At 41.5% G+C, this 142889-nt stretch overlaps 4 protein-coding genes and 3 long non-coding RNA genes across 21 annotated transcripts; 4 read left to right on the top strand and 3 right to left on the bottom strand.

Annotated features, from left to right (window-relative positions):
* Nucleotides 1-30705: 30705 nt before the first annotated feature.
* Nucleotides 30706-57746, top strand: CIBAR1 (CBY1 interacting BAR domain containing 1). 4 transcript variants are annotated; one of them, XR_010828712.1, is made up of 10 exons: nucleotides 30766-30923; nucleotides 31866-32100; nucleotides 33767-33835; nucleotides 41368-41469; nucleotides 46121-46225; nucleotides 47096-47209; nucleotides 48468-48587; nucleotides 52851-55347; nucleotides 57201-57377; nucleotides 57500-57746. XR_010828712.1 is itself a non-coding variant. In XM_066990593.1 (8 exons), exons 1-8 carry the CDS (start codon nucleotides 30892-30894, stop codon nucleotides 52935-52937), a joined length of 864 nt encoding a protein of 287 aa, XP_066846694.1. In that variant the 5' UTR covers nucleotides 30706-30891; the 3' UTR covers nucleotides 52938-53655. The 4 variants fall into 4 exon arrangements, 1 of the variants encoding a protein (XP_066846694.1); XR_010828711.1 differs by having other exon boundaries at nucleotides 57201-57357; XR_010828713.1 differs by having other exon boundaries at nucleotides 52851-54394; nucleotides 57201-57357.
* Nucleotides 57416-63741, bottom strand: RBM12B (RNA binding motif protein 12B). 3 transcript variants are annotated; one of them, XM_048075242.2, is made up of 3 exons: nucleotides 63606-63741; nucleotides 60871-60916; nucleotides 57416-60152 (listed from the first exon to the last, which is right to left on the bottom strand). In XM_048075242.2, exon 3 carries the CDS (start codon nucleotides 60122-60124, stop codon nucleotides 58022-58024), a length of 2103 nt encoding a protein of 700 aa, XP_047931199.2. In that variant the 5' UTR covers nucleotides 60125-60152; nucleotides 60871-60916; nucleotides 63606-63741; the 3' UTR covers nucleotides 57416-58021. The 3 variants fall into 3 exon arrangements, with proteins under 3 accessions (XP_047931199.2, XP_013027811.3, XP_047931201.2); XM_013172357.3 differs by having other exon boundaries at nucleotides 60871-63708; XM_048075244.2 differs by lacking the exon at nucleotides 60871-60916 and having other exon boundaries at nucleotides 63606-63701.
* Nucleotides 63742-65805: 2064 nt separating this feature from the next.
* TMEM67 (transmembrane protein 67) lies at nucleotides 65806-95428 on the top strand. The gene is made up of 28 exons (XM_048075268.2): nucleotides 65806-66502; nucleotides 68606-68694; nucleotides 70161-70254; nucleotides 71718-71817; nucleotides 72352-72421; nucleotides 72510-72584; nucleotides 73554-73616; nucleotides 75007-75161; nucleotides 75282-75390; nucleotides 77811-77897; nucleotides 79285-79350; nucleotides 80131-80284; nucleotides 80655-80778; nucleotides 82008-82113; nucleotides 82999-83055; nucleotides 83149-83247; nucleotides 83749-83847; nucleotides 84211-84297; nucleotides 84691-84790; nucleotides 84894-85033; nucleotides 87453-87593; nucleotides 88078-88158; nucleotides 89253-89369; nucleotides 90555-90671; nucleotides 90757-90861; nucleotides 91208-91310; nucleotides 93557-93699; nucleotides 94129-95428. Exons 1-28 carry the CDS (start codon nucleotides 66325-66327, stop codon nucleotides 94207-94209), a joined length of 2940 nt encoding a protein of 979 aa, XP_047931225.2. The 5' UTR covers nucleotides 65806-66324; the 3' UTR covers nucleotides 94210-95428.
* Nucleotides 95429-97126: 1698 nt separating this feature from the next.
* Nucleotides 97127-99989, bottom strand: LOC106030516 (uncharacterized). The gene is made up of 3 exons (XR_001203798.3): nucleotides 99607-99989; nucleotides 99333-99509; nucleotides 97127-98431 (listed from the first exon to the last, which is right to left on the bottom strand). It is a non-coding gene; the product is annotated as an uncharacterized lncRNA (long non-coding RNA).
* A 2349-nt stretch (nucleotides 99990-102338) lies between these two features.
* LOC106030514 (uncharacterized) lies at nucleotides 102339-111031 on the bottom strand. 7 transcript variants are annotated; one of them, XR_007167643.2, is made up of 7 exons: nucleotides 110015-111031; nucleotides 109532-109903; nucleotides 107814-107955; nucleotides 106171-106460; nucleotides 105656-105814; nucleotides 103797-105407; nucleotides 102339-103030 (listed from the first exon to the last, which is right to left on the bottom strand). It is a non-coding gene; the product is annotated as an uncharacterized lncRNA (long non-coding RNA). The 7 variants fall into 7 exon arrangements; XR_010828715.1 differs by lacking the exon at nucleotides 102339-103030 and having other exon boundaries at nucleotides 103727-104790; nucleotides 105169-105407; nucleotides 110015-111014; XR_007167648.2 differs by lacking the exon at nucleotides 103797-105407 and having other exon boundaries at nucleotides 110015-111008.
* A 5070-nt stretch (nucleotides 111032-116101) lies between these two features.
* Nucleotides 116102-119236, top strand: LOC136789780 (uncharacterized). Its single transcript, XR_010828718.1, has 2 exons — nucleotides 116102-117338; nucleotides 118718-119236. It is a non-coding gene; the product is annotated as an uncharacterized lncRNA (long non-coding RNA).
* Nucleotides 119237-120614: 1378 nt separating this feature from the next.
* On the top strand, nucleotides 120615-128133 carry PDP1 (pyruvate dehydrogenase phosphatase catalytic subunit 1). Of its 4 annotated transcripts, XM_048075256.2 has the most exons (3): nucleotides 120672-120771; nucleotides 121136-121170; nucleotides 124110-128133. In XM_048075256.2, exons 2-3 carry the CDS (start codon nucleotides 121140-121142, stop codon nucleotides 125759-125761), a joined length of 1683 nt encoding a protein of 560 aa, XP_047931213.2. In that variant the 5' UTR covers nucleotides 120672-120771; nucleotides 121136-121139; the 3' UTR covers nucleotides 125762-128133. The 4 variants fall into 4 exon arrangements, with proteins under 4 accessions (XP_047931214.2, XP_047931215.2, XP_047931213.2 ...); XM_048075257.2 differs by lacking the exon at nucleotides 121136-121170 and having other exon boundaries at nucleotides 120615-120771; XM_048075258.2 differs by lacking the exon at nucleotides 121136-121170 and having other exon boundaries at nucleotides 120670-120780.
* Nucleotides 128134-142889: the final 14756 nt, after the last annotated feature.

The raw sequence follows: 142889 nt of genomic DNA on the forward strand, positions 1-142889 counted from the left end.
CTCGTGATTGTTTTGTTAGTACTTACACCCACCGCCACATACGTCACGTGAGGTGCTCCCTCTCCACAGAAATTTGCCCCACCCACAAACCAACCAATGTGTCCTCTGCTTTTTGCCCTGCCGCTTTAACAGTGCCATCCAAAAAGGGTGACTTCTGTGGTTTTGGTTTGGGTAGGAAGCACTCATAGTCTTCCACTGCTTTTTCTTCATCCATTACCAAATCAAAGACTGCTGAGACAGATCCTGACTTCCTATTGTGACCCCTTTGATCAGGAGAGCAAGTGCCCACTTGGTTAGCCTGGTGTTTGATACATGACCCTTATGAGCCTTTCCTTACAACTGGCGCGTAACCAGGTATGCCTCAGGCTCCTGACATGCCATAGATGATCAGATGGGAGAGATACACATTTGAAACATGAATTGCTAACTTCCAGTTATTTCCAACATCTTTTATGATAGCGTAAGAGGAGATAACTGTTTCAATTTCAAAACAAAGTTATCTCAGCACTTGCACCTTTCTTACATTCAGAGAAGGAAGCTGCAATCCTTCAAACCTCTAGTCGTGAAAGGTTATCTGTCTCAGTTCACTTAACCTTCAAGCCCACCCAAAAATGCCAAATCTGTTGCCAAAGTGATAAACGTCAGTAGTGGGCAGTCAACAGCTGAGATAAAAAAGTCTGTCCTCTAACAGACGAGCTTTACTGGAACATATACAACCAAGCAGAGCTGAGTAATGATATGTAGTCTCTGTTAATAAAATCTCAGCAGTCTGTTGGCCAGATGTCCTGTGAGTCTTGAGAATCTGGAGATGGTCTACAGCAGAGATCATGTAGACTCGGCTCCTTTAAGTTCAAAGCATTCAAAAGTTCAAAGCTTTCACAAGTTCTCTGTTCTGGTCACCTTTTATATTTTTTTTCCAGTTCTTTGTTTAAAGCTGGTAATGCCTCTGCTTACCTCAGAAGTCACTTTTCCTCCCTCAGCTGTTGCATTCCTTTCTTTATCTTTCCAAGGAGGCTTTTCTTGGCTTTCTTTATCTCCTTCTGTTTTGTTTATGGATTCTTAGATAACACAATGGCAGCAGCTACTCTTCTTCAAGAGCAGAGGGGGAGGAAGGTTCAACCATAAATTACTTATGCTAGCTGTTGCTTATGCTGGCTACATGCTACTTGGCTTATAGCCTACTGACTTAAAATAAATCATAAACTAATATAAATTTAGCTTTTAATTGTTTAAGTCTAGTCACACTAGCTCATTACTAGTAATTCTTGATCTTCCGGTACTTTAATATATATCAATAGCTTCAAAATCCAAGCAAATTAGGGCTATGAATTCCATTTATCTGTTTTTCTATTGACTGAAAGGATTCTTACACTACAGGATTTTCCATTACATAATCATTGTTCATGTTCTGTCATATCATGTCATCTGCTTTATAACTATTTGTAGATAACTTTGAACAGCTTATCTAATGTAAGTTTTGCTGACTTTCCTAGGATCATCCCCAGATTTGCTACCATTCTCTTCCTTTGTGTGGTGGTTTTAATCAGTGGTAGTTTCAGTCAGAGATATACATCAGTGTTGGATGATCTAACCAATATCCTAATTATTGGGTCTATTTGGAATTCTTGAATTCCACAGTCCTGGATTTTTTTTTGCATCTTCTTTAGAAAAATTCTTCCCTGACACTTTTCCATCTTCATCTGGCATGAGTAAGATCAATGTAGTGAACTCCTTGATGTCTTCTGAAAGGAGGACCTATACAAAGAAATTATTCAGGTTTTTTGGCAGCCTGTTCATCCATCTCGAATGTTTGCTTAATTCTTTGATAGCTGGTAAAAGCGACACCACTTCTTTTACACATTTGCTGTTCCTAATATACTTTAAGGTTTCTTGTTTATGTTAATGCCTCTGAATAGTGACTCACCATACTTCATTTAATTAGGAAAAGAATGTGAGGTTGTAAGTAGCATGTACTCTAGACAACACAAAGAAGCAATTCAAATATGTAAACACATGTTCAAACACATGAAGAACAAGAACATGACCGGGAACAGCTGGCATGGATTTACCACTGGCAATTTCTGCCTGACTAAAGTGATAGCTTTGTATGATGAAAAGATCGGCACAGTTTACAAGGAGAAAGCATCAGGATGTTTTATATGTTGACTTTAGCAAGACCTTTGCCATGGTCTTCTATGGTATCCATATGTCCAAACTGGTGAGAAATGGACTAGATATGGAGATGTTAAGGAGGATGGAAAACTGTCTGGACTGCCAGGCTCAAAGAGTTAGTTATCAGTGGCACAAAGTCCAGCCAGAAGCCAGTTACTAGTGGCATCCCTCAGGGCTCAATACTGGGGCCAATACTGTTTGATGTACTTATTAGATACCTAGAAAGCTCTCTCAGTAAACTCACAGATGATATTAAACTGAGTGGAGCAGCTGATACGCTGAGGTAGAGCTGCTATTCAGACAAACTTCAACAGGTTTGAGAAAAGGGCTGGCAGAAATCTAATGAAGTTCAAAGAAGCCAAATGCCAAATCTTCCAACAGAGATGTAATAATCCCATGCAATAGTACAAACTGACAGTCAGCTGGAAAAAGCAGTTTTGTCAAAAAGGACTGGGGTTGGTGTCCTTGTGATCAGTGAGTTTAACACCATCAGCAGTATGCTCTCTCAGCAAAGAAAGCCAACACATACCAGTCTGTTTTGGCAGGAGTTCTTTCCATCATTTATCGGCAGTCCTGGCTATCGGGGGAGGTCCCGGTTGACTGGCGGCTAGCCAATGTGACGCCTATCTATAAGAAGGGCCGCAGGGCAGACCCGGGGAACTATAGGCCTGTCAGTTTGACCTCAGTGCCGGGGAAGCTCATGGAGCAGATTATCTTGAGGGTCATCACGCGGCACTTGCAGGGCAAGCAGGCGATCAGGCCCAGTCAGCATGGGTTTATGAAAGGCAGGTCCTGCTTGACGAACCTGATCTCCTTCTATGACCAAGTGACGCGCTTGGTGGATGAGGGAAAGGCTGTGGACGTGGTCTACCTTGACCTCAGTAAGGCTTTTGACACCGTTCCCCACAACATTCTCCTCAAGAAACTGGCTGCTCGGGGCTTGGACTGGCGTACGCTTCGCTGGGTTAGAAACTGGCTGGATGGCCGGGCCCAGAGAGTTGTGGTGAATGGAGTCAAATCTGGTTGGAGGCCGGTCACTAGTGGTGTCCCCCAGGGCTCGGTACTGGGGCCGGTCCTCTTTAATATCTTTATCGATGATCTGGATGAGGGCGTCCAGTGCACCCTCAGTAAGTTTGCAGATGACACCAAGCTAAGTGCATGTGTCGATCTGCTCGAGGGCAGGAAGGCTCTGCAGGAGGATCTGCATAGGCTGGAGCGATGGGCTGAGGTCAACTGCATGAAGTTCAACAAGGCCAAGTGCCGGGTCCTGCACCTGGGCTGCAACAACCCCAAGCAGAGCTACAGGCTGGGAGATGAGTGGCTGGAAAGCTGCCTGGCCGAGAAGGACCTGGGAGTATTGGTGGATAGTCGGCTGAATATGAGCCAGCAGTGTGCCCAGGTGGCCAAGAAGGCCAACGGCATCCTGGCCTGTATAAGAAGCAGTGTGGCCAGCAGGTCGAGGGAAGTGATTGTGCCCCTGTACTCGGCTCTGGTGAGGCCGCACCTCGAGTACTGTGTTCAGTTTTGGGCCCCTCGCTACAGGAAGGACATGGACGTGCTCGAGCGAGTCCAGAGAAGGGCGACCAAGCTGGTGAGGGGTCTGGAAAACAAGTCTTACGAGGAGCGGCTGAGGGAGCTGGGCTTGTTCAGCCTGGAGAAGAGGAGGCTCAGGGGAGACCTCATCGCTCTCTACAGTTACCTGAAAGGAGGCTGTAGAGAGGTGGGGGTTGGTCTATTCTCCCACGTGCCTGGTGACAGGACGAGGGGGAATGGGCTAAAGTTGCGACAGGGGAGTTTTAGGTTGGATGTTAGGAAGTACTTCTTTACCGAAAGGGTTATTAAGCATTGGAACGGGCTGCCCAGGGAGGTGGTGGAGTCACCATCCCTGGAGGTCTTTAAAAGACGTTTAGATGTAGAGCTTGGGGATATGGTTTAGTGGAGTACTTAGTGTTAGGTCGGAGGTTGGACTCGATGATCTTGAGGTCTCTTCCAACCTAGAAAAATCTGTGAATCTGTGAATCTGAGTGCAGCCAGCAGGCTGAGGCAAGTGGTTCATCCTCCCTTTGGTACTAGTGAGATCACATCTCAAGGACTGTGTCCCGTAGGGGATCCCCAGTACAAGAAAGTCATGGACATACTGCAGCAAGGCCACTGAAGAGCCACCAAGACACTTGGGGGCTGGAGCTTAAGACAAAAGAGGAGACCAAGAAACCTGGGTTTGTTCTACCCAGAGAAAAGAAGGATCAGGGGGCATTAAAATTAGCAAATCAATTGACTAACATGAAGAAGGGACAAAAGATGTCCAAGTAAAATAAATAAGTAGTTTTCTCAGCAGTGGACCTAAGGATCCCCTACTGATTTATACTGAAATGGGAAAACCTTCTGTGGGGATTCTTTGATCTCTATTATAGACAGTAGCCTTTTCTTTGGTGAAGTCCTGAAGAGATTTTCTTTCCTCTATAAGGATTTCTATTTTTCACACAAAGTATAAGAACACAGTGACTATAAGACTTCTATCCCTTTATTAAATTTGGCAGAAATTGGTCACTAGATTCAAAAATTAGTCGGGCAAAAAAAATTAAGGCACTAAGGCATATATATTCATATGCCTTCACAAACATAACACAGAGGGGCTCACACACACATATATGCCTGTTACCATGTCTCATTTCCTTAAGCAAGCAAGATAAAAATACCTTCACAGAAATACACAAAAGAAGTCCAATGAGTAATACCCAACCTCAGCACTTTCATTAGAGAAGATGATTTTTAACAAACCAATAATTTAGGAGCAATTATTAATATTTCATATGAGCAGACTACCCACCGCCTACTAACAGAGACTGCACACTATACTATACTATAAAACTCCAGGAAACAACAAGAAGAAAAGCAAGGTAAATCACCACCTTTTATTTATGCTATTCATACTCTTCCAATTATGAAAATCCATTTAAGGGATGACGATCCCAGCAGGATTACAAAGGGTCCGTGTCAGCACTTCCAGCTGTTCCAGCTCTCCCCAACAAACACATGCAGTCACTGCTCTCAGTTATTCAACATTCATTACAATCTTCCCCACTTCCAACTCCCCACCTAGCTGGAGAGGACTCCAGGCAGTAATATCCTCCTCTGCCCCCATGACCTAGGACAATATGGGATAGGCCACAGTACCACCTGTGCCTGCTATCAAACTCATACTTCTAGCTGTGCCCATGAGGCAAGCATTAAAAATAGCTGGCAACATTGACAGCTCGAAGTCAAAAACTCATGGGAGGCTCTTTAAGCTGCTTGGCTGTGTTTTCACTCGGTAATTTCCAGTCCTTTCTGTGCCTGTGCAATTAAAGAGCCCATCATGCCCAGCCACCAACAGATCTTCCCCACTGCCTCCACGCTGCCCTGATCTTTTTGTCACTGGAACCTTGGGATCATCCACCTGAGTCAGAGGAGACTGTGCGTGGTGATATCCATACAAACCAGACCTACTGCTGGCACCGGGCTGAAAGGTTAGCTTCAGTGTGTAAAATGAAAAAGCTGGAGGTCCTGAAGCACGTTTCAGCAGTGAAACTTACACTGATATAAAAAATGATATGGTTGACTCTCTGCAAATCTCTATTGTGAACACTGTCATTGCCACTTAAACTTAGCTTACATCTTCTTTGTACCGATATCTATCAATCCAACTCGATTTTTAGTCAATATAAAAGGATATCGACAGATAAATTTTCACAGATTTATCTAACACCACGACTTAAAATTGGCTTCGTTAAACGCATGTAGGTTTTGAGGGTAGGAAAGACATAAATTGCTAGAATGATCTTTCTGACTGCCAGAGTAGAAAAATTATATATTCTAAAAGAATACTAATCATCTAAAAGAATTCTAAAATTATTCTAAGTGAAAATTATCATCTCTTTGGGAGATGAAAGTTATAAAGGAAAGCTTCATTAAAATGCGTAATTAGGTACAGGAAATACAAAAGACTGATCATAAAGCAGCACAAACTAAAGCCCTGAACTACCAGCAGTATTCCTGAAGGATTAGCCCAGAGTCTTAAAAAGGTGATTTGGATTAGATCAAGAGATTCTAATCTAGTGAAGAAAATGAGTAAAATTTAGGCTGCATCTATGCCAATGGGAGATGGGCAACTGAAGTGTTGTAAGAAATTTATCCTACATGTATAATATATAGTGAAATTGGCATACTGGCATTCAGGATGAAAGCTGTACATATGCAACTTTAACTTACGCTTACCTGCTTTTCTATAATGTCATAGCATGAAGTGTGTTCTTCCTCCAACCTTCCCCCGATCTACCAGCTGCCTTGAATTCAAGTCACCACCAAAAGTTCATTTCCATTTATTTTTCCTTTTAGAAGTCTAGGGCAAGAAATGTAATGAAAAGAAACTGAACTGATGTATTTCTACCTGGGTGTGTAGCCATGTTACCACGTTATTATCCTTCTTTCTTCTGACGCATGCCCTTTTATCTAGCTTTCTAGCATATGATGGACATTTGTGCCATTGTGAATGCAGCTCCTAGGACAAGGACACGTTCTTGTTTTGTATGGTGCCTGCCGTATTCTCAATGTTCACAAAAATATGAATGATAATATTGCACAGCCATATCTGGCCTCTTAACATTGATATTAATATTAAATCTTTATCACCAATGGCATGGCCAATAGTGTAAGTCTGGGAAGTTAGTATGGAGCTTAGTGAGTAGAAGGACTGAAAAAATAACATTTTCAATAAGTTTATCACAGAAATGAATTAGGCTGACACAAAACATAATGCTTTGTTTGTTGGCCCATTAAAATAAGTATAGTCCTCAGTTAAGTTGCTTTGTAAGAGGTGTAACTTCACTCTGTTTTCAACTAAAAACATCTTTAGCCATCAAGCTAAGACAAAGTATGTACAAGTAGTTCAGACAACAGCAGTTCCAGAAGAGAGCTTGCAATTCAGGGTCCAGATATCATTTCGAGAGTAAATGAAATACTAGACAGATCCTTGGGACACGCTAAGATATAACAGTTTATTATTCATAACATATTAGGATCTATTTCCATCTGCAGGTTTTTCCTACTAGAATGACAGTCGTATAGTTGAACAGAGCACGGTCTATAGGCATTTTAGCTAAACTTACATATTTTTTCTCTGTTAATATCACTGCCTATTACATTTAGTGCTTTTTAGAAACATTTTTATAAAAAATTGATTTTAGTAGTTTGGCATCATCTGTTTCATCTCTCAGAGTAACTTCTGCAGGGCATTTAGTAAGACTTCCTTTTAAACAACTAAGAGTAGAGTTGTTGTCTATATCATACAAGTCTTCAGTACTGTGCAGAGAGCAATGTGGGTCTGACCCTATCCCATGTTACCCACAAAGTACTCCTTCCTTTAAGGCATTCAGTAAATGCTCTGCACATATCCACAGCAAGCATGCTGAAATATGAAATTCTGAATTGGGTGGCTAAGCCTTTTGTGCAAACTCTTGCAGAGCTGTCCTGCACGATATCTCTACTCATACATCCCCATCAACTGAAGCGCAATGGACCTGAGTTTGACTTTCTTTCTTTGTAATATAGATCTCAATGAGATATTCAGGATTCTATGCTGTTGTGCTGGTTTAACCCTGCTGGACAGCTGAACTCTACCACAACCACTCTCACTCCCCCTCCTCAAAGGAAAAGGGGACAAAAGACAATGAAAAGGGCTCAAGGGTTGAGATAAGGACAGGAAGATCACTGCCATCCTTCCCGAACTGAGCCTGCGGGGGCTGCCCACAGGCAGCAGCTCTTCAAGAACTGCTCCCACACGGCTCCGTACCACGGGGTCCATCCCCCAGGAGCAAACTGCTCCAGCACGGGTCCCCCACGGGCGGCAGCTCCCCCCAGACCCCTGCTCCTGCGTGGGCTCCTCTCCACGGGCTGCAGCTCCGGCCCGGGGCCTGCTCCTGCGGGGGCTCTCCATGGGCCGCAGCCTCCTCCAGGCCACATCCACCTGCTCCACCGGGGGCTCCTCCACGGGCTGCAGCGTGGAGATCTGCTCCGTGTGGGACCCATGGGCTGCAGGGGGACAGCCTGCTCCACCAGGGGCCTCTCCACAGGCCGCAGGGGAACTGCTGCTGCGTGCCTGGAGCACCTCCTGCCCTCCTGCTGCACTGACCTGGGGGGCTGCAGGGCTGCTTCTCACTCCTCTCTCCCAGATGCTGTTGTACGGCAGGTTATTTTTTCCCCCTTTCTTCATCCTGCTGCCCCAGAGGCCCAAGCAGCATCACTCCCTGGCTCGGCTCTGGCCAGCAGCAGGTTCCTTTTGGAGATGACTGGAGCTGGCATGATCTGATGTGGGGCAGCTGCTGGGCTCTGCTCACAGAGGCCACCCCTGCAGCCCTCCTGCTACCAAGCCCTTGCCATGTAAACCCAAGACAGTCATCTTCTCTGCACCACCTCTGTAATACAGCGGCTTTTTACTTTCCATGAGCATTTGAGGTATTCTCATAAAATGTTTCATTGTCTCTGCCACAGTGTGCAAACCCTCGCAAAGCACATGGGCATCTGTGCCAATCTTTGAAAGTACACATTTGGATGTTACAAGACTCTCTTTACAGTATGTTACATTAGATAGAGAGCTGCTCTATTTGATTTAAATATTTTTCCTTAACCTCAGCCATGGATGGCTCAGGATGCTTACTCTCTCTTTTGTTTAATATTCTGTTTTAATAAGTCTATTTCTATTTTTCACTAAAAGTGAGCAATTTCATCCTTCTGCAGAGCTGTCCTTTTCTTTTACGTACATATATTAAGTCTAATTTGCAAGTATATATAAAAACTCCTTGGGGAAGAAAACCAGTCTTATCTTAAACTACACAGTACACTCCACATATAATATTTTTCTAAGAATCAGTGTGTACTTCCCTACCCATCATTTATTAATAGGCTTACCATCTGTATTCAGCTTTAAATTCCACCAATTAATAGACTCAAGCCTGGCAACATTGTGGGTACAGCTTTCATAATGTGCAAAATCTGATAAGAAATTCATTTTACACTGAGGAATTTAACCCAATACCAAAGAGATTGTAAGAATAGATTTGTTGCAAAGACTTAAAATAAATTGATTTAGTTGGATGAGACAACTTTCACAGGCATTCATTTAAACACTAAACTTCACTAGCTGCACAGAGTTAACAAATGTGGTACAAAGCTCTTCAACTCCCACACAAGCTGACTCACACAAGATAACAAAACTATTAGTTCTTGAAAGAACTCTATATTTTTCTTTATTGTTCCAATGACTTCTCCAGTTTTGAGGGGCACAATTTCAGAAGTGTACAGTATAGAGAAAGTGATGTTTGGAGATGGATGGGTGACCAGGCAATAAATCAAGGAAAAGAATCCTGGTGACAAGTGGTTTATGTCACCATCCCAGCTGCAAAATTCATCTGAAACTTGGTAATTTATCCAGCTGCATCCATTATTTTTCCCACTAGCCAGCAGCCCATTCCAAAGCAAGCACAATCATTGCTGTTCAGTTCCTTCTTTTCACTGCATCCCTCTCATCTTTTTTTGTTGCTGTCAAAACTTGTGTCACATGTATGCAGTTAATTTTCCCATACTGCTCATTTGTGGGTCCAAATGTCTTTTTGTATGACTCATGTGTTTTCTTCTAATACTTTTTATCTCACTTGCTCCACTGCAAAAGATTTTTTCCTATGAATCAATACCGACCTGACAAACACAAGTCTGAAGTTCATGAGTTGTAAATGTCAAAATTAGATCTGATATTTTTTGTTTTTATTTTTATTGGTATTCTTTTCCAAACAGATCATGCTTCATAACACTAATTAAAGTCCATACAATTATTTCTAGGAACGTTATTTCTTTACTTTGTGTAATACATCTGAATGTGTCGTTACCAAAATTAGTGACTTACAAAGCAAGTAGAACAAATGCAGCCGTGTGTCTTTCTTCTCTCTGTTTTGCCCGTCTTGGGTCCAAATACATATAAATAACAAATAGAAAACAACAAAATCCCTGGGTGTTCGGGTCCTTTAGGCTATGTCCAAGCTGGGGCACCTTGGAGCACTTCCAGCCTCCTTGGGCTGGAATATGCACTCCACAACTTTAGACTTGGGCAAAAGCAGACCCACAACAGTAGCTCCTTCACCCTGACGTCCCCTGTTTTCCCTGGAGTGAAAGCCAGAATGCATGAGTCAGATCTGCCAGTGATCTGAACCTTCAGGGGACTGTGCCTGCAGGGTGCTGCTGTACCACATGCACCAGTTACTTTATACACAGCACTAGAAAAATAAACCAAATTACTGAACCGTATGGGATGGATTACGTCTTGTACAGGTAGCTCAGTGAGATAGCCAGGAATGCCACATAGCTGTCCAGAAGAAATCTGTTTTCTCTTATTAAAAAAAAAAAAAAAAGACTACCGTTTTCATGAAAGGAGGCCAAGGAACTGCAGAGCTCAAGTAGAGGTTTGTGGGAGTTTGAGGGACTCCACGAAAAAGATGGGCAGAGGAACCCAGGTGTCACCTCTGAGAGAAGCGGGTGCAGAAATTCCTTAATGAGTCAGTCAGGTTCAGAAAGAGCTTGTGGTATGTCTGAAATGTGAAAAGAAGGAATGGATTGGAGAAAGAGGAAATTGAGTTTGGATTAAGATTAAATTTGAACTGAGGATATGATTTGAATTGAACAAGTCTGAATGTGGTTAGGGGAAAATCACAGAGAGGAGAGAGGGTATGCAGCAGGCTAGGAACCTTTTTGGATCAATCTTGTCATTCGCATGCCTGTGAATTCTTGGATTGGGCTTGAAGAGGCTGAAGAGAAACAAACAGAACTCTGTGCTGATCTGTACGTTGAGATGTAGAAATAAGACTAACTGCAACTAACACACGATCTATTGATTAGATGCCACCAGATGATGAACTACGAGCTAATGGCAAGCTATTACCCAATTCAGTCTAGGAGCAGTGGAGTAAATCAATACATAGAAGATATCTGACATTTTTTGCTGCTTTTGGAAGGAGGAATACCTGCAACTTGCTACATTCATTTAGGTATATATAATATAGATATACACCTTAAGAACTACATCTTGCTGTTAGATTTCATGGGACAATTAAATGTTTTATCTCTTCTGACTTCGGTGGGCTGCCTAGGCCGTGATTATAAGGGCCTTAATCCCAGAAGCATCAGCAGCTTCATTGTTCAGGCTACACAGTGGATTTCTGCCTGAGAGGTAAAAAGAGAAAAACCTGTATACAGGATGCAGATAATAACTGAACTTTTTCATAACTGGAACAGCCAGCTGGAGCATGTGGCATTCATCCTGTCCCTTATGCAGAGATTAGACCTTGTTGCCCTTTAAAATTAATGAATTTTGACAATGTTTATGACATTATTTCTAGAACGTGGAAGAAGATTATTTTTGTGATTGTCACTTTGAATATTTGAGGAGATAGCTCTCTAAAGCTGAAAATCCAAACTGTAGAATCAGCAGTATCAGCGACCAGACTGACATATATTTCAGTGCTGAGAATAAGTATGATATTGTCTCTCCAGAATTTAAAGCCTTACTTAGATGATAAATATGAAAAGTAAGACATCAGTTCATAATACTATGGCTTCCAATTAACATCTTTCATAGCAATAAACTTTTTTATGAGAGAACTATTTGATTTTTCTACTTCATTAACATGGTGAACTATATTTTTAAAGATTTAGGTTAGATTATAAAAGATCAAGAGAGCATCTTAAACTTTCTATCAATGACCAACTTGACTGTGAGGCTATACCATATATTTTAATCTATATCTTTCTTCTTTCTTTTTTTTTTTTACATTAAGTAATATTAGAATTGCTATAAGAAAGTGATACCCATTTAATACACGCAGCATCTTTTTAAGAATGAAGTTAATTTGTGGCTTAGTTTCAGAATGCATAGTAAGAACAAAATAAATACATTATCTGAGGGAGTATCTTTGTAAGAAAGCATGATCTGCTACCCTTCTTCAACAGGATACCAGCAGTATCCTAAATCCAGGCACTTCTCTCTTTGCACCAACTAAAAAGCATTTGGAGGACTGTGTCCAGTAGGGAATCCCCAGTACAAGACATGGACATACTATAGCAACACCACTGCAAAGCCACCAAGACAGTCAGAGGCTGGAGCACAAGACAAATGAGGAGAGGCAAAGAAACCCAGGTTTGTTCTACCTGGAGAAAAGAAGGCTGAGAGGTTGTCTTACTGCTGTCTTCAGCTACCTAATCAGAGAGTACAGAGATGATAAAGCCTTTCCCAGAAGTGAATTGTGATATGATCAGAGGCAACAGACACAACCTGGAACACATAAAAATCCCATCAAAGATTAGGAAAACCTTCTCCATTAGAAGGGTAGTCAAACACTCAGTCAGGTTGCCCAGAGACTTTGTGGATCCTCCATCCTCAGAGTTCTTCAAAACTTGTCTCTGACTTAGACCTGATCTAATATGGACCTGTTGCCCACAAATTTGTCTAATCTTTTTTGAACATGCTGGTACCATCTCCACACACTTTTGAAGCAAGAGATTCCAGCAGTTCCCTAAACCAGCCTGTTATTGGCCTCTATTGGTACTGAGGAAATTTGCTAAAAAGCAGTTCTGCATTCAGCTTATCCAATATCTTCACAAGTTTCTAAAACTTAATCATACCCTCACAGCTTTCTTGTCTCCTGTCTGAAAAGCCTTGTCCTTATAGTCTCTATTGACAAAGCAACTACTCCATCCTCTTATTTATCTTAGCTCTCTTCTTTGTATCTTCTCTAATTCCACTCTTCTTGGCATGCAGACACCAGAAGTGCACAGATGTGGATGCTCTGAGGTTCTATATAGTGATAACATAACAACATCTCCTTTATTCTGAATACCCTTTCTGACATTTCCAACATTTTGTCAGCTATTTTTGCTGCTGCATATCAATCCAATAAATAAATAAAATTTCTTAAGTTTAGTCATTAAACAAAAAATAATAATTTGTTTGTCCTTCTCAACTTTCCTGTATTCTTATTGATTTACCTCAGCTTCAGTCTTGATACCATCAAATAGTGCCACATTTTGAATAAGTTTGCAAGTTCATTACAGCAATGAATATCTTCTTTTCTTTTATTGTGAAGTGCCCATGATAATCTTGAGCATCCTTCAGGACTGATACAGCAGGAATGAGAATGAATGTATAGTATGAAGTGCAAACTATGGTACTTTTGGAATAATAGCAAGTATTTTTGTTTACTAATACCAGAAGGAGAAAAAAAATGATCTTTTTAACTGATCATATGGTTGATCCTAATCAAAGGCATCAACCCTGGAGGTGATTTTAGAGAAAACTGGAATTGAATCGGCACTACTGCCAGTGGTACATTCTGATTTCAAATGCTATGCATTAGGTTGGTTCCCCTTTTTCATGAAAACAGGAAAATATGCTGGGAAGGACTAAAAGAACAATTGGGAAAGAAAACAAAAACAGCCAAAGACCTTAGATTATTAGCCCACCAAGATAAAGATGAGATATGATTACTTTCTAGGGATGTAAAAGGGGTAATGTCAGATTTGGAAAAAGCTGCACAAATCAAAAGAAAACACTAATATAAACAGCCAAGAATAAATTTACAGTGGAAACTGAAGAATATTTCTAAGCACAAGGAAGGGGGTGATAGGTTGCTATAGGAGGATTTAATGTGTAGTGACTTTAAAAAACTGTCCTCTCTCTTCAACATATTGCAGATGAAGTTGGACAGCTCCTAAGAGCAACAGTTTGCCAGCCGCCTTCCTCAGCTGGGGATAACCTAGCACGTTGACTCCCTTCTCTGTCATGACAGGTTTAACAAGTACACAGAGTTTTCTGCTGGGATTGCTGGTCTCACAAAGAGGCCCCAGCAAACATTAGACATCTAAAATTCCAGCAAGTAGATAGAAAAAAACTCTCCCACGAAGGATTACAAGAAGGTACAAAAGATTCAGAACAAGATGGATATTTTTAGCTTAAGGACTATGGATTTTGTCAATTTGCCAGGTTGCTGCTGTCTGTATCTGCCCTGAACTTGATCCTCTCTCTAAAAGCGATGTGTGGTAGAAGAATTCTGTTCAGCAACAAACCTGATAGGTCTCAGCTGGAGAACTTTGTTTAACCGCTTTTCAAATGATTGTTGAGGGAGTTCAGAGAGGAGGCACGCATACACACACAAACAGAAAATCAGTTTTGGAAAGTATTCTCTCATAACAGGTTAGGAGTGGTACACCTGCCCACCCTGGGGAGAAAATCTGCTCACAGCCACTGAAAACCAGGATGTCACAAAAAGAAAAGCTCTTAGGCAGCAAGATGGCTTAACTTCTTCCTTCTGGGTGGGAAATGAGATGGTGACTTGCAGAATGTGACTTCAGAGGAAGATGTGAGGTTGCTGAGAGAGGAAGAATCAAAGACCTGATTCTAACAGTTATGGAGTGTGAATGTGCCAAATGATGTATAAGGAATGTGCCAAAAATAAAGGTGAAGTCCTGCTTTTCCTTTAATTATTTTCTTACTGCCTGCAAAGTTCATTTTTCATTCAAAGTTTTCACAGGTCAAGTATGGAGAGGAGCACAATGTTTGCTTTGTCCCAGTCCTCTCGCTTTAGTGCTTATTCTGGAAACCAAGGAGGACTTCAAATAAAAATTTTGTTCCTTACAGTTCCTGATGATGTTACAAGAACTTTCTGAACACCGTGGAACTTCTGGAAGAAACTAGGAGTTTCTGTTGATTCATTTTGCTCTTCTATTTCAATGCCTCTCCTTCTCATTAGAAATTATTGTAGTAAAATTATTTCCACCTCAAAATTGCTTCATTGTTTTTTAAGTCCTGTGCCTGTGTCTTTTTGAACATACAGCAATCCTGAGAGAAACATTGGGATGCCAACATTAGCCTAGGATATCAGTTAAAGTCTATGAAGTGGCAATGTAACTAGATTGATCAACTTTTAAAAGCCATGTCTTCAAATTTTTGTTTATTTGGTATTGCTCTATTGATTCACTTCAAGAAAAGCATGACAAATAATGATTATACATTGGTGAAGTGCTTAAAATGACTCCTTCCCCATGGCCTGAGGAGGAAAGGAAGATCACTGTACTACGAAACTTCTCCAAAATCCTTCTGATTGAGAAACATAAAATTTTTATTGAGTATGCACAGAGATTCCCAGGAATCGGACAATTCTGCCTCTTGGCAACTTTTCAGAAGTTACCAACATCAGGCAGAAAGTCAAAGTGTCATGAACTGGATTAGGGCAAGCCCTTCCAGGAGAAGAGAAAGGCTTGAGAACGCACATACATGCATGCCCTACAGGAACGCTTTCAGATCAAGATCCTTCTGACTCATTTCTGGTGTCAGCTCGGAGCAAGCTAATGATCACTTTGACTTCTCTAAAGAAGCTAAAATATCTCTCCGCTGATTACCAAAGCTACAAATTGCATATCGGTAACCACATAAAGGCAGCGTGTTTCCACCTTAGAGGCCCAGTTCTGCCGTTGGTTGCCACCAGACTTACTGCTGTACCTAAGTCTCATAAAAGCCATGGGGGCTTCCTGCAAACCTTCAAGTCTACTACACAGTCTGCGTATCACAGGATCCAAGCCTCTTGGTGGGCTCACTGACCCCTCAGGGAGCCACGCTCAGGTGTAGTCTCCCTAATTGCACCTTCCCACTGCTACAGAGCTTTGACTGACACCAGCCACAGGACACAAACTCAACGAAAAGCAAAAGCTCAACTTTCAGTTTCAAAGTTATCCTACACCCTGTTGCCTTCAAAAGAATTCCCTGGAGCTGGATGTAGTATAGCTGACTGCTTTCAGCTATAATTTCAACCATCAGCCACCTTTAGAGACCCAGCACACCTTCCCCCACTGCACTTAGCTGATGCAAAGCCACATCGCTGCCTGCTAGGTCTTGCCTTCAGTTTGTGCCAACCCAGAAAACCCATAACTGAGGAGGTAAATATTCACAGCCGTGCCTCTCCTCTGAAAAGACAAGTATACACAAACCAAGTGTAAAACTCTCAGGGTTGGGGACTTCAAAGAAACCAAGAGAAGATCCCATAAGCTGCTGCAGGCAGCTCTCCCTCTGACCTCCCTGGCCATCTGGGGCTTCAGCCTTGTGCCTACCAGCCTTGACAGACAAAGTTCAGGGAGGCTTTTCGACTATCCTTCTCAGAAACTTGATGACTGATTGGATTTGGAGCAGGAGCAAAACAGGAGTTCTTCTCTACCTGAAGAATAGACCCAGTGCAGTCATTTTCTATCATTTAATTATTTGTTGACATATCCTCTCTATTTTTATTTCATGCTATCCAAATAAAATTTCTTGGGTTTTTAAAAAAGGAAAATCATGAACTTGTGAGCTGAGGTGGTCAAGAAAACGATAGTACCTCCCACTGGCACTAATATGTTTCAGATACAACAGGTCCTGGTCTGAGAATAAAGATTCTCCTCAGATGAACATCTTCGTGTGTGCAAATAAAACAAAACAAAAAAAAAATTTAAAAAATAAGGAGGACTGGTTTATTTTAAAGAACATTTTAGAAAATGTGATTTATTCTAGCACATCATGCCTTTTTCTGTTAAGTATGCATTCCTGTTTCTATCAGATATAAGGCTAAATTAACACAAGCATCAATTTATTATTTAAATGATACTTTGCAGTTGTAATATATTTCATTCTTTTTTGGCTTTCTAATCAGTTCTTAGAACTCCTTATGTATACAACCAAAATTAACTTAATTGAAGCTCAGCTTTAATAGAATCAATCTTTAGCAGATTTCTGTAAAGTGTCCAAGTATGTTTGCACTAGGAACGTATCCTCCTGCTGCTGCAGTAGAGATAAGCAGGGACTCACTGGCTCCCAAAAACAATCATACACTCAACTGAATCTCCCAGAACCCAGTTCTCTCAGTCTTCCATCTTTTGTGAATTAGCATTGCTGCAAACATATTTATAATTTACTAAAATATCAGCATTTTTTTTGCAACCACTTTCCATTTTTTCTCTATGAAGTGTGCTTTATGTAAGAATGCCTATGGCCAAAATTTGTCACAAGCTTTTTGTTGTAATTCACCATTCAAATAATGAATTATGCCTTATGTCTTAAGCTTCAGCACATAAAAAAAAAAAAAAAAAGGCTTTAATATTAAGACTGTATCCATTAGCACATTTTGAAAGAAATATAAGTACTACACTGTCACTAGAAACATCTTCGCATTTTCCTTATGTTCATTTTTCTAAAAAAATATAAAATTTCAGTTTTGCAGTCCATGCCTAGCAGTAATTTATATAACCTGCAAAACATTTTAAGTTTCTTTCGACTGCAGAATACAGAATTAACCACCTTGTGGGGATATGCTCCATTATTTCCTCATCTTCTTGGCTGATAAAATTAAATCTCTCTTGTAACTCTTAAACTCTTTGACAGATGCAGTAGAGTACATGAAAACTTAAATTACACAACCTCGAGAATAATAATGCAGTTATCAAAGAATTTGCTGCATCGTGTAGTACATGAACTAAATAATTAGTTGAAAACAAATAATCTTTCCAATTTTCCATAAATCTGTTTACATTTTACTTCAGTGTTATCTGTTACAAATGATACACTATCATGAGGATATATCATCAAAGTTCAAAGCTGGAGTATGTCTCTTAGAGTTGGAGACAGGACTAATGGAGTATTATTAATGTCTTGAAAATAATCATGCATATGGTGGATGATTCTTCTTTAAAAGGTGTAATTAAAAATAATCATGGGAAATATTTTCATATTTCCATGTTTTCAGTTGCAAGTGTAAAACTTGCCTATTTCAAAAGTTTTTGTTTTCTCAATTGAAAAAAAAATAGATTGTTAATGTACTAAGTATCATTTTACTCAAAATAATCTTGGAAAACGACACCACTTTGTCATTTGACAACATTTGTCACTACTCAGTGAGCTGTGCGGGTGACAAAAGTACTGGCGTGCATGGTTTGGTTAATGCTCGAGCAATACCCTCCTGACTTTGTCAAGCTCTCCCTCACCTCCACCCCCCCTGTGGCTTGAACAGGGCTGTAGCTGGCAGCCATGCAGTTCCCTACCTAAGTTAAACAAAGCACAGAGGCCAAGCATACAGTGTTTTAAAGGGCAAACATAAGCAATAATTTACATTTTTGGTGTGAACTTTATTGTAACCTTAGCTAAAGACACAAAGAAAATCTTCCACTAAATTTTTGTAGGGTATGTGATTTTCTTCCTAGCTTTGATGTTGGCTGTTGTTGAAAGATTTGGTTTCTTTTGGCTGACTTGGTCACTGAAAACATGGTTTAACCAACAGTTACAGCACTTGGCAGTGTTCTTTAGAGGTTTGCTTGACTGAGTCAACTCAAACATTACTCACATAAAAAATGAGTTAAAGTAAGGAACCTGCAGAAAAAGAAAGTGCAGTATGAATTCTTTATCTGATAATGGTATCTCAAGAACAATTTGAAGTGATAGCTCATAGAATGTATAAAGCAATGTTATTTTCAATGTAATTGAGTAAAAGTGTCTACTTTTAATAAGTTTCCAATGTCTGCTTGAATTGGAAATTATCTGTAATAGTTCTGCGTTCCGCCTGTGTGTGTGCGTGAAAGTTCAACACATACAAGTGGAGAGTTTGTGCACCATTAACTATGATGAGTTTATTGCCGCTCATGTTATACTACGGCAGGATCGCCTCCATATGTGCTCTCAGTGAGAAACTGGATGGATATTTTAGCAAATTCAAAGCAGCAACAAAGTCTAATTTCACTTTTTCTTCTTGTCAATCCAAAGAGGTTTGTTCCTTTTTTTTTTTTCTTTTTTTTATTGCCTTGTAAAGATGGCTGGTTTTATTAAAGTAGAAACACCAGCTTCCTGCTTGTTTTCAGTTTTGTGCAATAAACTGGGAACTGATCATAAAAACTTCCATATATGAAAATGAAGAGATCTCCTGCCCAAGGAACGTTTCTCCGTTTCAGAGCCTTGCAGGAGAGCTGACCTCTGTGCAGCCGGCTCACATCTGTCAGCATCCCCAGCTGTGACACACCACATCTGGGGCAGCTCTCAGAGGCAGCACCGTGCCCTGCTCCTCTCCTTGCGCTTCGGCTCTGCAGGCAGCACACAATAAGCCATCTCATCAGCTTTTGTGCCCGCAGCATAGCTCTGCCCTGATATAGCTGTAAACTGGGAAGGTATTGACATCTCTGAACTCGGTCTCAAATTTTGCTTGGTTATCTCGGCCCTTAGCTTCCTGATTGCTTTGCGTTGGGGCTGTCAGGCTGGCTTATTTACTTGTCTGCTCAGGTCAAAACGAAAGCACAGCTTGTTTAGAAGGGCTGGAAACAAAATCCCATAAATTGCATGAAACAAAGCAAAACAAAACAAAGCAAAAAACCCTACCTCAGTGTAATCATAAAGAAAATGCATTCTATATCAGAAGAAAGAAAAACATGGCTGCAATTCCCACAATTTTAAAGTATCCATTTGGATTGTGTTGCTGAAATGGAAACAAAAGACTGAGTTGGTCTACCAAGATCTATTTAAAACTTTACTGATAGTTTAACAAATAATAACTGTATAGAAACCTCAGCGGAGGCAGATAGCCTTAGATGTAGCTCCTTAACACTTTGTCACACGGCAGTACACTCACCCTGGAATACACGACATGCTTGCACGGGCACTGGCTGCTGCTTCTGCCCTGCTAACAGGAGGACAGATAGCGAAATCTATTTTGGTTAGCAGTCAGTTGTGATTCAACTAGCACAAGGAACTTATTTGTTGAATTAGTAACTATCGTCTTAAAATCATCACTTTTCAGAGTGGAACCAGAGTTTAAATATGGGAAATGTTATTTGCTGTATATGCAACAGTTATTAAGCATAATTAAAATTGAAAGCCACAGAACCACACTCAATGCTACTGCAAGACTATAGAACATTTCTGTGGCCAACACAATAAAGTACCATATGCTGAAGACGTAAGCAGCCAAGAAGCAATACACTTAGTAGCCTAAACTGCAACATGCTGTGGGCCAGTATCTGTGCAAATATTTCAGAAATGAGAAATGAATAATTATTCTGAGAAACTACCATGCCACTGCAAACGTCACCATTTTTAGATACACAGATTGCCAAAAACTAAACATAACCCTTAAGGAAGAACAAAAATCCTCTTTTTATGGATGCAAAATTCTACAGTATTTCCCTGTTTGAGCCGTCTCAAAGATATGATATCTAGCTAAGGTATTTCACCTCTTGACTTTTCTAGAAGCCTTGCTGTGATTTTTTCAGGCACTAAGTCACACAGAATATTCTATGTTCCCTTTGTACACTTCAGAAGTAGACAACAAAAGGTGTTTTTTTTTTCTTACATTATGTTTTATTCATAACCATTGAAAAGAAAAAAAAAATCAGAAAAGTCAGTCCTTAGACTTGTCTCTATTAGAAAACTAAATCAGAAGTGTAAATGTTTTCAGACACAGTTCCCCAGGACTAGCACTGAAAACAAGGGTTTTCTAACGCACAACTGGAAAAAAGTAATTCCAGTGCAATTTTTTAAAATGTGATTGAAATGAGAACTGATTTGTACCAGGGTTGCCAGTGGAATCATTCAGTGGTGAAACAAGTAAAGAATATCTCCGAGACAAAGAAAATAGCCGTGGGTTTCATCAGGCTCCAAAACATCCACGGCACGCAACACGTACCTTCCTTCCTCGCAGCGGTCGTGGACCCCCAGCACTGGAAAGGAGTGAATTTGCTCAGCAATAGCCAGGCCAGCACTGGCAAGGGTGCTACAGGTGTGATCCATAATGGATTTCCCATAGCCACAGGCATCAGATCTGATGCTTTGGGATGTTTCTCAGCTAAAAGAGAGTTCCTCGGTCTGTATTTGAACAATCCCGTTTCTTGACCTGCATAGGATTGAAATTATGACAGTCATGGCCTGATGCTGTTACACTGACTGTTATTTCTGATAATCTGATATTTGGGAAAAATGCGTTCCGGGGCAGAAGATACATAAACTGTGTTCCCAGCAAACAATGTAGATTGTGCATTATTGGCACGTACTGAACGATGGTTGTTTTCAGCCTTCTACTTTCATAGGTAGCCACGAGGAATGCAATCAACATTAGAGAAGCCCCACAATCTCATCAGCTCCTATCTGCAGCCAGGTTGTTCCCTGGATATGTGGACATTATTCCTAAGCAAGGGGGAAAAGAGATAAAGAGTCAAGACTCACTCCCTAAAGAAGCTGCTATCTAATCAGTTCCCATTCCTCCAGCACAAATTCAACTAGTATAATTTTAAGAAGAAATTGTGATTTTTTTGTTTGTTTGTTTGTTTTCTGAGAGAAGAGGAAGAGGAAGAGGAGGACGTCTAGCTGAAGGTAGCATGGGGGCTACAAAGTTAGAATAACCTTTATAGAGACAGACCATTGGCCAAGAAAAATAAAATGGTTATGAGATGTTAGCTAACTTATCTCCATTTTTACAACATTACTGGTTGATGCTTACATGTGCTACTGTAAGGGGGACTATAGAAAAACTGATGCATAAACAAAAGTGAATTACATTTAAAATAAAACTTTTACTTGGTCTTTTTGTTGGTTTTTTTTTTTGATTGCATTAAGAAACACATGAATTTATCATTGTTCTTTTTTTTCCAGAAGAGGAGAGCACCTCATGTTATTCTCATTTACATGTGTGGGCAGAGGAAGAAAAAAATTCACATTCCTCTAAATACACCATAAGACAAAACAGGTTAAAAAATGGTGAGCTATTATTTAGATAAATAATATTACAATTGTGTCATGTATTTTTTTTATGTCAGGTGAATTGTAGCCACAGAAAGTTAATAAAAAACATAATGCTTGCACCCATAGATCATTTTACTCTGTATTAAAAAAAAAAAAAAAAAAAAGTAATGGCTGATAGCAGGAGTCAATGCATCTTATACACCATACTTATCCACTTGTAAAGTGAGGTGGACAGACAGCAAGGAAAGCAACAGGGGCCTGATCCTGTTCCCATCACAGAAAATAGGAAGCTTGCCATTAACTACAAGATGCTGTATTGTGCCTTCAGTTTGCTGGTAAAACTGTGAATTTTGAATTTTCTTCTGTGGCTAAAACACAGTCCTTTGCTGCCCTCTAGAAGCAGACTACCGCATATGCTTGAGTATTCTCCAATACAGGCCTGTTCCTAGACACACTTTTTAAATATATATGTATAAACAATGCAAAGATATGTTGAAACGTTTTACTGCCCCTACATAAATGTTAAAATACATGACTTTATATAAATACAACAGATTAACTTAATGATCATGTATTTCTACTTTGTAGTTCACTCAGTACTATGATAACAGCTCCCAAATAGAAGGAATGCAGAAATGTGATGAACTAGGAGGTACTGAGAATTTTGAAGTGTTCTCTCATATCAGAGTATTTTGATAACGTCTGATTGTTCTTGTGGAAGCCTGGAATATCGCTGTGTATTGTTCCTGGGATTATCAAATAGAGTTAACTTCCCAGAGGAAATTAACCAAGATTATTTCTTTACTCTGTTTAATAAAACTGAAAATTAGCAAAGGAGAATCATTACTGTATTTTTCTAAGCATAACCCTCACCACACTGATACAGAGCACAGAGAGGAATAAGAGATTCATTTGGACATGCTGAAATCATCACAAAATGTCAGCTAGTTTTAATTATATGTAATGTATTAATAATTAATTTTTTCTTGCCTCCCAAAGTTGTAGGGATCTCACTTGTTAATAATGACTATTTGATTATCAAGTTTTTAGAAATTGTTATGGTTTTGGGAGGTTGTTGTTTTGTTTTTATTTGTTTAAAATAAAGTTCTAAAAGTGCTGGGAAGTGTCTGGTTTCCACCAACTCTCCAATGACCTAGGAATGGCTAATGAAATTTTCCTTTTAAATATAAATTTAAATATTAATATTAATATTAAAAAAAACAACCCTCAAGTCTTTTAACCTCAGCTCCAAGATGAATTTAAAGGAGAGCCTAGGTGTGAAAGCAAAGAATAAGATTCAAATCCCATCTAGCATTCAGTTATCACAGAATAATGCAATTAGATGACGAGTGTAGTTTCCTTAGGTGGAGTAACTATTTCTTATTTCACTACCATCACATGTGGATTTTATGGGTGAAATACCCAAAAGAAGGACAATTCTTCTGGCACCATTCCACAAACTGACAGTTGCCATCTATTTAGATCTTGCACCATGTTCATTATTATGTTTCCCAAATTGACCACGGACAGTGGGTGTCTCTCTTCTTGTAGAGCAAGTCTCAAACAGCTGAAAAGTTTTTTCATTCTCCTTACATCAGACAACATCACCAGGCAACCTGCACTCAGTGATACCTCCACCATGCTACCGAAAATCTGACAGATTCATAATTTACCAACCATGTTAAAAAATCTTGCCTTGCCTGCTTTCACAGCACTTTGACAACAAAGTACTTTTCTGAGAATATTTCTGAGAATTAAGCTCAACGAGATTCTCATGCCATATATAATTTTAGAGAGGGAGACCTCTACAGTTAAGATTTTGGTTAATGAAATATGTTTTGGATTTTGATGTGTCAATTAAATGCCAAAAGTTACATAAATCTGTAGCTGCTTACATTTTATCTCCTAAACCTTACTAGTAATGTTAATGTTACACACTTCAGAATAAGCCTGAATATTCTTCCTTTGAAAAGTGCAAATCAAAGATTCAAGAGCTCATTTCAAATACACTCTCCTCCTAGCCAGATATATGTTATTTTTGTTTTTAATCAATTTATCTAAAATTAAAGCTTGTTTTAAACTGAGGTACATGACAAGGGCAGGAGCAAAGGGCCAGGAGTTTACGCAGGTTTTCTGTGAATAAATAGCTGTCTTCCAAAGAACAATACAAAGACAGACTTTGTTAACTACTTCAATTATTTGATTCAGCTGCAATGTCCGTAAATGTGTATACTCCCACACTAAATACAAGCAGAAGGTGGGTCGTGCATACGCCAAGTCCTAGGCATACCAATGAAGGCTAACGTAAGGCTGGCTATTTTAAATCCTCACAAAGAATGCCAAGCCAGGAATTTAGAAAGTTTTCTGAGCTTATTGCTTGTAGGGCTGTCAGCTAAATAAAGCATGGAGTGGATGCCACCAAGCGGTGGCTGTTACCACATACCAGTATGTCCAGCATTATCTCACTATAGGCTGTCACGTCAGCTGCAGGAAAATATTCCTGATGCAGCACTTTGTTGGAAACAGAACAGCACAACTGTAAAAAAAAGGAAAACAGTCTTCTGAGGATAACATTTAATACCTACCACTAATGACAAAACTGGCAGAGACTTGAATGAAACCAATGTCAACTTCCTTTCAAAGCCTTATGTTTATAATATTCTGTGAACAACACAAGGACACTCAGAAAAACAGATCTGCAGTCCGTGTAGACAGCAAACCCACAAGAGAGTCCCTCAGGTGTATCTGGAAGAGTCCCTTCTGAGTGTGAAAGATTATTTGGGTATATCTGCACTGCTAAATGATATAAGGCCATGAGACGGAACCAAGGATTGCTGAATTATTTCATCACTCCCTTACTCCGGGCAGTTCCAAATTGTTCTCTCTCCGACAAAGTATGGGCACAATTCTGGGAACAATATTCTCCAGAGAATGATCACAAAAGTCATTGTGGTTGGAACTGCGTCAGGTTTGCTTCTTCCACTCTCCAGTTGACTCCCTTTGTTCTTTACAATCCTTCAACTTTATTGCAGCAAATTTTGCCCCTCGAATATCTCATAAACCACATCCCGGGACATATATAGCCTCGGTTCCGTGCTATAAAAACACTCAGGAGGGCTATTTCATGCCTTTGCATTATTTCAGCCGCAGTGGCGCCGCAAGAGGCCCAGAGGAGACATCCAGACATACAGTACGGATGCAGCCAGCCTGCTCTAATACCAGAACTGTGCGAGTAATTACAGTGAGGGCATGAGACAACCCCTGCCACTTGCTGTTGGGATCTCTGGGAAGCAGTTGCTTATATGAGAAGCGATTTAGAAACATGCCCTGAGTACAATCACATTCCTAAAGAGCAGCACAGACATCATACAGGAATCCTGCCACACATACCAGCATGAGTCTTGCAGAGAAAATGTGAAGAAACCTCCACCAAAGGTATTGCACCTGGGATGTGTTACAGATGTCTGGTCCATTCAGGTGAGTTATGCTGATCTCACAATTCTTCCAGCCTCACTCAGTTCAGTTTCAAAGGATCTAGGAGAAATGTCTTACCTGCTGAATGGGGCAACAAAGAGCCCTCTACTCTCCAACCTGCTTCTCAGGCAACAAAGGGACTTGCCACAAGTTTCATCTTATAATAAATGTGAAATTGAGAAGGAAGAATTCTGAGTTGCTTGTTGACTCACACTCATTTCAATAATAAATTTTTTGTAAAACAACTACTTATTAATTACGGTTATGCCCCATGTAAATAATACAAGTGCCTAATTAATGTATTATCACAGTTATCTGAAGGCAAAAGACAGTTCAAATTGCTTCTGGCACCAGCCTAAGGGGAATGGCAAAACAGCCTGACTTCACTGCCTAACTTCATAGCTCAGAGCCCTGCAAAGCCAAGGGGGGTTGCTTCGGTGCCACTGCCACTGAAGGAACGAGGGAAGATGTGGCAGAATGAGCAGTGTGCTAGCTTTCTAGGGCTTCTTTTCCCCACCCTCCAAACCTTAATTTCAAATAAATCTTTTGCTTCTTAATAAAGATCCCCATGGAGAGGTGCAATACTAGTCTCCTTCCAAGGTTCCCCTCTCCCTTGTCTTTCCAGCAACACAAGTAGATTGGAATAAGCTCTTCATCTTCAACATCGAACATGTGCCTGCACTGCTTGGAAAACTTGAACAGGCTCTGGTAAAGCAATTTGACTGCCTAATCTAGGATTTCTACAGCGCTACTAGCAGTAACAATAACTACTGATAATAATGAATAAGAACATTCAGAATAATCTAGACCATGGCTCCAGAAAACAGATATTTTACATCTTCCTTTACCTGAGCCAATACTCACTACATGTAACTGAGATTGTGATCTGCATCACAATCACTTGCCACAGATGATGATTTTAAACAGACTATCAGACATAATAAAACAGCGTCAATACAAAACGTCTTCATCAATATCTAAGCAGTAGGTCTTAGTGATAAATCAGAAAAAAATGTGGATAAGCTAGGCTGGAGAAACAACCCACAGTAATACGGTCCTTCAACATAAATGATAATTTAGGAGAAACAAGTCTTGAAACTCGTGTACATGGTATTAAAATGTGTCAGTAAGACTTAGACAACACCTCACTTTCTTACAGATCACAGAAAACAGGAGACATCAACAAAACTTGTATAGCAGCATGTTCCAAACATATTTTGCATTTCACCTTTGCACTCAGTTTGCATACAGAAAAGCACAGAAGCAAAAATACTTACCCAAAGGTAAGCAAGGAAGCATACAAAAGAACTCCTCTCAGCTTATAAAACCTATAACTTCATAAAAGCGTGAGTCTCTGTAATGAATGAGATCAAAGATCCTGCTAGCCTGCTACCTCTGACAGTGGCCAAAGCTCTTTTAAAGAACGAAGGACACAACAGACAAATGCATAAATTGTCAAGAGGCTTATACACTCTAACCAGTACTGACAAAATGGATGACAGAAGGTTATACCTGCCTACGGGTATTAGCCTGAGGAAATGATGTTTTACTGTTTTTTTAATTATGTTGTCATTTTTTTCTCTAACTAACTGATTTTTAATTAAGATATCCGGAACTTGGTATTGGAGAGTTGTGCATTAGGGAACAATGGTTCCCAGAAACTGCCTCTTGTTCTTGAGAAAAAACAGAGAATAAGAGGTGGCCTAGTTCCTGGATTAAGTAAGGGAACTGCAGACCCAAAGCAGTGAAATTACAGGAAAAGAGGAAATGTTCCAGCAGAAGAAAGCTCTTGAAATTATTAAATCTCAAAGAACAATCCCCAATCCACTATGAGCTAAACTCATATGCTAAAATTAATGTTTGACATCCAAGGACTACAGTGACTGCCCTTCTAATAATAGGGCTGGATGGCATAGGTGGAAGTGAAAACGGAAAGTCATTAAAAAAAAAAAAAAAAGATTGTAAAAAAGTACTATAAAGTAACAAAATGTGCTAGAAGAAAAGAACTAATCACACAAACATACTCAGCACAGATGAACCTCTGAACTTGTGCGGATCAGTTTGTAATTACTAAACAATATAGGAGACATCAGTTAATTCAAATAAAAGTGGCTGAATATTCTGCTGGTATTTGACACATATACCTAGGATAAACTCATTGACGAAAATCCAACCCAGAAAAATGGCTTTACTTTATCAATGGCTGTGGTGTTCCTTAAATACTACAGAATAAATTCTATCCCAATCTGTGTGCTTGAAGTTTCCACAGACTATCGTATAGTGTGTTTTTTCTACCCAGCAATGACAGAGAATTTTTCACCATTGCTGCAAACAGCTGGAGTTTTATTAGTCAAGTTCATTTAAGTCATGAGGACTCCTTTTGAGAGGAGAAAGTTCCAGGGAGATTTCTGGGTGAGAACACTTCTAAACAAGTTAAGACAGACACAAGATATCACAAGATAAACAGACATCATCATAAACCCTGCTATTTGATCATACCCAGGAGAAATATTATAAAACACTGTCAACTGGATATTCCAGAGCTTTCTTATCTTCAGAATTTGCCATTAATAAGATATCATCATCTTTAGTATGTTGTTCTGGAAACTTACTTAGAGGTAATAAGCAGGAAATTTGGCGTTATTTTCAACATCATCCTCCGTAATTATTTCTAAGTCATAGTACAAAAATATTTCTCCACTCCATGATTTGTGCAGCTTGTGCTCTTGTGCATACTCTGATGACTCAAAATTTCAACAGACCCTCATGACATTATTTTTTTTCAATGTTTTATGTGCAGCTGAAGCTGCTGGGCCATACATACCAGGAATATCTGTAGCATCATATTAATAACCATTAAGTCAAATCACGTGCAAAATCAGCATATACAAATTAAGCTTTTATATGTCTATGCCAAGTCCTATACTTTAGGATTGAAGTAGATTTGATTTGCAATAGTTGAAGATTAGTTGTCATTCCTCTTTTGTGTCTTGTTCCAGTAACAACCACTTCTTTGGTTTTAATCACAAGTAAGTTTTCCTTATTTTCAAAGTATTTTACCCGCTGATTAAGTGCCAGTCTCTGCCTCTCATTGGCTAGTAATTTGAAGCAAGTAACTTTGTACTTTTGTTTATCATGCAAAAGTCAGTATCACTTTATACAACACCATTCTGTCTTTAATAAGAATTTGGGGGTATTCTGGTACTTGCTTTGCTTTAGTCTTCCTGGGTAACCATGTTTAAATAGGCTTCAGGTAGCAGAATAGATGTTTTCAACTTTCAGAGCTCTTAATGCAACAGAACTAGATGAGAATTTGTGAGCTAGAGATCCAGCTGGAGTATAAGCGCTCGTGAAAAGACAGGACATCTGCAGGAAACCAGGAGATTGTCCAAAGATGTCAAGGACAATGATTCGCAGTAATGCACTTAAAAACAGGAAGCTGTGTGAGTACAAAAACTGTGGGGGGGAAAACAAAACAAAACAGGATAAACCTTGCTGTGGTATATTGTATGCATATAGGATAGTGGTCATATATAACTGGAGCTACATAAAGGAATGAGGACTGAAGTGGCAGGAAAAGTTGTAGAAGGTGTGCAAGGTAAACAAGACATAGACAGTATGAACCAGATAAATGAAGGAGAATTTGGGGAAGAAACTTTACAAGGCCACTAGTACCTAGGTAATCATATCAGTAATCCCATATAAAAACTCAGATTGCCCTAGTAATAGTATCAAAACCACCAAATTTGTGTGCAGATGTAGCAAAATCAGGACCAATAAAGAAAAAGTAATTAAGGGTTGATCGTTTATTTTGGAGGGGATTTGGCAGAGAAAGGGAAGCACACATGATTTCTAGAAGACTTGGTATGAGAGAGCAGAACAATGACGGATAGAATTGCACCCCAATAATAAGCGGGGTGATAGTATTGTAATTGTGTGTAATTAATAAGACTTAAGAGTGAGAAACTCAGAAATTGCCATAGGGTGAGAAATCATGGAATTGTACACATTCATAATAGTAATGTAATTATTAGTCACTTAATGGATTTATTAGATTATTAATAGTGCGATGATTAACTAATACATTTTATAGCCTCTCATGTCACGCCTGCAGTCAAAAGGAGAACAGTCGTGCCTTTAGGTAACAGCTGATCTCTCACCCCTGAGTGCTCTGAAGAACATTTTAAGATTACTTGTTTTAGTCCATAAGGGCTACAAACTTTGGCGGTGAGTTTTATTACTGATTTCACAAATTTTCCTCAGGATAAAACTGCACCATTTTGTTCTAGCTTAGTTGTTCGAACCACTACTTGCATCCTCATTGTTTAATGAGTAGCTTGCTTTAGCTGAATTGAAGCTTCAATTTAACTGACTTGATCCTAAAATAAAAATTAGAATAAATAAAATAAAATAAAATAAAATAAAATAAAATAAAATAAAATAAAATACTTTTAACAGCTTTAAATTGATGAAGTAGCCAAATCTTTAACGAGATCACTTTCAATTCACAGACTCAGGTAAACCTGTAGAATTTTCTCATATATGAGAATATGTGTAAATACTTAACGCTCATGCATTGCTTTGTTTTGGAGTGGATTTACACTTGATACAGCATGATTCCTGACTTTCTTCTTTTAGAGCCTTCTCTGCACTTGTCTAGCATAATACCTGTTGGGCTGTCTGTCTTGTTTCTCCAGCAGTGCCCACACAGTCCCTCTGAGTCACACTCCCAATACAGCAGCTTTACAGAGAGGATTTTTGTTGCTGTTTTGTGGGGTTTTTTAGACCGTTCTTGGTGACCCACACCATTTCTCCCCATGCCTGCCTGCCTGCCATAGGCAGCACTCCCTGCAAGGCTGCAGGCAGGTGGGCTGTTTCCCTGCTACTGCTGGTGATTGCCAAGCCTAGATGTCCAAAAAAAGAGAGAAAGAAGGAAAGGAGAGATAAAAGGAAAGAAGGAGGGAGAGAAATAATGAGAGAAGGAGAAAGGAGAGAAAGGAAAGAAGGAGATAAAGGAGAGAGAGAGAGAGAAGAGGAGAAAGAGAGAGAAGGAGAGAAAGAGACAAGGGTCTGCACACAAATGAGTTTATTTCATTAAATTTTATTTTTAAGAGAAAGCCCCGACCCTTCGTGCTCTGCCCATGCACAGGCCGAGCCGCAGCCCTGTACCTCCCTGAGGGCCAGCCGGGCCGGCGGGCTCGGGCCTCAGGACCCCCGGGGCACTGCGGGGGTCGTTCCGCCGGCTGGAGCCTGATCCCAGAGGCACCCCAAGGCTCCCGAGCACACCCCGGAGGGCCTCGAAGCCTCAAGGCCCCGCTGCGGGCGGCGAGGCGAGGCGGGGCCGGGACGGGCGGTGGTTGGTGTCCAAGGAGACCGAGCGCACGCCGAGCCCGCCCGCCGCCCGCCCTCCTTCCCGCCGGGCCGCCGCCGCCATGATGATGCTGGGCCGCGGGCTGGACGCCAGGTAACGGCGGCCTGAGGGGAGGCAGGGGGCGGCTCTGGGGGTCCTGTGGCGAGGAGGAGGAGGAGGAGGAGAAGGAGGAGAAGGCCTGGCTGGGCCTAAGCGGGTGGGTCCCGGTGCCAGGGTGTGGGGCTGGGGGTCCGTGGGGCCGGCCCGATCCCCCAAACGGCAAGAGCGGGTCGGCTTCTGCCCTGCTGCCCTCAGTCGCCTCACGGAGTCCTGGTCGCTGGGGTTCAGGTCAGAGGACTGAATAATTCGGAGATTTTTGTCTTAGTGTGAAAGAACAAGCCCTCTTCTGAGCGGTCTGTTAGACTGCTTGCTCTGAAATAACATAACTGGGTCTTTGCCTGTAGCAGAACTTTTTTCTGATTTTTTTTTTTCCCTGAAGAATTCCTGAGGAATGGTGTTCGTTTGGCTGCATTGTTGTTAAGTCTCAAAGTATTACATTTCTTTGCATTCTTCCGATTTTCATGCGTTGCAATACAAAGATTCTGTAATACGTTTACTGATTTCCCTTCTGTTGCCTGATTTCTCCAACCACTGACTTGTTTCTGTAGATTACAGACCCTTGCAGGAAGCTATCTAATCCTGTCTTCTTTGAGACCTGCAGATGTTGGCACTGTTATGTTAGTAATTAACCCTAACGGTAATAATGAGCTTTTGCTAAACCACAATATAAAGACTTCTGAGGTGATTTTTGTGATTTGCGTTGTCCCCTATTGGATCTTTAAGTATAAATCCTACTTTGTTGTTGCTGTTACTTACATAAGCACATGCTACATTAGGCTGTGAGGACGTTATCTTTTTAAAAGTAGGTTTGCTTTACACTAAAATGAGATGTCCAAATCACTTACAAATTATTCGCAATGTAATTATACAGTTTTTATGATGTATGTATTGTAAACATTTTTCCCCTTCTAATTTTTCATTTTCTTTGGTATCTAGGGACAATCAGACTAGACAAATACAAGATGCCGTTTCAAATGTGGAAAAACATTTTGGTGAATTGTGCCAAATATTTGCTGGATATGTACGTAAAACTGCCAGACTACGAGACAAAGCAGATCTTCTAGTAAATGAAATATATGCATATGCAGCCACAGAGACACCAAACTTAAAAGTTGGACTGAAAAACTTTGCAGATGAATTTTCCAGACTTCAGGATTATCGCCAGGCAGAGGTACAAAATTAAAGCTGTACATGTTGTGTTTGCCATCTGAACTTTTCAGTTACTTATCTGTGATTAAAAGGGGTAAAATACACTCTGTAATCTTAAGAGAAGCATGGAAGAAACCACTTTTAAATATATCAGTGGTAGAGCAGGATAGGTTGCCAAATAATTCATAGTTTACTCTGCTAATAACATTAGTGAAAACTGCCTGCAATTAATCCTGTTGAAGTCAGTGAAAGTACGCACATGAATGCTCACAGTTTGAGACAGGGCAAGCCTTTTATCAGTTTCGCGTTCTGGATTACAAGTTACAGTTAATAAAGTGTTTTGGTTTTAGTTTTCGTGACTTGAGTTGTGTAGCAACGTTTTCCTTTTGCTGAATCTGTTATCAGAAGCAGTGTGGAAGAGAATCCTTCCCAGGGCACTCTGAGAGCCAGTCTCAGGTGCTGTCAGGGACCATGGTCAATTTCTGTAAGGTTGCATTTCAACACCTGAAGCACAAACGTGATGTGGATGTGTGTCAACGTGACCATTCATAGCTTCGAGAAGCTAAGAAGTGTTAAAATTATGTATACAAAAGGAAAAGAGACTGAAGTGTTTGACATTCTTGATGTTTTCACTTTTTTTTCAAAAAAGGAAACAATCCAACTCTTTCTATATTAACAAAGATTAATTTAGACTTGTAAATTAAGTTAATCTATGAACTATCTAATCTACTAAAGAGAACATTTTTAGAAAATAACCATGTGTCTTTCACGGTGTCCTTAGGGATGGATTCTTAGGAAATAATATGAAATCCAAGGATGTGGATAGTGTGAGGTTTTTGTTGTTTTTTCATAAGCTTTTATGCTTCTGGCTCCAACTGAGCCGCAAGTAAGCCATTATGCTTTAATTGATATGATAGTAATTTATCCATCAATTAACAGGGTAAATTTATATTATGGCTGAGGATATATACGAAGTTATAAAGCATGATCTCATTATCTGTTTTCACCTTTAAATGATGACTCTGTAATTTCAGTCAACGTTAGGTACCCTTGCAACAACTTGAGTTTGCATCTTTACATTTCTAAGTGTGTTTTTACAAACTGGCAGTTGGCCTAAATCCTCCTACCGTGCCCGTCCTCAAACCACCACTGCACTTCAAATGAAAAAAGGCAGAGGAAGCAAGGGAAATGAGAGCTTTTAGCCGTTAAATCAAGTTCTCATTTGCTCATGGAAACCAGCTCAGTAATCTTTGTCCTGTTTCTTTTGTGCGTCACAGTAACACTTTTCGTATGTATTAACAATGTAGGAAAGAGAAAATCAGTTGCTAAGGATTATCCATTTCTGGTCTTCATTTACGTACCTAGCACTGCAGCTGCTGAGGTGTGAGATTCTTAAACAACAGGTGGAAGCATAAGCAAGCGAGACGGGCAGATTGTTTGGTATGTCTACGTCGTGTGCTTCATTTAAAGACTATTCTGCTATTCCACTCTATCCCATTGGTAGTTTAAATCACATTGTTTGACAGTGCGTAGGTAGAGTGGAGTAAAGGAGGAATGTTTGCACAGCCAACATAGATTTTGGCTGACGACATTCCTGATAAGTCTAGTGACTAGTAAATGAACCATCTCCTGTTTCTGCATATCAAACAATGCAGATGATTTTAGTGACCTTGTGTTTTCTTTTGTAGGTTGACAGGCTTGAAGCCAAAGTTGTTGAACCTCTGAAAAGTTATGGGACCATAGTGAAACTTAAAAGGGTAGGTTGAACGTGTGTTTTCTCTCCAAGTACACTGTTGTGCTCTGGCCACTCAGTTCAAATTTCTACTTTGCAGTGGGGGAGTGGTTGTGATTTTTCATAGTGCATTAACCAGTGTAAATAAAAAATTATATGAGGATACATCTGGATTGAAGCTATATATGTGTTGGAGGAAAAAGCTTTGATGTGAGGTCAAGGATATTCAGATTATTGGAGCCCAAGCAAAAGCTTTGGGAAAAAAAAATATGGATAGTGTGAATGAAGCTTCCTGGATAGTGCAAATTCAGGTGGAAGATGTTTTCTTTATAAATATTGTCACTCTTTTTTTAAATCTTACTATTTTTATTCATAGTTCCAAAAGATGGATTACATGTAATGCTTTTGGCCCTTAGTCATCTGTATGCTGCCCTTAACAGCTTTTCTAACTTAGAATTGCATTCTACACTGAAGTCTGTTACATAGAAAACTCTTTTTGAAACTGAGTAAATAATAAAAATAGACAATAGGTAGTGGTGTGAATCTTGTTGCCATCCTGCGGAGTCATCAGGATGACCTGAAGATACAAAAATAAGTGAATTCTCTTTATTATATTCTGGAAGTAGTGTATGTAGCCACAAAATGGCTGTAAAGTTCTTTCCTCTGGGAAGGACAGCTAGTTTTCCTTGAACAAGTAAATTCTAATAAGCAGATACTAGCTTATGGGATGAAAGTAAGTTCCCTGTAATATTTGTATAGTAGGTATATTACATAGAGGTTGCCTTCATCCTGTAAACAATCTCTAATTGACATGTATGTCTTTATCATAGTCTCTATAAATAGAAAAGTAAAATGCCATCAAAAGTTGATCTTTTTACATACAGAAATCCTAGTGTGCTCATCATATTTAATCTGAGCACACTGTGGCATTGCATCTCAAACAGTAGTATTTTTCCTGTTTTTGTTCTTTTTTGTATGGTGAAGAAGTGAGCACAGTGTTTGCTTCACTGCCTAGCTGTCCAGCTTGGTTGGTAGAGAAACAGTTGTGAAGGACACTTCCTGCACTTGTGCGGTACTGCTTGTGGTCTGTAGGAAAGCTGTAGACTATAGGGTCTGGATTGTAGAACTTAATATCTTAATAGTCACTCTGAGACCCAGTTGGAGAGGCCTAGAACTTGGGCCTGAGTATTCTGTACGTTGTAAATACTGCCAGTGGGAGACAAGTTCCATGTGATTAGGGCTAACGAGACCTGCAGAACGCCACAGGGGTGCCTGTTGCATTGGAAGCAGTGAAATCCTGCCCTCAGGTGTCCTGCATTGCCACTGGTAGCCTGTAAATGCTGAGGACAGCACCAACTGAAGCCAGGTCATGCCTTGGAACAATGAGTGGCATTTCCTGTTGTCTTTGCCATTTGGAATGCTAGAAAGTATTACATGATGTTTGTCCTAGCTAGGGTGAGGAGTCCAAGAGCATTCCTGAGCTGTAAGTGGGGTTAACAATTACAGCAACACACCTTTGAACTAAGAGACTTTCCTAAAGATGTAGGCCACGCTTTTTTTTTCCCTGCCCATTACTATAAACTTTGGTTAAAATCTCAGCTGGCTGGTCTTTTATCATCCAACAGTTGGACATTTTTAGTGAAAAAAGGAAGTTTTGTTACATAAAACTAGCACAGGGTGCTAGCTGCAGGACTGCTTTACATTCGCTGCTCAAGTAAACCAGGCACAACAAATCATTATGGCACTTTTTACAAAGGGGATGTTCTTGTTGGATCTGTTCCATGCTATACACAAACTACTTTCGTGCTGTATCTAAAAAGAAGTGTTGCTGTTTCCTAAGGTGCTATTTGCTTTAAAGAGGTCCAGGTCAACCAGAATGCATTTATCCTTTATCTGCTAAAGCAGTAAAATTGTTTGAATCGCATGTTTATGCGTTTATTACGTTGAGTATCTCTTTGGGGAAGGTTTTGGCAGCCTCAGTGGAAGCAAGTGTAGTATTCTTGGCCTGTAATACAGCTTCAGTATAGGATTTTAGGATTTGTTTCTGTTTCGTTGTTCTACACGTCAATCTTCGTTTTCTGCTTTTTGGCAATTCTGTTCCTGGTTCCTTTTCTCCGTATAAAACAGGACATCATAAAATCAAGGTGATCCAGCTGCAGAAGGAAGGACTGGTTTGCTTTAATAACCTCAGTGACTAAAGCAGGTAACAGTACAGTGGCGAGGACCTGCCAGCTCATCGCCTGGTGGCTGTAGCTGTACTTCTGTGTGGTTTGAAATGAGATGGCTGAACAGAGTTCTTCAGTGTGACTTAAATGCATAGTTTAAAGCCAGTGGAACTATGAGCAATTTAATATTCTCTGTATCTAACCTTTATTTCCCTGGCAATTACACTCCAGCCCATTTCTCCTTGGATGTAATTAAAGCATGTTTTCCAAAAGCACATCCAGTCTTGGTCTGAAGACACTGGAGGAGAACATAGGCCTGTTTGTGGTATTTAGTTAGTGGTTCCTTGACGTTTGTGGTGTTTTGTTTTAAATGAAGCGTTTCTCATAATCTTTGGTGTTTGTGTTCCACTAAGATTAAAGAGCTCTATGATACCTTATTTTCTTCTGGGTGAAGGTATTTAGATGCTAGTAAAACCATTTTTTCATTCTTTTCAGTTAGCTAAATATCTCAACTCCTAATTCTTTCACCATAATGACATCTTCCCCAGCTTTTGAATATTTCTATGGCTCTTTCTGCACCCTTTTCAATTTTCCTACATCCATGATAAAATATGTATATAACTGTGCCCTACCTTTGTACATCCAAAATATCTATAAAGCTGCACCACCTCTTTGTCAGTCTCTGGCAAGCACAGAGAAGCATATTTGGTAGCTGTTGTTGCTGCGAAGAACAGAAGTAGAGAAGGGAACAGTGCAGTCCTGTAGGCATTTCCAAAGCTACTATGTGCTAGGAAAAAAATACTGAATTTTATAATGGTAACTAATGGTTTCCTTACCACTCTCAAGTCTGCTTTGGAGCGAGGTCAGAGCCCTTTGAGCCAAGTGTTAATTCGGAGTGGCTGGTGTAAACGGGCCGAGGCAGTTGGTGCTGGTGATGGGGTCCACTCGTTACATAACACCAAGCATTCAGCCGTGACTATTAGATACAAAACGGCTGTGTTCTGTGGCAAAAATATACTTTTTTTTTGCCTGTTCTCTTTCTGTACCTTTAATTTGAAATGTAGACCTTTAAAAATATATTTATTATTGCTGTTCTCGCAGCTGCATGGCTTTCATAAAGGAGAAAGCCCTCTCCAGCAGTCTTTCAGATGACCCAAAAGGTGCTGTAACTTCCTTTTTGCAAGAAGAGAAGCAAAATTAGTTTTGATAGTCTGAAGTTGTGGTTGTGTTTTATTGTCACAGACCAGCTCTGTGTCCCTAAAGTCAAAGCAAAATAACAGTCCTATACATGAGGACATACAAACAGGCAGGAAGGACAGAAATTAAGAAGAAACTGCTTATTGTGATGCTGACCTCAGTGCAGACTCATTGTTGAAGAAACACACAGCACTTTGAAACTTGGCAGGCTTGTGTTTGTCATTGACATCTGTGATCTGGTCACAGGATCCCAGAACTTTGGAAGAGAGACGTTCCTGGTTGCAGGTCTTTCCAGGCCAGGAGAAGGAGACCTGCAACCATGATAAAATTCTGGAATCCCAGGAAGGAGCACAGACAACTTCCTGAGGTGATAGTTTTAAGAGCATTAGGACACTTCAGTCTACTACCCGCAGCATGGGTAACAAACAGGAGGAGCTGGAAGCCATCGTGCAGCAGGCAGGCTACGACTTGGTTGCCATCACGGAGACGTGGTGGGACCGCTCCCACGACTGGAGTGCTGCAATGCCTGGCTATCGGCTCTTCAGGAGGGACAGGCAGCACAGAGGGGGTGGTGGCGTGGCTCTCTACATTAGAGAATCTTTTGATGTTGATGTTGTGGAACTCCAGGCTGGGAATGATAAGGTTGAATCCCTGTGGGTTAGGATCCGCGGGAAGGCCGGCAAGGCTAGCTTCCTGGTCGGGGTCTGTTATAGACTGCCGAACCAGGATGAGGAGACGGATGAGGAGTTTTATAGGCAACTGACAGAAGTTGCAAAATCGTCGGCGTTTGTCCTCGTGGGGGACTTCAACTTCCCGGACATATCCTGGAAACACAACACGGCACAGAGAAAGCAGTCTAGGAGGTTTCTGGAGAGCGTGGGAGATAGCTTCCTGACGTAGCTGGTCAGTGAACCTACCAGGGGTGGTGCCCCGCTAGACCTTCTCTTCACAAACAGAGAAGGACTGGTGGGAGATGTGGTGGTCGGAAGCTGTCTGGGGCAGAGTGACCACGAAATGGTAGAGTTCTCTATTCTTGGCGAGGCCAGGAAGGGGACCAGTAAAACTGCTGTCTTGGACTTCCGGAGGGCTGACTTTGAGCTGCTCAGGACGCTGGTTGGCCGAGTCCCTTGGGAGGCGGTTCTGAAGGGCAGAGGAGTCCAGGAAGGCTGGGCGCTCCTCAAGAAGGAAATCGTGATGGCACAGGAGCGGTCCGTCCCCACGTGCCCAAAGATGAGCCGGCGTGGAAGAAGACCGGCCTGGCTCAACAGAGAGTTGCGGCTTGTGCTTAGCAGAAAAAAGAGGGTTTATAATCTTTGGAAAAAAGGGCGGGCCACTGAGGAGGACTACAAGGATGTAGCGAGGCTGTGCAGGGAGAAAATTAGAAAGGCCAAAGCTCATCTGGAGCTCAACCTGGCTACTGCCGTTAAAGACAACAAAAAATCCTTTTACAAATATATCAACGCGAAACGGAGGACTAAGGAGAATCTCCATCCTTTACTGGATGCGAGGGGAAACCTAGTTACTAAGGATGAGGAAAAGGCTGAGGTGCTTAATGCCGCCTTTGCCTCAGTCTTTAGCGGCAATACCGGTTGTTCTCTGGATACCCAGTGCCTTGAGCTGGTGGAAGGGGATGGGGAGCAGGACGTGGCCTTCGCTATCCATGAGGAAATGGTTGGTGACCTGCTATGGAGCTTGGATGTGCGCAAGTCGATGGGGCCGAATGGGATGCACCCGAGGGTACTGAAAGAACTGGCGGAGGAGCTGGCCGAGCCGCTTTCCATCATTTATCGGCAGTCCTGGCTATCGGGGGAGGTCCCAGTTGACTGGCGGCTAGCCAATGTGACGCCCATCTATAAGAAGGGCCGCAGGGCAGACCCGGGGAACTATAGGCCTGTCAGTTTGACCTCAGTGCCAGGAAAGCTCATGGAGCAGATTATCTTGAGGGTCATCACGCGGCACTTGCAGGGCAAGCAGGCGATCAGGCCCAGTCAGCATGGGTTTATGAAAGGCAGGTCCTGCTTGACGAACCTGATCTCCTTCTATGACCAAGTGACGCGCTTGGTGGATGAGGGAAAGGCTGTGGATGTGGTTTACCTTGACCTCAGTAAGGCTTTTGACACAGTTCCCCACAACATTCTCCTCAAGAAACTGGCTGCTCGGGGCTTGGACTGGCGTACGCTTCGCTGGGTTAGAAACTGGCTGGATAGCCGGGCCCAGAGAGTTGTGGTGAATGGAGTCAAATCTGGTTGGAGGCTGGTCACTAGTGGTGTCCCCCAGGGCTCGGTACTGGGGCTGGTCCTCTTTAATATCTTTATCGATGATCTGGATGAGGGCGTCCAGTGCACCCTCAGTAAGTTTGCAGACGACACCAAGCTAAGTGCGTGTGTCGATCTGCTCGAGGGCAGGAAGGCTCTGCAGGAGGATCTGGATAGGCTGGAGCGATGGGCTGAGGCCAACTGTATGAAGTTCAACAAGGCCAAGTGCCGGATCCTGCATCTGGGGCGCAACAACCCCAAGCAGAGCTACAGGCTGGGAGATGAGTGGCTGGAAAGCTGCCTGGCCGAGAAGGACCTGGGAGTATTGGTTGATAGTCGGCTGAATATGAGCCAGCAGTGTGCTCAGGTGGCCAAGAAGGCCAACAGCATCCTGGCCTGTATAAGAAGCAGTGTGGCCAGCAGGTCTAGGGAAGTGATTGTACCCCTGTACTCGGCTCTGGTGAGGCCGCACCTTGAGTACTGTGTTCAGTTTTGGGCCCCTCGCTACAGGAAGGACATGGACGTGCTCGAGCGAGTCCAGAGAAGGGCGACCAAGCTGGTGAGGGGTCTGGAGAACAAGTCTTACGAGGAGCGGCTGAGGGAGTTGGGCTTGTTCAGCCTGGAGAAGAGGAGGCTCAGGGGCGACCTCATCACTCTCTACAGTTACCTTAAAGGAGGCTGTAGCGAGGTGGGGGTTGGTCTATTCTCCCACGTGCCTGGTGACAGGACGAGGGGGAATGGGCGAAAGTTGCGACAGGGGAGTTTTAGGTTGGATGTTAGGAAGAACTTCTTTACCAAAAGGGTTATTAAGCATTGGAACGGGCTGCCCAGGGAGGTGGTGGAGTCACCATCCCTGGAGGTCTTTAAAAGACGTTTAGATGTAGAGCTTAGCGATATGGTTTAGTGGAGTACTTAGTGTTAGGTCGGAGGTTGGACTCGATGATCTTGAGGTCTCTTCCAACCTAGAAATCTGTGATACTGTGATACTCCATTCCAGAGTTATAGATAAATGGGAAGAGCTCTTCTTAGAGGAACTGATGGCCTGAAATGTCCATCCACTGGCTGCCTTGGGTAGATTTGGTTAGACTGATTCCTTTGGGTTGTCTGCTTGTCTTAAGGTACTGCTCCTTTAAATTAGGGTCATCAAAATTAGTGACATCTCTCCTACCGGGGCAATGGAATGATGCATATCTGACTGAAAATTGTAGTTTCTATGTGTGCCACACTGTTGCAAAAGTTTTCTAGCATGAACAAGAATTTGAAAGCTGTATATAAGCATTCTGAAATCATCATATATCCTGTTTCTCCCTCAGAAGTGAAGAGCAGAAATATTTATCAGCAGTGTGTTTCTATATCAGAAAGTTTCTTCTCCAGCTACATCATTACTTGGATGTATTTTGTTCCACGTGTATTTAAACACCTTGCTCGCTGCATATGTAACTATGCAGTTGAACCCTTTCAGCCATGGATTTTCTATGGTGTCTTAAGCTCTTTGTAGAAGTTTTCTGTTCTTCATAATTTCTTCTTTGTATTGACTGCTGTTGTTTTTTTTTTCCTTACTGATTTGTTAGATGTTGCTTTTTAGTTCTAGATGCCAACTTTATTCCATTGCTGAACTAGAATAGCCCTGTCTTCTTACTCCTTTGGGGGCCTCAGCTTCTGACTGTCTACTGTACTTTTCCTGAAAAGCTGCAAAATTCTTTCTTCACTTTTTAAATTGTAATGTGTTCTACAGAGAGTTATGCAAGGCGCTAAACTCTCTTGGTCTCCACTGCCTTATCTTTTAGGGGATCATTTAAGGGTAAGATCAGTAAAATCTGGTTTTGTTTAAAGCAGATGTTTTGTTCATGTTTTCTGGGCAATCCCTGTATGACGAAAAATGCATTTCATATGTTTGAAATAGAAAATGTAAGAAAATATCTAAACCATTTTATTTCCAGGATGATCTTAAAGCAACTTTAACAGCAAAGAATCGAGAAGCCAAGCAGTTATCTCAACTGGAAAAGACGCGTCAGCGGAACCCGTCAGATCGACACATTATTGTATCCTGCACTTCTAGTGACTATTAAGAAATATTTCTAAAATGTTACAGCAATTGTATTTAGAAAGCAGTAGAAAATTGCTTTTCAGAGGGACTATTTAAATAATTTTAGAGGACTATGTTGATTTTGAATCCAAGTAACTTTTCTTAAACTTTGTGATAATGAGGTATAGCTTTTAATAGCTGCTTTGTTACCCAATCCCTTTTTGACTGAAAAGAAACTGTGAAGTATTTGATATGTTTATTCCGGAGAGGTAGGCATAGATTACACCTAAGATATTGGCAGGTTTTGAAAGTAAGTGGAATCAGACACCCTTTTTTACTTCTGTGGATTTTTATTTTTAAATTTACATTTGCCCTTTTGCTGGTTGTGCTTCCTTGTACCGAGACAGGGTGTGAATTTGTGTGATGGGAAAAGTTGTAATTCTGCTAGTAGAATACTCAACCAGACTACTCTTCCTCTGAAGAGACCAGTGACCCTCCCTAGTATATTATTCTGTATCACAGGGGGAAAAATTAAGCCTCTACAAAATTTCCATTAAAATGTCATTGAAGCTTTAAATTCTGAGTCAGTCAGATTCTAGGGAATGACAGAATAAAGGTCTTTGGGGCAATCCTGGTTCAGTCCCTTGGTGCCTCTATATTATGATACAGCGTTTAAGTTCATGACCATGTGCTGTTTATTTTTTCTTATACCCGAGGGTTGGACTCAGGATTGCATAGTGAAGCAGTGCTATTCTTTGCAGGATTTCATCAACTTTATTTCGGAAATGATGATCTTTCTAGCGAGTGGGGCATGGGACAGCAGAAAAAGAGAAATGATTGTGATGGTCAAACGCCACCCAGGAGAATTGCATTCTATTTTTCCCTCTGCCAAAGAATTTCTATTTATTACTAATCAAATCAGTTAAATCAAGTGATGACTAATCAGAGTTCCTCAGGAGATAAAGACACGTGTCAGCTGTAGGGCTGGAACTTGAGCTGTGATGCAGAGTCCTCTTCCAGGAGGATTAAGGAAGTAAATCTTAGCAGTAAAATATTATCCCTGCAGGGAAGCTGTTCCCTGTTTTCCTTCCTCCTGCACTAATTCACATTTGATTTCACATACATATTGCTGGCACCTCGCTTGTATCTTCTTGTCTCTTTGCTGAGCTACTTCCAAACACCCTTCCATGGCCTAGCTTCTTGTAACATCTGTGGGTTTTGTACTTAAAACTTTGCCTGAAAACGTAAGTCTGAGTAGCGTCTATTTTTGGATATGCCCGGAGGCATATGCATTCCAAACACTGTGTATTTGCATTTAAAGTGATCAGCACAAAATACTGGGAATCAGGAAGACATCAGAGTGCAACTTTGTGAGGCTTCCATGGGCTGGGAAGACTCGGCACTACAAACATTCTTTACCTTGGGATAGAGAGGAACACTACAATATGTGGCAGACCAGTGGTAAAGAAATGCTGGTGGCAGGTGGGTAGAATGCAGTTGAACATTTGTAGACTGAGAAGAGATCTTGTTGCCTTTTGAGTGTGTTGTCTTGTCTCAGTCTTCCCTCCTGATGCCCTGCAGAGTCTCTGCTGTCTAGTCGTCATTTTATGGCGCTAGGGCCATTTCTCTGCCACACTGCCAAGCTCCCATCTAACACAATATCTAATATTGCACCAGCTTAGATCCAGTCCCTGCCCCTGTTCCCAAAGAGGGAACGTCTAATTCATCTGAGTGTGACTGGAATAGGTTTGTGTGCTTTTGGGGATGTTTGCAGGCCACCTTTTAGATCTGAGAGGCTTCACCACGTTCACTGATGATAGCACAGGTGTTAGGCTCCAGCAGTGGTTCTGTTCTTCATGCGCAATGATCATATTCCAGCAGCTAACAGCTTCGGCCACAGGTAGCAAAGGATCTGTTCTCACTTCCAGATTTCAAGTCCGTCTTAAAAATCATAGGGGCAGTACAGCTTTGCAAAGTAAACCTTGTCAGATGTGTATGTGTATATTTTGATATAAAAATGATTTTTTAAAATCAGATTTTTTTTTCTGAAATGGTCTACCTAGGTTGTTTGAATAAAAAAAAAAAAGTAAATAGCCAAAATGTCAGTCCAAGACAAACAGCTGCCCTGTTTATACAAAGGCCATAACAATTGTATGACTTGTAACAGGAGGCTTCAGACAACATAATAGTAACATCCTCCAAGTATACAGAAGTTTTCAAATACCTCAGGTAAATACTTCAGAATATATAACAATTGCAAGTAGAAACAGCTACTTTTATGAATATTGATAATTTTGCCATTTGTTTCCTTTACTAATACTTCCAGTCACAGGTGAGTGCTTCAGAAGAGAAAATACTAAACTGCTGCTGTGCAAACTATGCAGGTTCTGCAAGTTTAAACATTTCACTCTACAACAAACAAAATTCCTTTCCCAAATCATCTGCGCGTATCTGGCCACTCTATTTAAGATGGATCAAGAAGATACATTTGATTATCATAGAAATAACATACTGTGTTTGCATATGTAATGGCTGCTTATGCATAGCAGCTGCCTTCCTTTACTGAGAGTGAGTGATTGTAGTAATTGAGAAAACACAAAATGTCTTCTCTTACTCTATTTCCCTCCTGTGCTTTGGACAAAATCAAGAAAAGGAGATGAGCACGTGACCTGATGGAATACATACAATGCAATACTGTCCTGGGCTACATCAAAAGAAGCATGGCCAGCACGTCACGGGAGGTGATTCTCTGCTGTGATGTGACCCCACCTGGAGCGCTGCGTTCAGCCCTGAGGCCCCCAGCATAAGAAGGATGGGGACCTGTTAAAGCAGGTCCAGAGGAGGGCCACAAAGATGCTGAGAGGGCTGGAGCACCTCTCCTGTGAAGACAGGCTGAGGGAACTGGGGTTGTTCAGCCTGGCAGGCTCCAAGCAGACCTCATGCAGCCTTCCAGTACCTCAAGGGGGCCTACAGGAAAGCTGGGGAGGGACATTTTACCAGGAGGTGTAATGATAGGACAAGGGGGAAATGGTTTTAAACTAAAAAAGGGGAGATTTCTGTTAGATATTAGGAAAAAATTCTTTACTCTGAGGGTGGTAAGGCACTGGAACAGGTTGCCCGGAGAAGTTGGCGGTTGTTGAACACTCCCTGGAAGTGCTCAGGGCCAGGCTGGATGGGGCTTTGGGCAACCTGATCTCGCAGGTGGCATCCCTGCCCATGGCAGGGGGGTGGGGCTGGAACGAGGAGGTTTTTAAGGTCCCAACCCAATCCATTTTATGATCACTACCAATTTTATTTGCCAAGCAATGGTAGAATTGTGTGTATGCAGACTTTTGGTACTTGTTTCAAGTAGATAAATCTGTAATAAAAGATTTGCAGATTTTAAAGAAAAAAGTGACAGAACATGCATGTGTTTTTGATACATACGTAACAGTAAAACTAGATTGTGGGAACTGGGCCTGTGATGTCTATATCCATGCTGTAGCACTCAAAAAAAAAAAAAGTTCCTTTCAAGATACAGTGTTGGAGAAATGGGAAGAGTCCTCCATCTTGATGATAGGACACAAGTGGTTAATCCATATACCATTTCCAAATCCCTGGACAGAATAGGTTCCTGATGATATTCTCAGGAAAGTAAAGACTGTAAGTAAAGACTCTCTTGACTAGTCCATGATGTTTGACCAGTAATTTATGGAAAATAAAGTAATTTTAGACCCAAATGTTGCAGTTTAAGTGCAAGCTCTTAGATCTTTATATCATTTTTTTTGTAATATTACAGAGTTCTGAGACTTGAGATTACTTCTCCAGAATAGTTTAAAATATCATTATTTAAATGGTACTGTGCATTTTATAAAGTTCACTTATATCTAATTAAAATACACATCCGAAATGCTTTTTGTAGTAGCACAGTAAGAGAAGCTGTATTTATGCATTAGTACTTGGCTTGTGTGATCTTTTTCAAATGCCCTGTTGAGTATATTTTTATAAAATAATTATATAAATTATATTTTATATAAAATGTTAAAAATATAAATTACACGAAACGCTTTTTGATCTAAAAATTACATTGGCTCTAGTCTACGGGTTGAGATACTTATGGTAGAAGAGCATTTGTTCCAGCTGCTGCTTTACTGTCTAAAGAATGTATAAAACATTAGACAAGGTTCAGCGTGTGGCACTGGAAAAGATCTGTTCTAGACACAACAGGTTGGTCTGCACTGAAAAATAAAGGGTAACACTGTCTGCTTTTCCAGCACTCTGCCCTGTGCATTCCTGCCTTCTCCTTTATTATTAGCTCTAAAAAATTATCTTTTTGTGAAGTGTAATCCCTTGTGGGTTTACCCATCTGGGCTAATTCCCTGAGCCCAGTCACTGTGTGGTCAGATCGTGTCTGGGCTGGATCTGCAGAATTAGCAGATAAGCATTTAGAAAATGGGTAGGGCAATGAGACTTTCCTGATTGCCTGGGGCTAGTCATTTCTCATGTTTCAGATCAAAACTGCAACACCATAGGAGACATCTTTATTAAGCTATAAACACGTTTACAGACACAGTAATCCAGAAATGTAGTATTTTGAAAATCCAGATTCAAAGGTTTCAGAGCAATTATATAGCAAATGACTTTGTCTCAAATATTGAACTAATTTCACCTTTGTGTTCCTTTACCAGGCTGAAAGTGAACTGCAGAGAGCTTCACTGGACGCAACTCGAACAACCCGGCAGTTAGAGGAAACAATTGATAATTTTGAGAAACAGAAAATAAAGGACATAAAAGTAGGTCTGCTCACATTCCAGTATATAACATCACGCTTCATCTTGCATAACATTTATTATAGTTACTCTTTGGCAAGATTAAGCAACAGTTAGTATTAATTTATGCCTACATAAATACAAAGCTTGTGATATTGACTATTTCATAATCCAAACATCCTGAGCTTTGCAATTTGAAAATCAGTTCATTATTTTTACAGGTTCTTGAATTCCAAATTTTCTTATATTAGATGGTGTAGTATCTGCAGTTTCCGACAGTTGCTGTATTCTACTTCACTGGTAGCTGCATTTAGTAGTAGAATGATGTGTGGATTAGTATCAGCAAAATTAACAGAAACAGTGATAAGTAAATAATATATTTTACATGCTAGAATTTGTGTAGGTTACTGCAGTGCAGAAACCACCAAATGCTTAGTGACAACAAATAATCAAAGCTTTCATTTCTCTCTTTATCTCAAACGTGAAGTGGCTCAAGTCCCAAAAACTACAGTAATTGAAAAACATTTAAATTATGTGACCTCAAATTTAATTATAAAAATGAGATAGTTTTTTATTAATAAATAAATTGGAAGGAAGGGTGAATGGGAATAGGAGAGATGGTTGAAAAAAACCCACCAAATCAGCCAGTATCTGACGTTAGATTAATACAAAAAAGATTGTGTGAGTTCTGAACATATCAATAAGAGCTTTTATATATATATTTTATTACAAAAAACACATAATTATCTGTAAATTATAAATATGTATAAAGTTTACAGTTAATCTCTCCCCCATAAGTTAAAAAGATACTTATCAATAAAGAAAAAGTCCCTGGCATTTCAAGTAGAATATACTCTATAGCATTAAGAAAACTTTGTTCTTATTTGTTTTTAGAACATATTTTCTGAATTTATAACCATTGAAATGTTATTCCATGGGAAAGCTTTAGAGATTTATACTGCTGCCTACCAAAATATCCAAAATATTGATGAAAACGAAGATTTAGAGGTAAGAGTAATTTAAGATTCGCTTTTCAGTTTACTTACTATGTAAAGACACTTTTCATACTTCGGTGGTATACATGTCCCATGCAACATTATTCTTCAGGTTCCCAGAACAAACTTCTCATTTACACTAAGGCCTTTTTTGCATTTATCCAATAAAATAAAGGTCTACAGGTTTATAAACTCCGAGATTTTAGAAGCAGACAGGAACCACAGTGCTCATCTAATCTTTCTCACAACAATAGATCACAGAATTCTCCTAAATTAATTGCCATTCCAAGTTCAGCTAATCGCAGTACTTAAAGAACACCTCTGCAGTGAATCTTGCTGTAAAGATGCACAGTAAGACAGAATGTTACACTGCTCTGATAAGATCATCTAAAGACTAATTACTCCATTAAAAATCTCTATCTTTCTGTTCTGAATTGTTTTCTTTTTTTAATCTTTCAGTCACTGTTTTTTATTAACGCTGTATGCCACGGCAATCTTGTACTGCTCTAGTTTCACAATTAAAAGGGCATGTGACACCACTTCAAAAATATCCTTTAAGTCAGTATTTTACCTTTCACAGCCAGATAACTGATCTCATTTTAGAGTTCTTGTTGATTTGACAAGATACACTTTCCATAAAAATACTGACTTAACATAATTCTGCTCTCCTCCTTCATGTTGTTAATGAGGTCTTGCATGAATAGTTCTATTATTTTTAGTATCAGGCTGTTAGTCCTATGATTTACTCTTTCTGGTTGATGGAAAGAACTTGTCAGTATAATGGATACCACATTCTCCCCTGTGTTCTAAGGGTTTCCAAAATAGTTCTCGAGCTGCAGATCACTTGAACGTTTCAGACAAAATTCCTGACATAGCTGTGACTGGCAGCGAGGATTTGCTTGTGAAGGGGCCAAGAGTTCATCTTCCCAAGAACTGGAGAGCCTGAGGGGAGCTGCTGGGGTTTGTAGCTCGAGGTTAGCCTGAAACTCAGCTCCATATTTTGATGGGAAACCATTGCAGTTTTTCACTTGTAAATCCCCTCACATATCTGAGGAATGTTTACATTGACCACATAAATGTTTTGATAACGTCTTAGGTTGAGCAAGGATGTTATTTCAGCTAAAAGCAATCGCTCCAAACTACAACTGATGCATCTATCTAGAGCAGGGCTAATTGTCCAATGCTGCATTTTTGTTAGCTTCGGTCTTGGTGACGGTTAACTTGCAAGCTGTATCATGGCACCAAAGTAACAGCTTTCTTCATTTGAACAGGTTTTTCGGAGTTCACTTTATCCACCAGACTATCAGTCTCGCTTAGACATAGTTCGTGCAAATTCAAAGTCCCCCTTGCAAAGAACTGGCTCCTTAAAATCTTCATTGAAGACAGTACAGGTAAGAAAGAAAAACTAAATGCCAGGTCACTGTATTAAAAGAATGTCTTAAGGAGAACCTTAGCTAATATAAATGAGTCTGCTCTCTTTAGTGAATTCAGGACAAAGTTAGAATTCCAAAGGCATAAAGATAATATGATAATATTAAACTTTAAATAATGCAGCTTCTAATTATTTTTGAGGGAAAAGAAAAACACACCTTTTTGAGCAATGTTTTTCACTTTTGAAACTACCATTTCTTTCATTAGACTGTGGCATCTTGTACAGTAAAGATGTAGGAGCTTCTTGGGAACAGAAGTGCTATTCTTTAAGTAACATTTGCACATTCTTAGTCACAGTATCTAGATCCCAGCCTGTGGATTCTCTACCCCATGGTGACTCAGATTAGCGATACCTCCTAGAGCAAAGCAAAACAATGACCTACACACCTTTCCTTCCATGCTTTGAAAATTCAGAGCAGGTGAGGAAAAGGAAGCTGATAAAAAAAATAGTGAAACAGCTGGAGGAAGGGTCACTGCTTTTGACCTAGCTACCTTGCAAAAATCTTTGTTGTTTGCAGCAGTAAGCTTACAGACATCAATTTTTTTATTGCAGCTTTAGTTGTGTAACTAAGGTGATTCTTGGTAGCGTTTCAGTTACAGAGATGGCCATATGTAAAATGTACGCATCCCATCTTCCTTCTTTGGATGCTTTGGTATTGTAATAGTAGAAAGTTTCTTCACTGTACACTGCATTACCCCTTCTCTGCTCTCGACACTTAAAGGATCATTACAGTTGAGTTACTCTGCTGATGAAAGTGTGTCATGCCATCTGAAAAGATAAAAGAATCCTGTATTTCAGGGCATGGAGACCAATTTTGGCTTTGATTAAGATGCCCTGCCTCTTTACCAAACAATCAAATTTCAGGTTTATATATTTTTTTTTCAGAAAATATTTAACCATTCATTTTCTGAAGACCAGAGAAAGCTGTCAGAAATCCGTTGCCACGTTCCTTGAGAATTCCCTGTAATACCATAAAATTGTATCAGTGTTATAGAAGTATTTGTAATTACTTTGAGGTGCCACAGATAGCTGTATTTTGTGACTGTCTTCAGAAAAACAGAAATCTGAATGTATGTGCACTCAGAGATGGTGTGGACTCCATTTTGACTAACTTGAAAGTTTCCTTTTTCTCTTAGACCTCTCTTTTAGCTATATATTTTAGGTGTTTATGTTCTCTTAACCTTTTACTGAAATATCTGAGAGAAATGGTCTTGTAGACCTAGAGGGAAACTGCTGTACATTTCAAAATATTGTCATTTTACTGTGCTACATGCAACGTATCCACAGAGAGCGGAAGGGTGTGATGCCTTACTTAATGCAGTCACTAGAGGGCAGTAAAAAGATGCAGACATCTTGTTCAGCACCCACACACACACGTTGCCCTTTTTGATTCTGCAAATAGTATGTTTGCACCAGAACCAGCACCTTGAATTACACTAGGGGCTGCAGTCTCTTAAATCCACCTCCAAACATTTCACTAGCAAAAAATGCTGCTTTCAGCAGAGCCTTCAGGTGACTGGTTTTATCTTTCTGGGGGTCTTCCATTCACAAAGTTTTCATGTCTGTTTGATTTCATGCACCATAACAATCTTTTACTGACTACATAAAGCAGTAGTTATGGATTTTCAATTTAAAGCAGTATAAATAGTACTGGTAAGCAGTTTGCAGAGTAAAGGCTGCAGGAAGGGGAGAAAAAACCACCTGTAGAGGGGAAAAAAACACTGCATATCAGATAGGATGAATTATATAATACAGTATTTGTCTTTCAGAGGATTTAGCACATGCCATCCTAGAAGGAGTTTCTGGTTCTGCAACTAGTTTCCTGTATTATCCTGTGTCAGAAACCTGAAGTACTCCTTGAGCTGGATTCACTTTGGAGAAAGTACCACCTCCTCTTAAAATTCTACTGCCTTCATTTGAGGTCTAGCTTGGTCAAGCAACAGGATAATTTGAAGCGTGTCCCATCACTTACAGGATGGCTCCCCATTATGATGAGAAGATCTTTTCAGGGATTTAAGGCTTTTTTTTAAACAGGAGTATTACAGATATTTAGTTATACATAAGTGCTGAAAAGGCTATTTAAGTTTCCATAACAATCCTTAGTAAATCCCTGCATTTTGCCCTTTAGTTGGCAGTTTATCTTTAGTTTTCATTTTGTTGATTCAGGTTGGTTTGCTGTATTTTAGACCAAACTATATAGCAGAAAATAATGACTACTTCTAGGTACTTTAAATCAAATTTAGCCACACAGGTTTTATGCACATGTATTTAACTGTTTTGCACCTGTTCTTCTAGGGCAGAAAAATATTTTAGCCATGGCTGAAACTGTACGCAGCAAGGTGTTCCAACACTGTGTAAGACATGAAGAGAGAATAGCATGAGTAGAAAATTGCCCTGCTTTCTGTAGCATGAGCAGTGAAGCATGCAGCTGAACACTGTGAACAGCAACAGTCATCACCTACATGCAAACTTAAGAGCATTCATTTTCACATAAAATTGCTTAGGACAAGAAACAACAAATCATCAAATTCCAATACATTTTTAAAAATCAAATTATTTGTTCAGCATTACATAATCCAAATTAAATTTTCAGGTACCGGTATGTTCAAGCTTTATGGCAAAAATAACATGCATTTAAACTGCCTAATTTTTTATTTTCCTTACTTTCCATTAAGATCCATTTTGGTTCTTAGGTTAGCCACCAGCTTACCTCCATCAGTGAAAGTATTTAGTTTACTATTTATTTAATTACAGAGTGGTCAGAGATACTTGACTAGCGAGTAGGAAGAGCCTTAAACCCCAAATTAGCACCTCTTATTCCAGAAGAGTAGCACCTTTTATTCAGAAATATGATTTAAGCTCTTAAGAACTTCAGATGTTCTTAAATAGACGAGGAAAAAAAAAAGAGGGGGAAGAAAAAAGAAAAAGGTACTTGGAAGATGAGTCTGTTGAAATGAAGCTACCTTACCAGGCTCAATTTGCTGCACTCCTTTCTCTCGTATTCCAAATCAGTGTCATTGTCTCTATCTTCTTTCACAGAACGAATTGCTGCATTAGGCATTGACACTCAAGTTAACCCAGTTCCATCTAATGATTAACTCCATTTTCTGTTAAGTTCAAAAATTTACAACCAAGTATTTGCTTAGAGCTAAATCATGTATTTTGTGAGCATCATCACCACTAAGGATTCTTCTGCTTTCATTAGTTCACTAATTACAGTTTGCTTTATGCACACACCAAATTTTTTTGTAATGTACATAGCTGTATGAATTAAGAGATCTCACAAGTCAGAATTTAGTAACCAGCTCTTAAGAACTCTTAAAATAGGGGGTTGAAAATAAAAGGGCAAGTTTTGTCTTCAGTACTGAAGTTTGTATATGTAGCTGCATGTGAGAAAACTCAGGAAACATTAGAGTTGCAGATGCCCTCAAAGAACTGCTGAACCTCAAATCATTTTTGAAAAGCATTCCAGATGATTTAGATAGTTATCTTTCTTGAGTTTAATGTTCCTTTTTTCAGGGGGGAAAAAAGGTATTCTACTTTAAATTGTAAATTTTCCATCTTCTATGAATAATCTCTCTTCAATAGGAATTAGAGCTCTCATTAGAAGAAAGTACTGATGGCAGAGCCTTTCAGATGAGATGAAAGCTTGCAAGCTGGCTTTTTTAAATATATTTTTTAATATTTGATGAAGCAAAAAAGGACTTAAGTTACCACTCTGAAGGGCAAGCACTGATGGTCAGGGAAATAAGTTCATATATGAACCAAGGCTTCTGGTAAAGTCTCTCTGATTTATTCTCAGGGACAGTTTAGAGCAGCATAGTGTTGAGCTTTTCATTTAACTGAAGAGGTTTGATGTCTTAGATATGATTGTGCCTTAACACTCACCTTCAACCTGCTGTCTAGGGAGCCAACCCAGCAAAAACCTAACACCCTGTTGCTTTTCAACATTAATTCAATTACTACATAGCTTTCCCTGTCATATAATAGCTTTCAGAACTACCAGGGATTTTTTGCTTTCCAGATTCATTTACTGTTTTTCTAGTTTGTGCTCTGTTACCTTTCTGTTGGCATGCTGCACTTTACCGTAAATCGCAGGATTAAGGGATAAAGACCACCACCACCAAACACACAACCTACAAGACTTTGAATGCCAACAGAGAAGTTTTCCCTCCAGGATTAAATACATACTTGTTTTACTTTTGTTGAATTTTCATTTTAGATTTCCAACAGCACACCAAGGAAAGAGGAGGAGGAAGAGGAGGAAGATGACGATGAAGATGAGGAGGAGGAGGAGGAAGAATTTTAGATGCTACTAAGAGACGTAACAAAACTGTTCTGAATGTCTTTTTTCTCAACTGACTGGAAAACAGAAAAGACTTCCCTTTACCTAAAGGCTTTTATGTATTAATTATAATACTAAAATCTTCCCTGAGGTTGTATTTTTTTAAAATTCCAACAGGAGCAAGAATTGCTACTAATAGGAGTGTATTCTACAGACAACAAATGACCGGTTTCAAAGAAATGGAATTAAATTTGCTGCAAGTGGACAATTTCAGTAGCTAGAAAATGAAAAATGTAAATAGTATCCTGTATTAGATATGCATAGGTGCTATACTGTAGTCACATTTGCTTAAACTTACATGACAAGCGACATTCAAAAACTGCACGAAGCTGACAAGCAGTTATGAACATAGGGGTTTTGCTTGTTACTTTGCCAATATATTACGACATTCTCTAGCTACACACCTCTTGGGTTAAATCCTCTAGTGGTACCTGTCCTAACTGGTTTTATCCATCCTAAAGTAACAATCCTGTTACATTTCATTTCGTTACACACCCTGGATTACCGAAAGCAGAGTGGGGCATATTGTTCTCTCATTATTTTCCTGAGACTTGTCTAAGATGACTTTTGATTCCTTTACACATACACAATGAAGCATTAAGGGCCTAGCCCAGGATCTTGTTTTAATACTGCATTGCTTTTAAATAAAAGTGCCTTCATACTAGAATTAGGTGATATTTTATATAGTTGACATTTATTATGAATTGATATTCTGTATATATAGTTTGTTTCCTGTGTTTTAGTTGATTCAGTTACCATTTCCATCCAACACATAAGAAATTACACATTTTGAGTGTAATTTCCAGGTTTAGTATCTGCTAAATGTGTAAGATTTTCATTACTACAAAAAATGAACATTTTTAAAGGTTTTTAAGGTGTTAAGCACATGTATAAAGCCAGAATTTAAACCTGTAACTGGGAACACGGTTTGAAGTTATAACCAAATACTCTCAGTTAAGGAAATAAACCATGAAATATTTTTTTTTAATATTGATGCTGTGTGTGTTCACTGATGTAAAGCATGCAACACAATTGCTTTGACAGGTGAGAAAACAGGTACAGCCAAAAATTAATGTGAGGAAAATAGAAGTGAAAATGTCAGTATAGAGGGTTCTGGTTTAAACCCAGAACATAGCTTTACAGCTGAATTACTTACTGTCATCATTTACCTACTGTTGACAAGGAGCAGAATTCTAATGACCAGAAATAGCAAACAACCAGAATTGGTAATAACCAGAATTTAGCAGAATGCTAGAATGTATCTAGGTAACTAATTCCCCTCTATTTCAGCAAGTAGGGCACTTAGATAGATACTGGTATCATCGCTGATCACCACCACTTTTCGCTTTCATATTGTCAAGTCATGTAGTCCCATTTCCTAAACAGCTGGTTAATTCGATGCCTATATCAGTATGCTCTAGGTATGTGCAAATAGCAATTATTTCTGTACCATGTCGTGAAAAAGGGATTCTTAATAAGGAATGAAATAGTGTTCACGTCAACTCCCAACTAAAAGATCAGTTATTAGGGTACAGAAAGGAATTTTTTTCCTGAGCAGCTTCTCTACCTCACAAAAAGTTTAAGACTTACAGAAAGGGAGAAATAACAGCGTTGGGCAACCTTTTTGTCCTACATATATGTCGGTTTGAATGTCGGACAAGTTTGAATGTCGGACAGAAATTTTGTGAGCTAGAAACTAGGGACAAAAAAGCCAATACACGAGTTGATGTATGTTAAAACCAGAAGAATTCAAAATGTAGTTACAGAATGAAACATTACCTAAAGATACTTTAGCAAAGATTATTCTGATGGATTAAGTGCTTACTTCAAGACTGACAGTACTCCCTTTGTTCATGCACATTTTTGTCCCGACACCTAGATGATGCGGGCTTGTATCAGCTCTTGTGAAGAGTTTTTTTTCAGACTGTCATACGTTACGGCTTTCCTGAATGCCTCAAGCTGCTTCCTACGTGATCACTATTACTCGTTTTTGAATCCAGAGATTGTTCTCCTTTAAATCATAACTGTTGGACAATGGTAGCAAAAGCAACTGCCGATTAAGCGTAACTAAGGCAACTAGATGGATTCCAGATCAACAGTACAAATTGCAGCATTCCCTTTATTGTTCTTTTACTGGATGGATGGTGCTTAAAAAGGAAGAGCAACAATTCACGCCATGTAATTACAGACTGCTGTCATTGATGTGTCCTTTACTCTGAAAACTGAGTGCCTCCAAAGCTTAAACATCTGAACTATTTGTAGCAGGGAACACTATCGCCGCACCATGCACTTGTACCAGCCTATTCAAGCAGAATCAGAATTGAATGCAAACTATATATACACGTCCCAATTAAAAATATTAACTGGAAAACAGGTAAAAATTAAGAATCAACTATCCTATTAACCTTATTAACTGATGTATTGGCATCCTGCCCTAATTTCCCTGTGCTTCAGATCTGTACATCCTTTGAAGCAGAGCTTCACGTAACTCACAAAAAAATTAATCTGGTCTATCAATTAGACATTTCATAGATTAACCTAGAGTAGTCATAAACTCTCATCTATAATTTAAGATTAAGTAGCTACAGGGCAAACAAGCAACGCTTTAAAATGCCTTAATTATGATCTCTGCCATTATAAGCTTTGGGACCCTTTTCATGTATTCACTAGAGTAAAAGAAAAGTTTACCGTTCCCCAAATTAATAGTTCCTTGTCAGCAGTTACTCAAAATTTCTTGAGAGCAGACAATGCCATTGGGGTAGGCTTCTTCCAAAACAATCTCACACCTGACCAACGAGTGACCCACTAAATTACCTTATCCTTCCAGTCCCCAAATCCTGCTGCTTACAAAAATGCGTGTTATGTGCACCTCTGCATGGAGCAACACTACTCTAGAGGCACGGTAAAAAATTTACCGAATTATATTCAGTATTTGACAACCCCTATTTTGGTGTTTTTAAATTCTTCCAGCTGCTACACATTACCTGGAGGAGAAAATAGTCGCTTTCATTCTTTACAAAACAACAGCAGGTAATAGAGGCAAGAATTAGTAGTAAAAATGTTAGTTTACAGAAATAAAGTTTTCAATGGCGTGATTAGAACATGCACCTTTATTTTGAGGATCCCTTTGGCATGCTATTATTTTCCCTACAGTCTGTTGGCTTTTCAATCACTTTTATAGCAACTCTGAAAAGCAGCAGGGTTTTTTTTTATTCCATTTAAATTCAGAGGAGCATTCAGGACAGCACACTTCTAAAGTTCCTACCAGTCAGCAAGAAAGTATCCAGGCTTTAAAATTTGGCCCTATCGAAGTTCTGCTGAGGAATCCACACCTATGAACTTGGCATTACCATTCTCATTTAAAATGCTTTTTTCTCAGCACTTAGAAGACAAGTAATATGCACAAGAAATGAAGCTGTATTAGCCTTTTAAAAATGATAGATGAAGGGGGTTGTCTTGTTAATTTCTAAAGAGCTTACGTGAAATTTTGTAATGATGATGACTTTACATAAAAGAATAATTAAGGTTTGACCTCCAGCAAGGGTGATCAGGCACTGGAACAGGCTCCTCCGAGAGGCTGTGGTGGTCTCTGTCCTTGGAGATACTGGAAACCCAAGGCACAAGGCCTTGATTAACGTGTTCTAATTGGCCCTGCTTTGCACAGTGGGGTTGAATGGGAGACTTCCAGGTCCCTTCTCAACCTCAACTGCTCTATCAATCTATGCTTTTTTTGGTATTGCCTGAGCAAAGGTTAAAACTAGGTTTCATCATCGAGTAGCAAGTGTGCTGTCTTCGTTTCAGAGGCAACTGCCAAAACTTCCTAAAATTCTTTAGTAATCCAAGTACTATCACTACAGTTGTGATTGCCACGGTGTATTCACACCAGTTTACTAAGCCTGAATTTTGAAGATGCAGAGGTTTCTCCTCAATCGGGATAGTTTTTATTTCTTACTAAAGTTTGTGTACGCTGGTACCAAACTTGTCAAAGCATTCCGAACACTGACAGTTTGTTTTGTTATACAAGAAAGAATAAAACAGCTCGTGAGCATGGTTGCCAGTGACACATTAGTTAAAACTGATTATGTATTGACCCAGAATGCATCCAGCCATCATTAGCAAGTTGATATTCATATAACAAGCACGTGGAGATGAACTAAAGACCACTGAATGTTCAGGCTGAAGCCAAAATTCTTGCTGTAATTTTAGTATTCATTTTCTGCCTCAAAGGTACTACATTGAGTGAAGAGAGCAAGAAAGCCTGTCCACCCGATTCGTGGAGATCCTGGAGTCTTTGTGAGCTGTGTGTTCATTGCTACGTTGACAAACTTTGAACAGTTCAATCCTTCCACAGAAAGCAGCCAGCATCATTCTCACAAAGACCCAGGTATGCTGAAAATAGTTGAGGTGAGTAACTAGACAAGTTTTAATTATAAGACACACACTTAATAACAACTTCTTTTTTATTTAAAAAAGTTGCAAAGCCAGCAAAGCCAGCTAATGTGAACAGATCTTTTTTCTTCTAATAGGGATGCCTGCAAACACATGAAACCGAACAAAACCTGAACAGCTTACACGAAAAAAAAAAAATCAGTCTTTTTTAATTTTATTAAGCTAACCTCAATAAAAACTGTTACTGACTAATGCAGATAGCACTGAAGTTTTTCTCTTTGAACCGTTTGCGTGGTCAGTCAACCAGCACTTAACAGTTGTATTTGATGCAAAGTCAGGGGACACGAATTAAAGCAAACAAAAAAAAAAGAAGAAAAAAACAAAGCATTAGAAATCCATGCTTTTATACCTTGCTGTAAAATATTCAATGTCCTCCAAAATTTCAGGGCTCTTCTCTGCCACAAGAAGTAGGCACAATACATGTCTCATATCTTAACCGTACAGGTATTTCAACCCAGAGCTAAACACCCCAACTAGGTATTATTTACAACCGTTGATGGAAACCGTTTCTTCTTCAACTTCTAGTAATTAAAAACGTAAAAACAACTGTCAATACTGTCAAATCTAGAATGCTTTATTCTAGAGCATCTTTTCCTCCTTTACAGCAAGCTCAGCTTAACCTTCCTGGGACCAATTGGCCTATCATTCAATTCGTTAATAGCAGCCATCGCTTCCTCATAGTTTGTCATAGCAACAATGGCATCACCCGAAGGCAACCCTTGTTCGTTATACTGTACGGAAACCGACTCCGGTATGACTCTGTAGCCATAGAAAAAATCCAGAATCTCATTAGGAGTCGCTTTAAAAGGTAAATTTTTCAATCGAATAGGAACGACACGGTCAGAACCACCACCACCACTGAAATTTGGGTCCGGCATAAATCTTCCTTCTGGGAAATTCCCCATTTTATTATTCCCAAACTCCATTCTGCCAAAGTGTTCGCTGTCACCACCAAAATCCATGAGGGGTGGCGGGCCTCTAAAATCCTTAGGAGGGCACATGAAGTTCTCAGGGGGGTGCCTAAATTCAGAAGGATGCCTGAAGTTCCCAGGGGGACCAAACGAGTGCATGGGTGGCCCTTGTGGCGGCCCAGGCGGTGAACCAACCGGACGGGAAAGCTCACCTCTGTCATACGCGTGTGAATGCCCCTGCATCTCATTTGGGGCCGAGAACGGAACAGTTACACCAAACTTTTGCATCTGCTCTTCAGATATCAGTCTCAGTAACACCTCCGTTCCCAAGAACCTTCGACGATTTAAGTTCTCTGCTTTCATGGCTTGTTCTTCAGATTTAAACTTCACTAAGGCTTCTCCCAGCCCAGCTCCTTTGTCGTCATAGAGCAAGTAAATGTCATCTTCATCGATATCAAATCTCTCAAAGAACTTTTGCACTTCGACTTTTGTCACATCAAATGGAAAATTCCTCACATAAGCACACACCTTAGGGCCAGAATGACCTTCCCGGTAACTTTTTTCTGTCATGGCCTGTCCAGGAAGATCTCTTTCCTGAGATCTTCTCCTCTCGTAAGAATCAATTATTTTCAACATAGACTTCCTTGAAATTGGAAAAATGTAAACGGGACGATTGAGAAGAACCTTTCTATGGCACTCCAAAGCAGCCTGATAATCTCTCTCACTCCTTAACATCACAAAGGCATCTCTAGTCCTCCTCTGATGCTTGTCCGTTAGAAGCTTGATTTGTTTGCTGCATATATCCAGATCAGGGAAAAAAGCTCTCAAATCTCTCTTCTCCACGTTAGTTGAAAGATTCCTTAAGTGTATGTAATATTCCTGGCTGGGAGGTGAACGAGAGCGCGTTCTTTGTCTCCTTGGTGATCTCGAATGAGAATGTTTCCTTGCGTGCATGTAGCCCGAACTTCTTGGAGAACGTTCTTTGAAGAAGTGATCCATCTCATTTGGCACGTCTACCCTCCCGCCATACTCAATCCACCGTTCCTCCGTAGTCGGACTGATTTCTATGAACCTCTGCCCCATGTACTGTCTGTGGCGTTTAAGTCCCTCTAAGGCATCACCAGGCGTAGCGAATTTTACCAAGCAATCACCATTGTTTAAACCGTTACGATGCTTTATCAGAATCACCCCGTCCACGCGTATTCCGGAAAGGAACGCACGCACCGCATCTTCTGTCGCAGAGTACGGTATGCCACGCAGGAATAAGTACAGATCATCTGGGTTAAATGCATGAGAATCCTTTCTTGACTGATAGCTTGATTTAGGCATGCCTACATCACCGTGTCTCGTGCCATTGGCATGGAAACCAGCCTCCGGGTGGTTTGGCGGACCGTAACCAGACTTATTTATTCCTTTCGTAATAGCCGCGACTAAATGCGAAATGTCTCCGACACCCGATGCACCAGAACCATTAGCACCTGTTCGTCTAGACCCAGACAGAGTTTCTCGGCCCCCTCGGTCAAATCGTTTCCGGCTCATTTCTATGGTATTCTGCATCTCTGCCTTGCTGCTGAGAAAGAGCTCTACGCGGGAGTCCTTGATAAACCCTCCTGAACAGCTCATGGCACGCCGTGCGTCTTCGTCTGTTGCAAATATAATAAAAGCCTCCCCAATTTCTCCTCCAATAATATGCACACCTCCATCGGGAATATTCAATCCCAAGAAGAAACGACGAATATCTGCAGGACCCGCAACAACAGGAAGCCCCTGTAAACGGATGACTACAGCCATGCTGAGCTCAACCCACAGCAAAAATCACCTGCAGACAAAAAGGTACACATGATAGCACGTCTTTAGTACTCAGCTATTACAGTATCTTAACACTTAAGCCTTTTTAATGAATGCCCTTGTCTCAATCAAGAGAGAAGGCACGAAAAAACTCACACGTTCAAAAGAATTGGATTAAAACAAGATTCGCTGAAAGTTGATTAGTCAGAACAATTAAGCTACTCCACCTGCACACGTGCACAAGTCTATCAGTATTCCCTATCCTAAGGGCAACAAAATCCACCTCAGTCGCTCCTCACCATCCACGATACCTGAAGAACACCTAAAGTCTTTCGTGGCATTGTTGCCGTATGCCGGAGATCTCTGCCCAGTCCCAAGGAACAAAAAAAATAATCCTGTTTGCTTTTGAACAGGACATTTGGGAACATAAACACCGAAAATGCTAGATGATAAAAGGAGAAAGGAAAAAGAATAATTGCGACACTGGGAAATGAAGTAATTCACCAACACTGATGACTTGACTGCTTTGACAAGTTGCTCTAACCAGTGATCGGTTCTGTTCAATACCGTACGTTTTCTCAGCGTTCAAAACTGTTGTCTCTTTCATGTAGTCAGAGTATTAATTGCAGCAGCCACATGCACTCAGGAGAGCATATCCTAGTTCCCAGCCACAAGACTGTGAGAAAAAAAGGCTGTGTACGATCTCGTCACAATACTCAGTGAGAAGTGTTAAGCTTTGGGCAGCTTACCTGTTTCTGCTTGGAAGACCTGATAAATTCTGTAAAATCAACTTAACTGTGGAAAGAAAATGAAACACAATTAATGGCTGATATCTGTACTTTGGTTTACAAACTGTGCTACATTGCTGCAGCTCATCCATAGCAGTGGCTAATATTAAAGCCAGGCATGTAACGAAACCACAATCTGGGATAAAATGAAGAACTCCTTCCACGTTCCAACACGTTATGCACTGCATCTTTGTGTTGCCATTTTAGAAGCAAAGGAAATTCAAAAGTTAAGTTGACTTCTGCAAATGATGAAAACACGATGAGGTTATTTGGTCATCGATTGTGCCATACCGAACTGTTGAAATCAAACAGATTGACAGCGAATTGAGGGGAAAACCCTCAATTCTTTGAGTCCTTGAAAGATGCGCAAGTCGATCTCAAGATTATGAAGTGTCCATTCTTCCAAAATCCACCTGCTTTCAAAGCTCACAACAAGAGTACGCTACTCACCAGTCCAGCACTGTACATAATGTCCACAGTGAAGACTATCAAAAGAACAAAATTAGGCAGCAAGGAGAAACTTCAGCAAGTGCTTCAATTCACAAAGCAGAGTTCAGTATTTTCCCTAACCGTTAACTGCCTTTCACAAGTAAGAACAAGTATCACTTAATCCACTGACTTGACCACATCCAAATTTTCAACACTATCGTCTAACGTCACACAACACAGAGCACAGTACTCTCAAAACAAAGACGAGCTCCCAGAACAACTAACTACATCCCTCTAAAACAACACAAGAGTCCAAGGCCCCGATGACAAGCATTTGTGAATATGCCCTGTGCAAAACCCTTGCTCAACAACCGTAAGGCACTAGATCCTGATGCCAAGTTATCTATTGATCACAGTAACTAGTCGCTCCACTTAAGCCTAGCAAAACGAGAGCAAAGACCAAATTCTGTAACTACCACGTTCTAGGTCACTTCTCCGTCAGCACTTTGTAAACACAACAAACCCAAACCAACTGCCTAATACCTGCACTGAAAACCATCAGCTCTCCATGTGTTTTGGGGGAGCGTTGACCCCAGCCAGCACCCACACAGTTGATTGTTAACCCCATCCTCACCAGCAGGATGGGGAAGAAAATCATAGGAAAGGCAAGAAGACTTGTGGGTCACGGTAAAGAAACTTTAATAACTGAAGAAAAAAAAGCAAAACAAAGGAAATCACTCACCACCTCCCACAGGTGGACTGATTCCCAGCCTGCCTCCAAACAACAGCCAACTTAGAAACCAAAAAGGCTCTTCCCCTCCACAGAAACCAAACAAAAAACCTTCTTCTTCCTCTACCTCAGTTCGTGTTGCTGAGCATGACGTTACATGGCACGGAACATTTCTTTGGTCAGTCCGGGTCAGCTGCCCCGGCTGCGTCCCCTCACAACCTCTTGCCTACTCCCTGCCTGCTGGCTGCAGTGGCTGAGTGGGGAAAAGAGAGAGCCTTGACGCTGGGCAAGGGCTGCGCAGCAATAGCCAAAACACTGGTGTGTTGTCAACACTGTCCAGCCACCAATCCAAAACACAGCACCACAGCGGCTGCTACGAAGAAAGTTAGCTCCATCCCAGCCAGACCCTCTGCACTTTTTAATCTATCTTCTCAACAGATGTGATGGCCATGCCAAAAAAGCAAGGAGAGAATTCAAGGGCAGGATTTTCTCACAGGGCCTTCGTGTCTTGCAAAGTGAAATCCGCTGCCCTGCTACTTGATGATGCACTTTATCTGTAGTTGTTCTGAATTTCGCAATTCTGCATTCTCATCCTCATTTTTAAACAGCATTCAGAACAGATCTCCTCAGTATTTCTTCGGTGACAAACGGCAAGTTCTCCTGGGTGGACCAACACACAACCTCCAGTGTTTAAAACCAGACACACTGATTCCAGATCTTAACGTGACACTCAAGAAATCCACAAACAGAAGCGTAAGATCAGATAGCAAGCTTTCAGTAGCCATATATTAAACAACCAAGAAGTGGTAAGAACTGTATTTAAGCCATCCAACTGTTAAATGAATGACCAGAATGAGTGACTTTTACGATGCATGTTCACGAACTGAACAAGGACTTCAGAGGACAAAGGTTTACGTAATGAACAAACTGGCAACCTCACGGCAAGTTTAAAAGCAGAGGTATGCACGTCAATGCTTTAAGAAATTCTGTATTTGCCTCAGTTAACCGGAAAGCAGTACTACACCTATACCTCCACAGCCCCTGTGAACTCTGTATGCCATTAGAGCTTCACTCAAGAAACACCTCCCTCAAAAATAAATAAATAAATAAATAAACAAACAAAACACTTCATGGAAGCTAAGCCTGCACTAAACTAGCATTTTTAGCACAACGCAAAGAGATTACAACAGTTCGCATGCAGCAGACGTGCGAGCCAGGAGGAGCAGCCACGGAAACACCCCGACCGTAAAAGCGAACAAGCACGAGGGTTAACGAACAACCGGCGGTTCCCAGCACGATCCGTCCTTCCGTCTGGGGGGCAGAGCGGGGCTGCCGGCAGCAGCGGGGAGGGAAGGAGAGGAGGGAGGGAAGGAGGAAGGGAGGCGCCGTGACAGGGCCGCGGGCCCGGGCAGCCGCCGCGCACCGCTCCACGAGGGCCGGGCTGCCGAGAGGCGGCGGTAGGGAAGCCCGGCGGCCCTCGGGGAGCGGAGGCTGCCCGGGAAGCCGCTCGCCGCCCCTCACGCCAGCCATCACCCACCGGCCGCGCCGCTAGGACAGGCTCCGCGCCCAGCCCCGCCGCCCGCAGCTCCCGGCACGGCTCCGCCAAGATGGCGCCCGCCGCCGCTTCCCCCCCCCTCGGCAGCCCGCGGCGGGGGAGGCCGAGTGCGCGTGCGCGACCCCCGCGGGTCCTTCCGCCGCTTTGGCGCGCGCGGCCGGGAGCGGGCGGCGCTGAGGGGAGCCGCGCTGCGGCACTGCGCATGCGCGTGGCGTTCGTCTGTCCGTCCCTCTTCCCTTCTGGGGAAGGGGGGGCTGAGGGGAGTCTTCGTTGCTCCCTACAAGTACCTGAAAGGAACGTGTGGGGAGCTGGGGTCGGCCTCTTCTCACAGATAATGCCATAGGACTAGAGGGAATGGCCTCACGTTGCTCCAGGGGAGGTTTAGGTTGGAAATTAGGAGACATTTCTTCTCAGAGAGAGCAGTCAGGCACTGGGACGGGTTGCCCAGGGAGGTGGTGGAGTCACCGTCCCTGGGGGTGTTCGAGAAGAGGTTGGACGTGGTGCTTAGGGACATGGTTCAGTGGGTGATGTTGGTGTTTGGGGATGGTTGGACCGGATGATCTTGGAGGTCTTTTCCAACTTTAATGATTCTATGAATTAAAGGAGCTCTAGCAAAACAAATGCATCAATAATTGTCAAAAACAAAGGGTAAGTAATAGCTGAGGAAATACAGAGCCTTGTTGGCTGAACTTCAGGTGAACAATCCTCTTTTACATCCAAAAACCACACCTCCTGGTCAGAAATAGCCCCCTCCTTGCTTTAAGCCTAATGCTCTTGGAGCCTGCACAAGGAGTTAAAGGGTCACAGTGCCTTTATAGAGAAACAAGAAAGGGAAATAGCTGACAAGAAGTTTTTCTCACGTAACCACCAATTGTGGTAATTTTGTGTATAACTTGTAAGTATAAAAATGAATTTTCAGCGGTGAGGTGTGTGCTAGGTTTGTGGAGCTACCACCTAGCACCCATCTCTGCACAGATACAAAAAAAAATCTTGGCTATTAATCAGCTCTTTACACTGTGTTAAGAACAATGCTTTGGATGGACAAAAATCAGCATTTATGGCAGATTCACCCTCTCGATCATCCGAGCAGTCCTTATCTATCTTTTCTAAGATTAACTTGAGCTTAAGAAGTTGAATTCGTGCCAGTGTTTTTGACAGAGCCATCCCCAGAGCACTGTTGAAAGCAGATTGCCTGTTCTCTTCCAGAAATAAATTTCCTGGTAGTAAAAATACACAGTGTAACTGAGACATCAGTGAGATGTAGTTGAGCAACTAGTATGATGAGGTCCTCCTGTCCTTTGGGTTTGAGTTTTGGGAAGCAGGTATCCATTCTGTGTTAGAAAATCCCTAGAAAACAACAGGTGGTTGGCCACAAGTTGTGAAGCTGCCTTCTTAGGACCCAGCAGCTTGCTGGTAGTTGTAGGACTTCTGTGAAATCATTAACCCTTTGGATTAAAGGGCTTAGATGCAGTAGTTGTACATCAAAAATAATAATTAAAAAAAGGATTGAGATACCTGAGTAATAATTTTCGCACAGGAAGAAACTACTTTTTCTCGATTTTTTTTTCTAAAACTAACTTTCATGGTGCCATTGCCCAGGCATGTCTTGATACAGAGGAAGTTGTCTGTCCTGATTAAAAACACTGGAGATGTTTTTAAAAAAAAACACATGCAACATTGCAACGGGAAATACCTATGACAAGTGTTTGCTATCCCTGGGAGGGGTGTTAGAAACAGAGACCAAAACATAACATGTTTCTGTTGTGGTTTAACCCCAGCAGGTAGCCAAGCACCACACAGGTGCTCTCTCACTCCCCTTGAAAAACCTCATGGGTTGAGATAAGGACAGGGAGGTTGCTCACCATTTACCACCAGGGGCAACATGATTCAATATGGGGAAGATCAATGTAATTTGTTGCCAATTAACAAGACTAGGGCAGCGAGAACTAAAAGCAAACTAAAACCACCTTCACCCCATCTACCCTCTTCCACCTCGTCCCCCCGAGCAGTGCAGGGGAAGGGAAAATGAGGGCTGTGGTCAGTCCCTGATGCTTCATCTCCACAGCTTCTTTACGGTCAATGTCTGCCCCTGCTTCAATATGGGGTCCCTCCCACGGGATGCCGTCCTTCCTGAACTGAGCCTGCGGGGGCTGCCCACAGGCAGCAGCTCTTCAAGAACTGCTCCCACACGGCTCCGTACCACGGGGTCCATCCCCCAGGAGCAAACTGCTCCAGCACGGGTCCCCCACGGGCGGCAGCTCCCCCCAGACCCCTGCTCCTGCGTGGGCTCCTCTCCACGGGCTGCAGCTCCGGCCCGGGGCCTGCTCCTGCGGGGGCTCTCCATGGGCCGCAGCCTCCTCCAGGCCACATCCACCTGCTCCACCGGGGGCTCCTCCACGGGCTGCAGCGTGGAGATCTGCTCCGTGTGGGACCCGTGGGCTGCAGGGGGACAGCCTGCTCACAAGGCACAACCCAGCAGCGCAGACCCGCAGAGTACAATAACAGGTTTCCAAGCAACACTAACACAACCACCAGCAGGCCGCCCACGAGGCACAACCAGACTCCCCAGCGTGCCGCGAGCAGCCCTGGCAGCGCCTGAGGACCGCTAACTCCCGCAGTTATTTCCCAGCCCCGCTCTCGGTCCCTCCCGCCCGCCGTACGGGGGCGGCCCCGCCGTGAGGCTGCGCGGCCGCCGGTGCCCATGGCGCTGCCGCTGCCGCCGCCGCCGCTGCTGCTGCTGCTGGTGGCGGGGCTGCCGCCCGGCCGCGGCTTCTCGCTGCCCCTGCAGCGTCCCGCCGAGTGCGGCCGTGCCCGGTACTTCGACGTCTCTCGCCTGGCCTGCGGGCCCTGCGCGGCCAACCAGACACCGAGCGCCGGCGGTGAGCGAGGCGGGGGGCGGCGGCGGCGGCCCCGGCAGCGGGACGTGGGGAGGCCGGGCAGGGACATCGCCCCCCGGCACAGGCGGCCCAGAGCCCCATCCTGCCTGGCCCTGAGCACCTCCAGGGATGGGGCAGCCACAGCTTCTCTGGGCAGCTTGTGCCAGAGCCTCACCGCCCGCATAGTAAAGAATTTCCCCCTTATATCCAACCTAAATCTCCCGTTTTAGTTTAAAGCCATTGCCCCTTTTCCTGTCCCTACGCCCCCTAACACAGAGTCCCTCCCCAGCTTTCCTGTAGCCCCCTTTAGGTACTGGAAGGCTGATAGATCCGACACTAATACCTGACAGCATCTCTCTTTAGAACTGGCAGTGGTCAGATGCAGATAGCTTCGTGTGTAACTGCTGCCCACCACCGGCGTGGTATCTTACAAAAGTAACTCCATACTTTACTTGCTGAAAAAATGCGCTCTAATAGTTTTCAAAGCCCTGGTAATGTAGGTAGCTAAATCCATAATGCTCTTTTAGCCTTGACTCTTCCTTTAACTCCAAGGCTTCAAGGAAAGGTAAATTCCTGGGGGCAGTCAAGGATTTGAGCTTTTCCACAGCACATGACTGGAGCAGTGCAGGTAGATGCCACTCAGCCTGCTCCTTGAATCTTGTCTGAAATCTGTTTGGGACTGTACAAGTCAAAGAATCGTTAGGGTTGGAAAAGACCTCCAAGATCATCTGATCCAACCATCCCCTACCACCAATGTCACCTACTAAACCCTGTCCCTAAGCACCACGTCCAACCTTTCCTTGAACACCCCCAGGGACGGTGACTCCACCACCTCCCTGGGCAACCTGTCCCAGAGCCTGACAAAGAGAGCCTGACTGCTCTCTCTGAGAAGAAATGTCTCCTAATTTCCAACCTAAACCTCCCCTGGAGCAACGTGAGGCCATTCCCTCTAGTCCTATGGCATTATCTGTGAGAAGAGGCCAACCCCAGCTCCCCACACCTCCTTTCAGGCAGTTGTAGAGAGCAATGAGGACTCCCCTGAGCCGCTTCTTCTCCAGACTGGACAACCCCAGCTCCCTCAGCCTCTCTGGCCATGTACTTCATGACAAGCTCATGCCTGTGGGTTCTGCCCTCAAGCAACATGCCTAAAAAATTAGTTATTGTTCACACAGTGAACATCACAACTCCTCACATCTCTTCCTTGATCTGATCCTACTGGGCTTTTCTTTTGGTGTCATTAAGAGCAAGTTTGGTGTTCTCTGACTCAATCCCTGATCATTTTCAGAAATGCCATTTCTGTAAAACTGGTCTGGTGAGGAAGCTTTAAGGTGCGTTAAGGTTATAGAACTTTGAAAAGTTCTACATGATTTTTACATGCACAGTTCTATGAGCATAAGTAATAATAAATATAGTTCATTAGTACTTAGCATCAATTTTATTTTGTAGTATATTTTTAAACATACAGTCCATGATAGCGAGACTGAAAACTCTTAGGAAAAAAAAAAGTTACAGGTGCTTAGAAAGTAGCGTTGGGTTTAATTTAATAGCAAATATTAGGTATGTTCTGTTATCCATTGAAAAACATTCAACAGAAAGCTTGATCCTCATGCAAAATTTAAAGGTGTTGAGTTTAAAATATCTTTAAAACTACATTTTTATTTTGAAAAAATTTATTACATATAAACATGTTTTTAAAACTGGCTTCTTATTCAAGGGATAAAAAATGAATACAGATTTTAATGCTGCTGGTGTAAAGAGAATGGCCTGAGAGTGGCATTGTGGCAAGATTTATACGCATAGATTCTATCTGTTATTAGACCAACTGATAGAGCTTAAGAAAAAATACAAAAACACAAGCTCTGTGGGTTCACCCTTGTTGCCCTTGGTGTATCAGTCAACCCAGTGACATTTTGTGAAAACCTTCCTACAAACGGTAACATGAACATTTTTTAAAAAGCTAGCTGATTTTCATGCCCATCTTACTCAGGTCTTTTAGTTGTATATCTAAAAAAATATATGGATCTCTTGAGAACAATAGCAGTTGTTTGTACTGTGAGAAAAATCAGTTTTTACATAGATTAAAACTGTTTTTGTTCTTGTTTTCAGGTAGTTCATGTGAATGTCAGCCAGGATACAGGATGGTTTCTAATAATGGTGGGTCCTCTGTTGTTTGTGAGAAATGCCCAGAAAATATGGTAAATATTGAACTTTTAATACTTTGCAATAATAATGCTTTTTTCAAATTTAAATTGCCATCTAAATGCAAGCTGATTTTCTTTTCTTTTATTTTTTTAACTAATTTTTCCAAAATAGTCTTTGCATGGGATTTTTTTAATTTAAGATCATGTTTATCCGTAGTTTTTTTTTTCTCTTTAGAGCCGTTTATTACTATTATTTTGCAGACATTTTTTCATAATAAATTTGACCTCACAGACAAAGTAAGAGTATTTTAAATATTCAATTTCCTTCTACTGCTCTTCTATTCTGCCTCATGTTATGTTACTCTTTCCCACTCCTTTATGGAATGCCAAAGTAGAAATGCAGCTCGTAAGTATCTTGTTTGATTAGTTATATAATTTCTATTATTGTAATACTTAACCTGTATCGTCCTACTCCCTGATACTTCATCTTTTTACTTTTAAATTAACTGCTGCTTTTATGTTACTTTAATTACGTCCATGTACCTTTGCAGTTTGGTCAATTATTTCTATCTGTCTTGGCAAATTAAGCTATATTTTTGAGCCATATTTGTAGCACTGAACCAGAGACACCAGACTTAACCAACTAGCTTTCTTCCTCTACAGTAAATAGAAAAATAACATTTCTCCAGCAAAATCAACTTGTGAAAGAGCCTTCTGGAATATTTCCTTCTCTCCAATAATTGTAGAAAAACTCTCAAGAGGCCAGCTTAGTTGCACCAGTTACATATTTAGTGGCTAACTGGGTAATGCAAGTAATTTCCCTCTTCTTTTCATCATCTTGTTACACCAGACAAAGCTTTTGACAAATATCCACTGGTATTTTGGTCATTCCACTGTTTCTTTTCCTTGTAATGGTGGCATTTGTGTTCGATCCCATGGAAACAGAGAAGGGAATAACATCCGTATAACCTGAGGATGAACATTTATCTCCATTTTCCTCATTGGTTTTGATCTGTAGAACAGCTACTTCATGATATAACTGAAGCATGCATGTGACTGGTTTGGATACATGCAAAATTGCACGCAGTTATGCAAACTGCTTGATGTCAGACTCTTCCATTTCCATTGTTTCTGTATATCTATATGTAAATATGATGATTTATGCATTGCTATGATTATTGGTTTTTTGTTTGTTTGTTTTTGTTTGTTTTAAGCATAAAGCCTCTATCTTTTTTAAACCTAGCACTTCCAGTAAACTCTTATCTTCACTGCAGGTGTTAATGTTTCAGAAAAACCGAAGAACCCTTTTTTAGTCTGTCTCTGCATAGGAATCATTTTTGCCAGATTGTTTAGATCGTTTAGCTTTTTTTTTTTTTTCCTTAACAGCTTCATGAATTCTGTCAATGTTGTTATACATGAACACATTTTCTAATAAATAACATCTGGCTCAGGAATTCTTCACAGATGTTTGGTGATTTTGATAGTTTTAAAAATTATAATAGCTTTACATTTTATTTTAGAGTGGAGTTACTCAAGATGGATGGAATTGTATTACTTGCCCTAAGGGCCTAACTTCCGAAGGAAAATGTAAATGCCTCATTAATGAAATACTAGGTAAGAAACACGTGCAAGTTGTGAGATAGTGGTGCTTATTTTAGGTATTAGAGATTATTAAGCCAAGCACTTCTGTTAAATGAGAAAGGAAATTTAAAGCATGGTTACATTTGTACCATAACATTTCAACATTGCTGTTGATTTTAAACCTCATTCCTCAAAGAGAGCAGGTAAATCTGTGCCACTGTTCATTGCAATGATAAATATTACACAAACATTCTAGAAATGAATACTGCTACATCATTTCCTTTAAGCTGGTTGGCATTGGTGAGTGACTGTTGAAATGGGCATAAAACAGTATCAATATAGACTAAGAAAAACACATTTGAAAGTTTTGAAGGTTATAAAGTGTAAGTACTTCTCAGTACAGGAATTATACATTCATAAGCAGGTGGAACAGAATAGCCTGAGCAAGCCAAGCAAGCTACTGTGCATTAAGGTCTGTGGATTTCATGCTTCCCTTAAACACGACTGTATCTCTGATTCCCTGAGACACACTTGCCTGTATCTGCAATGCTTACTTGATGCCCTGTGAAAGCTGCAGACTCATTTCAGTAAACACAAGAAAGGAATTTTGCTGTTAATTTTAGTGTATATATTAAGTATATTTTTGCTTATCTTGCATAGTAAAAAACTAAGAGCAAAGAATAACTTTCATCAAGGATGTAAAATTATCTCCTTGGAGCTCCAATTTTCTTCATTTGCAAAGACACAGGGTGGAAAAGGTTTTCCATGTGCCTGTAATTCTTTGATTAAGTATTTGCTGATGTCCTGTTTAGGTATCTATCTAACTGAGTGTGCTGGAGAGTCACTCTTTTCCAGGTGACTAATTTAAAAATTTTCTAGGAATCTGTAGAAAAGTTAATACCACATCATCTCCCACAAGCTTTGTGAGAATTGAAAAAATATATGTTCTGAACCATTTTGGTAAAATATTGAGAGTAAAGCTCCTTCTGTAATTTAACCTGCAAAGCATCAGTGCTGAAATTTTTTAATGCCCCCCCTTTTTTTTTTTTCCATAGTTAGACTTAAAATCTCTTGCCAAATGATTTGCATTCTGGAAGAGGCAGTTTTGAAATTTCACATTTGTGACTTTTGCGTAACTCATTTCAGATGAAAATTAATAATTATTATTTTTTCCAGTAATTTGTAAACTTGATGTTTTGAGTTTTATATTTGCAATGACGCCTTGGTTTGAAATTTGGTTCTGAATAAATAGCAAAGGAACAGCAATACTAGACATGAAATATTGCATGTGCACAGCTATAAACAACACATGCATATATATATGTGCATTATAGGGATGGTTTTTTGCAAGTTGTGCTCTTGATCTTTGGGAAATAAAATCTTTGCATTTATTTCGGAGATCTGCATAGATGGTTTCATTTTTAACACTATTTTGACCTCCATGGCGTACTATGCATCATGCTATTATGCTACAGTTGCTTTTCTTTTCCACTTAGTGGAAAGAAGTGTTGATGGTGTTTTGCTAAATGAAGCTTTGTGCATACGTTGTAATGGAAGTGAGCCGTCATTCTCCGCTTCAGATGTGTTAGGAAATAGGTAAGTATTTTTGTTCCTTATGTGTTGATAATTTTGAGAGTGTCATATTCTGCTTAAATGGAATATTCTTGAGTCTACATCTGTGGGATATAAATATTTTTGGATAATAGAAGCTTTCTCTTTTGCTTCATTTGTATACATCTTGAAAGCTTAGTGACAGTTTTAAAAGCAGTGAGTTGGAAATCCTCAAGTCCATATCAAATCCAATGTGTACTGTATTCAGTGAAGTCATATGATTAGCATTGCTCTTTTGTTTTTTAATTGTTTTGCTTCAGTGTGACTACAAGCAGGATTTGGACTGGAAGCAGAAACACAATTCTTATTTTGACAATCACCTATTTAATTTCTTTACAACTTCACTGACAGAAGAAAGATTGGTAATGGGTTTTGGATTTCAGTTTGAACTCTTGAAGATGCACAGTGTTATCAGGCCTTACCTCTTTAAAGGACATACTGTATAATCAATTTTCACTAAATACTTAATCTCATACTTAACTACATTTTAAGTGTTTTCTTCATGTTTGTGATCCGTAGGTGTGTAAGATGTGAACAAACGTTCATCAATGTAAGCAAGTCTTGTGACTGTAGCAGCCCAAACATCTTAGTAAGTAGAAGAGCTTATTTCAATTAAGTTCAGAAAAAAAGAAAAGCTATGTTGAAAAATACAAAAATTTAACTTCTGTCTTTTTCAGACTGGGGGATTATGTTTCAGTGCCACTGAAAGCTTACCTCCAAAGGCAATAGCAACTGTTCGGTTTGGACAAATAGTATGTATGTTTATTCTGAAACATTTTCAAGCTATCTCATTATTATTTTCAGTAAGTCTTTTAATTCTGTTGCTGAAAACCAAAGGTGGTGGTTTGCTATTTAATCATTGTGATTGCAAGGTAATTAGCATCAACACAGAGAGTGTAGACATGGAGACCAGGCAGGCATTGCTCTAATGGAATAGGCTTAAGAAAATTCGTGCCCTCTTGGAAACTGAAAAACAGAGGTAATTCACACGGATTTGGTATCAAAACAAGTATTATGTGGTCTATTGTATTTACTGTATGCATTTAAAACACGTCCTTGTATCACAAAAAATGCTGAAGAGTTCATGAGAGCCTCTGGGCTTTTTTTTTTTTTTAATATAAAATTAACATTCATATAACATATTTTAAAGGAGTTTTAAAAGATCGAGGGGATATTTTTAGTTATATCTACTGTCCAAAAAAAAAGCAATTTTCAGTTTTCCTGACAACACATACTAGTTGTGTTTTTTGAAAATGCAGTATTCTAAATAATATCTTATTGAAAACATGTATTTTCGGTTGCTTACAGTGGGTATGAAACCTGTGTTTTCAACAAATATGAGGAATTATAAAAGGCAAGTTGTGAAATAATGAATATGGCAGTTTTTGTTCTGAGTTAAATTTACCGCCCAGTCAGCTTTTTACTCTTGCAATCATTAGTACTTCCCTTGTGCAGTAAAGAAAACTTCTTTGTCACAGATTCTATTTTAAAAATTTAGGTATTTCCATTCTTGTTCTATGTATTCTGTCTAACTTGGTGAAGTGAAACAAATTATTTCATAATGGTTCGGTTTTGAAATGAGATAGTTTGGTTTAGACATTTACAAAGGACTGAAATCTCTTAGAAAACAAGTAGCATCTCTTAGTTGACAGTTTTTCAGACTGTTTTGTGTTGGGTTAATTGTTCTGAACAAAGACAGTGAAACAGTTCCTTATTTACAGGGTGTAACATTGACATCAGCCTGGTTTCTGAAAAACCTGCAGGCCTCAGCCTCTGCCTGTTGGGTGAGTTTCATTAATGTTTCCAGTTTGCTTTTTTATTCAGAAGCAGTACTTTGTATAAAAGACATGAGACTTTAATTTGTGGAAGTTAGTTGTGCTTATTATTAAAGAACCTTATTTTGAGATGACAGTAGATAAGAAAGTAATATATAGACAGAATGCTTACAAAGAGTACTGAGCAGTAGTCTGTGGTAATGCAAGTCTCTGTGGCTGGAATCTACACAAAGATATATATACCTTGTGTTTAAAAAATATCCTGCAGTAGTCATAGTTAGATGAACTATTGAGTATATTGCATAAGGGATCACTCAAAAATTACCTTCTTACATATCCAGTACTTGGCAGCTGGTCTTTATCTCTTAATTGGCTTTCAGTTATTAATTCTGTTTTGTGATGAAGAAGAATAACCACAGAACCATCCTTTTTCCTTTTTAGGTTTGCTTTGATTTATGCATGCAAATGTTATTTAACATTATATTGCTCTGGGTACCTGTAACTGTCATGGAAGTGTGGGTTCAGCAACAGAATCACGCACAATTTTGAAGCAGATAAGCCTCTGTCTCATTTTTACCAACTCTCCTATAACACATCCTCTTTCCTCTTCCTTTTTCCTCTCCTGAAAATCACTCTTTGACTTCTCATGACCCACCTTTTCTTCCCATCTCATACCCACATCTCCGAGATGTATTCTGCTCATTTCCTTCATTCTCAAGAACTGAGAATATCCTCATCGCTTACCTAAGTTTATCCTGCTTGTCTGCTTCAGCCTGCTGAGCTCTTCTGAGGTGCTGCATGAATGTCTGTGCAGCTGCTCATCTGACCCACACGAAGGCAGTAGGTGATAATGCTAGTTAATACTAGTGCCACAATCCATCTGCATACAGATATGTTTCACATGGCAGCAGCTTGTTTGCCAAAACTGAACAATGGTATAAATACAACATAGTTTAGGAAGAGCAGGCTAGAGTAAGTACTAAAACTGAAAAGAGAATATTTATGATACATATGACTATAATATGTTGCCAGTCCTAGGTCTTTGATGGAGTCATCTTTGTCATACGGCCTAAGAGGTTTTAAACATTTTGATTCTAACTGTATTTTTCAAGTGCAGATTTTGACATTTTTGTCACATCATATCATCTAGCTGATGTAGTGAAAATAAACTCTGAAAAAGTTTCTTTCCATGCTGCCATCTGCAGACCTTTAAAAATGTAGAACCTGAATAACTGGAAGAAAATATTAGATGTCGGCAAGACAAAATCTCTTTCAAGTAAAAATGAGGGTTCAGGAATTGCTTGTTAAAGATAACATCAATTTTATGTCTTTTATTCTTTTATTTTATGAACTGAGGCTCATAAATACTTTTCTGTGTTCCTGTGTTTCTCCACTACAGTTGTACTCTAATCTAACTGCATGCCAAGCTCTTGGAAATATGTGTGTGATGAATATGAACTCACTGAGTTCTTCAAGTACGGATGCCTGCGGTTTATTTCAGTATATTTATGCCAATACAGCAAGGCTAGGCATCGTTCATTCAATAGCCTACTGGTAAGTTAACCTTTTCCATTACGTACACTCTGTAATAGTGTTTATGGAATTTATTATTCTAAGTGTTCTTTGATTTAAAACATTATGTTTCTTTAGAGACAGCATTGTCATTTTTTTCAGGAGACACAATCTTCCATGGCTATATTACGGTGATCAACCAGGTTTAGCATCCCAAGTGCTTGAGACAAATCATTTCCCTACAGTCTTCAGTTTTAAAGGAAAAAGTAGGGTAAGTGTTGGGTATTAGACGTGGGGAAGCAGACATCAGGAAGAGGACATAATCACATTAAAAGGTTCAGATCTGTTGCAGATGTAGGTCCACCAAAGATCATTTTTAGGCAGCTAGTGTAACAAAACTCAGAGATCTAATGGAAGAGGAAGGTGTGTTTATGTAAAAAAAAATCTCTTAAGTAGGGTGATTTTACTGATTCACACTCACTTGCACACACATTTCCTGTGTTCACACTTTTATACCCACTTCTTATAAGGCAAGGACGTGTGTGCCTGTGTGATCAGACCAGGACCAATTGTGTGTGACACAGGGAACAAGGGATGCCAGCTATTAAGTCTTTGTTATGTCCATAGGATTCTTCTGGATTGTCAGTGATGAACTAATATTCAGGCAGATCTTTTATGCTCCTTAGAAGTTAATAGTTGTTTTGGCATTGTCCTTTGCTTCAGGGTACTGTTTACTTCAGTTTCCATAAATCTGAGGCAAAGAGGTTTTGTGTATCTTTCCCTTGTTCAAAATATATACATCCTTACAGCTTTTCTCAGTTTTCCTGGTGAGCTAATTGGAAAAAGAAGGGTAAACAGGATGTGCCATAACTTTTCTGCCATTTTCCTGGTGCCAGGATGCAGAGTTATTGCTGACAAGTTGTCTGATCTGTGGTTTTATCACAACTCATTCCTCAATTTCACTGCTGGGAACACAGTATGCTTCATTCTTGCTACACACTATTTAACACTTTCCTTCTCTTGTTTCTGGTGCTTACACACACATTTCTGTTTGTACAACTTTAATATTGCTGTTACAGATCTCAGCAAGCTGAGTTATATCAGAGATGGATTCAGTCTATAGCTCCTGTCCAAAATTTTCATTTTATTTTACAGATTCATTTTAAAATTAGTAGAACTGGAATAGTTCATTCAAATTAAATTAATCACACAAAGTGGGTAGTACTAATGATAACCCATTTGTCAGTTATATTGCAAAACATAGCTTTTCTTCCTATTGGCTCAAAAAATAAGCATTTTTTCAGACAAGCCGTAAAAGTTTGTGTTTTGAATTAAAATAAGTTGCAATGTTGCAGTGCAGCTTCTGCTTTAACAATTAAAAAAAATATTATTCACCTTAATGCTGAAGGTCCAAGGCACACATTAATCAGAAATCTGCATAGATTCCTGATTAATTTAGGGCATGTCTATCAGTGTAGACATACTTAATTTGAATAGATTCTTTCGGTCCTAGTAATTCTAATAACAAAGGCCTGTAAAATAAAACACTTTTTACATACCTACAGGAAATGAAAATTTGAGGTTGGTGTGATGGACTAAATCCACCCCTCCCAGATAGAAAAAGACCTGTTACTGTTAGGACTGAGCTGTCTCATCACTGTCAAACAAAATGTCTAGGTATTTGTTAGTTTTGGTAGGTTTGCCCTTGAGTACCAACACTGAGATAAATATAGGTCATCACAGGCCTCTCTTAGCAGAAATCAAGAAGTAGGATTCGTGTTCTTTTTCACTAAGTTTAAAGCAGTGTTTTTTACACTCACTTGGCTACAAAACCAGGATCCCTTGTGAGCGAAAAATGACACACCTGGAACTCTGAATCTTTATCTCTTTCAACACCTTACTTTATGTGTCTAGTTTTTAAGCATCTCTCAAACATGCAAACACTTTAATGTATAGTTCATACTGATATACTGACAATAGGCATCCCGTTTGTCAAAATTGTCATCCTTTATTATGATGTTGTTCCAGATTTCTTATTCCATTTTGTAGCAACATTTCCATACTCAAAAAAAAAAAAAAAAAAAGTGGGCAAGCCATGCTGACCTTTATTTCCTCTTTTTGTTTCCTCTTAATCAGTAGCAGAACCAATTTTCTGGGTGTTAGGGTGGCTTTTAATAAGTAGTGTATATGCCACGCTTCATTTCTGTCAAGCAGTATGTTCAAATATAAAATTTTCTGTAAAGTTAAAAAAGCTCAGTGTAATCAACACCAAATGCTAAAGTAGTTGAATTAATGTAGGTCAGGTGGTAGTACAGCAGTACTACAGTTACGTGGCTTTTAGGTTGTAGATAATTTGTTTTGACTTTGAATTTGAGTAGAGCAAATGTCTGATTGTCTGCAATTGTGCATATAGACTCAAGTGAAACTAAGTCATCCTCTTAGAATCTGTCATTCTGGGGACAAAAAAAATCCAAGTAAAAAGTGAGACTGTAGACGAATGGAAAATTACGTTAAAAAGTAAAAGTAAAATACCAAAAGCAATATTAAAAATAAAAAATCAAAGGGGAGAAAATGAAGCATTATGATGAAAGTTTCAGGGAAGCATCAAACAATGAAAATGTAGTACCTAAAATGTGTATGCCCACTATGTGTTGGTTTTGTTGTTTCTTTGTCTTTTTTTTTCGTCATTAGGATGTAAAACTGCAATTTATTGCAGCCTCATATGATGCAGCAGGAAACTTTCTTCAGTGGCAAAGTTTGGAAGGAGGCATCCTACAAGTAGGTTTGATTTTAATTGCCTTTTTTGATAGTGTAACATTCTGAATGCCTTTAGCCAAAGCCTTGAAACAAAAGCCAAGTGTTTCATTCCTACAGTAGTGACAGTTCGTAAGATAATCATAGAGTTAGATCAGGGAACATAGCCCTTGATTCATGCTCAAGGTGATCTCTCTAAACTGAAGAGTATAAGCTCAGCAACATTGTCCTCATCCATTGGACCAGTATCAATTTGGAATATCAGAAAGTTCGGAGAAACGGCAGTAGTCATTTAGAACCAAGTGTCTCTTTCTTGCGTTCAGCATCATACTGTTATCGGTGTGCATATTTATTATTAGCCTTCTTTTTCTTGATGAGAAATGTGTATTCATTAGCTGTAAGTCCACATATATTTATGGCATATTCTCTGTGCATGTCCCTGTTGGATGCTGCTACTGTTTTCACACATTATGGGAATGCAAAGCAAATCAGTGGTTATATTGTTGCCAAGAGACTTGGGAAAACAAATCTAGCACCCCGTATTCTTTTGGCTGACTTTTGTTTTTTTGTTTGAAATATAGAGCATACACATTGGCCACTGTCTACCTGGCTTTTTTATAACATGAAGTTGTAACAAGTCTCTGGGAGACTTCACAAGGAAATAGGGAGCACTGGTTAGAAGATTCAGAGTACCCTTGGCCACTCTACCCTCAGATTTCAGTAGCACACACACACATTCCACTTCAGCAGTACCATGCTGTATAGGGTGTGAAAAATGCAAGGAAGAAGCAAGTGGAAAGTGCAATAGTAATTAGCCTAACAGTTAGCAGAAACTGGTTGCTGTGAACTGTTACAGAGCAGAATTTGTTTAGCAGACCAGTGATAGTCTAGGCACTCTCAGCAATTCCCTAGGCAGGCAACAATATGAACATTGGCAAAAACAACTGGGAATTGTCCATGCCCTTTTCTAGGCTGTTCATGTCACCCTTGGAGTATGTCACTTCAAATGCTTCAGTATTTACAGAAGAACAGTTGGCATTCAGGGTTTAGATAGTGACTGCTATTTCTTTTGTTACTGTCTCAGAATGAACTCTTTTGCTTCACCTCCTAAATTCTGAGGAAACTAGTGTCTGAGAAAACAGGTTATTTAAGCTAGTGATGAAATTGGAAAATACTATGCAAGCATGAATAAGTTAAAACAGCATTTTAAGAACACCTATATTGCTACTATAAATAATGCGGTTTACTCTTCAAAATTAATCCCTCTCTTCTTAAAAAAATAGTATGGAATAAAGCTCAGTGTATCTTTTATGAGAACTGTGAATACATAACTGCTTGGGGTACCCGTGAATATTTCATGTGAGAAAATGATATCTTTGAATTACCCTAATCATTACTGTGTTTTGTTCAGCTTTGTCCTGATACCCAGGCTAAACTGAATGCAGCTTATACATTTGGAACAACTTACGAACAAAGTGTAAGTAAGAGATAAAATGCTTTTCTGAGTATTTGAATTAAGTTGTTTTATGTGTCACCAGTAAGTCAGTGCATATTGAAGGACCTCTGGAGTTTAGCCATAAGCTGAAGCACAGAGATTGCACAGCCTCCCTGGGAAACTTGTGCCAGTGCTCAGTCACCAGCACAGTAAAGAAATGCTTCCTGGTGTTCAGACAGAACCTCCTCTTGTTGCCTCACCAGGCACCACTGAAGAGAGTCCTTTTTGCTCCCTCCCTTCAGGTATTTGTAGACATTGATAAGATCCCCCCTCAGCCTTCTTTTCTCCAGGCTGTACAGTCCCAGCTCTTTCAGCCTTTCCTCATAGGCGAGGTGTAACTGTCCCTTCATCATCTTTGTGGCCCTGCACTGAGCTATATCAAGTAGCTCCATATCTCTCTTGCGCTGATGAGCTCAGCACCAGACACGATGCTCCATGAATTAAGTGTTCATGCTGTTTCAAATTTTATGTCTGTGAAAGCTGCTAGGATATTTTTTCCGAACGTGTTGAAAAATAAGAGAAGGAATGTTAGTAGAGCTTCATTTTCCTCATTAGTCATTCTGGTCAATTGCAGTCATTTTTAAGAGGTTTGTATAAAATCATTAGTACTTCACAATCACTTGCAAATAGCTGGAATGCCTTGTCTTTTGCAAAGGGCGTAGAACAAATTTCACAGTAATTTTGTAGGGGAAGAACCCACAAGTTGATAAAATTATTAAATGGCAGAAAGTGGTCTTATTCTAACTTTTTTTTTTCACATAGTGCAAGATTTCTGTTTCCAAGATTTTACTGGATTTTGCTAATCCCATCTTTTATGACCTATTCCTTGAATATAACGGTGACAATGGACAATATCTTTGGGCTGTGCCAGTTTTAAACTTGAATCTTCAGTACCGGGAAATGTATGTGAATCAAGGTAAGAATATCACAGTAACATTTCTTTGAATTTAAATAATCTGAATAACTTCAAGTACAAAGAATTTGTATTAATTACAGATACTCAGTAGTTTTTTGAGATAACTCAGTTCACCATAGCTTGTTTCTGCTTTAAGAATTTATCATTTTGTGGGCAGGTTCTGATAGTGTTATGTGCAAGCTTTAGTTGAATACACTGGCTCAATCAATACTATGCACAAAAAGGTTATCTAATTTTATTATATATTTCTGTAAGTTGAAAATAAATAATTTTACATCCTGAATACATATTGCTTTTAGTAGATTTCATTCCTTTTATGTATTGAATTAATTTTTAAAATATTACATGGCTCTGTCATGTTTTTTCAAAGGCAGCAATATGAACAACTGGCTTTTGACTCGTCGATTTTTTTTGGTGGATGCACTAAGTGGAAAAGAGAATGACTTGGGAAAACTACCAAAAGTAGTTCGAATTGCTAGCAAAATAGCAATAAGGTAAGTAAATGCATATAAAATATATTGTACATAGAAAATAAAGCCAATCTTGTGCAATCGGCATTTTGTGGTCTCTTAAATGAAAGTTGGCTTTTTTTTTATGTTGTTTCTAGTATGTCCCATTTTGCTTTTTCCATTGTATAATTGGAGATAGCAAGAGTTTCCGTAGGTTGTTCTGATAAGTAAGAACACCTAACACTGACTTGTGAGGGTTAAGATTGCTGTGGTTGCTTCTCAGTTAAGATGGATCAGACCATGCATGCATAATGCAGGTTTGCAAGCGTTCAGTAAACTCTTATTAGCAGTTGTCATCTGGGAAGATCTAACAACTCCTCTGCTAATTGTTTTTCAATGTGTATATTGCTGATTGTTCAAGGATGCTCTTCATATTCCATATTCTTTTTTTGCAGTATTTTTTATAGCTGTTGCCTATAGGTGCTGTCATACAATCCAGAAGGGTTTTGTAGTCATTCAGCTGAAAGTGTGAGACTACCTTTTAGGGTCATTACTGCTTGTTAATCTGAAGTGGAATATGTTTTAGAACATCTTTTTTCCTTCTCTATATAACATCTTTCTCTGAGATCACTGTCTAAACAAAATTGACGTTTCTAAACAAAATTGAAATTTCTTTCAAAATTCTTCAAAATTCTTCAAAATTTATTGTGAAGTTGTAGTTTAAAGAGATTGCTGTCTAGCAATGTGTGCTTATCCATACAGGTAAACATCTTGAAGATTAATTTAGTGTACTAACTCCCGTTTGCCATGAGTTACATATTACACTATTTCAAAAAATAAGGATTAGTTTATATACCTTAGGAGAGATGTGTCATCCTCTGTGTCATCATCTGTCATCCCCCCTGAAAAAAACAGTGACAGAAATTCAAAATAAATATAGAAAAGATCATTCTGTAATGTTTTGGAATAAGTCGCCTTTTGCAATTGACTTCAGTTGCAACTGTTTTAATGTGAATAGTAGGTGAAGATTGATTCAGGCATTTTCTTACAAATGAACAATTCTCACGAGCTTTTCATTTTGTCTGTTTGTGTACGTGCCTTTGGAGTTGCTTTTAAAATGTGAATTGCCATGTCTCCGAGTTTGAAACGCACATTTTATTGATCAGATTGTTCTCTTTGTTTCGTATTTTCCTATTAGTACAAGTTTCAGTCAATACCTTCCAAGCAGCTCATCCATTTTCTGTTTTTAAATAATATTGTTTGTATTTCTGCAGCATTCGTTTGGTATCCCATACTCAGAGAGGAACTATCTACCCACCTCTAATTACTATTGCTTACACGGACGTGCTTGTCCAAAACCCTGACACCCAGAGTGTGATGGTGAGATCTTTGTGCGATCTTAATTGATCTGATTTGTTAATCATACTTTTCGTTTTGTTGGAATTCCACTTGAGCGAACACGTTGGGGGCTGTAAAAAAACTAAGCAGTTTATAGTTCAGCTCAGTTTTGAAGTTGTATTTTTTTCACTAAAACTTAAAGCTTTTAAGACAAAGCAGTTCAAAGTATTTTCTTATTAATTTGTCCTGATTCATTTTTAAATCAAAATACGTAAAATACATAAAAATAATAGTCATTATCATACAGGTGTTAACTTTAGCCTTGCAGCAACAAAGACTCAAGCCACAGTGCTGTAAAACCAAGACAAAGATTTTCTCTTCCTTGTACAAAACCTTTAGACCAAAGCCAATTAGGTCTTAGGGTAAATATCTAGAGAGAACAATTTTGACCCCATGTGACAATTTTTATTTCATTCAAATTAGAAAAAAATAGTGTCTGAGCTATGTAAGAGCTCATTTTACGATTTTGTATAGTGGTGCAATTGCATTAAACTTACTTTTAATCAACACTGACAAAAGGAAAGTATCAAACCTGTGGTGTCTCCTTTCAGAAGGGAAAAAAATGTATGCACGGTTGAAAAGATTATATAATCAGATGCAGCTCTTAATTTGGAGGTGGATTGGGTCCATCCCCTGGGTTGCCATTGGTAAAATCAGCACTAAATGTAGCAGAACACGTGCTAGTACTGCGCTTACTGTAGCACACCAGGTGAGGAGGTATACAGTAAAAAACATATGTTGCACCTGTATAGTAGCCCGAAATAGGAATCCCCACCAACTAAAAAATGTGAACACCACTACTAATTATAATGGTTGTAGCATTTAAGAATTTTTGTAAATATTTACTTTTTGTATTTTAATATTCAGGTTTCCTTCTCGGTCAATTATGAGATGAATCAGTCGGAGGCTCAGATTCAGACTGATGTAAGTTGCGTTGCTCCTTAATTGTTGATACAATGATTTGCTTGTATCTTGTCTTTATAAAAATACCTACAAATAATTTTTCATTCTCTTCAGATCGCATTGGGTGTGTTAGGTGGGCTCGCAGTGTTATGGTCCCTTCTCAAGACTGCGGGCTGGAAGAGGCGTACAGGAAGCTCTGTAATTGACTTGCAGGTATAAATAGCTGGTAAACCAAAGAGAGTCATGTTTTCTTCTATTTAAAGGAGACCTTTGCTGTCATTCCCTGTGATATAACTGTTCTGTTTCTTATGGTAATTGAAGTAATTTCTAGCCTAGCTGCATAGAACTGTGACTTGGAGTTGGGGTCACTTGAGGAAGTAGGCTTTTTGTATTTTTTTGGATTCTGATGTTGTCATTCAGGAAATAGCTCTGCTTTAAAAAAAAAAGGAAAAAAAAAAGCTCACAAGGAAGGGTATTTATAAATAGAGTTGTAGTTTTCATATTCATTCTTACTCATTCTTCTCTGAACAAAGACTAGCACATAAAAGTTTCAGATACTGAACGTACCATAAATATACGGCCACAGTAGAAAAATGCTGTCAGGGACTACTTTTCAGTACTAGGGGCTCCTGTAGTATGAGCTGCATCATATTTTATAGAAGTGTGTATATATGTTACTTAACTAATTTGTACAGTGTGCTTTTATAATTGCAGACAGTTTTGAAGTTCTTACTATTTTATGCTGGAGACCTTGCCAACGTTTTCTTTATCATCACAGTGGGCACAGGAATTTATTGGCTTGTGTTCTTCAAAGTAAGTGTTTTACCAGATTTTGCTGTTACAAATACCTATTAATACTGCATTCATTTTTGCACAAAAATTCATTTCTGTTTTTTCTTTTTCTCTTTTTTTTCTTTGCCTTTCTGGTCAGACTATTGAGGCAAGTTATATACAATATTCTGTTTTGTGTGCTTAAATTTTTGTGATCACCTCTTTCTTTCCCATAGGTTTCATTGTGCTTGCAGTCACATTAATAGTTAGTTAAAATATTTTACAATTTGAAACAGTTGCACATTAAATACTGGTCTTTTTCTGAAAAAGGTATTCACTTTTAAGCAAGTACTGTGTTGTTACATATGCTTTCCATAGTGTTTCAATGTAGCTTCTCAATTACAGGCTCAGCAGTTTGTCTCTGTCCTCTTGCCACTTCCTTCTCAAGAAAAAGCTTTTGTTACATACATAGCATGTGCTTTCAGTCTGAAGGTAAGCATTTTTTCCTCAGGTATTAAAGAAATGTTAGCATATGCTTCTGTACATTTTCAGTAGGCTTCTTAAGCATCTTGAACAGTACATTTCATTAGCGCATAAATGGGAACAGTTAGACAATTAAGAATTAAGTAATTTTCTCCATAGGAATTTATATATATTTTGTTAATACTTCTAGACATTGTCACATGATTTACCATTATTCCAGGCCTTTAATTAAAATGTATATATATTTATCTATCAAATCTTAGTAATGAAGTTGCAATTTCAAGTGTAGTCAAGTATATTACTTGTTATGTTTAATGAATAACGTGCAATGACAATTACTTCATTTTTGCCTTTATGCTTTTGCTGTTCCTATTTTGAGTTCTATCCCTGTTTTTTCCATAGGCTCTGCAATTTTTACAATTACTGGTTTCGCAACTTACTATAGATATTTTTTTTATTGACTGGGAAAGACCTAAGGGCAAAGTTCTTAAAGCAGTTGAAGGTAACTCCAGCTACGCTTGTTTGTATAAACAACTTCGGTTAAATTCTCATATTGCTCTCAAGTGTTAAATTTCAGAGCTTTATTATGTGTTTATTATTCTTAGGTGAAGGTATAGTAAAAAGTGCTGCTGCACCAGTGAGCATATGGAGAACATACTTTATAGCCAATGAATGGAACGAAATTCAGACAGTGAGGAAGATAAATCCCCTCTTTCAAGTGCTTGCAGTTCTTTTTTTTCTGGAGGTATTACTACTACACTTATAATTGTTATTTTTATTATTTTTTTTGATTCACGTCCAAAGTTTGACATAATGGTCTGTATTTTAATTCTTGCAGTTTTTGTGGTAATAGTGGGTGACCTTCAAGTTCGCTTGAAAAGATATATAACTGTTTTGATACCTTTTTTATGTGTATGTATGTATGTGTCATTGCACTAGTTCATTAAGGAACATTAAAAAAACCCACAACTTAAATTACCTTATAGACCTTTGTTGGTTTTATTTTTTTTTAAGCTAATGAGTTACCCTAAATGGCTTAAGAGGCTGATAAATTTGTGTACACACTCACTTCTTTATTTGCCTACTTGCTCCCTCCTGCCACAGTCTGCAGCTTTATTTCTGCTTCCATATTTATCTGGACAGGAGCTTACTTCCTGCTAATTTGCTATAGTGACCTTTTATAAAGCAGGAAATGAAATGTGCCAGTTCTGTTTCTGATGTCATAGCATGAGGCAGTATGCCTTAGTTACAACTCAAGGATATGTGAGAAATTGTGCTTTAGCTTCTCAAAATAATTTTCTTTTATTTCTTCTGGACTGTTTGGTAAGCACTTTTAATTTGGCAAGCACTCTTAAAGCATATAGTTGTTCATGTGAAGTTCTCTGACATATTCTTACATGCCTTTAATATTTTTTGATTATTATTTATGGTTTTTGATTATTATTTATGATTTTTAATATTTCTGGTTTTGAATTTTCTATTTTCTTTTAAATTAAAGAGTTAAAAATATAAATTTCTCTTTAAATACTTCAGTATTTTTGGTAAATACAGGCCAGAACCAACTTCAGTGCCATGATACAAGGAAAGAATGAGAGAAAAGAGAGCAAGTATTCCCAAAACTTAACTGGCATCCTCATTAATCTTCTTAGGCTCCTGTTATTACAAGCAGGGAGAGACTCGTTTTTACATCTTGCTTGGTAATTCCTGCTGTGAATTTACCTCTGGAAAAGTCCCTTTCTTGTCACTGATAGTGGAGGAAGTCATGAAAGATTTTAACCTAAATAGTAGGCTAAAAATACTCCAGTTACCAGTTTCGATAAAGTGACAGTTCAGCTCTCATTCATCATGGTGCCAGGCTGTACAGTAGTAGAAAAGAAGCCTGGAAAATTATCAGTTGGAGGAAGTAGGAAAGCGTAGAGGGAGTCTCCCTTGCCTTAGGCCGTATGTCTGGCACCAAAGCAGCCTCTGGCCGGCACTGGTCATCATTGCAGTGTTGACTGTATGGATAGAGGAGATAGCACTAGCAGCAAAACTAAGGTTTTGAACATTGCACTGTGTGTGGCTGGAATGGAGTTAAATTTCCTCATAGCGCCCCATGTGGAGCTGTGTTTTGGATTTTTTGCAACAGCGATAGCACAGGAATGTTTTAGCTGTTCCTGAAGACCACTTGCACAGTATCAAGGTCTCCTCTGTCTCTCACCGTGCCCCCCGCAGCAAGTAGGGAAGAGGGGACAACCAGAATAGCTGACCCAAACTGACCAAAGGGACCATATAACATCATGCTCAGCAAAAAAAATAAAAACAAAAATGATTAGGGTAGGTGTTTTGGGTACGTAGCCATTGCTTGGGGACTGGCTGGGCATTTGTCTACTTGTGGGAGGTACTTAGTGACTGGCTTTGCATCACTTTTTTTTTTCTTTTGTATGTGTGTGGTTTTTTTTTTCCTTTCTCCTTCCAATTTCTTTGCTTATTAAATCTTTGTTTTGACCCACAAGTTGTCTTGCTTTTGTTCATCCTATTATCTGCCTCATCCTGATGTGGTGGGGTCACCCCACCACAAATATCTATTGCAGCTTCAGTTCTGAATGATTTTCACAAATTTTCACCTCTTAAGTGTTTCAATGCCTAATTTTTCTCTCATCATTTTGATTGGGGAACTTTTTCTAGATAGTTTATTTAAAATAGATTCAGCTATAAGGACAGTAGAGGGAAATGTGTTTCTGTTCAATGAAAAACAAAAACAAACAAAAAAACACAAAAAAATCAATTTCTTACATCTGAAAACAAAAAATATATTAACTCTGGAATATCTAGGACCAGAAGGCTGAAGTTTGGCTGAAATAAGACCCCTTTACAGTCTTTATCAGTAGAATCTTTTGGACTGTTTCAGCAAAAGTCAGTGGTGACTTGTCATGAGATTTAGCTGTGTATGTTTGTATATTTATACATCAACTTATGTATGTATAATTTGTTTTTAATTATGTTTCTCAGTAATAATACTGGATCCCACAACTGGGCTGTATCAGAATGAACATGCTGCTATTCCCAGCTCTGTTTTTCTTGATTTTTTATCTTTTTATTTCCTGCTATGGTAGAAACAACTAAGTTGTAACTAATGCTATTCATTGCCTCACGCTCTTGTATTGACCTTCTTATCTCTTCAGGTGGTGGGATTTTCAAACCTGGCTTTAATGGATTCTTCCTCCAGTCTTACAAGAAGCAGTGATAGTTACATAGCACCTTGGAGCCGCATTTTAAGATTTGGTGTGTCTGCTGCACTATGGTTAGCCATTGCCTTCCTCCAGGTATGACATACAGAAGTAACAGTTTTTCAGACTGCTTCTCAGAAACTAGAACGTATCACTAGGCCCTCCACGCTACTTACTGTAGTGTTGAGTATATTCTTAACTTTTTTTCTTTATGTAGACTTTGAGCTTCTCTAGTGTAGTACAATATTAGAACCAAAAATGAATCTTCTGAGCTATGAGAGATTGCTTTGTTAGTCACAATTTTCATCCCCCAAAGGGGAGAATTTATGCAACTACTTTGTATGGTTTTAAGCAACTTTAGAACATCTCCCACGTTTGAAATAAAAATCAGGTTATTGCTACAATTTGATTTCACAGGGGAAGGATGTCAATCCCATTTCATAGATCCCTATGCAATGATGGCCACGACAGAAGTCTTTAATTTATGGGTATTAAACTTTGAAGTTAATTGCTTTACAATTCATAAAATAAAGTCAAATACAATGAACTAATAAAATAAAATCTGGTTGGTTTATTTCAGATTATATTTTTTGCTGTGTTTTATGAAAGATTTGTTGAAGACAAGTTAAATCAATTTGTTGATTTGTGTTGTGTGAGCAATGTAAGTATTTCTTTATTTGTACAGTGATGTTTTGAATACAATAAAGCATAAGATAGTTTAAAGAATATTAAATAATATCTATTCGTGTAATTTATTCAGAGATCACTAGCTAACAGCCAAAGGTGATATTTCTTTCAGCTCGCTTTATATTGGTGCAATCTACAAGAAAATTTCATTTAAATCTTAGTTGAAAAAAGATTCTGGAATCTTAAGTACCAATATGTACTTCTAGACATGATTTTTAGGTTGCTATTTCAAATTATATTGGTTATATATGCTCATACAGAATTAAAAAGTAACAAATTGCGACAGAAATCTGGCATGGAACCATTTAGTGTCGTTCTTTCTACTGGTATGCATTTTAGTACTCGTCTTCTAGGCACGACTGCATTGGCTTTGTTTAATATGTGTACGTTCGGTTTCTGCTCTTAGCTTCTGGTTGTCCCTCAAATGCTGAACTTCATGGCTATGCCTCCTGAATAGTTACCACCTTTCTCAAACACTTTCATTTACAGCTGAACTACTTCCATTAGTTTCAATATCAGTCTTGGAGCTTTGTACTGCAAGAAGAGTACAGTTAGAACAGGTTGAATTAGTTCATTTGGCCAGAACCTATTAAAAATACAGGATTTAACCCCTTTTATCAGCCTTTTCAGCCATGAAAAAAATTTTCAGCCACTTTTTCCTATGGAAAGTCCATGTAGTGCATGGGTTGTATAAATAGCTAATTTTGTATCTTACGTGATATATAAGCAATATATCACACTGAATGAAATTCTATTATATACAACCTCCTAGGAGCTTAACTGAAATGATGCATATGTATTATGTATCACAGAATCGAAATAAAAGGTAATATATTTGTTTGTTTTTTGGTTCTGTGGAATTAGATGCTGATCCTTGCTGTTGATAAACTAAGTTTGGAGCTGTTGTCTGTCTCTGGTTAAACATAGATAAACAAGTTGCTAAATATTTTTCTGGGATATGTGTTTTGGTACCTATTTATTTTGTGTTCTAGAAGGGCTGATATTACCAATCTCTGTGAAAAAATAGTATTTAATGACAGTATTCTTCTCTTCCACCACCTCTTTTAGATTTCAGTGTTTCTCTTGTCACACAGCTGCTTTGGTTATTACATCCATGGTCGCTCTGTGCATGGACATGCAGATACCAATATGGAGGAAATGAATATGAACCTAAAGAGAGAAGCAGTAAGTAAAAGCAGTAAAATTTTACACTTGGTCTGTTTTTCTAATTAAATTTTAACTATAATTTAAAAAAAGGTTTCCATTATGGATCAACTCTTCTTGCATTACATTATACCAAGTTATACTTAAAAGATACCAGCTGTTGGCTGGCAAGTAGGTGACTCAGTAGTTCTTTTATAACTAGCTCTTCACCTTTCTCCACTACTCTCTCTCTCTTCTTCACAATTCTTAGATATAAAATTCCTGTTTTTCTAACTTTTTTTTCATATATTTATACATGAGCTTTTTAGTCTTGAAGCCTTTCATAAGCTCATGGCCGCATGCAAAAAGATGTGTACTAAGAAGATTTCATAAAGAGACAAATCTGAAAAACTCCTAGTAAAGAATCATCTGCTCTTCCAGTGAATTATTTTGTTCTGTCTGTCCTCTTCTGATGACATAACCTGACCTTTACAGAACTTAATTTGAATATTTTTTTCTCTTTCGTTGTATGTTGCATCTTTTTAGCAAGATCAGGCAAATGTCTAATGTGATTGGTGCATAACGGGAGCACTTTGCACTAAATTTCGTGACATCTTGCATTTTTGTATGGACAAGTAGGAAGAAATTATTTTAGGCAAAGGATGTGATTATTACTGATAACTGAAAAAAAAAAAAGCTAACCGTGTGAAAATTAACATTCAGATGTCGAGGAATCTTTTAAATATAATTTTTGACTTGAATGTGTTCCTATTTTTTAAAATTGTTTAGTTTATTATAATTTTGGAAAAAGGTGTTGTTTTTTTTTTTTCCCCTATGGAGATGTTGAATTTTCTATGTTCTTCGTATTTCTGAGATCTGTTAAGAATTACCTGATAAAGATATGGAAAAGTCAGGAATCCAAAGCACAAGAAAAAGCAGAAAAATACAGAATAAATGATAAACATGAAACAAAAGGCTTCAGAATGAACATTAAAAGGTGTTTTAGAAGGTAATGAAAAGAACATCCGTAAAAAGAGGAATGACTTTGTGACAGCAGGGGTCAGGATTTCATGTCCTAAGAAAATCTTGCTATAATAGAGCCAAAGATGCAATGGATTCAAATATTTAGAAATATCAAGTACTTTATATACATGAAAGAGAGGAAAAGAAAAGCCTTTGACTTTTTTTGGTCTATGTATGACATTAATTATTGTTTTAATTGTGTAGGAAAACCTATGTAGTCAGAGAGGTTTGTTACCAAACACAGATGGTCAGACATTTCAGATTTCCATCTCAAGAAAAATGAGACTGCAGTATGACAGGATTCATGAAACCCTAACAAGAGTAAGTGAGACATTTTTATTCTGTAAATGTTATTTAAAATATGTATTTTTTTTTCCACTGAAATCGTGGTCATATTATTTTTCAGAGACGTGGTCCTGCTAGGTTTTTGGACTCATCTGCAAATACTTTCGAACAAAGCACAAGGGCCTACAATGCCATGAACAAATTTCTCAGTTCTTTTATTGATCACGTATGTATTGACATTAATATATTAAGGAAAATTACATTTATAGTAAGTAGAGACTAAAAATTGTAAATTGGAAAGACTGTAATTTTTCTTCAAGCATTTGTGCTTAAGGACTTGCTTTATGGCAACCAAAACTGTGGTTCACTCAAGTAAAAAATTGGAGTACTGTCCAGCTGTACAGCATGCTCTTAAAAAAGACAAATCCTTTTTTTGTTATGTGTTTGTTTTTATCTCGAAATAAAGTAGTGCTTTTTTCATTCGTACAGGTCTAAGTAGCTGTACTCCACTTTGTAACAAGTACATTTTCTTTGTAATCATAAAACAATTTTTGTCTTTCCTTTTCTTGTAGGTTCATAAGGAAATGGATTATATTGTTAAAGATAAGTTGCTGCTTGAACGTATTCTAGGCATGGAGTTCATGGAGCCAATAGAGAAAAGTATTTTTTACAACGGTAAAATTGTGACTTGGCATTTGCACTTATGATATGTAGGTTTCGATGTAGATTTATTTCACAGGATTTACAATCTAAAGTGGATTTTACAACAAGAGGTGTCATTAAATATGATAGTTTATAAGGGAATTATTTAACAGGTGTTCTCATCTTCTTACCCTGTTTATATTATGTCACTTAATTGCAATTTTTTATTCTTTTAGACAACTGAAAATACTGTGTAGAGTAGTACACATGTTTAGGAAGTGCTACTGTGACTAGATCCCATATACACTTTGTAAATGGAAAAAAGAGCCACAATATTAAAATAGCTCAGTGCTATGTTTTTGTATAGAAATAAGTTGCTTATGAAACAACTAAACATACAGAAAGACAATTTCTCTAAAGAGGATATTGATCACAGTGAGGACGCTTTAGTGGAATAGTTGATGTTAATATACCACACATCTTTGCAGACTGCACTGAGTAATTGGGGTTCTTGAATATTTTATTTTGAAGCTTTTTAAGTGTTGCCGATACCTACACCAAAATGAGTATTTCAGCAGGAACAGGGATGACACAAGTTCTGATTCTGGTCCCTGGGGCTATGTGGAATCAGAGACTTGGGTTCTCCAATGCACCATCCTGAATCCCAAGCCCATGTTAAACCTAGCCATAAGTATTTCCAAGTACATGTGGTAAAAATAGATTTAGTGAAAGCTCTTAACCGTGTATCAACCTTCAAGGTTTCAAGGTTCTGAAACCCTGAGTTGTGGTCTCCTCCTCTAACATACAGCCTAGGCGTCACTATCCACATTGCAATGCGATATGAGCTGTGAACCAGTAAGAGTATGAGCCTGATGCCAGTCTGTTTCCTCAGTCCCTGAGCTGATCAGAATCCATCAAAACATAGTCTTTCCAAGCTTCATCTTTGAAAACCTTAGTTCAGACCCTTATTCTACCCCTAATCATAAATATGGCCATTACCTTCATGAAACCTAAATATTAACTAGTGATCTGTGACAATGCAAGCCCTCATTTTGAGTCCCTCAGGTACTTGGCTCTCCAGCCTCACTGTTCAGAAACTTTAAACTTTATCAGAACCATAATCCAATCCATTGATATTACCAGATGACCATCACACATCCTAAATATGTTGCTGTCCTTATATAATAGCAATCCCCAAATTAGATTATTGAGCTGTGCAGAACTTCTGCTGCTCCCTCGGACACCAGGGCTGCAAAAGCTGAACCCCTTGTTTGAATCACAAACCTTGCTATATAGTCTGGAATGCAGCACATGCTTTCAGACTAAATAGAAGCCATGGCTGTAGTGTGATGTCTTTTCTCATCCCAGATGTCTGAGCTACATGTAACTCATCAAAGGATCAGGCTCTCCTTCCCAATTAAGGCGAAGCGCTGTCTTTAGTAGTGAATATTACCAGGTAACCAGTATCTGGGACAATCATATAATATTCAGCTTTAGTCTTTTGACTGCCATCGTTTCAAACATCATCATCACAAGCATTGATATGAATATATCGTTTGATGGTTTAGACTGCCATAGCTCCCAGAAGTTTAGATACAAGTCAGGATTTCATGGAAGTCAGGTGTATACAGGGTGTAATGAAAATATGCAGTTGCCAATAAAGCTTGCATTAAACATTCTTCTGAAAAAGCAGAAAGAAGGAAAAGAACCTATTTTCAGTAGTTAAGTGTTTTCTCTTTCGAGAGCGGTGCTTGGTAACAAAGCAAAGAAGTTAATAAGTGGTTTAAACTGTTTTGACAATGGAAAAAGGTAATTTAAGCTTAAAAGACCCATTTTCTGGAAGACTGTTTAGCAAATGAGCAAAGATAACGCTATGCTCTGAAGCTCCTCTTAAGTAAGGTTTTAAGCATGTGTGTCATTGTTTTGTTGAGTTGGGCACAGAGTTAGCACTTGTTAAAAATCTCAGTGATGAGGAAGTTTTGTCTGCCTCTTGTTCAAGGCAGCCTTTTTTTAACAATTTGATTGAGACTTCTGGAGTGAACAAAGTTGTGTGTGGCACATGTGAGCTTTTCCTATTGTTCTTGTCAGTATTAAACCATTTTGTAAGCGAAAAGGCTTGTAGTATTTTTCTTAAGTGGAAAGCCATAACTAGCTTTCAAAATACCCTTTTGCTGTAAGTTTCATTTTTCTTACCAGCTTTATCTGTGTGGACTGATGAACTTCACAAACCTGTACTTCACAGAAATAATCATTTTTCAAAAATTTCTTTTTTTCTGCAGACGAAGGACACTCTTTCGATGATGTTCTCTATTACGGCAATGAGACAACACTCCTCATCTTTGATATCCTGTTTTTCTCCATTGTGGATCTGGCTTCCCAAAGTTTTGTTTTAGCAGCTATTCTAACATACTTGCAACAGGAGGTAAATTTCAATTTAAGAATACAATTGTATTTTTAAAATGTGGGTTGGCATGAAAGCTTATATAGTTAGATAATTAAACCCTGTAAGCAGTATGTGGTGACAGAAGATTATACTGAGAGCTTATAAAGTTACTCATTATTTTTTCTTTTTGGAAAACAGGCTTAATTTTATTCACATGCATGTCATGAGTAAAGAGGCTACAAGTAGCTCTCAGTAGAAAACACAAATTTCTGTTAAAATTAATCACAATTTTATCATATTTCAAGGTGAAAAGATATTGGAAGATACTTTGAAATTGCTAAAGGCAGTTAAGCACCTAATTCACTCATCTATTATTTAAATACAATATGTAGTTATTTTATGTTGTGTATTGAAACATACTGTTTTAAGTACTTCTTCATTAATACAGTTTCTCTAAAATGTTGTTAGATATTCAGGTTTATTCGTAATACAGTCGGGCAGAAGAATTTGACATCCAAAACCTTGGTGGATGAACGATTTCTCATTTAGTTAAGAAGACTACAGACTTTGGTGAGGAGTTAATCGTGGAAGTTGTGTCCAGGATCAAAGCATCTCTTCTGACCTACAGGTTAATTATGGTGTACTTTTAAATCATAATGTAACAGTTTCGCAATTTATCATTTTTTATATTGTCTGGTATTAAGTTTTATTTTTGTATATTTACAGATGTTTTTACGTTGTGAACACTAAGCCATAGGCTTTTAAAAGGAAAGATAAATGAAAAAAAGAAGTAAACCTAATGTTGTTTTTATTAGAAGAAGGTAAAGATTATTTAATGGCTTTTGATAAGATATGGACCACTAATTTTGAGGCAATAATTTGAGCATTCTATGTGGCAGGATTGGCTGTCAACTCTTAAGTTTTCTGAAAATACCTTAAATCTTTTTTTCTTCTTTTTTACATTTTTTGTTGTTAATTTATTTTGAGGTATAATGTTTAGTAAACATACTTTGGTTTTATTCAGCACAGAATTTGTTCTGAGCTGAATTAATATTTCAAGAGGACTATCAAAAAATCACTTATTTATAGTGATTCCAACTTGAAATTTTAACTTTTCTTCATTGTGTCATAGTAGTGTATGCTTTTGTCTCTTTTCTTTGAGTTTATCGTTCTTTTCTTGGGTGTAGACTATACATGACAAAGTTTCCTTATGTCTGAAATACAGGCATCACTACAGCGATGCAGAAAAACAGGCTAATCATAATTGCACGGAGGAGATGTTTATAGGTATTTTGGGTTTGATCCTGATCTTCTCTCATTTGATGTGAGCTGCTCAGGGAAATAATAATAGTACTAATTCTGTGCTGTTTCCACACAAGTGAAACACAAGCAACTATTCATATCTTCTTAAAGTGTTCTTCACAGGTGCCTATATATGCTCATATACTTCAGGCTCTCTAATTTTCTGGCTTTGTTATCTTTGGACTTAACACAATAACCATTATCATTTTAGCTTCATCATATTTTTGAAATTTAGACAATTTAATAGTTATTCAAGTGCCATTTATTAAGTGTTAAGGGAGATTATGAATGGCCTTTGAAACACCTTAAAGTGAGGTGTCTACCTCCCATTTGTATCTTTGAAAAGTCTCCCTGCTTTTTAAAAATAATATTTTTCATTAAATGGTTAAACATGAATATTGTTTGCTGTTTTTGTAACTGTCACTTGTCTTTAGATGATTCAACAAGGGACTCTCACCAGCAAAAACACCATAAAGGAGTAAGTCGAGGCTAGCATCCTTATTCAAAACAGATTCAGGACATGGTTAGTTGCACCTACCAGATTTTAAATGCAGACATCCTTATCAGAGTTGAAGCAGCATTGTTTTTCAGGTGTTTCTTGGTTTCATGAAGAGGAAGGTGTTGTTAATGTTGATACCATATCATATTGTAATTTTAAACTTACGTCCAGGAATATGGACATAAATCTCAGGGTCACTTGTTCTAATGCATTTGCTTTTGGTGTTGCAAAAATAGTGTAGCTTTCTTGTCCAATGTAGTTGTTACTGACTGATAGAATGTGTATTTGCCAGTAAGGCTGTAAGGTAGATAAGTGAAAGGTTTATTTTTCAGCAAGACATCCATTTATTAATATGCAGTTTAGCACAGCATTTCCATACTGTGCTTTCTTTATTTTTGTCTACTACTGTGCACAATTCTTAGTTTCTTGGTGCACCCTATGCCACAAAAAAGTGTGAATATGTAATTTGCAACAGCAAAGTGTCCACTGAATAAAATCAAGGTTGATGTCTTTATAGGGAGTGTAGTAATTAGAAGTGTCCTTTAGGTTCTGGATCTGTTAAAACAGCCAAAAACCCTGTTTCCACTGAGGACCATGACATATGAGTTCACTAGTTGTGAGGTTTCTATCGTATTGCCTGTCAGTGATCTACTGAGTGCCAAACCTCTAAACTAAGCTAAGGAGCCATCTGGAAAATAGGCAATAGGACATTTGCAAGGCAAAGTTAGGCTCCTGTGTTCCCCTGCATTTCTCTGGGCAGTATCTTTGCATAGCTTAACTACATGTAACTACACTTTCCAGGTCTTGCAGCTCTACTGAAGTGTTGATGTACAAGAGGACCGATGTGACTAAGAGAATAGAGAGTTGCTGTGGTCCACAGCTGAGAAAGTACATGATGAATGACCCTAATACAGGGCTTTTCTTCCTTTCACTTTCCAGCAATAGAACTGAGCATCATCGTTAATGATAATGGAAGCTTTTTCTCTGTGTAGATTCTGATTATGGGTTCGTAGTCCAGAAGTTAGTTATGTCACGGAGTAGAGCCATGCTTCAAACATAACTCCTCTAGAGTGTCCTGGTTTGTGACTGACTTCAGTCAGAATAAGTAAAAGGTAGTAATCAGACCCTGCTAAACCAGGAAATGTCTGCAAGCATAAAGTAGATGTGATTGTGCCATCTGTAGACACAGCCATGTAGTATTAATTTAGTCAGTCTGGTAACAGCAGAAATGGAGACCTGGCAGCGTGTGGGCTCTCACTCTCTACCTTATTCTCAATGCTTTTGCTAAGCAGGTACATCTTTCCATGCAAAAATTATGCTTTGAGTTTGCTTTACATATGCCTTTGATTAACTGCTGTTCAGAAGGGCATGTGAAAGCTTTTAATGGCCTTGTGGTTTGAAAGAACTACTGGTAAAGGCAACTCCTGTTGCAGATAAATGATAAATTAACCTAAAATTGTCTTGTCGAAACAGTTGAGTCACTTGCTCCCCTATTTCTCCTCAGTGCTCACACTATTCTGTTGTGTTTTAGTTTTCCAGGCCATTTATCTAAAATGTTAATATAGCTAACGTTGTTGCTGTACATGATTTAGAAAATAATTACAGGAGTCAAAAGCTCCAGGAATTCATAGAAGATTTTCTTCATTCTTGCTCTCTAGTGAATGCTTGAAATGGGTTGACTGTGCTATGTTCTCCTATTGGTTGGTATTTGTTCAAGAAATAGCTCTTGTGATTGTATTTCCAATTTAATGAGTGTTCTCTTTTTCATTTTTTTAAATTAGTCAGCAGCTACAATGTGTCATTCATGTGTTGAATGTCTTTTAACTTTATAAATGTTTTAATCACACAGCATATCAAACTTTTATATCTGTCTCTCTGAGCAATAAAATTTTCAAGGATTGGAGAAGGGTTTTTTTTGCACTCATTAATTCAGCCGACCCAAGTCTACAATACTCTTTTCCTTCCATAACCATGAGAGGTTTCAGAACAGGGCAGGAGGTGTTTACTCGTTCAGCAGTCCACGAAGCTCTCTTGGGACAAGGGTAAGAAAGGGACATTGCAGGCCGTGTGGCAGCAGCGGGTTATGGTTTGGGATAACCACAACTAATGGAATGAGCTTGTTGCTTATTGCAGTGTCTAATGGGCTAGATGCCAAAATAGTCAATTCCGTAATTAATTATACTTCCTATATACAGACAAGTCATAATGACCAGATCCAGAAATTTCAAGAATTTGTTTGAAATTCACAGTCTCGTTTACTAGTGAGGCCTTGACTGATTTGCATTTTACTACAGCATCCATTTCAGTGATAGCGCTGGGTGTGTCTGTGGCTTTTACATCCACTGAGGTAATCTTACAAGAGGGGGGAAGTGCAGCTGGCATGAGGCTCAAAATTCCACCCTGTCCGTCAGGTTGCTGCAGCATGGGTGAGGTGGCAGTGCCACCAAAGCATTTCTGTTTGTTTGTTTGTGAAGTGTGACTAGTGGATGACTTGGGGAGGGTGACGTTGCAATATACTCCTGAGAAAATCATGAGTAAGCTGGGATGGCAGAAGAAGGTGACCAGCCAACTCCTCAAAACCAGTCTCCTTCAACAACACCTGCTTTCCCCTACATCTCTGCTTTTCTCTAGCCAGTTTCATGGCCTTTTCCAGCGTACCTTCTCACCATTTGAAAGCACCGATCCCCTTTCCCTCTTTCCTGCACCTCATCCTCCACAGGCAGTGCCTGCCACAGCCTCGTACTTCGCACATCGTCGGTGGACATGTGGCTCCTGCCCTGCCTTCCTGCACACCAAGTCAGCCAGCACCACTCTGTGCCTGGGGCAGCTACCGCATATCCGTGCCCCTCTGAACAAAGGAGGAAAATGCAGTCTGGCCAGATGGGCAGATGGCCTTTGTAGGGGAATTTTATCAGGTTGTGTAGCCGTGAATTACGTGCCCAGGTACGTCATAGGGCAGCAGCACAGGTTCTACGGTGAGAAGAATGAAAATCCAAACATGCCATCAGAAACCAGTTTAAAAGCAAGAGGTCCTGACTTCCACATGTCTAAAGGGAAGAAAGAATGAAACCCAGACACCTCCAAGCTAGTTGTTCGAGCACTAGAAAGAAGCAGCCTGGCTTCCTGCGGCTTTGCCTACATGCCACCTCCACCCCAGCACCCCCAGCTTCCTCATGTGACCCTTGCGCCACCACAGCAGACAAGAGATGATGCACGTCGTAGCTGGCTTGGGAAAACCACCGGGCTCACTGGCCAGCCGCTGGTTGCTGAAGGAATATAGGGCAGGAGCTCTGCTTGCCTTTTTCTCAGCAAAGGCATTAATAATTTAAGTGAATACAGGCTCTTTCCTGTACCAGCCGCTGCTGCTTGTGCAGGAACTTCATAGCTTGGGGACTTGGCACTTTGCTCAAAGTTGGCAGCTTCCTTGGGGAATCAACTGATAAGCCCTGTTTCTGCAGGGAACCAGATGGAAAATGATGCTTTCAGCAAGGAGAGCGGGGCCGTGGCTGTGGCCCTGCAGGCTGGCATCTGCACTCCGGTGCCTGTGGGGACACCTGCTTGAGGCAGCAGGTCACAGATGAAGTGATGTTCCCCAGAAACCTCACAGAAGATGCATTTCCCTCTCTGTGAGAAGAACACTTCTGTGTTACCCCAGCAGAGCTTTGTAAAGCCCAGGTAGTACAGAGCCCTGCTAACCTGTGTTCCTCTCTGATCCAGGCAGTTTTACCAACATACTGCCGCTACTCGAGACTTGCTGCCCCCTCAGTTTTCCCCAGTGACCTCCATCACTGCAAGGACAGCCGCAGGCCTGACAGCTGGGGAGAAGTGAGGGAGCCCGTGGGATTAATTAGGAAATGTGCAGTGTATTCACCTGTAAGAACTTGCAGGATCGCTCCAACACGGGTGACTCTGCGAACATCAGGAGGCAGCACTGCATTTGACGACATTGAGAATTTCCCTTTAGAGGATCAGAATTTCTTTTTGTTGTTGTTGTCCATGACAGGAGAGACCGTACCAGCCAATCTCATCACAACCTGTTGTGTTTATGCTAAGCAGAGAGAGAAAAACATACTTGTCATAGCCCAAAAGTGGTTACGCCTCGATACCGTGCAGTAATTAGGAGACAGATCTAGGTGTTTTCTCACCCTTTTAATAGGTTCCTGCTATTGTAATGGATATTGAAATTCCTCTTTACAGCGCTCTTCATCAGGGTGGCAGAAAGCCATAGAACAAGGTTGGTTGGTTGGGTTGGTTGGTTGGTTTTTAATCACAGAAAATAGTGAAGGAAAAAGTGGCCAGCTCACGTGGTATGGAAGGAACTGAAATGAAAAACAAAGAACCTGTAAAACCATCTTCTTTGTGACCTTTTCACCCTGCTTTACAGCCATGGGGAAATAATTGCCTTCTAATCATTCACAAAATCGGTCACCGGTTGCAGGAATGCAAGTGCTGAACTAAGATATTTGCTTTGGGCTTAGCCCGATCCCAGGGCCGAGCAGCACTGCGCCAGCTCTGTCCCCAGCAAACAGCTCCCTGTGGCCCCGGGCCTGGCCCAGCCCCGCTGCTGTCGGTGCCCCTCGCTGGACCCCCCGTTCCCCAGCCTGGCTTTACCCCAGCCCCCGCTCCCCTCGGTGGTCCCTGTGGTCACTGTGTCCTGGGGACAGCCGGAGACCATTGGGATGGGTTTTGCTCTTTTCATAGAATCACAGAATCATTCAGGTTGGAAAAGCCCTCCGAGATCACCTGGTCCAACCATCCCCCTGCCACCAATGTCACCCACTGAACCGTGTCCCCAAGCACCACGTCCAGCCTTTCCTTGAACACCCCCAGGGACGGTGACTCCACCACCTCCCTGGGCAACCCGTCCCAGAGCCTGACTGCTCTTTCTGAGAAAAAATGTCTCCTCATTTCCAGCCTGAACCTCCCTTGGCACAACTTGAGGCCATTCCCTCTAGTCCTATGGCATTATCTGTGAGAAGAGGCCGATCCCCAGCTCCCCACACCTCCTTTCAGGCAGTTGTAGAGAGCAATAAGGACTCCCCTGAGCCGCCTCTTCCCCAGACTGAACAACCCCAGCTCCCTCAGCCGCTCCTCACGGGACTTGTGCTACAGGCCCCTCACCAGGGTTTCCCCTGCAGGTGGTTTTGTGCCTTTAAATCTGATGCCTTGCGTTAATCGTGAGGTTTTATTAGCTTATCACAGTCACATCCCAATCTCCATTTACTGCAGAACAAACAACAAAGTGGTGCTGTGTTACAGCAGGCATTACACTGCGTAATGCCCTGCACGGCCTGGGGCAAAATGGGGGACGGGGCCAGGATCTGGCTTTGGGGCGCAGGGCCCAGGCTGGCCCCTGCCTGCACCAGCCCCGTCCCCTCCCCTCTTCATTTGTAGGCCCTACGTAAGAACATCTTTGCTGAAAGTTTGGGGTTTATTGCATTATACTGTAAGCTTCTGACAGATGATGCAGGGAGAGGGAGTTTTCAGGTGTTCGTTAATCCTAAGAGCATACAGTCAGAAATCAGTTTGTTTCACAGGGTGAGGAAAAGACTGTATTTTCTTTGGAAAGGCAAAGTCTGCCTGCATTTTCATTTTTATTTAAATTTTTTTCGGTGTGTGGATATAAATATTTTTTGGTGTGTGGATATAAAGATCTGTGCCTCACCATTGGAAGGCCCAATGCTGCTCACCCGTGCCTTGTATGCAGTAATTTTAACAAACACTGGAAAATGCTACGGCATGGTCAGACACACGAAATGATGCGCAGAAAGTATTTCTGTGAAGAGATTGCTCTGCACGGGTGAGGTGTGGCAGGAAATACCCATGCCCAGGGCAGAACCTGCTGAAGCTCCAGGTTCCCCCAGCTGCATCCCAAACACGTAGGGCCAGGGAAGCATCCCTCTCCTTCCCTCTCCACATTCCTCCATGTGGACGTGATTACAGAGATTATGGTTCAACTTCCTGCACGCAGCTGAAACCCCTTCCTGCCTAACGCTGGTCCTACTGCACGTTACTTCTCCTTCGTGGCATCTTGCATGTGGATACGAGAGCACCTAGCGATACACTCTTTGGAAGGCAAAGCCCTGAATTCATGTGAAGGCTGAAGATGCTGGAGATGTGCTGCTGCTGCATCCCCGTTACCCACGTCGGTGCAGCGAGCTGACGGCTGCCATCAAGGCAGTTTTGCTTCCTCACCCCCGGTACCGTGAGGAAACCGCAATTTCCTGAGCCGCTTTTGCTGTTTCGAGCGTGCTCTGCTCCCCAGTGGCTTGTTTCTGACACCGTGAGGAAATGCAGAGCGGTGCTTCGATGACATTTCTTGGAAATAGTAATATTCACTGCCCATACTCGGCAGACGCTGAGCCAGAAGAGGCCATTAGACGGTCGAGGCTCTCTTGCCGTGTGCCACGCGGTGCTCTCAGCTCTCCTGACGCCCCGCTCCCACTGCCCTGGTTTGTCATTACGGGCCGTGCTGCGGCCTCAGAAATCATTACTGGGGGAGGGCTGGGACTCTTAAAGATGCAATTAAGAAGCAGATGAGTTTAAATGTAGCTCGACACAGGAACGGAGAGGAGTTGATCCCTTCTGGGGAACGGCTTTTATTTCCCGAGGCTTTTAGCTCTCTCAGCTTCTGCTTTCCCCGCTGGCCCACCTCACCCGCGAGAGGCCGCTGAGGTGGAGCTGGGCGGGGAAGCGGCTCTGCAGGCCCCAGGAGCCACCAGATGCGTTCCCCAATCCAGCACTACCGCGTTTCCTCAGAAAGGTGCACGCAGACCTGGGTGTTGCCATCCCCGAGCCTTCCTGTCATGGGGGAAAGAGCGAGAGGACGCGCGGCCATGGGCCCTCCTGGTGAGCCACGAAACCAGCCGGAGGGACACGAGGAGGCCAGATCTTTGTGACAAGCGTACAGCAGCAGCAAGGCTTAAGGAAACAGGTATTTATTGGGAGATTTATTAATCTTTGTCCCATCGAAGAACACACACAGACCCTACTGGCCTACCCTGGCCTGTTTCTGACCATCGGCCCAAGAGCCAGCAGGGCCCCGTAATCCCCGTGGCCCCAAGGCATTGCTTAAGAGTTTGCAGGCAGGTTGTAAGCAACCATAAAAATGTCCCAAAGCTCACATCTCGGTCCAAAGTCTTGCGATGCTGCAGCTTTCTGTCTCCAAGGACTGCTTTTAGCTCAGGGAGAGGGGAGAAAGAAAAATCCTCTTGTTTGCTTTGGCTGGGGCTGCTGGTGCCTGTCAGCACTTCTGTCAAAAAACCCCACAACACCAAGCCCATGCTGAAACCCCACTGGTGGCCAATTCCCATCGCTGCCTGGTAGTACAGGCTCCTACACGGTTTGCTCCCAAAATATTTACTTTGTGATTAACTTGTGAGTGTGGACATCGTGCATGGTCCCGACAAACTCTGCAGTGAATAAAACGTAATTTTCCTTCGGGTTTACACAGGCACGATGAAAGCTGCACTCAAAGCAAGCCTTGAACAGGAATGTTTCAAATCACTTCTCTTCGGTTTCTTCAGTCCTGGAGTGGAACTGACTTCAGAATATTGTCTGGCCACTGACCTGTAAGAAAAGTTTAAACTTCTTTCATAACTCAGAGAGAAAACAGGGCCTCTCAGTTAGCCCTTTCCAAACCTTCCTGCCCCGGGCACCAGGAAAACCAGGCAGCACCCGGTCCGTGGCACAGCACAAAGGCAGGATGGAGCCCATCTCGTGCCAACACTCAGACCCGAGCTGTCCCGTCGGAGGTGAAACCGGAGGGCTCTGGAGCAGCAGGGCGAAACGCAGCTGACAATTCCTCTTCTGTCTGCTCCTGGGCACGCAATTTTAAATGAGACGCAGCTTCACAGAGTGATTTTGGAAGTCGCTTCCCCCTGGCTGAGCCAGTGCTGGAGCCCAGCTGGGGCTGGCCCGGCTCCTGGATGAGGGGCTGCGCTTCCAAAATGCGGCAGGGAGCTGGCAGGGGCGGTTTTGTGGCAGCCAGCATCTTTAGGAGCGTGTAAAAAAGCGGGACAAAGGACCCATTTCTACAAACCATGGGCGCTGGCTGAGGAAGGGTGTTTCTGGCAGCCCTCCCCCCCCTCCAGCTGCTGCTCCAAGCACAATCCCAGCAGCACCGCCGCACCCCCTGACCCGCCTCCGAAAAGGCATTTTTGGCACTGACACAGCGCATTTGGATCAAAGATGTTGTGCAGCGGCTCTGCCGATCCAGCAGAAAACTCCCCCTGTACAGCAGCTGCTGCTGCTGCTGGGCGGAGGAGGGCGAAAACGCCCAGGAACACAGGAGGAGTGCCCCTGGATGAAGTTTGCTGCTGTTTTCTGAAAATACCTGGCCTGAGGGCTGAAGGCATCCGTGTGGCAGCTTAACTCACGTGGTGCGACCGCAGCACGGGGAGTTGGGGGTGACTGGCGAGAAAGGTGGCTATGTTATACTCCTTTCTGGCAGAAAGCCTCTGCCAAGTGCTTGCAGACCGCTGGTCCGAGCCAGTCTGTGCAGTGTGCTCTTGCTCAAAGAGCAGCAGCACCAGGAACAGCCCTGGCTCAAATTCTGCCTTCCCAGAGGCGACTCCAGCGCTGCCGGCTGGGTTAAGTGCTGAGGCTGAGCACAAGTCCCCTGCTGCCGTTTGAAGTTGATGGTGTGGAGGGCTGTGCTATCTCGTGTCAGGAGCTTTATCGCAAGAGATCGGTGCTTTGTGCTCTGTACAGCCACGTCAGCTGCAGGCTGCCTTGTTTCATGGGCCGCATCCAGCATTTTCTCCGAGGCTGAGCCCAAGCTGCAACATCTTGGTCAATGTGAGCTAACAAAAACATGAGCTTCTTCAAAGAGAACAGAGCTGTGACATCCTCTGACCGTCCCATCCAACCCCTGCACACCAGATGCTGTCACTGCTGGCTGCTGAAGGATGATTGTGAGGCAGAAGCCAAAGAGCAAGCCTCCCATTTCTGCCTGTGACAATCTCTGCATTAATTCCTTAAAAGGGTTTCAAAACAAGAAGCCTGTAACAGGACCTGATACTAGAGAGAAAGGTAAAAGTAAACAATAACACAGACATCTGTGTGGCCAGAGGACAGACAATGAAAATTATATTAAATGCTGCAAAAGATCGGGTTAAAAAAAATGTGTTGCTTAAACCTCCCCCTGCCAGTAAGTGACCTTAAATATTCTCTGTTTTACTTGGTACGAATTTGCTTATGTTTATTTGGTTCAGCCCGCTCCATGCTGTGTCTCCGGCGTGTCTTATTCTTGTGTCACTCTCATGTCCTTTTGTGAAGCCAGCAATGTCACCCCACCGCTTTCCTTCCCTCGGTGCCAAGGGAGGAGGCTAAAGGAACAAAGCAGCAGAGCTGGTGTTTCCAGTGGAGAAAGCATGGTGATGAAGCTAATCAAAAACAATCTCTCTAGAACAATCGCAAGCTAATGTTATTCTTACAATGCTAGGCTTACAATAATCTGAGTTAAATGTGCCATATTGTATTCTTATACATACGTTTTATATATGTTTACTGTTAGATGGAGAAACACACAAATAACCCCCCTGCCCTCAGCTCCTTATTACTGATCTCTACATCTTACCAGATTTAGTCAGAAAGTCTGAATTATGTCAAAACAGGTAGATATTACCAACCCCCCAGGTATTTTATTATCAATCCTGATCAGAAATGTACATCCATGAAGCGGTATGTTGGGGCCACACGCTCACCTGCACGCACCTGCATCCCCTCTTTCTGCAGTGTAATCACTTCAGTGGTCAAAGTCAATTTTTTTTTCTAACCACCAGCACAGCAAAATGGAAATAGGCAACTTGTTTTGCTGCTCTGCTCCATACATCATTGCTGAGAATCAGCCACAAAAGGGCTCAGGAATTAGTGCTTAGCTGGCAGTTCTGCTGATAACGCATGAGGCGAAGCAGCCTGCTCGTTTACAGCCGCATTGTCCCTGCTGACAGAAGTAAAAATGTGCTTTTGTCACTGTCAATAAACAAATTGGAAACTGCTCAGGGAGATAGGAGCCCTGCCTAGCCCCGTTGTGTCAACAGGCAGAGAAGAGCAGCCAGCTGAGGGAGATGGGAAGGAGGGAGGAGGATGATCTGCCGGCACCTCATCCTGCTTCTCACTGGTCCTGACCTGTTTCAGGGGGAATTTTTGGACCTGGCGGCCGGTGAGGGCTGAGCGGGGCTCCTCGCTCACCTGTCCTCCTGACGCCGGTGATTGCAGCCCTGCCGGGCAGCGAGGTGTGTCCTGCAGCTGGAGGGAAATTTTCCATCAAAACAACAGGTTTTCATCAGGAAATGCCACTTCATCAAAGTCAGAGTGCTTCGAACCAGCTGAGCGGTTCCTAATGGACTCCTGAGGAAAGCAAGGAACAGATTTTTTTTCAGAAACCGTCTCGTTCATTGATGATTATTTGAACTGCAGGGGAGCCACATCTATGTGTCTGGGGGACTCCTAATATTCCAGACTCCATTTTCCAGAGCTGGGGATGCTGGAAATGCCTACCAGGAAACAGGGTTTGGCTCCCCGCAGTGCCGGATGGAGTCGGGCATCCCACAGGACACCATCTCACTCCGAGGACATGTGGGTTTCCATGCCCACCCCCAGGGAAAAAGGAGCCTGGGCATATTGAAGAGGGCATGGATAACAAAAAAGGAAGTTAATGGGGAAAAAAGGGGGTTTACAGGAACACCAAACCTGAAATAACTGACCTCAAGCCCAGGTTTTCCATTCAGGTCTCACACATGTCTAGGTGTTTATCCAAACTCCCATTTTGAAGTTGGACAGCTGCTGTGCAGCCTGTGAGGACCAAACGCACCCATCCTTCCACCGCCGGGCAAGGAAAGCACTGGGGCTTGGTAGCTCTCCTTTTCATTCAGAGGCATTCTGCAGGATTGCAGTTACCTAGCTCCGACAGAAACACTTCCCAGCGCCCAAGGGGCAAGACGCACGCTTATAACCTCCCCGTGAAGAGCTTCCGCTGCTGTTTCTGGTTGATTACCTGCAGTTAAGAGTGCACTTAGTTATGAGCACGGAGCTGAATTCCTCATTAACATCCATATCAGCTGCCCACATGTTCCTCCAGAGCACTGGTTTAGCTTCAGACAAGCAAAGGGTGGCAGCCCCTGCGCTGAGAGCAGAGGAGGTGCCCCATAGCTCTGGCTGCGTTTGAGGAAAGGCATTAAATATATTAAATACATCTCCTTTCTTTTGCCTGCAGAAAGTAAAAGGAGTGAGCGACACAGGCAATGACAAGGGAACGTGAGGAAACATGAGGGATTTGGAGGGAAAAATGTTTTCCTATTGTCACCAGTGAGGCTTGGTGCCTACAGCAGGGGTTATGATCTGTGGAACGTCTCATCTTTTTCCCACCCTGATGGACATGGGTTTACTGAACTCAGAGACACAACTGAGCAGTCTTTTACCTCTTTCTCTTTGACCTCTTTTTGCTTTTGCCATATTTCATAGACCCACAGAATGGTTTGGGTTGGAAGGGACCTTAAAGCCCACCCAGTTCCAGCCCCCTGCCATGGGCAGGGACACCTCCCACCAGACCAGGTTGCCCAAAGCCCCATCCAGCCTGGCCTTGAGCACCTCCAGGGATGGGGCATCCACAGCTTCTCTGGGCAGCCTGTGCCAGGGCCTCACCACCCTCTGAGCAAATAATTTCTTCCTATCTGATCTAAATCTCCCCTCTTTTAGCTTAAAGCCATTCCCCCTTGTCCTATCCCTACACTCCCCAACAAGGAGTCCCTCCCCAGCTTTCCTGTAGTCCCTTTAGGTACTGGACCTCTAGTTCCAGTGTTATCTCACTCTTAGCCTCATCAGATTTTCACTACAGGAAAATTATTTCCACTACTTGGGTTTTAATTAAAAAATGGTTTAAATTCCACTCATTATTTAGTGGAACTTGAAGAGCTTTAAATGAGCTGAACATGCATTTATTCTTTTCTTTTATTTTTTTTTATCGTATGGCTTTTCATCTTCTAATTACTCCATCAAGGCTTGAAAAATCACAGATTTCCTACGGCCCGTGTTTCAGGTGAGGGCTCAGTCCAGTTCGCTGTGTGGTATTAAATACAAAGCAGAGATCAAAGAGGAAATGCAGCACTCTGTGTTCGGCACAGAATCTGCCAGTGCTGTTCCGAGGCGTGTTTCAGACGGAGCCATGAAAACCGATTTGCAAAGGCAAACTCGGCTGCAGGCTTTCTGAAAGAATTCAGTGCTAACTGAACCAATGATCTCTCTCACTCTTTTTTTTTTAAAAAAAGGAACTCTATCAGAAAAAAAAAAAAAAAAGAAACATCCTTAATATTCCTAACACAAACCAGGCTCGATTCCAGAAATATTTTACCTCTGAGTAAGCGGGGAAATGAGCTTCTTGTGCCGTCCTACTCCAGTGACTCACGGCACGGCGCAGCCCAGAGCATCCTTGCACAGCCCCCCCGTCAGCAGCAGTGCTCAGCCAAGCACGTGCCTCCTCCACAGCTCACAGGCTGCAAGCAAACGAAAGATTTATGGCACGGTGGGTACGAAATACGTATTCCTTACGTGCACTCTGTGACATGCGTTTAAGCTCTGAGAGCTCTCATGTAAAATTAAAGCACGGTAAATGCTGATCTTCCTTAATGTTGTGCCGGTTTTGTATTGCATATCTTGTTCAGCCGCTTCAAGACAAAATCCTGTTCCCGCTGGGTTATGGTGGGTTGTCCCAAACGGCCAGTGGATCCCTTTGGTAAGGTAAGCCCATGCCTTATTGGCATCTGGGGAAAAAAATCAACAAAAATCTTCACAGGAAGGTTCTGCTTCCCCCTTACCTGGTGTTCCCTGGCTGCAGTGAATGGAAAACAAGGCATATTTATTCTCACTACTGTTTTAAGTAAGAGATGCTGATTCTTTAACAAATCCCAAGGCAGCACACATCTTTAAGCTCAAAAGGCACGGCTGGGGGACAGAGCAGAGCCAGGAGGAGAGGCAGACCCATGGCCCCAGCCCAGCAGCCCTCACGCTCCTCTCCAGGCAGAAGCAAGTCGCCAAGCAAGCGATATCCAACGCAACGAGAAAAAATGATTTCCAGCTCTCCAGCACTGAGGCTTGGTGCCTACAGCAGGGGTTACGAGATGCCTTCTGATGTCACATATATCTTGTCCTGATGTGCCATCCTCTTTTCTCTAGCATTCATTCCTTGACTACCTTGATTACCAGGGCACAGACCCAGGCGCGCCAAGCCCTCACCCGTGGGGCGGTGTGACCCGGCTCGCAAAATCTGCTTTGCAATGACCCAGGAGCCTGAAAAAGCTCCCGAATCAGTGCCAATTATTCGTGTGTCACTTCGGATGCAAACAGCAAACAGCTCCTGGAGGCGAACGGTTCTGACAGTCGGAAGATACTGTACCACGTCTCATCTAGAGGAGCCGTTTGCTTCTCAGTAGGTATGACGCGAAGTCCTTGACAATTCCTTCTTAGCAGCCACCATCTTCAGTCACCCTAAGCTCTTTTTTTTTTTTTCCAGTCAAAATAAATGCTAATACAATGCGGGTCTTTACACGCAATATATCCTTTATAAAAGGAAGTCGTGGGTGTTCTTGTTTGCTTTATGGTTTATATTTTTGCAACAAATAAAAATACCAAACTAACTTTCGGGAAATAAGAATTTATGCACTGAATTTATGCAGGCTGGGTGCAGCAAATATCACGCAGTTCACTGATCCTGGTGAAAATGAGAATGAAAAACGTCCCCCCTCACACATTTGCTCAAGCATTGCTAAATGCGCAAAAGCTTTCATATCGTGGTTAATTACAGAAATGGCAATGTGTCTTTCATTGTATCTGAGCGAGAGGAGCAAGATAAGAAACGAGAATTACAATATAACAAAGCCAATTTCTGAACCCAGCTGTAACCACGGCAACCTTCATTCACAGTATTTAACTGGGAGTATAGAAAGATGGTGCACTTGGCAAGCCGGAATAAATCATCTACAACATTGGCTTGCAAATGTTGCAAAGACGTGAACTTTTACAAAAATTAAACTTTGCAACAAGTTTACGTCTGCATAAATCACTTGACATTACCTCTGCATTCCCCTGCTCACGTTGGCCACAGGTAAATGTCCTCACCGCACAGGCAGACGTTAGGGGAGATACATTTCAGGATGATGCACAAAGGGAAAAAAAAAATAGATGAATTCCAAAATTAAATATTAACACAGACCCTAGTTGAATACGCCGTGCTGGTGCAGCTGGCGTTAAAAGCTGGCACCGTCACCAGCAGTGAGGATTTTAGATTTCCTCGATCGTACAAAGTCGAGGGGTGGCCCTCAGCCAAGTTCCCCCCTCGCTCACGTTTTTCCCTCCCACCTTCGCTGGCGTCAGGAGCCTCAGCCGCTGCGGTGTCACGGTCCCCGGCGGCTCCCCGTGCGTGAGCTCGGGTACGGGAGCAGTGTGCTATTAACAGAAAACAAAACAAGAGAGAAGTCATGGATCGATACCCTGACGTTTCCTCCCCGCATCCAGCCTCTCTGATGCTCTGGGCTGCTAGGAGGGCACTTCTCTCACCGGCTGCTCCCTGGCACTCGGTGCAGCCCCATCGCTTTGTTCTGCTTCATACCGTGGCTTTTTTCCTTCCCATTTGTGCTAAAATTGTGTTTTTAAAGCGGAGTGCCCATGGCAGAAGTGAGGGACCCAGCTGCAGCCCAGCCTGCCCTGCTCCTCGGCTGCGGGGGCAGCTCCCAGCAAGAACCATTTTGGAAAGGATCCCGAATCCAGCAGGTGATGGGAGCCCCCTCTCTGAGGAGGGAGGAGGGGGAAAATTGGGATCAGAAACTATTTATGTGAACCTCTGTTCAGGAAGTCTTTGCATTAGGGTGGGCTCTCCGGGGAGAGAGGCTTTGTGCAGCTGCAGGCAACTGGTGCAGAAAGTGGCTGTAGCTGGCGGGATAAAGCAAAAGGAAGAAAACCAGCAAGTTTCCAAAACCAAAACCAAACCCTTCCTCTTTATATGTTTGATGTAGCTGTCTGGTTTGAGGCAGCTAGTGAATGTGCTTTCACTTGCCATTTAATGGTGGTCAAAAGAAGAGGAAGAATGCCCCAGATGCTTTGACATCCACTACAGCAATGCGCAGTGACAGTCTCGTAACCAGAGGTAGCCCCACAAAATTGGTTAGTGGTGCTTGGAAGTGAGAAAGAAGGAATTTCTAGGTCACAGGGACGGTAGATTTCTGGCAGGACTCCTATCACCGAACCTCCTCCTCCACAGCATGAGAGCAGAGCCATAGCAGAGACGCAAAAGATGAGGTAGCAAGGTGCCTGGCACCGCTGTGATTGTTGCAGGCACACCAAGACCCTGAAAACCTGAGCGTCTGGCACTGTGAGTGCTGTAAACGCGGCTTTAAGGAATGACCCTGCAGCGTGGGTTCAGTCGTGCTGTAGTCCTTTTTCCCTTAATTGAGTTTTCCTTGTTTTATGTACAAAATCCCTGCTCAAAACAGGCTGGCGCTGCTGGCTACCAGCACGCAGGGCTTTGAGACCAGGAGGTAGGTCTGTGCCCGTAGCTCATCCTTAAGAATTTAAACCCAGCCGCTTTTTTTATTATTATTACTTATTTTTTTTTGAGGAAGACCTGGCAGCATTTGTAAACTTCTCTTTCCTGCCACGGCTGGAATGCCTGGGTGCGAGCCCTGCCGCAGCGAGTGTCGGAGCCAGGCAGCAGGTCCCGTGCCTCTGAGCACAGGCTGGGCACGGGGAGCGCACCGTGTGTGCGCATGGGGCCCGAATATATCACAAGCTGGAAGCGCTTCAGAGCTGCCAGCGGCGCGGATTCGCTACTCAAAGCCCCGCATAGGTGAAGGACGCAAGGCGCTGACCTTTCCTACGGCCCTGGGAATGTGGCTGCGGCCCCAAATGACTCTCTAGAGCTGCCGCCGCTGCTCGAGGCGGAGAAGCCTCTTTGCCAGCGCTGTGTCTCTGAACAAAGCACCTTTTTCATGTGTACTTTTCAGGGAGAGGGAAGGAATTCTCTCTGATTCAACAGGGCATTCAGATCCCCCTTCCAGGCTGCTGCAGCGCTGTCATTCTGCTACGTGGGCTTCAAATTGAAAGTTAACGAAAACCAACGCACTCCTCATTTCTCCCGAGGGGCGTTTGCTGTCTCATTTCACGGCTGAGCAAAGTAAGTCGGGAGAAAACACCTCCTCGTTTGACAAAGGCTGCGGGGTCTCCGAGGGCTGTCTGGCAGCAGTATCGTTGCATCCGTGTCACTGCTGTCACGCTGAACGAGCTGCGCTCCTTTTCCTAAGGGTGCCCTGCGCCAACCTCCCGCACGGCAACGTGTGCGCGAGGCGAGCATCATCAGGACTGCCGGGCACCCTTAGTCCTCCCCGGGGAAGCGACCGAACGGCGTCCTCAGAAAGCTGACAACCGGAGAGCAGCAGAAATCACGGACTCATGTTTGGCACCGGGTGTCGCGCTCGCAGCTGCGCTGGGTGCCTGCCAGGAGCCAGCTGCCCGCAGAACATGCCGTCTTCGGGCTGCTCGACCCGAGATCGTTCAAGAGGGTAACAGCGGCGCCAGGGAAGCGAACGGGCCTTCTTTTCGCAGAGCTCTTGCTTGGTTTTATAGCTCTGCTCCGGAGGAAGGCGAGCTGGCTGCCAGTTTCCAGGCGATGGCAGCTTCACGCAGTGCTTGCCAGGTTAACCCAAGGCTTTTCTTTACGGCTCTGGGAAAGACATGCCTCCATTATTAATATATAAGAAAGATAGAAACCTTTCAGTCATATATTCTACCCGCTGATACACGCAAATACAGAATAGTAACGCTTGAATCTAGGAAAACCTGTTTTTTTTTTTTCCTGTTTGATCCCAGCAGTCACACCGAGTCACGACCCTGGTACTGGTTACGCCACAGCAGACTCGAGCACTACTCTTTATACAATTCCTTGATTTAACAAGACACGTACAAAGTTCCTGTTTTTTCTGAACAAAGCAAAAAACACGCGGGCAAACAGCAAGAGCCTACCTGTGAAGCCTTTTCCAGGAAGCCCTTTGCCCTAGTGTTCTCTTTTTCTGTCGTTTTCAGTGTCATGCCCCTGAACTCACTTCACTGCGCCCTTTGCATTTCTACCCTTCATTTATTATTTATTATTTATTATTTATTTATTTATTTTTACTATTTTTTTTCCTTACATGCACATTTGTGACTCTACAGACTCATGGGGTGTGCTGTTGCCTTACATTGTGATACAGGTGCAATATTTTGGGTGCTGGATTGTACTGTTCTGTTTTGTTTTTGTTTTTTTGTTTTTTTTAAATAATCAAGGAGTCATTTAGCTGCTTCCTCAAGCTGAACCAACACAATGTATCTTACCTCACCCCATAAATTTCTCTTGCTATTTTCAGTAAGAGTTGATGCGATCACATGTTGATTGCATTTTGCTACATGAAAATGGAATTACGGTTGCACATGTGGGATTTTGCAAATGGCCAAAATGATGTTGGGATAGTTGCATAGCCTAATGGAAAGAAAAAAAAAAAGAAAAACCCAAACCAACCAGCACTCCCGGGGCATGACTCTGCATTAGCTGCTGCTCCCTGGCCCTGCTGCATGCTCTTCCCTCCTGCTGGAGGCTGCCACCCGCCCCATTCTGCCCGCCGAGCAGTCTGTGGAGCTGCCCCCTGGACTGCTCTGTGTGAAATGATCGGAGCTGGAAAATGTTCTTTGGGTGCTTCAAAGCACTTCCACTTTAAAGCATGGCCAGCCACGGGATTAGCACTCTTGCAGGGGTGGCGATTTGGAGAGCCAGGGGAGGGGACGTGAAGGAGGAAGCAAGAGAGAGCCTTCCTTTGTATGTGGGTGCAGCCAGATGGCTTCAGGCTGCCAGACCACCGCGGGAACAGAAACACGAGGACCTGCCCTAAGGACCTCCACCGCTGATGTTCTCCTCCTCTTACCTGACCAGCAGTGCTGTGACTAAAGCAGATCACACAGGAGCACAGCGACCATTTGTCACCGTAAGCGGGGCGTCCACTGGGCAGAGCAAAGCACTCGAGTGGGCACTTCGACTGTTTTCCAACAGTACGGGAGGTTAATTCTTGTGGGCGCTGAAAATGAATGAGCATCAAGGCGGTGCCTATGATGGCAACGTCTGTGAATGAGTTTGTTTTCTGAAGACTGAGAGTAAATACTTAATTCGTTGTCTCACGTGTGGATGCATGATCACATCAGAAATGCATTTAAAAGAAACGGTAGTACTGTGACACTGCAGCTTGATAAGGAAATAGAAATACTGACTTGAAGTCAATCAGTGCCTGATAACCAATGCTGTAATTTAAAACGTAAATGCCTTTCTGAGCTCATCTATTCTAAGCTGGATAGAGCCCAGCATGTTTCAGTTTTTAAATAACTCATTCCCATGACCTTTGCAACTCACTAACTTACACAACCGCGCAAAAAAGAGCCTCGTACACATGACTCAGGCTGCCTTAGGGGTGCTGAAATTTAAGAAGGCAGCCTACATAGCATGAGCACAAGCAAAAGGAAAATAAAAGGCTGATTATATAACATGCAGCCAAATCGAACAAACCTCTGCAGTCATACAAAGCTGTGGGCTTCAGAGATGCAGCCACAGCTCAAAGAAGTTTTAAAGAAATCCCCTGATGTCGCTGGTGTTTAGCCCCAACGTTTTGTATCGGAGCTAGTAGGAGAGAGAAATAATCCCTCCTCTCAAAATCCTGCTTTAAAACACATAGCTTGCAACCTGGACGTGCTCCAGGACATCTGAAACACATTGAGTAAAATGACCCCGGGGAAAGAGTAAGGTGCCTGGATTGCTAACTTGCAGGCCCAAAATCATCTGCAAGAAATGCATGCTGTGAGTTCTTGAAAACATGCCGGGTAGCGGTCACCTTACGCTTACTGAATGTCTTTCTGTCGCTCCTGGAGCTTTCTGAAGGGTCCTCAAAGGCAGAGTCCACCTGTGGGGAAATCTGTGATTTTGCACCACCTCCCTGTCCCCTGCCATCGGGGTGTCATTGATCCGTGCAGCTGAATATGCAGATTATTTGGACTTGCAAGCTAAATCCAGCACCGGGCTGGAATCCAGCCCGAGGAAGGCACCCAGGTGCCAGCCTATGGCAAAACCAGAGCTGGGATTCCTAAATGACCTAAAAACTCCCGAGGACAAGAAAGGCAGTCTTAAAGCAGGCCTGGTGGAAATGGTCACAGTCAAGATTTATCTTACAGCGAAAAGCCTGGCTCAGGAGCATGGCTTTGTACTGTTGAGATCCACAGGATCTCTCAGAGGGAGGTGTCAGTTCCTCAGTGTCAGCTCCTCCAGTTCCTCAACACCATAACAGAGCTTGACTTATCTCCTAAGACATGCTGTTGTTCCTTCCTCTGGTTCCTATCTCACTGTGTGAAGCTTATTCCCTGTAACTGGAAAACACTGGTCTAATTTTCACCTTGCGTCCGCACCACCTGCTTTTCCAGGAGAGCACCCTAAGTGTCCGGTCAGCTGAGGTGAGGGTAATCCCTACCCCTGCACCGACGACTGGTGTCCAACACGCAGGAATCCACCACGTCTTGGCTCAGAGACAGCGGCCGGGGCCCCGTGACCTTCTGCTTAGGGCACTCAACCTGGAAGAACAAAATAATTCACTGGATCTGGCCTTAAGATTTCAGATATTTTAAAACGTTTATATTAGTTAGACCACATTCTCGGTTATTTGTCTGTGTCTAGACCGAAGCTAATCCTTACAACGGCCAACAGGAAAGTATTTTCCTTGTTTTGCGAAGCCCACTGTCTGAGGACAGGCAGACAAGCCAGGCTGAAGGTAGGAGGACAAAACAAATACGTTTTTGGTTTGTTGTTTAAAAATATAACCTAAACATACAGTATAAAGCAAAGAGTAAATATTTATGTAGGTGGGTTCACTTGAGATAGTAATTCTATTTATTAACCAAGGAAAACAGTACCCTAACTCATCTTTCTTCTAACGAAAAAATAACAAACACTTATATTTTTGCATCACATACAAATTTTGAACCCCAAAGGACAGAGCTGGGTCTTATTTTTCCAGTGCTTAGGCAAGAATAAACTGCAGGAAAGTAAATAGGAGTGAACAGGAGGTCACTTTTGGCCGGTAGTCCTCCCTGTTACAAGTGGAAACGGGACCTGATCTCACCCTGGGCAATAAGAGATTAGCTCAGAGGCCGTTCCTGGTTCTAAATCTAAATTTCCAGTTTCCTTTCATTTCCATCACTACTTTCCAAAGTACGCCCTCGTGCCAGGAAGATAGCACCCCCTGGAACTGATTGCTTCTCCTCATTGCTGGGGAAATTGCTGCTCTTTAGCATTCATATTTGCCTGGCGAGATCTCAGCCAGACAGCTGTTTGCACAGACTGGCTGCCGGCTTTCCGTCTCCTTACTACGGCGATCTCACACAGAGAAGCAAGACCACGTTCAGTTACCAATCTCTGAAAAAATCTTTAATTTCAGGAGTATCACGTATGGTAAAATGAAACCGGGATATCATTGTCCCAGCAGTGTTAGGTAAAGGATATTTCATCTGTTTCCGTCTGGAAAAATTCAGGCAGATTCCTCTCCCCTCCCAACTTGCATCTCCACTACTTCCCCTGGAGCCTTCTGAATCTTTTACACATCAGCCACCACAACTGCAAATGCAGTTACCTTTTTAAATGCCTGTAACAAATTTAAGAAATGCACACCAAGAGCAACAGCTGGAGAATGGATCAGCCCCTTCAGAGCCAGGATTGTTGAAGCCAACCTCCTGATAGCCTGAAATTGTTTCCACATAGAACAGGCACTGATAATGTCATAAGTGTCTTTCCTGAAGCTTGCCAAAAAGTCATTTCCACTGACATTTCGGTGCAGTATCTCCTTTACTTCAGCAAGTTAGCAGAATGCTTTGTTCCTGTACTGGGTCTGGCTGGGATGGAGTTAACTTCCCCTGCAGCAGAGAGTGGTTGTGGTGGAGTTCGGCTGCCTAGCAAGGTAAAACCACCACAATTCCTCAAATTGGATACCAAATCCTGAAAGATCTACCCAGATGAAGTGCGTAGGCTAGAGCACAGCTCCTATAAAGTGCAAGAAAATGTATTTAATTATCTGCTGATGAGATCTGAGGAATATGATAGGATGGTGCAAGGAAGTCCTGAAGGGCAACAGGCAACAGACACAAGCTGAGCAAGAAAAAGCCTGTTTAAGGGGAAAAAAAATCTTCACAAAACAAGTGGTGAAGCATGGGAACTGGGGCTCAGGCAGGCTGGAGAGTCTCAGTCCTCAGAGGTGTTCAGAACCGGCCTGGCCGAGGCCCTGGACAGCCTCACTGAGCTGTGCAGGTGGCCGTGCTCCGAGCAGGGAGCTGGGCTGTGGGACCTCCAGAGGTCCTGTCCTAGATTATCCTGGCTCTGGGACACTGGATCCCAACTGCTTCGTTTTGGAAAGGAACGGGGCGTTAAGATACGAAGAGCCTCCAGGGAGACGAAATAAGTGGAACCATCCTTGGGTCCCACAGCGATGGCAAAATTGGCCCTGACAGCAGCTGCCTCTGGGATTCCCCACCGGCCTCCCCTTGCCTATTTTGGAACAGGCAGCAGGCAGAAAGGAATCACCCGAGCCGAACCTCCTGTACTAGGTGGCTCAGTGCTGCTGGTTCTCTTAAGAGACATTTTTAAAAAGTCACCTTTTGTAGGGCGTACCGTAAAACTTCAGAAACATTTGCCGCATCCAGCTGCGTGGAAGGAGGACAAATGCACCGTACGCAGCAAACGCTCCCTGAGAGGGCAGCAGAATACATAAATGTGCAGCCAAAACCTTTTTCTGAAGCAGTCTGAATGAAGATCACAGGCCATCGCTGTCTGCAGGTATGCTGTCTGCTTCGAGCTCTAATGACACGTTTATTTTTGCCACGTAATGCTTCTGATTTCTGCTAAAAATAAATGACTGGAACAGGCTTACATTGCTGTCATTGCTTCTGTGGTGCTTTCAGGAAAGGTGACAAGATTAGTTTAGTCTTGTCCTATCCTTCCTATTTATTCAGTACATGCCATGTTTCTCTGCCTTGTTTTCCCCTTTTCTTTTGGCTTTCCAAACTTGTATGACTCTTCTATTTTTTATTTTTTTTTAGTGCTCCTGGCCAGCATGCCAGGTGGAAGTGTTTGATCTGTGCATACGATTTTGAGACAGGTTTTATAGGCGACTGCTCTTTTCACTAGGCACAGCAGCACAATGGCATTTCGGAAACACTGTGTGCAAAGACATTGTTAAAACGTTAAGCAGTCAAGGGCTATAAAATCAATCGAGGTATTACCCTGTAGTCCTGAACCGGCTTTCAGTACAACTGAACCGATACAATATTTATACATGAGGCACAAAAACTTGTTTAAACTAGAAGGCTATTACAAACACTGGATTTAAAACAAAACCCTATTGCAACGATCTGTAATGCAGTCTCTCTGGAAAGCTTACGGAGAAAGCTTGAGGGTAACTACTGCAGCAGTTCAGCTGCAGTGATAATGCATGGCTGCCTATCGGCTGCAGCGCAGAATTACCACTGCTGGCAGCAGATACAGCAGACAGGAACGGATGTGTGCCGTCCCACTCCGCCGATAAACCCCGCATCCAGAGAAACAGGGAGACTCCACGTATTCTGAAGTAGCTGCGAGCAGTTGCTTTTCCACGAGTACCCGATGCAAATGCCAAAACGCGCAGCCGCGTGTTTTTATTCACACGTTTTCTTTAAAATCAGCAAAGCGGCCGGTCGACTCAAAGTGCACAGAAAGGTCTTGGCAGCACCAAGGTGAGGAGAAAGCAAACCTAACTTTCCAGTCAGACTGCAACGCGCAGCTTCTGGCACGCCAGCTCGCTCGTATCAGTTGAGGACCAAAATGTCAGCCAAGTTTTAGCATTTCAGCTTTCATTTGCAGGATTTACACGCGAAGGCCGAATTTTCTCCTCTTCTCACTATGTTAAAATACAAATTCTATCTTTTGGTCAAGGAGATACGTGGGATCAACGGGATACGATCAGACGAGGAGCCACGGCCTCCAAAACCAGCTCTAAAAGTAGTTCTTCTGGCCTTAAATCAGGAAGAAAAAGGGATGAATAAGATAAACAGGGTGACATAACTCTTAACCTTGCAGTTTCACAGCATATTATGGGGAATGGAATTAATGGTCACAAGATGTTCTGAAGACCAAAATTGCTAAATGCTAATTATTTTGTGGATTTTTTTTCTCCGTAGATAACTACAGGCAGTGACATTTTCTTCAGAAGTCGAACACAAATTCACCCTACAAAACCCGTACTTCCAGTTGGGAATAGGAGGTGATCAGTGGTGACTTCATCCCAACCCATTTCTGTGCATCTGCTCATACAACGATCACTTAAATAGACCCGGGCACAGGTCTGCCTTCCCACAGGCTTTTATCTTCTGATGGAGAAAGAGGATGCCTCAATTGTGCCTTCTTACGTAGTCTTTAGGAACTTTCTAGTCTCGGGCGCTTTACACTCACTCTTGCTGAAGTAGAAAATGATGTAAATGGTTGTTGTTACAGCAGACCCTGCCAATCTATTTCTATCCATGTGCTACCGTTGAAAAAGAATGTAAATTATTCATCTCCCATGCCATTTAATGAAGTATTTTATGTGCAATGGTGTCTGTCAGATACCATTAACTTGCTTTTTATTTTAAAATGGGCTTCAAAGAGAGGATGATGGTGTACTTTTTTAGATAAATAAATGTCACAAAAGTTACCCAGAACACCAATAAACTGTCATTTTAATATTTTGTGCTTTCAGCTACTACTGTGGAAGACCTGTATATTCAAGGATGGCATCATACCTTCCCAGCTGGTTTTCATATACAGGGTCACCAGGCAGAACTTTTTTATATCCTAATTAGATATCTTGAGTCTTTTGGGCAATACACACAGAGATTTTCCTGTTTCCTCTCCTCATTTCTGTATACATCTGTAAACAACCTACCAAAGCTGGATAAAAATGAAAATATAGTCAAAATTATGGTTTCATTACAGCTGTTAAAGGAATGCTTATTGCAACACTTCACAGGTAGCTGCACATCTGCTGCCAACGCCACACAGCACAGCCGAGCAGGCATCCTGGCCACCCTAGAATTAGAGGCATGAGGGCACACGCACCTATAAACAGAGATGCTCAAGGAAACCTAAACATTGCTGAATTTATGCTGTTCTTGCTTTTGAAAAATGTATGCAGAGAATCCAGGCTGGCTCAAAGCATCTCAAAAAAACCTGACTGTTGCTCTGGAGATGTGGAACGGGGACAGGATTGTATCTAACAGAGGGGGAGGAGGAAGGGTGGGAAGGCCGCCACTCTTGCTGCCTGTTTCCTTGGTCAGCACGATGGGCGCTGCTCCTTTGGGCAAGGGCTGCTCCTGCCCCACAGCTGCTGCCCCCAGGCCGTTCCTCGCTGGCAGCAGCTGCCAAAACAATGATATTCCCAGAAATGGGGCTGGTGTCACTGAATCACCGGGGCACAAATGTGAAGCAGAAACCCCCAATGTTGCACCATGGGCTTTGGCAGCCTCCCGCAGCATTAACAGGCTTTGTGGCCGCGAAGGCACCCCAGGAGCATTTCAAGGTAGGGACAGAAGAGCACATTTCCCTCTTTTAAAGTCACTTCGGACTCAAAAATCAGCACGCCACGCGGAAGCTTTTAACAACGCCCCTACTTTCAGCTTTATTAACGGTTAGGAATGACAGGGCTCTGCCTCCTGACCCAGGAGGAAGCCACCACGCCTTTCCCTGCAGCTCCTCGGCGGGGCACCGCAGGCCAGCAGGAGGCCGGGCACAGAGCCTCCACCACACATGGTGAGAAGAAGAAGAAGCTCCGGGAAGAGCCGGGGGCCGGGGCAGGGGCAGCCCCCACGATCACCGCCTCAGGAATCGCCTCAGCCATCGCCCCCCCCCCCCCCCCCCGCCCCGCAGCCTCCCCCTCCCTCTGGGGGGGGCAGTGGGCGTGGCTCCGCCGCCGCCGCCTTCCCGCCTTCGCGCCCCTGCGCGCGGCGCGCGCGCAACGTCCCCTCCCCCTCTGCCTCCACCCGCGCGCCTCAGCGGCCGCCGAGCCTCCGCGTCACGTGCTCCCCCTTGCCCTCCGCGGCAGCCAATGGGCGGGCGCGCCGCGGGCCGCGCAGCCTATATAAAGCGGCGCAAGGCGGGGCGGCCTCGGCAGTGAGGCGGCGGCGGCGGCGAGTGTGGGTGTGCGCGGGGCGGTGCCTGCGGCGGCTTTCCCGGCTGCGGCCGTCCGGGAAGGAGCCAGGTGAGCCAGGTCTGCGGCGGCGTGGAGGGGAAGGAAGGAAGGGCCGGGGGGAGGCGAGGGGGGCGGCCGTGTTAACCTGGGGGAGTAGCGGTGGCCGGCGGGGCTACCCGGGCCCTGCCCTGCCCCGCCCCGCCCCGGGGGAGCGGGCGGCGGCGGCTCGGTGTGTCCGCGGAGCGGCTGCGTGTGTGCTGTGCCTCCCTCCCGGCGTCCCCCCGGGGCGCTCCGTCTTCTCTAACAACCTCTCCGCCTTTGCTTCTTCGCCCTCTTTTCTCCCCCTTCCTTCCCTCCCTCCCTACACCCCCCCCCCCCCCCCCCCGCCCCGGGCTTCTGCTTTGTGGATGTTGGCGGCTTCTTGTTGTGACAGGAGAATGTGTGTGTGCCCCGGGCCCAGGCGGATCGGTACGTATCTCGCACCGGTGGGGGGGGTTTGGGGGTCCCCGGGGCTCAGCCCGGCCGGCAGCAGGCTCCTGGCCGCGCCGAGCCTGCCTCGTTCCTTCTCCCCTCCTCTCCAGCAGCCTTCAGGTCAAGTGTCTGACAGCGTGGTTAAGGAGGTGTTTTGGAGGAGCCTGGCAGAGCAGCATGAAGTGGCCTTCGTAGGACAGTTGTAGTAAGCCCTTGTTAAAGGAAGGGAGTAATATGCTTCTGTTTTATCAGTATAGAACTACAAAACCCATAAACTGACCATCTGGCTCATTATTTGCTGTGTCTGTGGCCTGGGAAGTAGTATTTGTACCCAGTTCTGGGTCTGAAGAGGCTTTAAACACTGTCTTGATACCAATCACTTGACAAATCTTGGTTGGATAGTAAAATTTCTACTTCATATCTTTTGTCCAATCATCTTCATCTACTTGAGGTCTTTAAGTACTTCAGGGCTAGCTGCAGTGTGCTGTTGTTTTGGGCATCCATGTTGCAGGGGTAAATGGGAGAGACTTGGAATGGCTTCAGTTGATGTTGGAAGACTTGGAATTTCTCTGACTTGATCAGCTGGGTCTAAAATCAGGCACACAAAGCAGATTTGTAAAAGCTGGCATGGATTCATTGTGAGAGATACAGGCAGTGGAAAATTGGAGGCTATTTTCTTCATGCATCCTCATAGGTTTCACTAAATATTTGCTAAAAAACCAAGGATAGAAAAGAAGCAAAATAACTTCTAGTGGCACTGCAGGGCCAGCAGTACACTTATAATTTTGCTTCATCATGGGTCAACAGCAAAGCTGTTGGAACAGCTGTAGACCGTGTATGGGTCAGCACTGAGCTCAAGTATGTAGCAGCCAGGGCAGCTTGCCTCAGCAGGAGTCTAGCAGGAGACCAGTGTGAGATCCGAGGTGCTGCTGTAGACCTGACATGTCTGTAGAATGCTGAGGATCCCATTCTGTAATCAAAGTTGTTGCTTTTAAATGTCATGTGAAGAAATATACATGACTGTTACCAAAATAGCTCTTGTATAATTAGAAGGCACTAATAGACTTCAAAATCTATATTTGGAGTTGCAGTTCAGTTCTGTCATACTGTGTGCATATGAAGTCTGGGCTGGAGAAAGACACTTTCTGGGAAGCCAAAGGCTAGCATAAATTTAGCTTAAGCCTGGAAGTTCAAGCCAGTGCACTGCTGCTGAGTATATGGGCAGCTGGCCGGGGTCCACAGGACTGTGACCGAAGCTCTCCCTTGTAGCTGAACCACAGAAAATTGGCCTGTTCAGGCATTGTAGCTGTCAGTAGGAGACCTGGGAGAGGTCAGTGGACAAGAAATTTTTGTTAGTGCAAGTTCAGATTGACAAGCACTTCCTCAGGGAATGAAGATACAATGTGAGAAAGCCAGTGGAATGGTAAAACGTGAATTTTACTTTTCTCAGTCACAAAATATGTAAAATGCTGAAAGCAGCAGGGTCCGATCCTAAGGAGAAGAGGCAGGCTTGGAGAGAAGAGCACTGCTTGCTTCCTTCTCTTCCAACACAGAGAATGGGGTGTGTTCATGTGTTTATTCTAGATACTTCTCAGCTGATAGACTGCCACAGAATTCTGATCAATGGGAAGCAGAGAATAGGTGAGAAACTAGTGCCTAACAACACTTAGGGCTGCAGAAGCCTTGTATAAGAACTCTAATTTTTTTTAGAAGAAGCAGTTATGCTGAAACTTAATCATAAAGAAACTGAATCATAGAAGATGGAAGGAGAAAAGCGAATTGCCATTAACTGTGTACACTTTGCATAAAAGAATGCAATTCTGCTCTTTTCCCACTGGATTTTTTTCTAGTTTCACGCTGTGAAATGCTACCTGAGAATGAAGCATAATGAATAAGAGGTTTAAGAAGTGCTTGTGCTAATGTTGTGATTGGGTATGGAAATGGGGACAAGGAATGTGATGTTACAATAAGTTTTTTCTAGAGGAATTAAAAATTATTAGGGAAACTTATGTATGGCAAAGTATTAGTGTTTTTCTTGGGCACTAAATGTAGTTACTTTACTGTAGCACTGATCTAGCTTTGGGTTAGTGTGCGTGGCTCTGTTCTAGTGATGGAAGAAAACACAGGTTGTATGTAGTCTTTCAACTGACTAGATTTTTTTAGCAATTTATAATCCTAAAGCTGAGGTAGATCAGCTGTTAGTAGCAGATGTACGTTTTCTACCACTTATATTTTTATCTGACAAACTAGAAATTTATCACCTAGACTCCTGTGGCTGCTTTGTATATATATACACACACCATGATGTTATGCAAGTGTGGCAGTTTTGCATGTGAAAGGGGGGAGAAGGAACAAAACTTGCTATTGGCTTCTCTTTGCCTAAAATAGGTCTGCTGTCTGCTGCTTGCTTTTTATCATCCAAAGCATCTTCATCTTAGTGCTGGTTGTCTGTCATCTGGATGCTGTTTCTTTAGTGTTATGTTAGTGTTTCTTTAGTGTTACGTGTTATCTCTTCGGTCTCACAAAGACTGCATCTTCCTGTGCCACATCCGGCTCTGTCAAGTTGGGATCTCAGGAGCAGCAGGAAACCAAACCTCCGTAGAAGCCTCGTGGAGCATGGCGCTGCTCTGTTGCATTGCTGTGTGCTAATTGTTGCCTGAAGTTTTACATGGAGCTGCATTGTCTGTCTGGATTGCTGTCACTTCCTTACTGCTATTTGAGTGGCTGTAAGAGCTACCGCATCTATGCTGAGCTTCTAGGTATGATGCAGCTTATTTTGTTGTAGCCCAGTGCTGTGTAAACAAGCACTTCTTCCTCTTCTGTTTATTTCATATTTTAAGCAACTTTGTTTAGGGGCTGTAAAAGTCTTAACTCAGACTTCTGGGGAAAAATCTGTTAGCTGTCCCCCTAAGCACAGTTGTTTTCTTGTGTTTCAGCAATTCCAGTCCGAAGCTCCAGGCTGCCATTGCTGTCTGATGCCATGCCAGCGCCAACTCATCTGTTCCCATTGATTCGTAACTGTGAGATTAGCAGAATATGCAGTACTGTTTGTTACTGCCACCATAAACATCTGTGTTGCTTTTCCTCTCATTTCGCTCACGGTCACTTCAGATATGCGCCTCAGAAGAGATTTGCAGCACTTTATAGGCCAAAGGAGAACTTTAATCATTTTATTCATGCGAGGGATTATGCTTCTACACCACAGAGATTTTACCTCACTCCTCCACAGGTCAACAGCATCCTGAAGGCAAATGAATACAGTTTTAAAGTCCCAGAGTTTGATGGCAAGAATGTGAGTTCTGTCCTTGGCTTTGATAGCAACCAGTTGCCTGCTAATGCTCCAATCGAAGACCGGAGAAGTGCTGCCACTTGCTTACAGACACGAGGGATGCTTCTGGGTGTGTTTGATGGCCACGCAGGCTGTGCTTGTGCTCAAGCTGTCAGTGAGAGACTGTTCTACTACATTGCTGTCTCTTTGTTACCTCATGAGACTTTACTTGAAATAGAAAATGCTGTGGAAAGCGGTAGAGCTCTGTTGCCTATTTTGCAGTGGCACAAGCATCCCAATGATTACTTCAGCAAAGAAGCTTCCAAGCTTTACTTCAATAGTCTGAGGACTTACTGGCAGGAGCTGATCGATCTCAATAGCGGAGAGACTACTGATGTGAAAGAAGCTTTAATTAATGCTTTTAAGAGGCTCGATAATGATATTTCTCTGGAAGCTCAAGTAGGAGATCCAAATTCTTTTCTCAACTACCTAGTTCTGCGTGTAGCATTTTCTGGTGCAACTGCCTGTGTGGCCCACGTGGATGGTGTTGACTTGCATGTGGCAAACACAGGTGACAGCAGGGCAATGCTCGGGGTTCAGGAAGAAGATGGCTCTTGGTCTGCAGTTAATCTCTCCTACGACCACAACGCACAAAACGAACACGAAGTGGAACGGGTGAAAACGGAGCATCCGAAGTCTGAAGAGAAGAGTCTTGTGAAACAAGACCGTCTCCTGGGCCTGCTGATGCCTTTCAGAGCTTTTGGCGATGTGAAGTTTAAGTGGAGTAGTGAACTACAGAAGAGAGTGGTTGAGTCGGGCCCGGATCAGCTGAATGACAATGAATACACCAAGTTTATTCCTCCAAATTATCACACTCCCCCTTACCTCACAGCTGAGCCAGAGGTCATCCATCACAAATTAAGGCCGCAGGATAAGTTCCTGGTTTTGGCTACAGATGGGCTGTGGGAGACTATGCACAGGCAAGATGTGGCTAGAATCGTAGGGGAGTACCTCACTGGGGTTCACCATCAGCAGCCCATAGCTGTTGGTGGTTATAAGGTGACTCTGGGACAGATGCACGGTCTCTTAACAGAAAGAAGAGCGAGGATCTCTTCAGTATTTGAAGATCAGAACGCAGCGACTCACCTGATCCGTCACGCAGTGGGCAATAACGAGTTTGGCACTGTGGATCACGAGCGGCTGTCCAAGATGCTTAGTCTTCCAGAAGAGCTGGCTCGAATGTATAGAGATGACATTACGATTATCGTGGTGCAGTTCAACTCGCATGTTATAGGTGCATGTCAAAATGAGGAACTGTGAATTTTCATCTAGTGACCTGGTTACCAAAGCTGTAACAATGGCCAGTACGAGCAGCAGATGGAAAAACAGACAAACTCAATAAGTGAGCAAACTCGTTGCTTGCTAGATTCAACATAATCTATTGTTCCTGCCTTCCCACGGAGCTCTAGATAGAGGGGGAGTGCTATTGACCTAACATAACTTGAAGAGGAAGTCACAGTTTGGGGAAAAGAGGTTTTTGTAATAACTTTGCACTATTGATTTCATGAATGCTGCTAGAACAATGTCTTGAATTTGGCAGAGTTGCATGAGGGAGGGAAGGGAGGATTAAGAATTAACTACCAAACATCTGGCTGTTCAAGAAGCAAAGCCTGTTAACATCTGTAAATATCACTGTCTTAAAAGATGAGTAACAAGGAATGTCGTTGAATTCTTACAGGGCTAATTCTTGCTGAGTAGGTGTGGTTATTTGTGAATATATCGACAACCTTTTCCTCTAAGTAGGAGGATGACTTTAACCGAGTAGGTCTTCAATGTAAAAAAGTTATCTCACTCTCATATAGACAATGTCATTTGCTTAAGGATATTTGTCTAAGTGTTGACTTTCAATGCAGGTCTAAGCCATAATCAATACTTGAGATTCTGTTCTGGTTTAATCATATCTTTATACGCAGTGACTTCTAAATGTCTGTGCATCAATAGCTTCTTGGCTTGTGGGTTTCTGCACAACTTGTAGGGCAATAATACATTAAAACATGCAGTTAAGATATCAAGTAACTTTGTGGAGGACTTCAGGATGAAGGAACTTTCAGACTCCTCAAAAAGAGTCTGTTGCTAGTCAAGACTGTGTTGGCTTTCCTAAAGGTCATGTCCTTCATGTACTCCACCCTGTCTGGTGTTACTTATCTGGTAAGATAAAACCTTCACCTGAAAAGATCAGGAAATCATTACTAACTTCATTGTGGCTTTGTAATTTGCACTCGTTTTTACTTTGGCTGTTTCAAGTGGTCACATAATGGATGTCTTGCACTTGAACACATATTTGTAAGAATGTCAGATTTAAAAACTACAAATTACAAAAAATGAAGTATGGCTTGTACATAGGGTTTTAGTTGGGGAAACTAACTGGCATGCATGTGTATGTTTAGTGGCTTTTCTCTCGCAGCTTTATTAGCAGCTCTGGTTCTCTGGACAGCTGGTGTATGCATGTTCTTACAGTCCAGAATGTTACCACATGGCAGTCTCTTAAACGGGTCTGTTTGGCTTGTAGTGGTTGAATTTGAACCTAAAAAGTATTGTCCTGGACTAAACTCGTGTGCCTCAAGTTGTTGGGCTTGTAACTGTACAAAGTAGGGACTGACAACTAACTTAAAGGTCGTCATTGCGTCTGTTTTAGATATGTTACATTGTACAGATTCCTCTTCAGCTGCCCTTAATTTAAAAATTGAGATGCTGGCTAAAATACCAGTCCTTGGTGACTGAGAGAACACTTGTAACTTGACTCATGAATTCTGGAGAAACTCTAGATCAATCATAGGTCAGCATATTTGATTTCACAGAGGTGTTCCAGTTAAAATAACTTCCTTAAGCCTTCATTGCCAATTGAAAAAGAAAACACAAACACTTTAAAAAAAAAAAAGCCCAGCTTAGTTTGGTTAGTTGAGTAATGTGGCACTTTCCACTGAATGCAAATATTTCCAGCTAAGCCTACAGTTACATAGGGTACACTTAGCTTGAACAACGAACCTGTGCTATAGTAAACACTGACTCCTCAAACTCACGAGTGCTGTGTGTACTTAGTGGCCTGCAGCTTTAATATGCCTTTCTTTACCCAGCCTGAAAATACCAGGATCAACTTTGCTGTAAGGTTAATGATATCTTCAGTTTGCATCCAAGGTGTGAACAGCCCTTCTTTATTTGAAGGGAAAAGGGGAACTCTAAAATGCTTAGACAAGTACTGGCTGTTGACATTGCTTCTGTATGTTGTGTTTTGGTGCCTGTCTTTAGCTAGGTCAGTAGACTCCATGTTCTTCTATCATTCAAATGCAGTATGTATCTAAGCTGTTACAGTATTTAACTTTCTTACTTTTTTTTTACTGTTAAAGCTCTATTACTTGTATTGATGTATTTAACCTATGATTCTTGATACAGATTTGGTACAAGTCATGGCTAGAAGAAATGAATATTGGTCCCATGTACACAACTTTTGAGGAAAAGCTGCTTTTTGTAGTAAAGATGCATATGTATGGGGTCAGACAATAGTATTTATGTATTGCTTGGAGACTTGCTCAGTATGTATGCAGTGAACAGAAACAGCGTAACTGCCTGCTGAACAGGTGATCTGAACAAATGTCTTTTAATAGATTCCAATAAAATGATCAATTATGCAGAAATCCACGTGTATTGGCTTGATATAGAATGCAGTAGTGGCTCTGCCAGGGGTGGAGCTCACGGAGCTCTCTTCGTTTCAAGAGTGTGTTCTGTCGTGCAGTCACAGTTATGAACAGACCAGATGGCTCAACAATGCAAAGCATAAATGGAAGCAGGCTGGGAACTGGGCTTCAAAGCTTCCAAATGCCACAGGGGCTTGTACCCTATGTCAGGTGTGCTGGTGCTGCCGCCTGCTGGCAGTCGAGCTTAAAAGTTAGAGCTTAAATCCTCTGTTGGTACCTCCCGAGCATTCTCTTTCCCCTCACTGTTCCCTCGGGAAGGGAGGTGGGGTTGCTGCAGACAAAGCAGGCTTCAGCAGTGCACAGAAACTCGAGGCAACAACGTAAGTTGTGGACTGTACCCTATACAGAGCAATGTTCCATCAGCAAATGATCTATAATACATGCAGGTCAAAATGGCAATGACTTGATGGTGAATTAAAAGGAGCAGCTCTTACACCACAGGCAGAGGACGTGCTCTGTTGGGTTGTTCACCAAGCCTGTTGCACTGCAGGGAGTATTGGTATGTTATATGGAAGGAGGATGCAGCAAATGCTTTTTATACAAATACAAGTTTCACAGCTGCAAGTATATGGCTTAACCCAGAAGGATGGCTGAATTTTGACAGTCAACACAAGCCTTCAAGTTCACCGTTAAGTCAATATCTTTAAATGGTTCTAGGTGAATATGTGACCAGAACCATTTTACAGTAAAAATCCAAGGTAAGGGGGGAGTGGGAAATCTTCCTGTGGTCTGCTTTCATTTTAAGGATCTAACTCTGTTCCCTCATGTCTAAAAAATGGTATGTTATAAAATTCTGCCAGAAGCAAATATAACGTGTTACAGCTGTTACTGTGAGAGCTTCCCCATTCTCAATTTGCCCTTTGTATGCAAAACTTGATGAGTTCAGAACTCTTTTTTTTCATTTCCTTACCATAGGGCAGAGTTCTGCACGTAGTGCTCCTAAAATGTGATGCATGCTGTAAGAGCATAGTCTCATCATGACTTGCTGTTTATAGCTGGACTCTTAGACTTTGGTTCCTGTACTTTGAACAGTTCTGGAGCAAAAGGATGCCTGGTAACTGCTTCCAGCGAGTGTGCTACAAAAGGGTTAGGCTGCTCTGGGGGGAAGGCATATCTGTAATGAGATTACCTGGCATAGATGGATAATACAGGTTTTCAGTCCCGTCCATCTGCAATGTCCCAGGCTCCCTGATGCAGACAGTGTCTGGTTTCACGACTTCCAGTAACTCCATGCCACCTGATTTGTACCAGTGATCTTTGTCAGCGTGACTGCTGAACAGTCAGCAGTGCTGCTGCACAGCAGTCCAAGGGCAGTACTTGCACAAGGCATTTGGGCGTGCCAGGGGGATAGTTCTTGTAGTTAATGTTTTTCTTCCTATGTAGGAAGCTCCTCGTTGCTGTTCAGTAACATGTAAATAGAAACAATCTGCAGAGATGGAATATCAAATGTCAAAATGTCCTGTCTTTAATTTAAGGAAAGCTGAGAATGAAGCAGATCCTGTGGGTAGGATGAGAAGGAGCTTTCTTGCAGCCTGCCAGCTGGCACGTTGCAGGTTGATGTAGTTATCTTGCTATATGGAACAAAGAAGTTAAGTTTAACTTATTGAAATGAGTCCAAAGTGACTGTTTCCAGAGATCTGCATCTTCCTGAGAGGTGCTTCAAGTGTGACAGTAGTGCTTTGGTAGACGCCTTTTTCTGTTATGTTCAGAGGCTTAAGTATAGAAGCTGATGAGATACTTCATTGCTGTGTATCAGTTCCTGTGGTAATACAAAGAAGCTTTAAACGAAGCAGGCTTCAGAATGAATGCATTCATGCCTTTAAAATGGTGGTTTAGCTGTTTTGTCCTTTCTTCTCTATTTTAATTTGAAAGCCTGCCTTTGCCAAATGTTTCCACTTTCAGCTTTTTGCCTTTTACTCAGCAGTGAATGCAGAAAGTCATTCACATCTTCCAATGATATAACTCTCTACCCTTAGGTGTTCTTTGTGTAGGAAAAAGGCTTGCTGATGCCTTCTGGATTAAATTATTTGTTCAACAGCTACAGCATATTTAATTTTTCTGCAAACAAAAAAGGAGTGTTATTAACTAAATACAAACTCATTATCAGAGTATTTCTCAGCTGTATTAACTCAATTTACCAGATCTTGATTAGGGGGTTATTTCTTTTAGATGAATCTCATAACATACCCTGTTAGTCGTTCAGAAATTAAACACAAATGTTATCAAATACCCATGCAGTGAAGGAAACATACAAGTTCACTTTTTTCTCCTATCCCAGCGAGCTGGTATTAAACACTGATGACTGATCTTAATTGCTGTCTTATGAAAGCCAAGTTTCAAGCTAGTTCCCAAGTTGTCTGTATCATGTAAAGTATGTGCCTGGTGGAGGGGAGAAGAAATAGACAATTTTGTAAGTACAGTGTCCTCTAAACAGACAATCTAATTTGGATTCTGATCCTTTGATTTGCCTCGCCATCCCTGTGAATGCTGAAACAGCCCACATCGGTTGTGCTCAGTGTGCTGCTTGAACGAAGGAAGAATCAGAAGAACTGAACTCAGTCACTTGGCAGATTTCAGTAGTAATAAATTGCCCCCCACGTTAATGTGATGATAAATCCAGGGTCATATTTGTGATACAATAGATAAACCTGTCCTCGTGGCTTATTCTGCTGGTTATGTCTTCTGTCTTGCTTCTGCCCCTGTGTGTATTTTATTTTAACAATAGATGGCAGGGTAATGGGCAGGGATAACTTTCTGACCTTCATAATTGGATCACAAATGGAACTTGAGTTGGCAGCAGCACTGCATTGTGAATACAAAAGCAATCTGAGACGAATAAATGTTCATCTGTTCTCTGTGCTGCAAGGCCGTGGTGTTAAAACCCTGTCTCGTGTGCTAATGTCAGCGTGCAAGTCTTCTGGAAAAACTGCATTTATTGCAAGTGACTCACCTAATCCCTTGTGAAACTTTCCAGGATTACATAAAATGCACCATAAGGAAGTTCAGGCACTGAACTGATAATGGCAAACTACTTCCCTGTGGCAATTAACAGGAAATTAGGGTTTGGGGATGGGAATTAATAAAAGGAGTTGACTAAAAAGTGACTCCAAAAAAATAAATCAGGCCCATTCAGCAGCAATGTGGAGGATGGCTCTAGACTTCTGATTACTTTGAGATGGTTCTGCCTTTATCCTTTCATCTCACTCTGGGCAGGGGAAAAAAAGATTGAAAACCAGCTGGGTGTGTATCTGTTCCTGTCTGAATCAGAGCTAACTGGCTTTACAGATTGCAGATGGTGTTGTGAACGGCTGTTTGATGTCATGGTGGGTCTTTCTTTTTGACCAGGAAATTTGTCCTTGACTTCTTTTATAAATTTCTTAACCAGTAAGTTCTGTTTAATACAACTTGCCAAACTATTTATGTGGCATCATGATCAAACAGTCCATTTTTAATATCCTGTATCTGTGCTTAAGGGTAGCATTTGTTGGTGCCTCACGTAATTGCAAAGTTCATCCAGTTAGGTCTGTCCGTGTGCGGTGTCACGTGTCTTTCAGCTAGCTTTCAGAACAGGAAAAACCCAATGAAAAACAGGGAAATGGTGATGTTAACAGGAAAACACCCCAGGAGCTGACACAACCACGCGTTAAGCCCAGCTCTCTCCAAAAGCTCTGAGTTCATGAAATGAGTCAGCTCCCGATGACTTTTGCCTGACAGAACTGCTGCAAGCCTACAACCCTTAATTCTGTAGGTGCTCCCTGTTGCCCATCCCTGGTGTTGCCTTGCCACACTGGTGGCTAACACCTGGGCTTCCAGGTTTTCCAGGGTCTTACGGATTGTGCAAGTTTTGTGGACATATCCATACCAGCTTTAGTTTAAGACCCCTAAATCTGGATACCCACGTGTATGTACGAATATGCTGAGTGTCTTAAGCTCCTACTGCAGATGGTGGAGCTGTACTGAATACAGGCCATGGGGGTTTAATGTGGAACCTGTTCAGCCCACTCCAAAACACCCCCATTCAACTCCACTGACTGCGCCAGCAGCCGGGTCATCTTGTTCACATGTGGGCAGCTCCATTGGGTGCTCGCTGGAGGTGAGTCTCAGCCTTCCTTTCCAGAGTCTTCAAGGATCTTCAAGGATACAGTCAGTCTGCGGATCCTGCATCTGCCCATCCTGCACAACAGCTAACACATCTTGGTTTTTGAATTCAGCGTTGTACCTAACGTACCTGTAAGTAGCCCTGTTCTAGTTTTGCCCTTTGGTCCGTTAGGTAAATGGAAGTGCCTGTCATGCCCACTGTCTTAATATTCTTACGTTGACCTACACAGGTAGGGTGTAGAACATGGCAGTCTTGAGCTGTAGGTTTTTCCTTCCATGCTATTACACTGAACTCCCTTTATTTTCCCCGGTAAACAGTTTTAAGTGAGCAACGTACGGTTTCATTGTCGTAATCCCTAACAACTGTCCTTCACTTGTAGTTAATGGTACAGAAGGGAGTCTTCTAGCAGGGAGCTGCACAGAAGTGTAATGTAGCAGCGGAGGGCAGACTTGCTGGTGAAACTGCAGCAAACACTAACATGAAAGTGTCTGAGGAGCTGTCTAGCTCAGTGTCAGAAAGGCAGCTAAGTATGAAATACATTATGTTTCTGATGAGCTAGCTGGCAGTATTTCTTTCATGGTGTTTGGACCACGTTTATGTAACTTCATGCCATTTCATCCGAATCTTTTCCAGCCAGGTGAAAAGAAGCCATAGCTGCTCATTTCTGAGGAAGGCTACTGACTGCTCCTGGTACTTTGACAAGAGTAGATAAGAAGCTATTGTGAAAATCCAACAGACCATAAAGTACAAGGAGGAAAGAAAACAATACAAGGCTAGGTCCCCAAAATAGCAAACACCTCCCTCCCTCCCCTCCAGGTAGGTAGCTGGCAAGCATTCAAGCTGATATTACTTGCATTTTTAAAGCCACCTTAGCAAACAATATTTTACGAAGGAAAATTGCCTGAGCTACGACAAGGGTTCGAACAGGTGGAATATGTCATTACTGAATTATTCAATGATGATTCAGACAGCTTTGTCTTCTGAACTTGCTAACCTGTGTTGGAATAGAAATCTGAGTGCTGTGCGCCCTATTTCCTGATGCAGCTTCTTGCAGGAGCCTTTGAAGCACGTCACAGCTGCGAGATTAAAAGCTCAGTTCCGAAGCCAGGGAATCGTGAAACTCTTTGATATGAGATCAAGCCTCCCAGTGTACTAACACAAAGGGTGCTTGAAAGCTCTGACTCGGTGCCTAAGTTACGTTTAAAAAATAAAATTAAAAAAAGATCTGTCTAGCTAATGAAGAGACAGAAAAAGCACATCATGGTCTCTAAGGCAATGAATGAAATGGCAGTAAGTAGTTAGACTGCTTCAGAAAAGAAGCAGAATGTGTGGTTTTTCAATAGTACGCAAATATAGTGAGAGTGAATCCTTAAAAAAAAAAAAAGTAAATCAGGCAAACCTAAGGAGGAAAATAACACTGTAATATGTCTTTGAAGTTGAAATTCTACACACAAAAGAAAATGTGTTATAAAACATATCCAAAAACATATCCAGAAAGGTAGCACAATAAACTACAACAATGTCAGACGAGATTTTATCAGTTACAGCAGTGGCATGGTCCTGCCCAAAAAAAAAAAAAAGGCAGCAGAATGAATGTACGAGCAGAAATAGCTGAATGGCTAAGGCAAAGACTAAAAAGCTGCTGCTTCCAACCAAAAGAAAACTGAACAAAACACAGGTGCTGCTGTTTTAATTTCTAATGAGGCTTGCTTTACCTCTTTTGTATCCAGAGCTGAAAACAGACAAGTCAGCGAGACGAATTTATGAGTGTAGGAAACTTTAAAACCAAGGCCTGTGCAAATTAAGGAACAGTACCTTTTTGGTTTTTATATTGCTATGACCCTTCAGTGCAGAAGGAAGGAAGAAAGGAAAAAAAGGAGCAGAGACTAAACAGAGAAAAGAAATCACAGCTGAGGAGCACCTGTAGAAAAGATGGAAGAAAAGTAGAAAAGCACATACAGAAAGGAGCCGGCACATGAGAGTTCATTTAGCTTCTTTATTGCATTGTCAAGGATAGTGCACAGTCAATAATCCGTCATATTTCTCTTCGTGTCACTGCCTGGTGAAGGTTATTTTTCTCTGTTCCCTGTTGTTTATCATCTTGTCACTTCATTTTGTTTTTCCATCAGCCTCCAAAGTCTTCTAATCTGAATGATTGCAGTGTATTTCAGATTTTTGTGCCTTCAGGCTGTGCTTCTAGACTGTTAAAAGCTATGCTTGGCTTGCAGTGTCGTTAAATGTCAGCGTATAGCTGTTTTTTTACAGTCATTAAAATGCAAAAACCGAGGTTTTTCTCTCATACATTCTCATACCAGTTGCTGCCCAAATGAATACTAATTGTTGTAGCATTCCCTTGTTCACCAAGTTTTTCTAGGTCTCTACACCTTGGGTGATGCTATGGTCCTGAAGACAAAGTACAGAAAGTTAATTTTGGCTATCTTGAATTGCTCTAATACAATGGAGGTGCCAGCTCATGCTCACAGAACATTGGCTGTGGGCATACTTCAAACAAAATCTTCTCAGGGCACCGAGAGACCCTGCCAGTCCCACAGAGAACGTCAAACAACCGTGGCATCTACTACCAAGAGGGCAGTAAACCATCAGGTGACGGAGTTGTTTGCAAAACTGGGATCATCACATGATTCCTGGCAGCTGCAATCTCATAGAGGAAGACCTACGACTGATATCATAAGGTAGCTTTCCGTGACATGTTGTTTCCAGACACACCCTCTGAAATATATTTAGTTCCTAAAATACTCCACTGGTGAGTGTTTGGTGGAGCGGTGTGTAAGTCTGCATCGAGGATGTGATAATTTGGGTAAAACCTGCAAGGAACATAACTCCAACATACTTTTGGACTTTGCAGTAGTGAATTGTTGAATTATTAAACTGACATTTCTTACTATGCAGTAAGGAAACAATGACATTTTAGAAAATCAGATTAACAGGGACAATATGCCAAGACCTGGCAGCAAGGCAGAACAGGAACGCAAAACCCAGTCAATAACAAAATTGACTCAGATCTTAGACGCAATAACTTAATGGGCAATGCTATATATATATATGTCAATACAACACACTGTTTTCTGGATGAAAGTTTGTAAAATGTGAAGAGAAATACCCAGCTCAGCTGGAAAAAAAAAACCTCTCTAAATTCAGTTTTCTTACAGACGAGGAGTAAGAAGAGAAAATGAGGACACAGAAAATGTTTGATCAAATTGACATTAGTTTTGATCTACTCCTGATTTTAAGACACCAGACCTACCCAAGACATTGATGTTTCCAGCCGTTTTTATAGGAGGAAACTAAGAAGCAGCCAAATTGAGGATGCTTGCAACAGGCACCTTGGATTCAAAATGTGTATTCATTTTCATATGCTTAAATCCATGTGCAAGCATTCACGTACATGAATTTTCTGAGTCATTGTGTGGAGAAGCAGTGCAGAAGAACAATAGTACTTTCAAATTCTTTTGTTGCCATTTTAAAAAATTTCAGTCAAATTAAAACAGTATTTTGTCACTAAAGAATTTGAATAAATGACCCTAAATCTGTAAACTCCTCCCAAATACTTTATAGTAGCTCTTTACTATTAATTCCTTTATGATTTGTAATTAGTCACTTGAAAGAAGGTCAGAAGAAGGAGGAAATTGTGGTTTGAAATGTTCTTAAAAGTTGAAACAATAAAAAAAAAAGAACTGTCTTTGCTGTTCTTTAACATGAAGAAAGGTCTGGATGCGTTTCATCAGGCTTCATTTTCACAGAATCGCAGAACAGTTGGGGTTGGTAGGGACTGCTGGAGATCATCTTGCCCAAATCTGTTCAACCCCCCCATGTCAATTAGACAAATTGCTGTCACAGTCAAACCAAATAAAGCAAAGCTTCAGGCAAGTCGGGAATAGTTTAGAGAGAGCAAGCCTCAGCCTGAGGCCTTGCAAGCTCAGTACAAAGCTTATTACCTATTTCTATTAGAAATTATGTAGTAATACAGGGCTCATGGTTACAAAATCCATGCTCATTGCACCCAGTCACATTGTCCTTTGTACACTTGGAAATGGTTTCCAGGAATATTTTCTCCAGCTCACCTTCCAAGGCTGACGAGCCTGTATTTTCCTGGGTTCTCCTCCTCGCCCTTCTTGAAGATAGAAGAAACATTTTCCCTTTTCCTTTCTTTGGGAATCCTTCTTGGTCATCATGACCTTTCAGAGATAATTGATAATATCATAGAATTGTAGAATGATTCAGTTTGGAAGGGACTTTTAAAGATCATCTAGTTCTACCATCAGCCAGCTCTCTCAGCCCACATGGATGCATCCTAGCAGGTCCCTTGGACTTGTGTATGTCCCATCTTTTCCAGGTGTTTTGTAACTTCACCCTACTCAACCTCTTTTGCTTCAGCCTGTCTCGTAGGTCCCAGGAGCCTGGGATTACTGAAAGCTGGTCTTACCAGTAAAAACTAATGTGAAGAAGGCACAGAGTACCTTAGCCTTCTCCATATCCTTTGTACTCCATTCAGCAGCAGGCCTGCGTTTTCCCTGGTCTTCCTTTTGCAGCTGATATACATGTAGAAGTCCTTCTTGTTGCTTTCCATGTCCCTTGCCAGATTCAAATCCAGGTGGTTGTGGCTTTCTTAGTCCTGTCCATGCATGCTTGGACAGTATCTCTATGTTCCTCTCAGGTCACCTGTCCTTGCTTCTACCTCTTGCGCACTTCATTGTGTTTCAGTTTTGTCAGGAGCTCCTCATTATGTACAGACTTCAGCTTTCTAGATCATTCTGGGGCTACAGTAGACATGAAAACCAACTGGCTCCCGTGGTCCCTTCGCTCTAGGGTTGTATTGCACAGGATTTTTCTAAGCAGGTACCTGAAGAAGCCAAAGTCTGCTCTCCTGAAGTCCAGGATGTTATTCTGACGTTTGCCTTGTTCCCTCCTTGCAGAATCCTCCACCAGCTCATGGCCACTGCAGCCGATGCTGCCCCTGACCTTCACATCCCTGATGAGGTCTTCCTTCTCTGTAAGTGTGGGGTCCAGCAGAGTGCATGTCCTTGTTGGGTCCGTGGTCTCCTTCACTAGGGAATTCTCATCAGTGTACTCCAGTAATCCTTCGCCGTGTGGGCAGCAAATTAAGAAAACAGAAAGGTAATCAGGGTAGTAACAGACAGAAAAAAGAAAGAAACCACTAACCTTGTGTTGAATTCTATACATAAAATAAATGTCTAAATAGGAAGGAAAAAACATGCCATTTCCAGATAAGGCAGGTCAGCTGAGAACTGAACTAACGCCAGTTTACATGAAGCAAGTCTTGAATGAAATCCCGGCTCAAGTGAATTCAAGAGAAACCCTTGTCGGTTCTCATGAAGACATGTGGCAGGATTTTACTCGCCTTTAACGGCTGAGGATTTTGTTCCTTATTCTGCCAGATGCAGCTGGGTAACCAGAGTGCGCGTGCATCTTTTTGGCGTCACTTGGCTCTCTGAAGGCTCACCACATCTGAAAACCATGCAGGAGGAGTCACAGCAAGCAAACACTTGACATTCTTGGTCTTATGTCTTGATATGTGTCAGTGCTACAGATTTGTATAGCCATAAAATAGTAACGAGTCTATTCACAAAGGCTGTGCAAAGTTAAGCTAAGCTTTGTAGGTTATAGTGAAATAAGCAGAGTAGATTCAGAATGCAAGCTGCTGTTACACATTCACATAGTAACTTTATTTTCTGGTGTAAAACTTTATACCAACCTTTGCAGTTTTCTTTCAGCATCACCCAGCAGTCCCCAGGGATCCAATTTCTCTTAATCACACCTTCCTGTCCAGGCAAAATGTGGTTGGCATTGTAACTAATTGAGTTTAACAAAAAGCCAAAGCAAGCGACAATAGTACAGCGATTGGCCTGTTTAATTAGTTAGGTGCTTTTATGTGATTTTATAGACTCTTGTTACAGGCAGTTTGTCTTTGATGTTCCCTCTCTTTGTGTTTGTCTCCAGCCATAAAACATCTGTTCCCCATGTAATTGGGAGAAGTCAGGATAACGTAATTAAGGAAACATCCTTTAGCTGCTGAATCTTCTTCCTGATGGGACTCGAGCTGAAAGCAAACACTGTTTATTTTATCAAGTAATGATTATGCACTAATCTGTTTAATCTGGGTATGGGCTAACAGAGAGCTGCAGCGTATTTTTTTAACGAATTATTTGTAAACTTGGCTCCTCCTTGTGGATGATCTTTGTAACACACCCCTGGGCAAATGGGCTCCAGTCTCTGGAGAAAAAACAAAACACATTGGACCTAAATTTTCAGGTTGCCCGGATTTAGAAACAGCAAATCATTAACAATTCATATCCAAAAAGCATTTCGGCCATGTGCCAACACCAAATCCCCTTTTTGTGGTGGATCCCTACTGCAAGGCCACAAAGTGGTTCGTGGCCATGGGATCTGCAGATGGTTCTGTGAACATCGAGGCCAAGGTGGTGCAAAGGGAGATGCTTTCCTGAGGAGACCAGCAGGCCTTTTATTCACAGCTATGGTGTTAGCAGGTGACGTAATTTGCTGTGTTTCCAACCTTTAAAATATCATATCTGAATGTTATCCTGAGATGAAGGATCTTTTTGAAGCACAAATTCTGCCTATTCAAGCCTGAAAAATTCTGTATTTGACCTTAGTAGCATTTTATAGATCCTTCTTATATGAAGTTTATCTCTGATATTCTCTGTTCTGCTATTTATTCCCAGTCATAAAACATTTGTTCTCCACATAATTATGAAAAGTCAAAATAAAATTAGGCCCACCTGAAATAAAGATACAGATTTTCTTAGTTCAGTCCTTCTGGGGATTTTTTACGTAAATTTGAGTATTTGTGAAAGGCAAACACTCTCAGAAAGGAAACTGACACATTCGTTATAGAAATGATGAAAAAAATATATTTTCTGTGATTTAATAGACCAAATATCGCATAGTTTAGAATGCACAAATGGACAGTATGGTTGCAACAGATGTTGTTGTATAATGGCATTTGAGAAACATTACAAAAAACATGTTTTTCATGTCTTAATTGTCCTCCCTGTCTTTTACATTAACTCTGTTTGTTTGTTTGTTTTTACAGTGCTTTTAGGAAGTACTGCTTCTCTTTGTACCTAACAAATATACTTCCCAGGCAGGAAAAGCAGTAGGATCAGAGGGTGGTGCTGTTCCTGGTGGTGGTGTTTCTGTGGCTCCAGCTTTGCAAATAGTGAGTGCAACATCCACGGTCACGTGGCAAAGACTAAAACGCAGTCATCCATCTTCATTTCATTTTAATACTGTTTTCTTTTCACGTATAAAATGAGGAGAAGGAGGAACAAAGCTATGTCTCGTTCCATCATCTTTATTCTCTAGCAAACCCGTAATCAGAGGATTTGTCACAAAACTTCTGGGAAAGGAAACCTTTTAATATGCAGATGACTGGACATGGTCCAGAACAGGGAATAGCTCATGCAGCCTGTCTTTGCTTTTGTTCTCATTCAGATTTTCACCCTAGACAAACACGAGCAATGACATTTCTGAGCAGCGTGCGTCGTTCCCATTGTGGCTGTGCTGAGAGACGCACCTGCTCCTGTGCGCGCTGCCAGCCACAGGACTTGTGTGGATGCTTGGCAGCACAATCATGGTCCAGGGACTTCTCCTGTCCCTTTCCCCATCCCTTCGCTTTACCCTACCTAATGAGGGATGAAGTGCCATCTGATCCTCAGAGCAACCAGAGCAGACAGCCAGACATCTTATTCTCCAGTGTGGATTTAACTGAGGATGTCCTTGGGACATAACGGTGATCACAGTGCTGTTGTGATTTTCCTAGCAGCAAATAGCTAGGTATATGGATTTTTCATTAAGGTTAGGATTGCAACAACAATAGAGAGATGACATGGAAATAATTAAAAACTCATTTTCCTAATCTGGCTAAGTAATCTGACTGATACATTACTCACTATCCGTGCTACTGGATGCAGAAAAAAAAACAACTATGCAGATATGGGAAGCTTTTTCTGTACCAGTCTTTAGATAAAATAACCCAATTTGTTTGTTCTTTTTTGTTAGAGAAGACGACATTCAACAGCAGTGAAAGCAAGAATTATTAAAGAAAGTTTTTCTTATAACCAGCCTGAAGAATGCGTTGTTAAGAAGGTATGAATCAGTTGTTGTTTGTGAGTCACTGTCACAGAGATAATGAGGGCATAAACAGCTCAAGTACTTGCAGCCTTTTATAAATGCATTTGGAAATTGGAAGGACTTTCATACCTTCAAGATAAAAACTATTTTGAGCGTGCTAGGGAGAACATTGTTTTACTGCCAAGTGGTTTTCTGACCACATGGTATGGACTTCTTGTACCTTTCTCCAAAGCTCATGATGTTGGCTGTGGAGATGGTATAGAAGACAGAATCTTGGAATATGGAAAATCACAGAATCATTAAGGTTGGAAAAGACCTTCAAGATCACCTGGTCCAACCATCCCCCTGCCACCAATGCCACCCACTGAACCGTGTCCCTAAGCACCACATCCAACCTTTCCTTGAACACCCCGAGGGACAGTGACTCCACCACCTCCCTGGGCAACCCGTCCCAATGCCTGACTGCTCTTTCTGAGAAAAAATGTCTCCTCATTTCCAACCTGAAATGGTGTACTAATTATGTGAATATGATGTATGGATTTATTAATTGTAATAATTTGGTAAATATATTCCTGGCTCAGTCAATAACCCAAACACTCGTTTCCTACAGAAGCTAATGTCACTGTATTGTAATTAAAGCAAATTTCTTGTTCTGAAACGTTAACACAAAGACACCTTTTAAAATTCAATGCACATACTGTTCCTTGAAGGAAGAGTAAACTAGTCTGACCAGGTTGAAAAGAACTAAGAAGATAAAGAGTTGGAAAATATGTGAACTGACAGATCTGATTTAGGAGAGAGATGTTGATATATGAATGGGTAAGTATGAAATTATGACCAGCTTGCCCATCTCCATGCAGAACATGAATAGGTGCTTCGTGACAAGGCATGCTTAGGCGTTTCTTTTAGTATGAGGTTTGTCTCCATGAATAATTCCGTGTTTTAGGAGACCTTAAACTCTTCTAAGTGTTAATACTGACATTTATGAGTCATTAATTCTATAGTTGTCCTGAAAATAACAGAACTGCAGGTGCTAAATTCAGTCAGAGATGCTCAGATGAGTTGCACAGTCTGTAACCCAAGATCTCAGCCGAGGAAGAAATACTGCTCCCCAGCTATAGAGACTGATTTTTGAAAGGGAATTTATTGAGACAGCTACCAGTCTTTCAAATACTGATGGTTGTCCTAGTGTTTTGCACTAAGTGGACTCCTAACTTGAGCTCTCTAAAAATTATCTTGCTAAATTTGGTCAGTAGTAGTCAGTCTTCCTCTGGGTATCTTATGAGAATCATGTTCACATGTAAGGAAGCCAAAGTATTTTTAATTTACTGCTAGTATAACTTGCTTCCTGGCAGAATACTGGTAGAGCATCTAGTAGGGGGCAGCTTCTCAGGTTTTATTTGGCAGCTTCCAGCCTTTCATCTAATAACAGAGCCTGCATCGGAAAGATAAGGCAGTTGTAGCCTAGGAGATTCAATTATTTCAAGGCTGAAAAAATCTCAGATACTCTGAATTATATGCAAGTTCACAAATTTGGAAATAAGCCAGCACATCCTGAATTTTTCGAAGCCTTATTTTTTTTTCTGGTGTTTGCAGTGCTTAAAAGAAACCAGCCATGTATCAACAATAACTGTAGGTTTAGGATTTACTTATACATAAACTAGGTGCTAAATGCAGTGCTAGGGAGATAACTGCTGTGTAGGAAACACTTTGCTCCCTTTTGCTGGCAGCATTGCTGCTGTATCTGTGTACTTCTTGACATAGCGTAAATTCAGGCCCTCGGCTGGAGGTGAAATGTCCATCATCGTTCTCTGAAACAAGAACCGTGTTTGTTTGCATGACACTGGTGTGCTGCCCTTCAAGACCTGGCCTCTTGGAAGGAATGGGTAGGGGCTGAGCTGTTGGAGTCGTTGGGTAGCTTTATTTAATTCTTCTTTGAATTTTCAGAAGATATTTGCAGTTTTTTGAACTTACTCCATGTGACTGCTTGAGAGCAGCAACTGAATGGCATTTCTGTTTGCTATTTGTTGCGTCTGTCAGAAAGTTTGGCCCGGCTGAAATGCTACCAGCGGGGGCTATCTGGGAAAGCCTCCCCAGCTGGCAAGCCTGAGTGTGTGTGCGCCCTGGCTGGCACGAACGGCGTGACTCATCCGTCAGGAACGTCCCTCTAGATTTGCTTCAGCTTTATAGCCCGAGCACTCTGCCTTTGCTTTTCAGCTGACATCAAAGAATGTCGAAATAGACGGGGGTTTTGTCTCCAGGCAGCTTCCTTGGTTTAAAGTGCAATTCTCTAATGTTTCCATTTCCCAGAGCAGCAAACTCAGTATTTTGTGCTGAGGAAAGAAACGTTTCTTACGTGGCGCGAGTTGGGCAGCCATGTCCGACCTCAAGGCCGTCCCTCCATTCCTTGGCCTTTCCTCTGTTTACTCAAGCAAACAAATGCTCTTCAAAAGATGGACTCCTT

The sequence above is a fragment of the Anser cygnoides genome, chromosome 2 (assembly GCF_040182565.1).
Source record: "Anser cygnoides isolate HZ-2024a breed goose chromosome 2, Taihu_goose_T2T_genome, whole genome shotgun sequence".
Taxonomy (NCBI): Eukaryota; Metazoa; Chordata; class Aves; order Anseriformes; family Anatidae; genus Anser; species Anser cygnoides.

Excerpts from the sequence above, each read along its gene's own strand:
- RBM12B (XM_048075242.2), bottom strand. The coding sequence starts at position 60,124 with ATGGCTGTAGTCATCCGTTTACAGGGGCTTCCTGTTGTTGCGGGTCCT.
- CIBAR1 (XM_066990593.1), top strand. The coding sequence starts at position 30,892 with ATGATGATGCTGGGCCGCGGGCTGGACGCCAG. Across the intron at positions 32,101-33,766 it reads AGGATTATCGCCAGGCAGAG|GTTGACAGGCTTGAAGCCAA; the intron begins GTACAAAATTAA and ends TTTCTTTTGTAG. Across the intron at positions 48,588-52,850 it reads CTTCATTGAAGACAGTACAG|ATTTCCAACAGCACACCAAG; the intron begins GTAAGAAAGAAA and ends TTTTCATTTTAG.
- TMEM67 (XM_048075268.2), top strand. The coding sequence starts at position 66,325 with ATGGCGCTGCCGCTGCCGCCGCCGCCGCTGCTGCTGCTGCTGGTGGCG. Across the intron at positions 83,248-83,748 it reads GCTCTGTAATTGACTTGCAG|ACAGTTTTGAAGTTCTTACT; the intron begins GTATAAATAGCT and ends TTATAATTGCAG. Across the intron at positions 91,311-93,556 it reads GAAAAGTATTTTTTACAACG|ACGAAGGACACTCTTTCGAT; the intron begins GTAAAATTGTGA and ends TTTTTTCTGCAG.
- PDP1 (XM_013172354.3), top strand. The coding sequence starts at position 123,842 with ATGGAGCTGCATTGTCTGTCTGGATTGCTGTCACTTCCTTACTGCTAT. Across the intron at positions 123,933-124,109 it reads CATCTATGCTGAGCTTCTAG|CAATTCCAGTCCGAAGCTCC; the intron begins GTATGATGCAGC and ends CTTGTGTTTCAG.